The sequence below is a fragment of the Nicotiana sylvestris genome, chromosome 8 (genome assembly GCF_000393655.2).
Source record: "Nicotiana sylvestris chromosome 8, ASM39365v2, whole genome shotgun sequence".
NCBI classification, from domain to species: Eukaryota; Viridiplantae; Streptophyta; class Magnoliopsida; order Solanales; family Solanaceae; genus Nicotiana; species Nicotiana sylvestris.
Window position 1 is genome coordinate 1,112,246 of NC_091064.1, and position 105,280 is coordinate 1,217,525.

At 37.6% G+C, this 105,280-nt stretch overlaps 5 protein-coding genes across 10 annotated transcripts; 2 read left to right on the top strand and 3 right to left on the bottom strand.

The window, feature by feature from the left end:
* The first annotated feature begins 8,919 nt into the window (after positions 1 to 8,919).
* LOC138874460 (uncharacterized) lies at positions 8,920 to 14,293 on the top strand. Its single transcript, XM_070152900.1, has 6 exons — positions 8,920 to 9,240; positions 9,325 to 9,568; positions 11,362 to 11,597; positions 11,682 to 11,889; positions 12,516 to 12,764; positions 14,097 to 14,293. The coding sequence occupies exons 1-6, from the start codon at positions 8,920 to 8,922 to the stop codon at positions 14,291 to 14,293; spliced, it is 1,455 nt and encodes a 484-aa protein (XP_070009001.1).
* Positions 14,294 to 15,544: 1,251 nt separating this feature from the next.
* On the bottom strand, positions 15,545 to 18,648 carry LOC104237721 (uncharacterized). The gene is made up of 8 exons (XM_009791920.2): positions 18,291 to 18,648; positions 18,105 to 18,192; positions 17,932 to 18,017; positions 16,908 to 16,986; positions 16,753 to 16,812; positions 16,322 to 16,443; positions 16,126 to 16,197; positions 15,545 to 16,046 (listed from the first exon to the last, which is right to left on the bottom strand). The coding sequence occupies exons 1-8, from the start codon at positions 18,593 to 18,595 to the stop codon at positions 15,944 to 15,946; spliced, it is 915 nt and encodes a 304-aa protein (XP_009790222.1). The 5' UTR covers positions 18,596 to 18,648; the 3' UTR covers positions 15,545 to 15,943.
* A 6,115-nt stretch (positions 18,649 to 24,763) lies between these two features.
* LOC104237720 (serine/threonine-protein kinase EDR1) lies at positions 24,764 to 48,343 on the bottom strand. The gene is made up of 17 exons (XM_009791918.2): positions 48,142 to 48,343; positions 42,199 to 42,587; positions 39,616 to 39,819; positions 36,223 to 36,414; positions 35,805 to 36,061; positions 35,370 to 35,489; positions 35,156 to 35,245; positions 33,854 to 33,949; positions 31,437 to 31,523; positions 30,502 to 30,619; positions 27,867 to 28,083; positions 26,219 to 26,342; positions 26,113 to 26,132; positions 25,845 to 26,001; positions 25,478 to 25,766; positions 25,282 to 25,354; positions 24,764 to 25,064 (listed from the first exon to the last, which is right to left on the bottom strand). Exons 2-17 carry the CDS (start codon positions 42,442 to 42,444, stop codon positions 24,982 to 24,984), a joined length of 2,373 nt encoding a protein of 790 aa, XP_009790220.1. The 5' UTR covers positions 42,445 to 42,587; positions 48,142 to 48,343; the 3' UTR covers positions 24,764 to 24,981.
* Positions 48,344 to 61,938: 13,595 nt separating this feature from the next.
* LOC104237722 (uncharacterized) lies at positions 61,939 to 66,849 on the top strand. 5 transcript variants are annotated; one of them, XM_070153255.1, is made up of 3 exons: positions 61,939 to 62,000; positions 62,189 to 62,235; positions 64,397 to 66,849. In XM_070153255.1, exon 3 carries the CDS (start codon positions 64,421 to 64,423, stop codon positions 66,233 to 66,235), a length of 1,815 nt encoding a protein of 604 aa, XP_070009356.1. In that variant the 5' UTR covers positions 61,939 to 62,000; positions 62,189 to 62,235; positions 64,397 to 64,420; the 3' UTR covers positions 66,236 to 66,849. The 5 variants fall into 5 exon arrangements, 3 of the variants coding, with proteins under 3 accessions (XP_070009356.1, XP_009790224.1, XP_009790225.1); XR_713705.2 differs by lacking the exon at positions 61,939 to 62,000 and having other exon boundaries at positions 62,015 to 62,235; positions 64,397 to 66,465; positions 66,562 to 66,849; XR_713706.2 differs by lacking the exon at positions 61,939 to 62,000 and having other exon boundaries at positions 62,015 to 62,235; positions 64,397 to 66,431; positions 66,562 to 66,849.
* Positions 66,850 to 68,080: 1,231 nt separating this feature from the next.
* LOC104237723 (plant cysteine oxidase 4) lies at positions 68,081 to 75,873 on the bottom strand. Of its 2 annotated transcripts, none has more exons than XM_009791925.2 (6): positions 75,714 to 75,873; positions 74,211 to 74,536; positions 69,795 to 69,940; positions 69,524 to 69,671; positions 68,453 to 68,659; positions 68,081 to 68,367 (listed from the first exon to the last, which is right to left on the bottom strand). In XM_009791925.2, the coding sequence occupies exons 2-6, from the start codon at positions 74,308 to 74,310 to the stop codon at positions 68,249 to 68,251; spliced, it is 720 nt and encodes a 239-aa protein (XP_009790227.1). In that variant the 5' UTR covers positions 74,311 to 74,536; positions 75,714 to 75,873; the 3' UTR covers positions 68,081 to 68,248. The 2 variants fall into 2 exon arrangements, with proteins under 2 accessions (XP_009790227.1, XP_009790226.1); XM_009791924.2 differs by having other exon boundaries at positions 74,211 to 74,539.
* Positions 75,874 to 105,280: the final 29,407 nt, after the last annotated feature.

Genomic DNA, 105,280 nt, shown 5'->3' on the forward strand with positions numbered 1-105,280 from the left:
CCCGAAAGGGCATACCCTCGATGTAGATGCCTAAACTACTACACTCGGGATCAAAAATGGCTCCGACCAAACACAAATGACTACGGTCATACGGCTGTACCAGCCGAATTAACGCGACTCGAGGACGCCCGACCGTCGCTACAAAATCATAGGCCATTACTTCGAATCTACTTCGAAAATAACTGGTTAAACAGGCTACCCTCAACAGGCAAAAGAGCTTCGACCATGTCAGCTCCAAATCATAAGGCTTCGAGCTACTCAATATACGAGCTAAACCTTCCGAGGTGCTCGAATATCGCCACGAACGACTTAAAATCGAGGTTCTTCCCAAACCGACGACGGGTCAGGAAAAATCATTTCAAAAAGTCCTTAACAAGAGGAAAACAAAACCTACATATGCCTAAGGGCAAAGCGTAAGAGCCATTGTCTCCAGCCTAACGAAACTCAGGGCCACACACTAAAAGGTCACATCGACCAAAAGCGTAAGAGCCACTGTCGCCAGCTTGAAATTTGAAAACTTGAGGGTCAAAATGAGCTCGAGTCGTAACCCGATTCGGAGACCGGATCCAAAATTATTAACTATACATGCCTAAGGGCAAAGCGTAAGTGCCATCGTCGCCAGCTTCATGAGCCTCAAGGACACACACATAAAAGGTCACTTCGACCCAAGGCATAAGAGCTGTCATCGCCGGCCCACGCAAACACAAAACTTGAGGGTTAATTATTGGATCGAGTCGAAATCCGACTCAGAGACTAAACCCAAAATATTTAAAATACAAATGCCCAAGGGCAAGGTGTAAGAGCCGTTGTCACCCGCCCGTGCAGACACAAAAGCTTGAGGGTCAAATGAGCTCAGGTCGAAGCCTGACTCGGAGACTAAACCCAAAACAATTGAGCAAAAGCATAAGAGCTCTAACTCCAACTTACTTTATAGGCTGCACCGACCGAACGCTAAGAGCCCCCCGGCCTGCCTGATAAGCCCCGGAGCCATATCACAAATCTAAAGATTCTCACCAACTCTGAAACCAGTCTACCTGGTCAGAAGCAAAGCAGAAAGGGGTACATAAGAAATAAAGCTTCAAGTTTTCTTTTATTTAAATACGTAAAAAAATGCATCCTCCATCTACAAACATGCTCTGAAAATATCACATACGAGATGGCAAAGTCTACGCCCCGCCCCTGAGGGCTACGGCCTACCAGCCTCATCTTCGCTCTCCTCAGCGTCGGACAAAAGTGACCGAGCGTCACGCTCGTCCACTCTCGCTCGCACCAACTCTTTCGGGAGAACAAAATCCCCTGATACCGATCTCCTCGAGAACCTTTCTTCGGGATCTGCAACGAGCATATTCTTTGATCCTCTCTTCATGATCGAGGAACCTCTTCAACTCGTCTTGGGCATCGGTTGCGTCCTTCAAATAAATCACCATCTCCTTATCAGCCTTAGCCCGGCTCAGTGCGGCTTTGGTCCGAGCATCAACAATCTCAGCCATGACCTTCGAAATTTCAGATTCGAGTCTCGTGATCATATCCGCTTGGACTAAAGTGTTATCATGAGCTAAGCGGAGTTGGACCTCGAAGGCAGGAACTTTAGCCAAGGCACCCTTCTCCTCTGAAACTTGAACCTGCGTCTGGGCTCTTAGCTTGACGCAGTCATTCCTGATTTGGTCGGCTTCACCCCTGAGGCGTTCCAGGGCCTCTGTCTTTTTCTACAGCTGGGATAGGCGAAGAGTTAAACTGAGAGGTTAAGAAGCAAAACGCATACCTGCCTGGTATGAAAAGTTACCTACTCCATCAAATAACCCTCGTAATTCGAGCTCTGGCACACCTCATATCGCCAGTGTATCAACTCAGCTTCCTTCTCCTTGCAGAGGAGCCCAAGGGACTCACCCTCATCCAGATCTTTCCGGAACCTAGCCCCATGACGGAGCAGCTCGGACCTAAGCCTGCCAAAAGCCTGCAAAAGAAAAACTCGATAAGGAAGGGAAGACGCAAGATTCGGAAGGCCTATGCCAAAGCTCACCGCGAAGTGAAGTCGGTGGACTTCCTCGAAGGCCGAGCACACCTCTGTCAATCTAGTCCCCCATGCCCTGGAAGAATCAATCCCGGTCGAAGCATGATCGCTCGGAGGGACCTCCTCTCCAGGACCAGAGACTTCGGGTATAGCAGGCTCGGAAGATGTTTTCTCCTCAAAGACTCGGCCCTATTTTGCCCTGTTGTGAGCGTCATCACACTATAAATGCATATCCCATCTATCATCGTCATCCTTTAGCTCGAAATATGCCAACCCCTCCCCTTCTCCGGAGAAGCACAGCCTCTCCCATGCAAACCCTCTGATACCTACAACGGCAAGATTAATACATGAAAAGGAGAAAAGGCCCTCCCAAATGTACGAGAGACAAGATAAAAGCAGCGTACACACATACCATGATACTTTGCTTCCCATATACCTCGAGACACGGCTCGCCACCTACGCTCATCACAGGTCGAATGGGTCACCAACTTTTGGACCCAACCAGGCAGATCAGGAACTTTGCCCGGCGCCCACAAAATTGTTGCATGAAAGGAGAAAACACGATTAATAAACTAGCTTCTGCCATGAGCAAATCTGAGAAAGCACGAGGTGCTCCACTCACACATATAATTCCATTCCTCGGGGAATGGCATAACTTCCACAGGGATAACGTCAGTCGTTCGGACCCGGACTAATCTACTAGCCCACTCTTGATCTCCATCTTCCTCGTTATCAACAATAAAGGGCGTGGATGAACGGCATCGCAAGGTTAGTAGACCTCGATGATGAAAGGGCCGGTACAGCCTGACAAGGTGATCGAGCATGAATTCAAGCCCTACCTTCTCTGCAAAAGACCTCATCATCAGCACTATTCGCCAAAATGACGGGTGTATCTGCGCCAAAGTAACCCAATACTTTAAACAGAAATCAAGCATGACCCTATCAAGGGGGCCTAATGGGAAAGGGTGCAAGTACACGTTCAGGAATCCATCGGCAAGGTCTGTGATACCCTCGTTCGAGGGAAACGCTTGCAATGCTACCCCCTCACCCCATCCGCAGTCTCTCCTCACTAGCTTTAGGTGCTCATCTCTTATCGAAGACATAGTCTTCAAAGTAAACTCTGGTGGATCCTAAGCACTGGGAGTGGAACTTTCCCCTCTCTACCAGGCATACCCTGAAGTAGCAGTCATGGCTATGGTGGAACTAGCAAACTAAAGTGGGAACCTACACGAACGCTTTGGCACTAAGGTAATGAAGGACTCAATGCCGAAATGGAAGGATAGCTATCTAAGATAATAGGATCTCCTAAGAAGCGGGAGCAACCCCATATATATGTAGGAAAACAATGACGGTCCGCCTACCCAAGTTAGGCCCAGGAGGCTGACGGCTTTGATATGGGTTCCAAGGTGGTACCCGACCTCAAGGACCTCCATCGAAAAGAAGTAAGGCTTCAAAAAGCCAGTCACGTCGTCTCTAGTTCTGAGGTGGTACCCGACCTCGAGTTTTCCTCTCAAGGAGAAAAGTAAGCACTTCGAGCTCTGTCCATGAGGGCTCGACCTCAGGAAATTGCCTAAATATGGGTAACCCCTCCTCAGGGACCTACCTATAACGCCTTAAAAGGTTATCTACATTATGTTCAAAGTAAATCTCCAAGTGCCTGAAGCTGACCTTCACTCAGAGGCTACTCTCGAAATTTTGAGGTTCGATGCTCCATCTCCACGAGACTCGAGGGTCCCAATGACCCGAGCCTATCAGACCGCTTCAGGCTTGGTCCAAAAAATAGCAGTAGGCTCAGAAAGGAGCAATTTCTATCAACTAAAGACTGCAAGGAATGCTCGCACCCGAATTAGATATTGACGGTCGTCAACAGAAGTAAACATTTAGAATCCCTGCAAGTGCACAAAAGTATACAAGAATATGGCAAGTATCAAAGGCAGAAGTCAATAAAACATCTCTGTATTTATAAACATTTATTTACAACGACCCTCTAGGGGCCCTTACATATGATTACAAAAGCCCGCAAAGGGTCCTTACGCAGAAACAAAGAAACAAAGGGACGCACATACGCGGTAAAAGCCTAGAGTTTAGTACTCTCGAAGATCCACCTCCTGCAACAACACCTCCGGACATCCTCTCTTCGGGCATGCATCCTCAGAAGCCTTATCCCGGCCTTCCACAGTGATATCCCCAAAGGATAAATCGAGAAGCAGGGAGGGATGAAAAAATGCCATAGCCCGCCAAAGGTCGAGGACCCTCACTGGCCAAGAGAACCTCGGAGAGACAACAGACCTAGCGAACGTCGGCCTCTCTTGCACAGCTACTTTGAATCCACTTCTTGGGACATTGAGTTGTGCAAGCTGCCAGCCCAAGGCAAAGTGCCACGTCGAGCGGGGGTATAAAGGTGAGCAACGGTGTATAATCCGAGCCCCTTTGTGAGCAGCGGTATATAGTCCAGATAATTTTCTAAAGTGAGGAAAGTCGATCCCCGTATATCATCATCTCGAGCCAATACGGACAGATATAGCAGACATAACAACAACAGCGACAGAACGGTATAATCTTGCTCGACGAAGGGGAGCTTAGGCAAAAGGCCACCATACGGCCGATGGGAATGCTGCCAAACAACCTTGAGGCCGTGAACCCCAAACATGGTGATCAACAATAGAGAAAGATGGCGAGAAGGAAGGGATGAATAAATAGAGGAAGGCACTTGGGTAGAGAGATAACGCCACAATACCCCCATTTATAGGGGACAATGACATGGCCACCAATGCCTTTGGAAGACTGACCGGCAGGTACAATTAATGCATTCTTGAAGAACAGAATCGATGGCGGTACTATCACTTTGGAAAACGGGAATCGATAGCGCATTGAATGGCGTCGAAAAGACAAGTCCATGGGATGTCCCGGTTGTCGTGAAAACTCATGCTATAGGTTGCATCATCGGCATGACATCGTCACGGGAAGCTCGCGGAGTTGGGTATCAGAATCTTTTCTCATTACTTCATTCTAGGAAACGCGGAGACTATCTGTATGCGGCGAAATTAGAGGGTCCAATTTCTTGTTGTTAAGTCACTTCGGAAGAACACCTCGAGGCCTCAAGGACGCGAAGCTGTGACTGAGTTCCCTCTTTCGAATCTTGTCAAGGTCCGACCCGAAGAGAATATTGATCAAGGCTAGAGTAAAATAGGGGATTCCCTAGGCACGCGGCTAAGTCAGACAAAATCGGTCTGCCCGGATCCTGTATCAAGGCGTCGCATCTAGCCGTCCCATCTTCATATCTTTAAAATTAATGCATTTTTGAACTATGTTGGATTTCCCCTCCTATATAAAAGGGATACTCATCACTTTGTAAGGGGTTGTTGTTGCTCCAACTATTCTACACAAAATATACAGGAACTCTTTTTTCTCTCTCTAACACATTCTCTCGATATTATTACTATTGCTTATTACTTCCATACTTGTTCCTCGTTTATCGTTTGTTATTGGCCATAAAGAGCCTCCCTTGATTATGTCCTAACTATTAGCCCTTCCCCGATTACCCCCGATAGCTCGAGCTCGAGCCCAGACATCGACCTCGAGGCCCCTCATCGGTCAGTCTGAGGCCCAAATAGCTAGCCCATCGGTTTGATTATAACTCTGCTTTAGTTCATATTTTGTCGTTAAGCTTCACATATCTAGCATCAACTGCTTAAACAACTAGCATAAAAATAGATCACATATATTTAGAGTCTCATTAACAAATTTAATTGTCATTAACATTTTCACAGTAAACAGTTGGAATGTATTATTCAGAAGATACGTTCAGGAATGGGAGATAGATAGCGTGTTGGAATTACTAGCTAGTATGTCAAAGCAGCTCCGAGTCAGTCAGCCATCTATTTTTGCATTGTAGAGTGGCTAAGGAACTATGGAATATGTTTTGTTCTCTATTTGGCATTCAATGGGTCATGCCACAGCATGTTGGTGAAGCATATGCAAGCTGGAGCCTATGGAGAGTTGAAAAGACCATCAAGAAGATCTGGGTGATGATCCCTGCAGTTTTCTTTTTGGGTGCTTGTGGAATGAAAGGAATCGTAGATGTTTTGATGGGATCTCAACTCCAACTCACTCTCTTAAAACTAGATGTATGCTTGACCTTTTTTGCTGGACTAACTTAACTCCTGTAATTAGTTTTGGTCAATTTTTTGATTTCATTAGTTCCCTAATATTTTGATGTAAAGGGGCTAACAAACTAGTATTTTTGTGCTCTAGTTCTTTTGTTATTTGTAACTTTGCATTTTCTTAATGACGTTTATTAATGAAATACCTTACATCATCTAAAAAAAATAACTCTGGCATCAATGGACTAGTAACTCTGGCATCAATGGACAACATGTCCATCCAAAACCACAGTTCAGTAGGAGAACACTCAACAAGCATATGAGTTAAGATTCTTTGCCCTTCAATCATATTCCTTTTACATTTTAAAAGAGGTACAACTGGAAAAACATAATTCTACTAGTCATTGGATCAAAAAAAAAAACCTAACTGTTACTAGAGCAAAAGACATCAAATCTACTAGTGGTCCTTAAAATAGAGAGAAAAATTAACATACATCCTTTTTCAGATCTGACGCATAATCTCTGTTGTTTGAAGCATGATATGAACTATTTTTCCCTTGTTCTTTCAAGAGTCGGTAAATAGCACGGTATAGCCAGTTTTCGGACTGGTCATTCAAAAATAACCAGCATTTACGAAATCAATGAAAAATAGTCATTATTTTGCTGCAATAGAGATCGGTCCAGCATAATATACTGGAGTTCGGTGCACCTGTGTATGAACTCCAGCATATTATGCTGGACCGGTATACTTTGCTGACTCTAGTATAATATACTGGAGACTAGAGCACCAGTGCTCCAAACTCCAGTATATTATACTGGACAATTATACTTGCTGGAACTCCAGTATATTATGCTGGAGTTCCAGTGTACTTATGCTGGAACTCCAGTATAATATGCTGGAACTCCAGTATAATATGCTGGAGTTCAAGCATACTTATGTTGGAACTCTAGTATAATATACTGGCGTATTTTCCGAGTTTTGAACAGTGTTTTCGCTCAGATTTATCTTTACATGAAAATGGCTAAATTTCGATTACTTTTGAAACTGGGCTATTTTTTAACGACCAGTTATAAATCTGGTTATTTTTGAATTCATTCATTGCTCTAACATCCCTGGTATCAATATGATCCAAAAATGAAATTAAGTACAAGAACGTGGTACCTAACAAGTCTTTTAACAATCTTCAGGTCAACATTCATATAGTGGCAGAGAACTTCCAGGCATGATTTCTAGGTACTGTAATCTATATCTGCCCGTAAGTGGTCCTAGGTGACGTTCGGATGGTTCTTTGGAAATGTTTATTGTGATTCATAATTTTGTTTGATTTTCACCAAACCACCCACATTATTACTTTGATGACCATTATCTAAACATAATTTGGTAAATTTTGTGTAGTTCTTTGCTTTTTCCCCACATTTCCCCTACTACTGTCAGGGCTACACCAGTGGTAGCGGTGACTGCCCTCTTTTTGGTTTTTGGGTCGTGGTTTTTCTGTGTTTTTAGGGAAATTCTCGAAATGTTGGAGACAAGTTGGGCGTACGAGCACTAGCAAAGGAGAGCAACCTGGACGGGCGTCAGCAAAGGGTTGTGGGAAGCGGTGTGTGAGCGTACAACTACATCGAGTACAGTAATAAACACAGGTTTGGTTATCGGGAGTTGGTACCTCCCGTTCTCTTTTGGTGTTAGCTAAATTGATGTTACTTTAGTTCACAATAGTTCAGTTCAATCATTCTACTAGTGTACTAGTAGTCACTTGTTTCCTTCTAGTTTGATTCATTGTCCGTTGTGCACTAGCGAGTCTTCTTTAGATTGTCGTAGGTGTAGTGGCTGCAGTTTGGGATGATAGATTAAGGGCATGTCCTCGGGTGGGGCATAGTGTGGGGTTGGGGTTAGGGGGTGGGACGGGAGGTAGGGGAGGTAAAGGGGGCAAGAGAGCCTATAAGTTGAGAATCGGGTCATGGAACATAGGTTCACTAACGAGTAAGTCTATAGAGTTGGCAAAGATCCTTCAGAAGAGGAATATTAATATAGCATGTGTCCAGGAGACTAGGTGGGTTGGATCGAGGGCAAAAAATACAGATGGGTATAAGTTGTGGTACTCTGGAGTCCGGAGAGGTAAGAATGGAGTGGGTATCCTGGTAGATAGCCATCTTAGAGAGTCAGTGGTAGAGGTTAGGCGGGTGAATGATAGACTAATGACTATTAAATTGGTGGTGGGTGAGTGTACTTTAAATGTCATTAGTGCGTACGCGCTGCAAGCGGGCTTGGATGAGGAGATTAAAAGGCATTTTTGGGAGGGGTTAGATGACGTCGTTCATAGTATTTCGCCTTCCGAGAGGTTATTCATAGGAGGAAATTTCAATGGTCATACTGGGTCGTCGGTAGGTGGTTATACTGAGGTGCATGGCGGCTTTGGTTTCGGGGAGTGGAACGAAGGGGGCACTTCGCTGTTGGACTTTGCCAAGGCATTCGATCTAGTGATCGCGAACTCATGTTTTCCGAAGCGGGAGGAGCACTTGGTTACTTACCAAAGTTCGGTGGCGAAGACTCAGATTGACTATCTCATCCTCAGGAGATGCGACAGAAGGTTGTGCGAGGATTGCAAAGTTATCCCAGGAGAGACCCTTGCAACGCAGCATAGGCTTTTGGTGATGGACATTGGTATTAGTATAAAGAGGAAGAAGAGGTCAATACGAGGACACCCGAGGATTAGGTGGGGCGCTTTGACTAAGGATAAAGCTCAGGATTTGGAAGGAAGGTTATCGGCAATGGGAGCTTGGAGAAGTAGTGGGGACGCAAACACTATGTGGTCGACGACGGCGAACTATATAAGGAAGGCGGCGAGAGAGGTGTTAGGGACATCTTTGGGTCGCATCGGTGGCCACAAAGGAGACTGGTGGTGGAATGTAGTTGTCCAAGGTAAAGTGGAAGCAAAGAAGGAAGCTTACCTACGGTTAATAGGGAGCCCTGGTGAGGAGGAGAAGAGAGCGAACAATGAGAGGTATAAGGTAGCTAGGAAGGAGGCGAAGATGGCAGTAACGGAGGCTAAGACAGCAGCTTTTGCTCGTCTGTATGAGGAACTAGGGAACAAAGGCGGGGAAAAGAAGTTATTCCGAATCGCTAAGGTGAGAGAGAGGACGGCTCGGGATCTGGACCAAGTGAGGTGCATAAAAGATGATGACGGCAAAGTTTTAATGGGGGATGACCAGATTAAGAGGAGATGGCAGACCTACTTTCATAAACTCCTAAATGAAGAAGAGGATCAAGATATTTTACTAGGTGAATTGAGGAATGTCGACAGTCCCCATGAATTAAGTTATTATAGGGATATTGAGGTTGATGAGGTCATGGAGTCAATGCGTAAGATGAGAAGGGGCAGAGCTACCGGGCCAGACGAAATTCGGTTGAACTTTGGAGGTGTATGGGAAGAGCAGACTTGGAATGGCTTACTGGGTTGTTTAATGTTATATTCAAGACTAATAAGATGCCTGAAGAGTGGAGGTGGAGTACAATGGTTCCGTTATATAAAAACAAAGGCGATATCCAGAGCTGTAACAACTATAGGGGTATCAAATTACTGAGTCATACCATGAAAATCTGGGAGAGAGTGGTAGAAGTGAGAGTGCGAAAGACGGTGTCTATTTCAGACAACCAGTTCGGGTTCATGCTGGGGCGATCTACCACAAAAGCTATCCACCTTATTAGGAGGATGGTGGAACAATACAGGGATAAGAAGAAGGATCTCCACATGGTGTTTATTGATCTAGAGAAAGCGTACGACAGAGTTCCTAGGGAGGTCTTATGGAGCTGCTTAGAGGTTAAAGGGGTCCCGGCGGCCTACATTAGGGTGATTAAAGACATGTATGATGGAGCTAAGACTCAGGTTAGGATAGTAGGAGGCGACTCCGAGCACTTTCCGGTTGTTACGGGATTACACCAAGGGTCTGTGTTCCGCCCTTTCCTATTTGCCCTGGTGATGGATGCACTTACTCATCATATTTAAGGAGATGTGCCATGGTGCATGCTATTTGCTGATGACATAGTTCTAATTGATGAGACACGAGATGGCGTCAACGAGAGGCTAGAGGTTTGGAGACAAGCCCTTGAGTCTAAAGGCTTCAGATTGAGCAGGACGAAGACGGAATACCTCGAGTGCAAATTTGGGGCCGAGCCGACGGAAACGGGAGTAGAAGTGAGGCTTGACTCTCAAGTCATTCCTAAGAGGAGTAGTTTCAAGTACCTTGGGTCAGTTATTCAGGGGATCGGGGAGATCGACGAGGATGTCACACACCGTATAGGGGTGGGGTGGATGAAGTGGAGGTTAGCGTCGGGAGTCTTGTGTGACAAGAAAGTGCCAGCGTTACTAAAAGGTAAGTTTTATAGAGCAGTGGTTAGGTCTGCCATGTTGTATAGGACCGTGTATTGGCCGGTTAAGAACTCACACATCCAGAAGATGAAAGTAGCAGAGATGAAGATGTTGAGGTGGATGTGCGGGCATACAAGGATGGATAAGATTAGGAATGAAGATATTCGAGAGAAGGTGGGCATGGCCCCCATGGAGGATAAGATGCGGGAAGCAAGACTCAGATGGTTCGGGCACATTCAAAGGAGGAGCACTGAGGCACCGGTGAGGAGGTGTGAACGAGTGGCTGTGGTGGGCACGAGAAGAGGTAGAGGGAGACCTAAGAAGTATTGGGGAGAGGTGATCAGGCAGGACATGGAGCGACTTAGGATTACTGAGAACATGGCCCTTGACAGGGAATTATGGAGGTCGAGCATTAAGGTTGTAGGCTAGGGGGAAGTTGTGAGTATTTCTACAGCGCACTAGAGTGAGACTAGCCAGTTATAAGTTAGTCTTAGGATGCTACTGGTCAGCTACTGATGCAGGGCTTTATCTGCTGGATACTATTATATCTTCCATCTTTTTCATATTTCCTATATTTCTTATATTGCTGTTATTTTTATTTTATGTTATATTATGTTATTTTATTATGAGTCTATTGATAGTACTAATATATCGTCTCTTGTCGATGTGTACATATTATCCTCCCCAGACCCAACTTGTGGGATTATACTGGGTTGTTGTTATTGTATCTAAACATAATAACATTTCAATAAAGTAATATGTATTAGGCAAATGAGTTATTATGACAGCAACAATTTAAAAAAGCAAGAAAATAATATAAAAGATAATAAAAGCTTACGCAAAACAAAATAAAGTTAGAGAAATTTTTGAAAAACTCAAGCAAAATATGGAATAAGAAATAGAATAAGAAAGGTTAATTATGGAAAGAAGGAAGCTTACCTACGGTTAATAGAGAGCCCTGGTGAGGAGGAGAAGAGAGCGAACAATGAGAGGTATAAGGTAGCTAGGAAGGAGGCGAAGATGGCAGTAACGGAGGCTAAGACAGCAGCTTTTGCTCGTCTGTATGAGGAACTAGGGAACAAAGGCGGGGAAAAGAAGTTATTCCGAATCGCTAAGGTGAGAGAGAGGACGGCTCGGGATCTGGACCAAGTGAGGTGCATAAAAGATGATGACGGCAAAGTTTTGATGGGGGGTGACCAGATTAAGAGGAGATGGCAGACCTACTTTCATAAACTCCTAAATGAAGAAGGGGATCAAGATATTTTACTAGGTGAATTGAGGAATGTCGACAGTCCCCATGAATTAAGTTATTGTAGGGATATTGAGGTTGATGAGGTCATGGAGTCAATGCGTAAGATGAGAAGGGGCAGAGCTACCGAGCAGACGAAATTCCGGTTGAACTTTGGAGGTGTGTGGGAAGAGCAGGCTTGGAATGGCTTACTGGGTTGTTTAATGTTATATTCAAGACTAATAGGATGCCTGAAGAGTGGAGGTGGAGTACAATGGTTCCGTTATATAAAAACAAAGGCGATATCCAGAGCTGTAACAACTATAGGGGTATCAAATTACTGAGTCATACCATGAAAGTCTGGAAGAGAGTGGTAGAAGTGAGAGTGCGAAAGATGGTGTCTATTTCAGACAACCAGTTCGGGTTCATGTTGGGGCGATCTACCACAGAAGCTATCCACCTTATTAGGAGGATGGTGGAACAATACAGGGATAAGAAGAAGGATCTCCACATGGTGTTTATTGATCTAGAGAAAGCGTACGACAGAGTTCCTAGGGAGGTCTTATAGAGCTGCTTAGAGGTTAAAGGGGTCCCGGCGGCCTACATTAGGGTGATTAAAGACATGTATGATGGAGCTAAGACTCAGGTTAGGACAGTAGGAGGCGACTCCGAGCACTTTCCGGTTGTTACGGGATTACACCAAGGGTCTATGTTCAGCCCTTTCCTATTTTCCCTGGTGATGGATGCACTAACTCATCATATTCAAGGAGATGTGTCATGGTGCATGCTATTTGCTGATGACATAGTTCTAATTGATGAGACACGAGATGGCGTCAACGAGAGGCTAGAGGTTTGGAGACAAGCCCTTGAGTCTAAAGGCTTCAGGTTGAACAGGACGAAGACGGAATACCTCGAGTGCAAATTTGGGGCCGAGCCGGCGGAAATGGGAGTAGAAGTGAGGCTTGACTCTCAAGTGATTCCTAAGAGGAGTAGTTTCAAGTACCTTGGGTCAGTTATTCAGGGGATCGGGGAGATCGGCGAGGATGTCACACACCGTATAGGGGTGGGGTGGATGAAGTGGAGGTTAGCGTCGGGAGTCCTGTGTGACAAGAAAGTGCCAGCGTTACTAAAAGGTAAGTTTTATAGAGCAGTGGTTAGGTCTACCATGTTGTATAGGACCGTGTATTGGCCGGTTAAGAACTCACACATCCAGAAGATGAAAGTAGCAGAGATGAAGATATTGAGGTGGATGTGCGGGCATACAAGGATGGATAAGATTAGGAATGAAGATATTCGAGAGAAGGTGGGCATGGCCCCCATGGAGGATAAGATGCGGGAAGCAAGACTCAGATGGTTCGGGCACATTCAGAGGAGGAGCACTGAGGCACCGGTGAGGAGGTGTGAACGACTGGCTGTGGTGGGCATGAGAAGAGGTAGAGGGAGACCTAAGAAGTATTCGGGAGAGGTGATCAGGCAGGACATGGAGCGACTTAGGATTACTGAGAACATGGCCCTTGACAGGGAATTATGGAGGTCGAGCATTAAGGTTGTAGGCTAGAGGGAAGTTGTGAGTATTTCTACAGCGCACTAGAGTGAGACTAGCCAGTTAGAAGTTAGTCTTAGGATGCTACTGGTCAGCTACTGATGCAGGGCTTTATCTGCTGGATATTATTATATCTTCCATCTTTTTCGTATTTCCTATATTTCTTATATTGCTGTTATTTTTATTTTATGTTATGTTATGTTATGTTATTATGAGTCTATTGATAGTACTAATATATCGTCCCTTGTCGATGTGTACATATTATCCTCCCCAGACCCCACTTGTGGGATTATACTGGGTTGTTGTTATTGTATCTAAACATAATAACATTTCAATAAAGTAATATGTATTAGGCAAATGAGTTATTATGACAGCAACAATTTAAAAAAACAAGAAAATAATATAAAAGATAATAAAAGCTTACGCAAAACAAAATAAAGTTAGAGAAATTTTTGAAAAACTCAAGCAAAATATGGAATAAGAAATAAAATAAGAAAGGTTAATTATGGAAAAAAGCTTACAGACAAAAGAAAGGGAGGAACAAAAACAGAACAACAACAACAACAACGACCTAGTGAAATTCCACTAGTGAGGTCTGGGGAGGGTAGTGTGTACGCAGATCTTACCCTACCCCGAGAGGGTAAAGAGGCTGTTTCCGAAAAGGAACAAAAATAGAAATTTCTTTAAATTTCAGAGAGAATTTAAGAAAGAAGGGTCAAAGTAAAATCAATGAGCTTTGCTTTGATTTTTCTGAAAAAACAAAAACACATTTTCTTGCTTCTATAGCAATTACCTCTGTTTGTGAACATGAAAAACTTTATAAACTTTTTCAAATAAAACACAGTTGAGAAACTTCTTGGAATCTGCCAGGAAGATAGGTATAATGACACAGTAGGAATCAACACATTCAGATTTGCACAAAATTTGTACAGGAAAAATGAGCCAATGTATAATAGAGCTGTAGTAAGCACTGTTGATAAGACCATTATAGCAGAAACATTGACCTTACAATATCATCACCAATTTCTGGAGTTATACTAATGCTTCTTCTTCGTAATCTTCGTGTTTCTGATGTTGATGCACCTTCTGACCTGTGAAACACAGAAACAATAGGGAACTCGAGAATTCTGAAAAGAAAAAAAAAGAAAATTTTTGAAAGGGTAACATATAAAAAATAATAATAATATTTGACAATCCTGATATGTTGATTCAGTTATTAACAGGAAACAGGGTGCATTTTACGAGCATAAAAGTTTAGAACCTGCACATATTTTGACTTAGATGCACACTAGCATTTTTGGTATTACCTCTCCCCATAAAAATATGAAAGGGCAATGTAGTTCTGTTGAGAGCAGAAAAAATGAACAAACTGCACATAGTTTTTCCATTTTAAAGAGGTTTTAATTTTACTCAGCCCTTCCAGGGGCAGGCAAGGTTAAGGCTGCGTACATGTTATCCTTCCCAGACCCTACATATTTCTGATTCTTTATTGTTTTCTAGATTTCTTTATTCTTCTAACATTTTTGTTTTAATACAGTAACGGTCACAAGTATGTAGCCCTTAATTTTAACAGCATGTTGAAAATAGTTTTTGAGTTAACCGACACCTAAGCATCTCAGTGAATTGCACTAAGGTACAACGATTGTCAGAAATGTGAGAGGCTTCATCATGTGAAGCTTTAGCATGACATAGTTCAGAGTTTGGTCGTTTGTAAACATCAGACACCTTGTAGGAAGTCATACAAGCAACAAAAAAGAAATCACAATTGTCCCTCTTCTAAGAGTAAAAGTTCAAAGCATAACCTACAGATTTCACATGCTCCTACCATTTTAACACTAAAATATTTTCAGTCTTATGCTCCCTCGTTAGACAAGAGGGGTTGCTCTGATGGATGGTAAGCAACCTCCACTTCCAACCAAGAGGTTGTGAGTTCGAGTTTCCCCAAGAGCAAGGTGGAAAGTTCTTGGAGGGAAAGATGCCGGGGATCTATTTGGACACAGTCTCTCTATCCCAGGGTAGGGATAAGGTCTGCGTACACACTACCCTCCCCAGACCCCACTAAGTGAGATTATACTGGTTTGTTGTTGTTGCTCCCTCATTAGAAACTAAAAAATACATTTTGAGAATTCTTATTTTACTAAAGAGATAAATGAACTTTTGATCCTTGAGTTACGGTAAATTCTGATTATGATATTTGGCTAAGCATATTTAGCCTTCAATAAATTAAATTGTGTGTTTCTTTATCTCTTTATAACATACAAGTCTCCAATCCTAAAAATGTTGGAAGTAATGTAAGTATAACACCAACTTATCCTTAATCCCAACTCTTTATTACATACAAATCTCCAAGTAGCTGCCTATTTCTACTACTTTCTAGGAAACAGGCCACAAGTATCCCAGAATTGATGTACTACATCCAAACGCAAGGGGGGCTAGAGAAATTGAGTATGAAAAAGCTATTATAGATATACTATCATTAGCTCTGCACATTAATCACTTTTTCTAATCATTTAACTTCACTACTATCATTAATACAGTAACGGAGTCCTATCCCAAATACTATCGTATCATAAGGATAATACTACAAAACTACATCTCTCTTCAAATTGAAGAGCTAAATATTTCATTTGCTTGATAAATCTACTATCCATTTCCTCCCAGCTGATTCTTGATTTTGTTGCATTTCCTCCGTCAAATTTCAAAATATTTGTATCCGTCACCAGAATTGGTCATTCCCTCTTCCCAATCACCCATCCGACGACCACCAAAAACCACTTGTTGAATGCCTAAATATCTGCATAGTGAACTACACATGTTAGCATCTCAGCTAAGATGATGTCAACCACTCATAAATTTGATAGTGAAACGCTTACTCTGAGCTCAATACAGTCAAGCAATTGAGAAGTACGTCAATTGAGAAGAAATCAGCTGTACCAAGATCCACCCTATTATACACATGACCAAGTTGAAATAAGCAAGTTTTTCCACACTAAAGAAAAGAAGCATTACAAGGAATCTTTAACGAAATATTTGTAAATTTAAATGAGAAAGGTGCAAAGAAAGGCATACCAAACTCTGCCCCAATTGTCCTGGAATTCAACATTACTTATGTCATGGAACGATGAAGGCATCACCTTGGAGCCTTTGTCTGCATCATAAAGAGGATCAAACTCCAACGATGAACCCCCCAGCTGCATTCATTTAACACAAATATGAACCTTACCCAATCATGTTAAAGGGAGAGTTCAATTCTTTGCAATCAAAAATTTCAGAAAAAGAAAAAAGGGGATGAATGAACTAAAATGATCAAGCACAGAATAGAACTAATAACTTCATACAGTTACAACTGGACCTAATACCATCTTGTTTTGAGGTATTAAAAACTTAAAGGACGATGATTGTATGTACTCCACTTAATGATTGGTTACTTGCTAAGGAAGCAGAGTGATGGGAATGACAACACTAAACAACGGCAGGACACAGAAATAACAGGTGTTCACCTGCAAATTAGATGAGTTAAATGCGCCTAATCGGCCGATGACATACCATGCCTGGATAACCTGCCATTAGGAGCAAAAGATCTTCCTCAAGTTATCAAACTCAATAGGCTAAAAGTAAGTCATGTGATGTGAGAACAGAGAAGCAAACAACATACACTACCGAGAAGGTTAACGTCTCGATCAGATGGTGAGCCGTATAATTCGAACCATATGTACGAATCAAGAGGATTAAAACTGACAATTCAAGTTAGATGCAGTGAGTGATATATCTTAACATTATAGCAAAGAATAAAAAAGAATATTGCAATAATAGGCAACATTTTCAGTTTAATGATTATATTGTTAACTTAGTGTCATAGCCCAAGCTCATGACCGAACAGACCTCACGGACAGCATCAGACCAAGGATTTGATGGGGATGGGTGCACCACTACATCTAACAGACCTGTTGTAGCCATAGAATATGCATAAGGGTGTGATTGGTTCAATGGGTTTTTGGATAAGGGATATTCAAAATAAACCCATCAAAAAGGTAAAGAAAAGGGACACCCTTACTCGAGAAGACTGAAAATTTCCCCAAGGGAGTAGTTGCTCAAAAAGTAAACTATCCAATACTTGAAACTATTTATCCATAATAATTATTATTTCCACACAGTATATTTCATTCACCAATCAGGCACTAGAAACATTTTCCGACGAAAATATTTTCCTTCATACCAAAAACATATATGTTCTACAAAGACAGTCAACTAAAACTGCTGAACAATTTATTGTATAAGGGCCTATAAATATCTGCAAAGCATTTGCAGCTTTGTGACAGCTGATGTTAAGAAATATAAAGCACGAATAACAAACCAAAAGGCCATGTATTTGAATTATAATAACTCAGATTAACTCCAGTGCATTTCCTGATCTATACCTTCTTTTTAGTTGTAGGACCTGTGTTGCTACAATCACACGCGCAATAGGCCCAAATAGAGATTTTAATGAACTATTAGCCCGTCGAACAAAGCAATTTTGACAAGAACCCTATATTGTCAGACAAAATAACCTTAGTGTGACACCTAAAGAAGTGAACAAAGACATGGACTAATTCTTCTTCTCCGCTTTTATATTTAACAGAATGAAGTGCACTACACCAGGGAATTTTAAGAAGACGGAAGAGTCAGAATTTAATTACTCTCTAAAGCTGACTTTGAATGTAAGCACAGATCCTGTTTTAGACTTGTAAAAATTTTGGCCCTTGGTTCGAACTCTTTCTTCGACCTATCAAAATGGAGAAAAGGATAAATTTAATTGAAATTTAATCAATAAAAAAGTGGAGTATTTAGAAAAGGATAAAATAGCACCCACCCTTTTCCTCATAAGCTCTGGATTGCCAATACTATCACCAAGCACAGCACGAAGCTCTGTGTCATGCTTACAAGCATCTTCTAGCACTCTGAAAAAACAAACAAAAAACGAAATGTTTCAAGCACCGACCGTGGTGGAGACTAGGCCATGTAACATAGAATAAAATCAAGGGAGAAAGAAAAAGACTTGGCCCAAGCAGGGTAGTTGTGGAGACGTTCATATTCACGTTTCCTCTTCTCCTCCCTGACCTTCAACAACCTCCGCCCTCTGGCGGTGGTTCCCGACCCTTTGGCACTACTACTACTAGTAGCATCTGCACTTAAATCTCCCGCTGCAGCAGCAGTAATCGTCAAACATTCCATCTCCCTCTTTCTAATTGATAGCCAAGGACGTGAAGAGACACTCCATAGCGCCGGCGCCGGCGCCGGCGGCGCCACTTGAGGAAGATTAAAGTGGAGGAATTGTTGATGTGTAAAAGACATTGGATGCATTCTTAGCTTTATCTTGGAGGAATACTCTGCTTAAGAATTCAAGCTTTTTATTTTATTTTCAAATTGGACATAAAATCTCTTTATTTATATCTCTACTTTAATAGAATGTTTAATGGAGAATATTAAAGTAATTAAGCATTAGATTTAAAGGACTATCACTCTAAAAGTCAAAATAATAATCTCATAGAATATTATTGAAGTATAAGCAAAGACGGCTAAAAAATATTGGAGGCCTAAAGCCAAACATTATTAGGAGGTCTCAATCTTTAAAAAGAAATTCACATTGATTAATTTGATTAATACTTTATAGTTGATATATGTGCACTATATATATATATATATATATATATATATATATATATATATATATATATATATATATTGTAAATCTAAAGCTCAAAAATAGAAAGTTAGAATAATAGAACACGATTCTAGAAGCTTATAATTTGATATCAGAATAAATTCTATTATTTTAACTTGTTTGTTGTAATGCTCGAGGACTTCAGAATAATAAAATTTTTATAAAAATTTATTCCATGTTTTTCATTCCTTTTTTTTAGAGAATAGACAGCTTAGTAATTAAAGGGAAAAAAGAGAATATAAAATACAAGTTTTATTATGAGAAAAAAATAAAATATTAATATTAGAATATAAATTAACTACTAGTCATCATCAATCACATTGACAAAATAATTCTTCTCCTATTTTATGCGTATCTTATAATCTTTTATCATAGATAGTTAATATTTCTTAAAGGATATTACCATAGAATTAATATAGTATTAATTTTAAATTGGGCCCCCAAAATTTTGGGGGCCTAAAGCCATTGCTTCATTTGCTTGGCCCTTCAGCCGGCACTGAGTATAAGATAACATGCTAGATTTTGGATCCTATATTCTTTTGTATGTAGATTACTCTCACGACCCGTTTGGGGGAAGTGCACGGTTAGCTACTAATAACACATATATTTATTTTAAAGCCACTGTTTAAAATGTCTTTAGTCTTTAGCCACTACTTTAATAAACTTTAACTACCCGGATGAAAATACCCTTCTGCTCATGTCCTTAACTTTTGAACTTGGAACTCTAAGTTTAGGACTTCAGGACTACATGTCCTTAACTTTTGAACTTAACTTCAGGTCTACATGTCCTTAATTTTTGAACTTGGAACTCGAAGTTTAGCACCAAGTGTCCTTAACTTTTGAATTTGTAACTGTAAGTTCAGGATCCATAACGTAGCAGAAAACCAAACGTTATTGTATCTTTTCACACAAAAAAAATAGAAAAAAATAATTGCAATTTTCATATAAGATTGATGTCAAATAAAGTGCACACAATTCTTTCAGAATCATCGTAACTTGCTATTGATTGTTCCAATAAATAAAACCAAAAACGGTAGTAACCCATACTACAAATCTTAAGAATGTATATCTGTATCGATACTCTGAACCAAAGCACTTCTATCCAATAAATGAACCCATAACGAGATCAACATTGCTAAATGAATGTAACATCGTTTCTGTCTTTTGATATTTCTCAATTCTCGTCGATATAGAGGCAACTTGGTATTAGCTATATTGTGGCGTCGTCCAGAGAATGTGGAACTTGAGAAGGTGAAAGTTGTTCACTACTGTGCGGCGGGGTCAAAGCCAAGAAGGTTCACTAGCAAGGAAGAGAACATCGAAAAGAGATAGAAGAAAGGGTAATATTGTCTTTTTATATTAATTTTAATAGACTAGTGGCTACTTTTGCTCAGCATTAAAAATACTGGATAAAAACTAAATACCACTTTAAAAAATGGTTATCCCACGCAATTTTTACCCCCGTTTGGCCATAAATTTTACCAAAATATATTTGGCTTTTTTGGGGGTAAATATATGTTGGAATTTTTACATTCCTATGCCACGTAGAAAACCTTATTACCCTCAATATTTAAGGTTTGACTTAATTACACTTAGTATACCAAATTACCAATTCTATACCATAGTGTATTTTAAGGGTACAATTAATGCAGTATATATCCCTCCTTAATTCAAGGTACCGTATATCTCACCCCTCCCACGTTTCTCTCTCCCAAAACCTCACCCTCACCCACGTTTATATAATGATACTAGGCACCACTGGTTCAGGGGGTAATGAGCCTTCCAGATCTTGCCTCATAACATCAGGTGACGAATCCTTTATAGCCTTCTAAGACAAAGCATCACCTGCCTGCATACGGCGATTCAATTCCTCCAATTTAGCAAGAGCTTTGGCTTTCTGTTGTTTACTTCGTTCTTCCTCTTCTTTCTGTAGCTGTAAGGTACGGTGCCTGGCTAACTCTTTCATCTTTGCACGCTAATGAAAGCAAGTAGCATATATTAGATTTGATAAAGGGAATAAACAAGTAACTGCCGGATCATGGATAAGTTAAGAGTAAAAGGTAAACATATTACATGCGCCGTGAAAACAGAGCATCTACAATCAGAATACAAATAATCTACAATTTATCTACAAAATATCTACAAACTGGGTACATTGAATTTTAATATCCCAATTCCCATTCAATTGTAGCTTAATTGGTATTTTCGACATAATTACGTTTTTTGCAGAAGATTTTGTAGAAGTTTTAGTCGTTCTGGATTTGTGAAAACAAAAAATAATGCATCTACAATCAGAACACAAATAATCTACAATTTATCTACAAAATATCTACAAACTGGGTACATTGAATTTTTATATCCCAATTTCCATTTAATTGTAGCATAATTGGGATTTTTGACATAATTGCATTTTTTCAGAAGATTTGTAGAAGTTTTAGCCGTTTTTATTTGTGAAAACAGAAAATAAAGCATCTACAATCAGAATACAAATAATCTATAATTTCTGCAATATGTCTTCTTCTTCTTCTTCTTCTTCTTCTTCTTCTTCTTCTTCTTCTTCTTCTTCTTCTTCTTCTTCTTCTTCTTCTTCTTCTTCTTCTTCTTCTTCTTCGAGTTTCAATCTGAAATTCAGTCAAAACCAAGTCTAATCTTCACCAATACCCCTCAAAATTGAGATATAAACTCCAAACCATATTCTCGATTATTTTCAACAACACCCAATCCAAACAAATAATGATTTTTGAAAACCCAAATTTGAATTCAAATTTTTCAAGCTTTTTAATGGTTGTCAATGGTGGAGTTGCTGCTCTCTTTTCATTTGCTTTGTATTACTGAAATTTGCGATTGAGAAATAGAGAGAGATGTAGAGAGAATGTCGACGAACTGAGCTTTTGCAGAACTGATTTCTACAATTTGATTCGAATTTGTTGACGATTTTATCTTTTTTTTGATTTGTGGCTTAAGGAAAATATCGAAGAATAGAGTTTTTGCAGAAAAGAGTCTATGTAATTTGACTTTAAATTGAAGATATAGGATTTGCGTTTCAAATTTGATTTGAAGGTCGCTAAATCAATTAGAATATTTTGTTCCTAATTTGTAGCGCGCCTAATTAGGAAGGAATTAGCTCCTAATAATTAGTATTTAATGAATGGTATAATAATTGTAGAAAAACTGTGAACATGGCAGGTAAATATGAAACTATGCACATTTTTGGTAATAAGGTTTCATATATGGTATAGAAAGAAAAAAGTTTAATATATGTTTGGCCATAGCTTTATCTACATTTTGGTAAATTCCCAAAACCCAAAACCCAAATCCCAAAGCCAACTCATCACTATTATATTTTTTAAAAATTGCCCCAAACTTTTGTACTTTATAAAAGATCTCACCATTTATTATTTTGTAACAATGATGATTCGTCTTCTCAGTCATCCGATAGTATATTATGTAGTTCATTATAAAAACGATCATTTTTGTACCAAAAAAGTGAAATCTGTTTTGAAAATATATGTCCAAACACATTTTTATTTTCAAATCCAACTTCACCCAAATCCAATTTTTCAAAACAAATTTGAAAATCTATGAAATGCTAGCTTGAAGATTAAGGGCGTGATTAGTTTCAATTTTATATTGTCTCTTTAAATAATTAGAAAATGAGTTTCTCCTATTTGCTTCCACATAAGAATACAATAGAAATTAATAGGAATGAAGTTTGAAGATTCAAGCATGATATCTGTTTTCATATCAGAAACGGAGCTAAAATTTGAAGTTTATGGGTTCTAAAATAAATATTAAACCATAGCGAAAGACTAAATCTTTCTATACAAAAAATAAAGATTAAATCTATTTGTGCAATATTTTAAAGGAGCTTAGAGTTGCAAGCTAATTTTTATTGTTTAAAATTTTAATTTTTTTCTAAAAATATAACTTTAACAATGCAATGTAAAGTTATGATTAGCCGTAATAGTTCAAAGATGATTTTTTATATATTTTAAATTAACATAGTTTATTAACAACAATAATTGTTTCATATAATTTTTATTCTTGCATGCCAAATATCTGTTGTTACAAATATTGGGTTATCTAATATTTGATTTTTAGTTTTAAAAAAAAAAAATCATGCATATGCTAGAGGTCATATTAGACTTCAAGAAAATTACCAGAATTTACGTACTACTAAATGCTATATTAAAAGAAAGGAATATTTATTGTACATTTACAAATAAAATAAAATAAAAGGAAAATATATTCTACAACTTTGAAGTACTTTTGATGGTTTAATTCTACTTTTGGTCCTCCAATTACCATAAGTACTACAACCATGTATTGTTGCTTGTAAATATGCTTAAGCAGAAAAATATAGAATGATAACAAAAAAAAAAAAAAAAAAAAAAAAAAATTAAACTGAAAGTCCAAAATACCATAAAATAAGAATGATCGGTAAGAATGAGTCGTGCATCTTTTCAGCTATTGAATATTTTTAATATTTTTTGTGTAGCATTGAAATTTTTAATACTTGATCATTACTCTCTAATCTTTTGTTATTTAAAATTTCAACATTTGATCCTAGTGGTCCACCGGACAATTAAATAAAAAATAGCAGATATATATATATATATATATATATATATATATATATATATAATTTTCATCTATTTATATAAGGATTTAGAAAAAACCTCGATATCTATTTTGTACGTTGTATGCCTGCTTTTTTTTTTTTTTTGAACATTTTCGGTCGTTTTGGTAGATGGCGATAGAATTGTTAGAGCCAATGTTCCTTTTAGAAGGGCAGAATCGAAGTATAGTGTTGAACAAGTAGGTGTAAGTGTTAAGTTCTACGGCAATGAACTCAACGTCGTCATTTATAGTGATTCTGGTACTGTGAAAAATATGTTAGACGTGCTCAGTTGGGTGATATTTTTGAATTAGAGCATATGCTACTTACTGCTTATTTGGATGGTTGTTACATATCGATTTTATAATGTATCGTATTGTATTGTATTGTATCTTTTGATGGATACAATGTTTGGATAATTGTATCATTTGTCGTTGTTTCATGATATCACGCACCAACAATATGAAGAATAAACTTGCAATAATATAAAATAAAATGAAAAAGTTATGATACGGGGTAAAATTATTATATAAAAAGGTAGATAAAATAAAATTATTTAATAATAATGAAGGGTGAGATGAGAAAAAAAGACGAGGTAACGACGCAACCACACCAGATCGGTCGTTACATAAAGTGACACATTTCGTTGTTATCCAACGATGGATTTAAGAATACGATACAATAAACTTTAAGTAATAATCAAAACAAACATCGTATTTAAAGTAACAATACGATACAATACAATAGGTAACAACCATCCAAACAAGTTGTTAGAAACCCGATGGTGTTTTTTGTAGCAGTCCAAGGGGTTGGTTTACTTTTGGGCATGCTTCGTTTGCTTTACTCTTCTTCTTCGGACACATTTGGTACGGTGGTAGAATCTTGTTCAGAAATGTTTTTGCTGGTATTGACCCAGATTTAGCTGCTCAAGTCGAATTTGGAGCATTCCAAATATTAATGGTTGTTTTTACTGTTCGAACTCGTGACCTATAAGTTATAAGGAAACAACTTTATCATTGCTTCAAGGCTCCCTTCACTCATGCATTGAATTAGATCTGTGTCCTTGTTACACGAGATAAGACCAAATTCTCATATATCCGCTTTTTTATTACAACTTTCTTTTGTGCATAGTGTAGTTGATGCATTTTGCATAAGGAAGAGAGAACAAAAAGATCATTACTTCTCACTATTTCTAGGAGTGAGTTTTGCTTGCTGATATAAGAAATGGAAAAACATACTCATTTGTGATTAAACAAAAAAAGGAAGGAATATTTCTATATTTTCAATGGAGGTAAAACGAATAATCTTCTGGAACTGGAAAATCACACAAAAGTGACAACTTGAGCCGGAGATCAGTAACACCTCTACCATGTGTTCCTCTATACAAAGGAAAAGTGAATTCACACACTAACATAGCGAGTATTCGCAGTCTAGCAGTCGTGTTAGAATTTCCTCACAACTAGGTCTTTCGTTTGGCTCTGCCCAGCAGTCTGCAAAATAAATTTTTAACCAGCTCAGCATAAAAGAAAAATGTAAATGCTAGATCAAACATCTAGCTGTAATTGAGTTTAAATAAGTTCTATGCACAAAAGGTAAAAAAAAATTTACACAATCGAGTCACTTATAAAGTAGTAATTAAACTAATTTGATAGTGTAAAGAATCTTTATATTGTCAGTGTATATAACTTAAAATTCAGCTGTAATTACCTGCGATTAGTCTGCCAAGGGGTCCTTCAGGTATCTCTAGCCTTGCTCCTTCATTGGCAACGGCATAAACTACCTAAAAATAAGCACAACGCATTACTGGATGCGGTAACATACCCGATCTGGTGGTATACCCTCCCACAGTCTGTTTTCTAGAGCTCATTAACTTGTATCAAGCTACAAGGTTAAATTAACATACCCGATCTGGTGGTATACCCTCCCACGGTCTGTTTAGGGTGCAAAGCTCCCACATTATCACGCCAAAGCTAAAAATGTCACATTTTTCCGTGAAAGGCTCATTACGAATGAGTTCTGGAGCCATCCATTCAGGAGTGCCAGCAGACGCCGAGTCTCTCAGAAATGCATCTGTCATTATTCTTGAGAGCCCAAAATCACAAATTTTGACGGTCCACCGCTTATTCACGAGGCAGTTTGCACTTTTTAAATCACGATGGATAATCTTCATCCGATGTAAGCACATCAACCCTCTTTAGCTCCAACAGAAAAATGAGTCAGTTTCTATTACATATCTGCGGTATTTTTTTCAGAGGTTTTAATAAACCAACCTGCATATATCGCGAAGCATATTGAGCCTCTTCTGCCAGCTAAGCCTCTTCTTTTGACCACTTAAATGGATCAAATAATACAGAGATCCCATCTCCATGTACTCAGTAATCATTGATAAACGTGGAGGGTTTGCACAGGCACCCAGGAATAATATAACTGTGAGGAATGGCATTAGTTAGATCACACTCATCTAACTACGAATATCATACTTTTAAGCAAATTGGCAGTAGGAAAAAACACTTAAAAGAAACAAGAAAAGAGATGTACCATTTGGATGCCGAAGTCGGCTGGGGAAAAGATGACAAGAAAACAACACTTAATGTTAGTATAGTATGGAGCTGAAAGAACAGAATCCATAAAGAAGATACAACACCTAAGGATAGAGATCTCATTGCAGAAGTCCTCCATATTTTCAGCAGTAAGATCTTGCTCCAGAAAAACTTTAATAGCAACCTCAGTTCCATTCCACTTGCCACGGAAAACTTCTCCAAAGAACCCTAGAAATATAACCAGAGGGTTTAGACCTCAATCTCTGATACAACTTAGGGTGGTGAAACCAGATCATTCATTATAAAAATCAGAAGTCAGCACCATATTGTAAGACTCAGCATTGATTGTACCGGTCATTGTACAACAATTTTTTCTTCTTCTGATGAAATGAATTAACAAGACGTAAGAAAATACATATCTGGTCCTTGATCATAGAAGAGACAAGAAAATCACACTACTTTTTTCAATAGGTAATGTACAAAACTTTTCCAATACAAATCCTTCTGGCATCCGTTTGTATCCATATCTAGTGCATCTCTTACACTTCAGTGACACGACACAATTTGTTTCTTATTTGGCAAGGGTGTTAGACACTGTGAGGACCTCATTCTCTAAGACAAGAAGACTGGATAGGATGCAACTTCTGGTGTACATTCAATTTGCAAGATCCGCATTCAAGTTCACAGCTTTTAGTTTAGCATCTCCGTTCACAACAATTTTTTTGCTGTCCATGCCCTAGGTATCATCTGATCAGTAGCAATAAACCCATTGCAGAGGCTCATGTATGGAACAACAAAAAATAATATTAAGGATGGAAGATTTAGATACAAATCACGAGATACAGTGTTTGTTATAAATCCGTTTTGAAATCAATACAACTAAATTCTTTTAAGTGGAACATAGGATCTTAGAGCTGATAGTCACAAGAAAAGAGACAGACGATCAAGAAAACAAATAGACTCATCTCCATTTATGGTGTCACCTTTAGTATGTCAGAACTAACAGAAGAACCTATTTCACCCCAATGTCCACATGTGTTTTTTCTGCCACAGAGGCCACAAAATGTTGCCATTTTGTACCTCAGATTCAAGAGAAAGAAAATTGAAATGAGACATTTCAGGTTCAGTACTAAGCTCATCTTTCGCATTGAGAGGTGCAGAAGCATATTGGAGAATCTATGAGCAATGTAGCAAAACCCAACAGAACACATCAATAGGCCATTAGAAACCCTCCCTGTGTCACTAATCTTCAATATGATCCACTTTCTTGTCTTAGCCCTTCATAGATGTTTTAAAATCAATGTATACTTAGTTAAATAGTAAGTTTAGATAGCTAAGGGTGATCTACTTCCCTCGCTCCCTCACATAACACATATGAACCCTCATTTGCTTAGGTTTACTTGAATACGGTCCCCAAGTATCCATCCCTCTGTGGAATCCTCCATTGCCTGAAGTGAAGCAGATATATCCGATTTTCATTTAATGCTAATTAATGCACAAAAGGATCAAAGACTTCGTGAGATGATGACAAAGGATGAGCTAGGTTGCTCATACATTAAAGTTGGCAGAGCATGATCCGCCAGCAATAGCATTCTAGTCTACAAAGCATGAGACCAAGGAGCAAATGCGCAGTCAATGCAGGCCTATTAGTGGCACTAAAGAAATATGTTATCGAAGAACTTAACAAATAAAGAAAGAAAGAAGCTGAAATATATAAGCACTACTACAAAAATGTGCAAGAACAATGCTTACCTATTCCAACTCGGGTGCCAACAGTCAACTCTGAGAAGTCTATATTCCATTCTTCAAAAGGTAGAAGAGGCTTATTCTGATACATATGTGATTCTAGAATCCTGTTCCAGGTTGAAAACAATTCATTATTCGTCCTGTCCGGCCCACTACTTTCTGGAGCCTGCCTCCTCAACTCGTGGGGAGATGAGGGTAATGACATTGCCTTCTGTGAACTGATCTGCTCCCTTGAAAAAGCAAAAAAGTTAGAATGCAGATCCAACATTTCATCACGCTCATAATGGTGAAAATTAGGGACCAAAAAGGTACACTAGTTAGTCATTGACTGAAACAAGTGGAGACCAAAAAGCATCAAACTATTGTGGGGCTGAAATCTGTGAGGTGAAGATAGAAGTATTAGTTGTCAATCAGACTTCCCATAATATCACCAAGGAATTTAGCATATACACCTGATACATGTCCAGCAATCTAGAGAAGGCAAAAATAGATTCAGACATGATCTTAACTTTCACAGATTGAAATGATGAGTTTCGGGTTCCAGACTGGTTTTGGATGGGAAAGCAACAACCTCTAGAATTAAACCAAAATCAGAAGCGAAAGCATAAAACTTTTTCATTTATTTTCCACAGTTAGATGAATCAGAGTTAAAAGGAAATTTCAATCTGAAATCCAAACATCAATAGAGAGTTAATCATAAAGGGAAAATAGTCAATGCTCTTAAAAGAGAGAAACTATTTTAACAACAAAAGCTAAATAACAATCCTCCTTCAACTCGTTTCCAATAGTTCTTTTCTCTCAAGTTCATCAGACGACCAACCCCCGACATTCCCTCCCAAAAGAAAAGACACAAAAAAAGAAAATACAATATTCGAATAAGTATGTAAATAAATATGGATTAGCAGCATTGCAACTTGTTTTCTCCAACAACTGCAACCAGTTATTATAGTTCTAACTCTTTCTTGATCAAATTTATTATTTTTCTTTACAAGTAAAAATAATTTAATTTCAGAGATGGCGCCAAGCAGGTGAAAAGTATGTTAAAAAGGCAAAAATTCATTAGCAGCCAGATATTATAGTTCTAACTCATATTTGATCAACTTTATCATTTTTCTTTACAAGTAAAAGTAACTTTATTTCAGAGATGGCACCAAGCAGCCGAAAATATGTATGAGGCAAAAATTCGAACTTCCTTTTCAAACATCTAGGGATCTAGAAACTCAAACAGAGAGTTAACACCATATACATCTGTGCACCAAAAAACCAAAAAAAAAAGGCAAGCATGTGTATCTAAGTTTATGTACAGGATTAGCTAAGCCTTTAAACCATTTTCCGTTCGACTCTAGCCAAATCCAAAAAATGCTTGCAGCAATGGTGCATATTTTTCAGCCTATACAACTAAAAGTGATCAAGTTTATCAGCATTAAAGCTGATATATGAATGCGGCCCTTCGCCGGACCCTGGGCGAATACGGGATACTTTGTGCACCGGTCTGCCCATTTAAATCTGATATATGAACTTAGAATTACTAAAGTAGTACAAATATTCAGAGTTGGGGATCCAAGTTATTGTTAGACTTGACAAAAGAGAGTCTGATATCTACGGCGAACACTAGCATAAATATTTAATCCAAGTCCTCCTATGATCTTTGTCAAATTAGTGCTCACCTGCCGGTTTGATTGGCAGGGATTAGGGGCATCACCATATCAAATGACATGATTATGGTGCATTGGGTGTGGTGACAATTAAATCATCAGACTTTAGTTTTACGGAGTTTTACCTAAAGAAAAAGGCAAAAGTATGAGATGTCATTCCGCATTCTCACTGAGTGTTTCAAGTAACAAAAGGAATGGATTTATTCCCTCTATGGTTAAAATGAATACATGGGATTCAAGGAAAAATAGTAGGAATAAATTGCAAACTTAAAAAGGGTATGTGTCAAACGAGGGTAGAGGTAGGTAGAGAAAACCAAATCCCCATTCTCCTGCACCAAACAGGTTCTCATCTAAAAAAAAAAAAAACAGGCCCTGTATTCTCTTTATCACTTGATACTTCACCCACGAAACCAGAACAAAGGACACTATTAACACCGCAAAATTCTTCTGTTTGATTGCAAAGCATCAATCTATGCATCTATTGAAAGTTTAAAACTGACTCTCAAATAGACTTGATAAAAATTAAGGAAATAAAAGATAAAACAACAGTTAAAATAAAAATATAACCGTACTGACTATTAAGAACGAAAATATAATCGTAATGAATATTAAGAAAACACAATGTGCAGTGCTCAATGCCATCACGATAAGCATCAACCATAAACTATCCTACCCATGAAGAGGAAAAATGACTCCAAAGGATAAACACGCCAAAATTCATCTAGCTAGAATAGCAGATTAGTAACCCTGGCATCAATGGACAACATGTTCATCCAAAACCACAGTTCAGTAGAAAAACACTCAACAAGAATATGAGTTAAGCTTCTTTGCCCTTCAATCATATTCCTTTTACATTTTAAAAGAGGTACAACTGGAAAAACATAATTCTGCCGGTCATTGGGATCGAAAATAAGACCTAACTGTTACCATAGCAATGACATCAAAACTACTAAAAGTCCTCAAAACAGAGAGAAAAAGTAACATACATCCTTTTTCAGATCCGACGCACAATCTCTGTTGTTTGAAGCATGAAATGAACTATTTTCCCCTTGTTCTTTCAAGAGTCGGTTCTGCTTAAGTGCTTCATTCATTGCTCTAACAGCCCTGGTATCAATATGAGCCAAAAATGAAATTAAGTACAAGAACATGGTACCTAACAAGTGTTTAAACAATCTTCAGGTCAACATCCATATAGTGGCAAAGAACTTCCAGGCACAATTTCTAGGTACGGTATTCTATTTCTGCCAGTAAGTGGTCCTAGGTGATGTTCGGATAGTTCTTTGGAAATGTTTATTGCGATTCATAATTGTTTGATTTTCACCAATCCACCCACATTATTACTTTCATGACCATTATCTAAACATAATAACATTTCAATAAAGTAACATGTATTAGGCAAATGAGTTATTATGACAGCAACAATTTAAAAAAGCAAGAAAATAATATAAAAGATAATAAAAGCTTACAGCAAAACAAAATAAAGTTAGAGAAAATTTTGAAAAATTCAAGTAAAATATGGAATAAGTAATAGAATAAGAAAGGTGAATTATGGAAAAAAGCTTAGAGAAAAAACAAAGGGAGGAAATAAAATAGAAATTCTTTAGATTTCAGAAAGAATTTAAGAAAGAAGAGTCAAAGTGAAATCAATGAGCTTTGCTTTGCTTTTTTGAAAAAACAAAAACACATTTTCTTGCTTCTATATCGATTACCTCTGTTTGTGAACACGAAAAACTTTATAAACGTTTTCAAATAAAACACAGCTGAGAAACTTTTTGGTATGTGCCAGGAAGATAGGTATAATGACACAGTAGGAATCAGTACGTTCAGATTTGCACAAAGTTTATACAGGAAAAAGTGAGCCAATGTATAATAGAGGTGCAGTAAGCACTGTTGATAAGACCGTTATAGTAGAAACATTGACCTTACGATATCATCACCAATTTCTGGAGTTATACTAATGCTTCTTCTTCGTAATCTTCGTGTTTCTGATGTTGATGCACCTTCTGACCTGTGAAACACAGAAACAATAGGGAACTCAGCATTCTGGAAAGAAGAAAAAAATTCTTTTTGAAAAGGTAACATATAAATAATAATAATAATAATAATATTTGACAATCCTGATATGTTGATTCTGTTATTAACAGGAAACAGGGTGCATCTTACGAGTATAAAAGTTTAGAACCTGCACATATTTTGACTTAGATGCACACTAGCATTTTTGGTATTACCTCTCCACAAAAATATAAAAGGGTAATGTAGTTCTGTTGAGAACAGAAAAACTGAAAAAGCACATAGTTTTTCCATTTTAAAGAGGTTTTAATTTTACTCTGAGATGGTCTATAAAAAGAGGTAAGAGAAATCGAAGTGGTGGAACATGTTTAAGCTTCTAATGACTTAGGAAGTGTTCCCATAGCAAGAAAACCAACTGCAGTATCATACTGAAATTAGCAACTGGCTCATGTCGTTTTCCCATGTATTGTTCTCCTTTGCTATTAAAAGTATGTACCTCTTAATTTTAACAGCATGTTGAAAATAATTTTTGGGTTAACCAATACCTAAGCATCTCGGTGAATTGCACTAAGTTGCACTGAAACAACCAATCTCAAATCGATTGCTGAAGTGATACATGGATGGGAAAAATTTAAAAGCTTAAAACTCATTTTGAGCCCAATATGAATTTAAGTCGCTTAAATTTATCTACAAACTATGGAGAAAATGATCAAAACGGACCCTAATGTATGAGCTTTGGTTGCGCTTGGTAATGTATAAACCTGATGGAAATGATCCTTAATGTATCCTAAAAGTGATTACTTGGTCCTAATCTCTATAAGTAAGGAAATTTGCTACTTTTTCTGTCAAAATAAACGGAGTCTTCGGCATGTGCAGCTCACATGAGCTAACTACAAAACAAAGGTGCCTTCTTGGTCGATTTTGCATAAATAATACCCACGGATACACCTACATGATTGGCATTTTTATCCCCACATTTTCACTTAATAGAGTATCAAACTCAATTCCCAAAAAAAAGATTTCATTAAGAAGCCCAAAGTTTCTCCTGGAAGACTTGGATGAGAAATTGGTAGGAACAATTACGAAAGACCATCACAATTATGGTGTGAGATAGAGAATGAGAAGTCAATGGAAAACGACCTGGAGTCGAGAAACTTGAAGGGTATTCTCTGGAAGACAAATCCGGAACCCTGAGAAGACTTTGATGGGTCAGTGAGTTGCAAAAAGGAGACCCTTAGTGATGATCTTAGCATCACCAATAAGGCCAAGATTTGGATCAAAGTGGGAACTGAGTCCAATGGAGAACGACAAAATGGAGCACGGGAGCAAAGCCAAGAGGAGAAGAAGGAAAGTAGGAAGATTGCTTTGATTAACATTGGTTTGCGTGGGCTCTGTTTATTTTGACGGCAAAACGATCCGGTATCATCACAGTTTCTCTATAAGCTATTAACATAATATCAAAGACACCACATCCCTGTAAAGCTTGTGCTAGACCCAAAATCATTTTTTTATAAAGTGAGCTCCCAAAATCATTTGCTGACATCGCCCATGGGCTTAGTTCAAGTGGCAAAGGTTGAGGGACTTGTGACTTAGGTCACAAGTTCGAGCTCCACGTCATGCGAATTAAGCCTGGTATTTTTATGGAGAAGAGCAGAGGGACTGGCTCATTATACCCGAGTTCTGAATGTTATGGTTGGTCCTAAGGGTTGGCCCCAGACGGATTTCTCAATCGTCAAGAAAAAATCATTTGCTGACACCTCATTCAGATGTTGACGAAATGTGTCCGTTGACAACACAAGGTCACCTACCCACAAAAAGATAGAAAGAACTGCCCTGCAGTTTATGCTTTTTCTTCTAAATCAAGGCACTCTTTACTCATTTATCAGCATTTCAGAAATTAAATACTCATTCACAATACTTCAAATGTTCTAACTCTATCACAATGTTGTACCTTGATGATTGATAAAGAAGTCCGAAATCCATACTAGAATTTCGGCCATGATTAACTTCAGAGTAGAATTTCATCAATTATACAATCTCACATGAGATGGCTCGTGAGAAGTCAATGATGCTCTGAAGCGACATAAAGTGATCTTAAAATATAAGATTCGGAACTAATATTTAAGCATCATTGACCTCTTTTATTACTTTTAACTTAAGTGAATGAACCAAAGGGTGTAAACTGGGAGCCACTAAACATGAATGAGAAAAATACCTGATATAGACCAAATAATGGGAGGGCCAAAAGTTACAATATAATTGATTGTGATTTGTAAATTTTGCAGTTATAATGTCAGAGAAAACAGAAAACGGGACTGAATCAGATACCTTGAAGTAGCAACATCATCTGAATAATCCCTGAATGTTTTGTTATCACCACTAAGCATGGACCGTCCATGTGCTCTAAATGAAGGATGCTCAGGACTGAAAGAATAAAATACAATTGAAAAATGAGAAAAAAGAACACAACTACACATTAAGATATTGCACAGCGCAGTTCAAGTAAATGGAGATAATAGTCACTTTGATGTTTATTAAATACATAAACATCGAAGTCCCAGTTTATTCATCACATCCACTAGACAGATTCAGGGATTGAAAACAAAAACCATGACAAGCTCTTAAAAATATATGCATATACTTATTTCCCCTATGGATCAATAAGTTATATCTACAATCTCACATGTGAAGTTACAGTAGAAACTATTCATACAGGAGGTACCCCAAATGTAGGCTCTACCATGAGCTGTCAAAGCCGAGTAGTGACTTAAGGTATTGCAACTTGTAACCATCATTTGTCAACAAAAAAAGCCTGGAAATTCCTTTCTCAGAGTCTTCTATTACATTAATTCAGGGGGCCAGTATTTTTAGCTTAACACTTTCACGTATAGGAACAATCGCATTCTTTCATGCTTGCTCATCCAATTTCAGAATAATTCCCAGAGAACCAGATATGTGTCACCAATAAGATTCTACTTTTACACTCGGAATCAAAACTTAGCAACAGCACCAAGGATCACAACATAGCAGGATCATCCTCATCTTCTGACAAGGATCTATGGGTATAGAGTAAAGATAATCGTATAGTAGTGTCGAATATTACAATGGAATTAAATCAGATAAAAAAAAATCCAACCAATCAAATTTGACACTCCCGTGACGTCAGGCAATGTGCAATGCACAAAGAACCTTAATCTTTTTTATAAGTACAAGTACCTTAATCTCAGAACACAAAGACCTCAAACACTCTGTTTCAGAAGCATGCTATCCTTTACTTTAAAGCTACCCAACATGATAAATTTGTCTTCATTTATGCCCTACATGACCTGCTCAGCAGCGCCGTTCTGATTATCCAATCAAGGATATGTTCATGGCAACAAAGTTTGGTAACATTGACGTTGAGAAGTGATGCCGTCAGAAAACCTACTAGAAAATGAATAGATTTACCTGTGTGTTTCATAATCATTTTTAACATTCACACCCAAATTCATGTAACATACTGAGAGATGTGCAAGCACAAATAGACCCAAACATGACAGGACTGTGAATAAATATATTATCAGAAGTCCAAAATATTAAAAAATCATGTTAAGGAAGAAAAGAGTAGAGTCTGGGTCATGAAAAAGAAACCTTGAACTTGCAGTCCTCGGTTCTGTTATAACTTTCCTGCGACCTCTTCTCCAAACCGTTGTAGCAGTATTAGGTTCACTATGCGACAAACTGGTACAAAAATGATTTAATACGAAAGAAGCAAAATAATACCTTAGTTTCCAAAAGTAATCCAACAAATGGACGTTCAGAATGTTTTACATTCAAAGAGGTCTCAATATGAGCTAAATAATACCTCAGTTTTCTGTCAATTGAAGTGTTAGAACGCAACATCATATTCCTCAACGAATATCCAGCAGCATTTGAAGATGCTTCAAATCTCCTCTGATACTGGAGGATGTCATCTTTTTCAGAACTGTAGAATGGAAGATCAGTTTAAAATAGCAGGCTACAATATAAGTGAGCAACAATCTGTTTCTCCACCAAAGAAAAAGAAATTTCTAAGAAAAGTTACAGTATGTCTATGAAGATTCTCATCATGCAACAGAAGAAGAGTACAACAACAACAACATACCCAGTATATTCCCATAAGTGGGGTCTGGGGAGGGTAGTTTGAACAGAAGAAGAGTATGAAAACTCAATAGAAAATTCTCATCACACAACGGAAGAAGATTATAGAAACTAAATCGAAATTGAATATATTCAAAATGAAGAATAATTTCCTTCTAACCTATCAGTATCGTTTCTCTCTGAAACCCCATAGAGGGGGCTGTTTGGCTCCAGAGGTGAATCGCAGGAATCATTTTCTGCAGAATCACTCTCCCCAGCAGCTATGTGGGTTAGGAAAATAGCCTTGGTTGTTCGTGGAATAAGTTGACCAGGAAAGCGCATAAGGTCAACAAGTAGCTCCACAGAATTTAGCACAACTAGTATAGACATGTGCTTATAAGATTCTTCACACTCGGACGCTCCTTCAGCAGGTAAACCCTGATTTGTGAAACATAAAATTATAATAAGTAAAATATAAGCAGATATGGAAATTAAAGAAATGTTAGCAACGATTCATAGTAACAAGTAGCAAGACACTCTTTAGTCCTAATTTTAGAGATAAACAGAAATGTGCAAGCAAAAACAATTTTCAAGCTCACCACAACTAGCCGGCTTTCAAGACCTACAGTATCTGCAAGTAATTTGAATAATATTGCTCGAGGACGGCATGAGCCATGCTTTATTTGACCCAACATCTGGACACCTGGGTTGTCAGAAATGTGAGAGGCTTCATCATGTGAGGCTTTAGCATGACATAGTTCCAAGTTTGGTCGTTTGTAAACATCAGACACCTGTGTAGGAAGTCATACAAGCAACAAAAAGAAATCACAAATGTCAATAGACCTTAACGTCAACCCTTTTCCCTCTTCTAAGAGTAAAACTTCAAAGCATAAACCTACAGATTTCACATGCTCCCACCATTTTAACACTAAAATACTTTCAGTTTGAATTCTTATGCTTCCCCATTAGAAACTAAAAAATACATTTTTTTTTTTTTTTGAATTGGTAACTATTGTATATATTATAAAAATCAGTACATAGGTTGCACTGAAAACCAAATTTACATAGAGAGAGTTTGAAGATATTCTAATTTAAAACCTAGCAGGATCCTAGTATGTCTATGATTGTCAATGTATCTTCTGTGTACATCTGATTGCACCAAAAACAAAATAGAAGAATACAATTGAGTTTGATCTTCTGCAGTGGATTGCTTCTGTCTTCAAAACATCTAGTGTTCCTTTCCCTCCAGACTGTCCACCAGATACATGCCGGAACAGTCCTCCATCTATCTCTACTAGTTGCTTCAGCTCCCGCTTCTTCCCAGCTATAAATGACATCTTTAATCCTGTATGGCATTGACCATGAAATACCCCTAAGACTAATAAAGATTTTCCATAGTTGGTCTGTAATCTTGCAATGTAGAAACAAATGGTTGACAGTTTCTGCATTTTCCCCACACAGAAAACATCTTGAACACAGAGATATTCCCCTTTTTATGAGATTATCCTGGGTTAAAACCGCCTCCTTTGCTAGTAGCCAAGTGAAGCAAGCTACCTTGTATGGAATCTTTGTTTTCCATATATGTTTCCAAGGCCATGTGTCTACCTGTTGATTGTCATGATTCAAAATCTTATATGCATCCTTCCCTCGGTAAACCCCTCTGTTGTGCCTCTTCCACCATATTGAATCCAACCCTTCCTGTAATCCTGTAAATGCTTCCAGCTCTTTGTAGAGGTCAGTTAATCTTGTTATCTCCCAGTCATTCAGCTGTCTTCTTAGAGCTATTTCCCATCCTTGACAACTCCTCATTTCAGCTACTGTCTTATGCTGGTTTTGTGCTAAACCGAACATATCTGGGTATCCTTCCTTTAAGCTTCCAATTCCTAACCAGTTATCATTCCAGAAAGATGTGTTCCTTCCGTTGTTCACTCTTATGGAGGAGTGATTCTTCATTATTGGCCAAAGTTCTCTGATGGATTTCCACACACTTACTCCATGTGATGTTTTGACTTTTTTTGACACCCAATTGTTTTCTTCACCATACTTTGCTTTGATCACTTTGGACCATAAAGATTGGGGTTCTTTAGAGTACTTCCATAACCATTTAATTCTGAGAGCCTTGCTTTGGTTCTTCAAATTCCTTATCCCCATTCCACCTTGTTTTTTATCCATTGTTAGCGTCTTCCAATTGACTAAATGGAAGACCTTTTTCTCCTTATTGCCTTGCCAAAGGAATGTTCTTCGGAGTTTGTCCAATCTCTGTAAAATGCCTGCTGGAATTGGGAACAAAGACATCATGTAAGTAGGTAGAGAGTCTAATACTGAGTTGATTAGAACTAGCCTACCCCCCAATAATAGGTACTGCGATTTCCATCTTGACAACTTCTTCTCACACTTTTCTATGACTGAATTCCAGATTTCTTTTGATTTGGATCTTGCACCAAGAGGCATCCCAAGGTAAACAGTTGGTAGGGACCCAACTTCTCCTCCCAATATCTGAGTCAGTTGCCCCATGTTGTTAACTTCATTAATGGGAAAAATATTGCTCTTTCTCCAATTAATGTGTAATCCTGATACTCCCTCAAATAAAACCAAAATGATCCTTAAGAATCTAAGTTGGTCTTTTTTAGCATCACAGAAGACTAGAGTATCATCAGCATATTGAAGATGTGTGATCTCTAGATTGTTAGCCCCACTCCTGTTTACCTCAAAGCCTTTAACCCATCCACTGACTTTAGCTGTTTTGATCATGTTGTTCAATCCTTCCATGGCTATGATGAATAGAAATGGAGATAAAGGATCACCTTGTCTGAGACCTCTGTGTGAATGAAAATAACCTTTAGGACATCCATTTATAAGAATGGAGAATTTCACAGTAGATATGCAAAATTTCATCCATCTTATTTTACTAAAGGGATGAATAAACTTTTGATCCTTGAGTTATTGGTAAATTCTGGTTTAGGCACTCGTGATATTTGGCTAAGCATATTTAGCCTTCAATAAATTAAATTGTGTGTTTCTTTATCCCTTTATATAGGACATACAAGTCTCCAATCCTAAAAATGTTGGAACTAATGTAAGTGTAACAGCAACTTAACCTTAATCCCAACTAGTAGGAATTTCAGTATAGCATATATGGATTATTTGCTTCCTTTATATTCTATTCTTAGCTAAATCCCCATTGATTAAGATCTTTTGAGACAACATCGTGTGCTTTTCGTATATCTTCCCTTTTCAGTACCCTCAAGTATCATCTTGTCGCACCTACAATTGGTACATTCGGAAGTCTACAAGAAGCATGGTCAAACCATCTTCTACAATTGACCTCATTCTATCCTCTAAGTGTGCTTCAAGCAATTCTATTTGATGTGATCATTTCTAATCGCAACCAATCTTGTAAGAGCGCACATCCATCCGTATTTCTACAAAATCATCTTGCAGATATATTAGACCCCAAAAACCCAAAATTCCCTCGCATGTAATATCGTTGGTCTCACAGCTGTTCTATAGAAATTTATTTTCCCTTTGTTAAGTATCTTTCTATTACATAGTAGCTCCATAGAACTCCTCGATTTCAATCATCCTACTTTAATTTTATGAACTATATTTTCTTCTACTATGTCATTTTTCTGAAAACGACTAAGCTTGATATTCATATTGACTTCATTTTACGCACCATAATTCCGTCTATTCTCGCTTTATCTCTGTTCTTCCTATATATGGGCTAAACGTCGTTCTTTATACCATACATTATCTTATCCATAACTAAGATAAAAAGGTATGAACCCAAGGGACATTAGGTGATGAAATCTATCCCAAGTCTTGGTGGATAGAGTTACATGGAACCTGAGCTGGTGGGAGTCGCACGTACCCCATGGAATTAGTCGAGGTGCGCACAAGTTGGCCCGGACACCACGGTTCTTCAAGAAAATCATGAACTCATGGGACAAGTTAATACGTAAATTGGGAGAAAAGGATATATGAATACCCACCAATCCAGCTATCTTTTTTATCATTGCTGCAGGAGTTGAGTTTAAACCTTTCACCAGTGCAACAATGAGTTGCTTTAGCATTGAGAGCTTCTTGTCTTTCTTGGCGTCCACAACTATAACATCTGCTCCTAAACCCTCAGGCTCCAAAGCATGAAGCTCATCCAATGTAGGAATGTCTTCAAAAAGTTCCTTTAGCCTTTTCTCCTACAAAATAGGAGAAGAGAAAGAATTCACACATTAAAATTTTAGCCATGCAATTCCTATTGTAATTCTGTAACAGCACCCACATTAGAAGATATAAAAAGTACAAACATTAAAGTTCTAGGGCACTGAATATATAACTCCCATAGAAATGTGTCCTTGACAGAAATGTAAAGGTCCATTTCGGGTGTATTCCTTGGGCAATATAAAGGATCAGATTAATCGAACAAAATACTATTGAGGTAGTTGATGGATCTCGAGAAAACTGTAATCATATGGAAATATAAGATCTAGATTAATAATTATAATGGCGAAGTTAACAAATATTTACCATTCATGAAAGTAGCCAGTACAATAATTTCCTCAAAACGAGGAAACATATGCTGATAGCAGCGTAGGAGTAGAGTCTTTTTCAATAAGTAGCAGATTAAGAGTAAAGTTACACACTGGATCCCATTAAAAAAAAAAGAGTAGAGTTACAATATTGTCTCAGGAAAAGAGAGAGCAACAATGCTAAGTGCAACATTCAAAATAAAATAAAGTAGAGAAAGTGAAACTACATGCATCCTGAATAAGAACAAAAAATAAAAGAAGCCAGCAAAGTTTTTACCGTTATATTTATCACAAAAGAAAGAGTCATATTCACGATATCACTTCTTAATTTGTTGTTAGCTTTTCCTTAACAGAGGAGAAATTCTATGTCCTCCCTTCTTCTATATCCCTGTCCCAGAGAAACGGACATGGTCTAATTTTTTTCATGGAAGCAAAAGAAAATAATGACCACATTATGCTATCTTGGTTGTAGAAAAGAATGAAACAAATGAGGGGATCCTAGGAACGACTGGCCTTCCTCCACTGCATTCCATAGAAGAGAAAGAGGAAGTATATCACCTGAACGTGATAAGAACAGAGGAAACACGACTTGAGTCTGTGGGATAGATAAACCAGGCTTGCTTCATGTGATGGGTATAAACCTTAAGGTCTATTACAAGAAAACCAATGACATTGGCAGGATCTATTCAGTTTATTATCACACATTTCTATGTGTTTGAGGATAGTTATCCTCCTCCGATGTAATTTAATTTTTTTCCAGAAAAGAAATTGATCATTTTAATCTCACCTTTTACCTAAAAATTGACGTTGTAAGATCCTTCCTCGAACTCCCTACCCACTCTAATTCACCTCCAAAAGTAAGAAATTTTTGTAATATATGGACCAAGCAAAAATTTGTAATATATGGACCAAGCCCCACCCATATAAACTTCTGTGTCCATTTGTCCATTTACTACAAGTAAGGGACCATATATTCATTTCTCGGACTACACGAGAAAGGTTTTTTCTTTTTCTTTTTTTTGGGGTGGGTAAGGTAGAGTACATGAGAAGGTTTAATGTTATTGTTCACCTCAAACCTTCTATGATTAGAGAAACAGAGCACAGCAACTAACAGTCCCTATTCCACGATGATCAGATGTTGCCGAAGGAATAGCAGAGGAACAAACAGTTAGAATTCAGTTTTGCTAGCCACCAAAGAGGTGCCAATGCTCTTGTATTGGCAGTCCACTTCAATCACATTGCAATAAATCAAAGAATTCCTGTAAAACTGTCTTTGACCATATGATCCCTATGACCTGAAAGTTTTATTTTCCTTTGATTTCATTTTGCGCCAATTAACAATAAAGTAAGCCAGTAAGCAGATATGGAAGCAAGGATAAAAGCAACATGGCAGCTACTTAGCACTCCTCACAACCAGTGAAGACTTAACTTCTTTTCCAATTAAAAAGAAAATCCTACAATCTGAATCTCACGTTTTTCTTGCTAGTGGGATTTGACCATAATTTAAAAGATTTAAAGCTCTTAAGCATCACCAAAAATAGATTAAAAGAGTCTTATGGCATGATATTGTTCTAATTACTTTTCAGACTGCAAACTTTACATGTCCCTTCAAGCTTCCTTTATCAGTGTGATGTCCTCAAAGATACTTGATAACCGAGATCGAGTACTTGAAGAACCTCTTTCAGCTACTTGAAAAAAAATGAGGTAGATAACTTGAAGGTTTCCTATATTTCAAGAATGAATTGAAAAACTAAAATAGGAAAACCGTTAAGATAAAATATATCTTTTTTCGAGGGATTAAATAATATCGAAGTGGAAGCACAGCTGAACAATCATGTTTACTTCTCTCATTCTATCATTCATGGCATGTAACTTGCTCATTTGACAAAATCGTATCAGAAGTGCATCTATTATTAGAAGTGTATCAGTTGTATGCGGTTAATATTCAATTCCTTCAGATCCTAGAGGGCAAAAAGAATTTTTAATCAAGCAGAACGAATGCCGTGATACAAGCAACAATACAAAGAAGTTATAAGTTTCGGTGCTCACAGGAACAACAGAGTAGAAACCATTGGGAATTGGTTCAGAAAGTGTTCCAGTTTTCCAGAGAATCTGGGAAGCAGTCCGAGAGGATAGCCTATCGTATTCTCTCTCAGTTGGTTCCCGATTCCTCATAATTTCTTCTTTTCCATAAAGTGAAACGGATCCAAACTTTTCAACATAATCTGAAGGCCACCATGCAGTCTTGGGGTATCTATGCTCTGGAAGCCCAACTTCATCTGGTATCTCTTCCATGTCAACAGATAGTTGAATTGCAATACCATCTCTTAACTACTACTACCTCATAGAGGAGCTTATAAATGCCGCTTCTTTGAGACAAAATAACATAATTTAAAAGCTTCTTCTCCTATGATCGGCACAAGGCTGATGCCATGAACCTGCAAAGTGAGAATTGGTTAACTCAAATTGAAGTGTTTCTTCAACAAAAGACTGTCTATAGTTCCTTAATGCATGAACTCAAAAGAAGCAGGGCTGTTATCCGAAAAGCTGCAGAAGAACTCACTGAAGCCTTGGTCACACGCTTCCCCTCCAAAATAAGAATAGAAAATAGGAAAATAAAAATAAATAAGAAATAAATGGACCATAATCAAAGTAGAGATTTAATCACTATCTCAAGTATCAGATTACTAGAAAAGACGCTCTATTGCTTATGAAGAGTACTCCTTCAAAGAATAGAAAGAAAAACCGAAAACTCATAATCTTACATTATTAAATAGTACAACTTTTCTTGACCAGTACTATGAAAGTCCTGAAAACTGAATGCTTCTTAAGATATTTAAGATAAATGATCAAATTCGAATTATTTCTCTATCTTCAGGTCTGCATACTTTTTCTACAAGTACAAGTTTGGCAATTTACTGAGAGTAGCAAGGACATAAACCAGGTGGCGTGTATTCAATACGGTTCTCAACAAGTGTTGATAGAAGAAAAATTAATGAAGGAGAGATGGAGAGGCAATTCTAATCAGTTATTCAATTTGAACCACAAGAACAACATTTTAGATCTCCATACATCTGGACATGATAGAAACTTTACACACCACTGTTTTAAAAAGCGAAAAACGCAAAAAAGCAACAAGGCCCATGGGGCTTGAAAGCGATAAGTTAAGTGCAGCTTCACTAAAGTGAAGTGCATATTTTATGGAAAATTAAAAATACCAAATATATATGGATTGAGTACTACAATAATCAGATTGCAGTCAAATAATTAAATTTCAACATCCAATATGCAATCACGGTATTTAATCCAACTCCTTAAAGTTGAGATTCAAAGAACCGACCGCTTATTCGTCGAGAACACTTTCTTGTCATGTTTGGAGCATACACTTGTTTGAAAACATAGCTTCACCCATGAAGCGGTAAGCCCTCACTTTGCATCACTGCATTGCTTTAAGCGATGACGTCTAGCAACATTGTTACACTCGTAAAATTAGGCGGACAAAGGTAAAGGATGCCATGAGAAATATGAAGATTAGAACAGTATGGTGATCCCGTATAGGTTTAGAAGTGTCTTGGAGAGATTGGAGTAGGACGGCTTACCAAGCTATTTAGTGCCATACTAAGAAGTGGGAGGATGCCCCACAAGTGGAGCAAGAATACCATGATTCTAATTTATAAGAACAAATGAGAAAGTCAAAATTGTACAAAACTATCATGATTGAATTCATCAGTCATACTATTAAACTCCGGGAAAGAGTGATAACAAGAGTGGCAGAATCAGCTTGGATTTACACCTGGTAAATCTACAATAGAGGCTATAATCTTGTAAAGAAAATTGATGGAAATTTATCATGAGGAAGAAAGCTTTACATGGTCCATCGACTTGGAGAAATCATATGATAAAATACTATGAAAGGTCCTTTGGCGAGTGTTGGGGAAGAAAAGAATTCATCTTAAATATATAAATGCCACAAAAAATGTAAGGAGTCACTACTGTGAGAACAATAGTAGGAGATAGGAAGGAGTTTCCCATAACCATGGGTTACACCAGGGTTTGGCATTGAGCTCGTAATTGTTTATCCTAGTTATGAATGAGCTAGTCAACACAATATACGATGAGATCTCATGGTGTATGCTATTCGCTGACGATACTATGCTAATTGATGGAATCATCAAGGGTGTTAACCAAAAGCTTGAAATATGGAGAAGCACTTTGGAGGGTAATGGTTAGGATAGGTAGAAGTAAGACTGAATATATGCACTCCAAGTTTAGTCAGCTTAAAAAGAGTGAAGTTCATGTGAGATTAGATGGAATTGTGATGTATAAATGCAAACAATTTAGATATCTAGGCTTTTCAGGAGAACTGAATGGTACAAACATGGTGCCTAAATGTTAGGTATAGAATCAAAATCATATGGTTAAAATGGAGAAGAGTTATCAGAATGTTATATGATAGAAGTGTAAAGGCTAGAATTGATGACTGACGTATATGATCATTAAGCCATGCGCAGCCTTTAAATACAATGAAAAATGAACTTCCTAAAATGTGCTCGTTTGATGAAGTGCACTTATTTAACAAGACTTATCCTAATTCAACTGCTAGAGATAAGGTCTAACTCAAACAACCAAAGGCGAACCGATGTGTATTATTTAGGGGTCACCGGACCCCGTAAACTTCGGCAGAAATCTTGTATATGTATTTGTGTATACCTTAAAAAATGGGTAATTTGAATCACTTGGTACCCTGAACACTAAAACCCTTTAGGGGGGCACTGGTTGAGCAGAATATTGTGCCCACGTCGTCTTAAAATCCTGGGTCCGCCTCTGTTAACAACCTAACAACCTTTATTCAAATAAACTATCTTAATAGAATGCTAAAGAATGGGCCTAACGCTAACAAATTTATAACATTAAACATGTGCGCTGATATGACCCCTCAAGGTAGGCAGTGTGTAACAACACCTAGCTTGAATAATTAGTTGTCAAAAGCTAACTTTTGAAGAGCTTTAGAGAGAGCATCGGCGAGTTAATTTGCAATATGAATGAGAACAACCTGGACTTATTTTTCTTGCACTTGCTTCTAAACAAAGTGAAAATTTACAGCAATATGTGCCAACAAAACTCAGTATCAGTAAATCATCTTTTCTTACACTGCCCAGTGGCAGTAAATATATGGCATACGTTCCCATCATTTTTTGGAATTAGCTGGGCAACTCCACAGAACATAAAGGTAGCAGTGGAAAGTTGGAACTCTTGGAAAGTTGACAGGGCCATCAAGAAGATCTGGCAAATGATCCCAGCATGCATTTTTTGGTGTATATGGACAGAGAGAAATAGCAGATGTTTTTATGGCATTTCAACTCCCAACTGCACCCTGAAGTCTAAGTGTTTGATGAATCTGTTCAGTTGGAGTAATCTAGCCCCTGTAAATGATGTAATTTCCATGTTAGATTTTATTAGCTCTCTCAATATGGCTTAAAAGCCGGTTTTTTCCTTTTGGTTTTGGTTTTGCTCAAAGCTCTGACCTAGATTTTTGTACTTAGGAGCAAACTGAACTTCTTTCTTGTACTCTTTGCATCTTCTTGATGCCTTTAATGCAACATCTTACTTCATCAAAAAAAAAATTTACAGCAATGTCTTACATACGAATGTGAAAGACAAGATTTTCACACAATGGGGCACCAACATTGTCACAGTAAACAGTTGGTGCGTGTGGAAGTGGAACACGTAGGTCGACATTCAGCTTCAGTAGATGAGCGAGCTATTGTGTTTTGTTTTGGGATGACCAACTCACAGGATTTTGACCAAAAAACAAAATGTAACCAGCAGTCGAGGCTCAGGCACTCACATCTTTAGCCCACTACGCATCAAAGTACATATACAAATTGAATTATTTCGCATATGTAGACACCAAACTGAATTGTACCCTGTAGATACCTAAGCACTTCTTTGAGTACTTTCCGATGAAGTTCAAATACTACAACAATAATAACAAACCCAGTGTAATCCCACAAGTGGGGTCTGGAGAGAGTAGTGTGTACGCAGACCTTACCCCTACTTTATGAAGATCGAGAGAATGTTTCCGGTAGACCCTCGGCTCAAGGAACAGTGAAACTAAAGCAACAAACAATTGCAACAAGGTAACAGGGTAATGGAAACTAATAACACAACATGTACTAATAACAGACCAGGAATAAGAAAATACAACAACAGAACTAGTATTACTGACAAGCCTAAGAGAGACTCGAAACTATACGTCAACCTTCAACCCTAATACTCGTCCTCCACGCCTTCCTGGTGAATTTTAGATAGCGAGTGTATAAATTGAGACAATTTATTAACTGAGAAGTTGCTTATGTCTGGACGGGCAAATGACAAGTATTGGAGCTAATCGAGGACTTTCCTATGTTAGGTAGTATTCTGCACCATCATCGAGATTAAGTACTTCGGTGGCATTTCATTGGAGTTTTGACTGGACTGCATTCTCTCAAATTTCTGCACACGTATGTCATTGATATAATTTGATTGTGAAAAACTAATTCCATTTGCACTATGAATCACTTCGACTTCTAAAAAATAGTTAAGATTCCCAAGCTGACAATGACCTCTATTGATGATAAATATCATCTGCATAAACAAGAAAATACATGATGGCGTGCGACTCGGCAAACGAGAATACACCCTTCCTACCTACTCAGATAAACTGCATCAAAATAGTCAAACCAAACAAATGACCACATCACAATTAACACAACTCGAACAATCAACTATGCCCTCAAGCTAACGCGTGTCTAGCGTCATGGGCCGACTCCTCCTTAGTATCAGCAGTGCACAAATTAGTGGGGCACATGTAGTCTCACCTGAATCTTCTCTTATCCCAGGTTTCACGAACCTGTAACTATGGCGAAGCTTGCCTCAAAGGCCTAGCTTCAGTTGTGCCAGTTTGATATCAAGGGTTTTAACCATGACTTGTTGTCATACTCCTGTTGCACATTTCATATGATGAATCGTGTCTAGGTGCACACCTGAAAATGGCAACAGACATGTCAATCCCTCGCGTAGTACTGAGCGACCCTCTCGCACGCACAGTTCATTACACTCACGTGCACAGTCGTTCTCACGGTTAACACTTGTCTTGTGCCTGCTGATGCAGCCTGTGCTTTGCCCGAGTATGGCAACGGTTAATCTAATTGGCCTTTGTCATGCTATCTTTCATATAATGCCAACAATTGTCATAAGGCTAAGGCATTGCCAAATACTGCCCTTACGACATACTTCCATCCCGCGTAGTGTAGCGCCACCTCACAATTACATGTCTAGGGCAACGGACCCTTGCTCGCAAGGCTAGACCCAAGCCATGCTCACAAATCAGCGCACAAGGCTCTTAAGAGTGGTGCCTCAAGTGCTCAATCAGCGGAGGTTTTTATCCTTCCCAAAAAAAATCCCGCAGAGCATAGTCGTTCCATATCACAAGCCTATGGTAAACGTTAGGCGCCCAACGCCAGCACATGACTAGGCGCCGCCTGTAGAGTTTCCAACTCATATGGGTACACTAGACACTCCTTTGAGTAGCCCAGGCAAGACCCTGAGAGTTCACTTGGCGCGGCTTCTTGACACGGGGAGGGCTCAAATAATTTATCATCATTAGGTTACTTCTATGTTGCTTCTAAAAGAAATTCAGAACCCAGCAAGAACATTGGTTACCTAAATCAAAAGTTATCTCCATCATCAAACTTGAGATCATCTAACTTCTAGTTTCAAATGTGGTAAATTTCAGCACAAATACAGCTGTAATTCAGGGAAAAAAATTGGTCGAAATTCAGGAATTGACTATACACTACTATTAGCACCACTATTTGATTTTAAAAAGCAAGGGATAAAGAATTGAATTAAAAAAACGAGTTAAAATATGCAGAAATTCGTGCATATGTTAATTTAAGATGAAATTGGACGATATAAACGCAATTAGACATGTATGATAGGAGAGCTAACCGGCCAGCAGATCTTAAGAAACGAATCTGAAGCTTAATACCAGGCGACAATGGCATTTGAATCTTACATAACTTTCTGAAGATTCAGAGTGATGTTATCAATCGAAAGTTACCGCCTCAGAGCGAATAGGATTTAGAACTCTTAACGGAGTTAAAAAAGATAGACGGCAAGAGAAAGATGCAAACGAGGCAAACGTGCGTGTGAGAGAGAGAGAGACTAATATTACTGTATTTTAAGACTAGCTTACGTGACTTGGGAGTGTGCCGAAATCAAATTCCGAGGTCCCAAGTCCGAGAAATGAATTTTTGTGCGAAATTGTTTTCTGAAATGAAAAATTGTCCCTAACGTGTAACTTGTCTCAAGTTTATGATAAAAGTGAAAGCACAATTATTAGTGCACCAGTCGTCGAGTTTTTACCATTTTTATGTTATATTATAATATATATTATTTATAGCATCACTTCACTATATCAATCAAAAAATATCGGAACAAGCGAGGATGTAATAAAGATGTTTGACTATATTACGGAAATAGGGACCGTGCATAAAGCATCTTGTATATATGCATGAGCTGAAAAAAGGATCACACCGTTACAGCTTGTTTGGATGATTGTTACATGTTGTATTGTATAGTATTGTTACTTTAAATACAATGCTTGCTTTGATTGTTACTTAAATTTTATTGTATCGTATCGTTAAATCTGCCGTTACGTAACGAAAAGTGTCACTTTATGGAAGGACCAATTTAGTGTGATTGCGTCGTTACCTTTTTTTTCCTCTCATCTCACCCTTCCTTATTATTAAATAATCTTATTTTATCTTTTACACTACATTTTTATATAATAACTTTACCTCGTAGCTTACTTTTTCTCTATAATATTGCAAGTTTTTTTTCTTCATATTGTTGGTGCATGACATCATGAAACGAAGGCAAACAATACAATATATCCAAATATTGTATACATCAAAATGATCAATACAATATTATACGATACATTATAAAATGATACATAACAACCATCCAAACAAGTTGTTAAGGGTGTGATGTCCCTATGGTAGGGCTGTTCATTCGGATCGGATATCCGAAATCCGAACCGATCCATTCAATTTTGAATTTCGGATTTCAGATTGGATCGGATTTCGGATTATATTTATTAAAATTTTGGATTTCGGATTGGTATATTTTAATCCAATCCAATCCGAAATCCAAAATTATTAGGACATGTATAAATACTACACTTTAATTTACATCAACCTCCAAGTTATTACCTTTACAATTGCTAGATTTAGCTATATTGGCACCATAGTACTCTCATAATTGCATAAACATGAATTTTTCTTAATGTATTAACTATTTTACAAAGAAAATATACATATTAATTTAACTTTGAGGCATAATAATACGATCCAATATCTGATCCGATCCAAACTTTAAAATCCGATCCGATCCGATATAATTCGGATCGGATTCGGATTGCATTTTCTAGAATCCGAAATCCGAAATATGCTAAATCCGATCCGATCCGATCCGTGCACAGCCCTACCCTATGGTACTGAATTAGTACGCATTTAATTTTAGTTACTATGGTATGACATAACGAATACAGAGGATTTATATATTCGACTAAGCTAATTTAGAATTGGTATTTTTGATATTGAGATTTGAGACATAGGGTTAACAACATGGTTTCAAATTTGAATTTTAGATACACAATTTAATGCAACTCCTTCTAATCTAACCTTGGTTTGTAAGTTGTATGTTTACTCAGTAATTGTGCTTGTGTAATGTAACAAGATGTTTAATGAAATTAATAAAATAAGTTGGTTTGAATATCGCTATCTTTTAAATAAAAATATAGAATGAGACATAATTTATTGGTATTTCCAAGTTCGCCAATACTTTCTATTATGGGACGTCTCAAAAAAAAATTGACATCATTCTTTTAATTGTATTAATTTTACAATGTCCCCAAGTATATATTATTCAAATTCTATTTAACTAGTCAAAAATGTTTAATATGTTCTCTTTTAAAATTAATTTTCAACTAAAAATGAAATAAGTGAGGTTAGGACTAAGTTATGTTATCAATTGAGAAGGAAGAGGAGTGCAAATCATGTGACTCTATCTCCAACAAACAACTAGCAAAAGGTTTTCTTTTTCTTTAATTTTTCACATCACATAGGGAAATCGGGAAAAAGACAATGAAATTTGAACGTAACTTATTATATAGGAGCTAAAAAAAATATCTCTAAATTATAAGTTTATTAGGTGGTGCGCAGGGGCGAATTTTGTGCAATAGTTAGGAGTATACGTGAATTCAGTAATTTTTATCTAGATCCTTCATTTACGTTAACTATATAAGAATATTTAGTTTGAAAATTTTGTGTTAACCTGATTATTATTGTATATTAACTTGAGATTGCTTAATCAGCTTTTAATCGTTTTTTGTATTGAATCTAATTTAAAGAACATGCATGTAGAGTCGATGAATAGAAATTATTAGAGTACTATTTTTCCTAAAAAGTTTGTTAACTCAATCTTAACCAAATAAGGCTCAACCCAATTTTTTCTTTAGAGACCAATCCACAATCTAAAAAGTTAGGTGTCATTAGAAATTTATACATGTTTTGTTTTAAAATTAGTTTGTTTTAGAATTTTGTACTAGAAGAGTTGGTTTGTAAAAAAAAGAAGTTAAATATCTGAAAATATTTTAAAGCATCATTTGTCTGGAAACATACACTTGATAATCAAGAAATTTAAAATTGATTTAAATAAAATAAAAATGCGCTTTAAATAAATAAGTGGTTATTTTGAGATTAAACATGCCTATAAGTAATTTATTTTCACTTTCCTAGTTTAATCATTTTAAGTTAGTTTTCTAATTATAATTTCAAGGTAGAGGTAAGACTTGCATACACACAATCCTCTCCAAACTCACTCGTGAAATTGTTGACCAAATAATTATTAATACATTATTATTACGATTAAAAATAGTCTTATACTACATTTAATGCTTGTTTGGTGTTATGTTATACACATAAAAGATTATTAGTTAGAAGTCACATAAAGTTTGGACAATATCACAATCATATAAGATAGGATTTGGCATTCAATGAAACTTAGCCTTTCATCCTCCGATAGGTTTAAGTTATATGCAATATTAATAGTATAAAGATTGTTTACACTTACCGTTCAAATTAATATGTAACAGCATATTAATTATTAATTTATTAGATTATTTGTATTTATCATTGAAATTACTCATAAATATTTTATTCCTTTTTTTTGGTTGTAAATAGGAATATTTTATTAAAAACTAAGTAATATTACATAGATCTTTCCCAGCCATCCCATTGGGATCGAAATATTTTATTCCATCAATACGAAGAACTTAATTAGTTCCTTAAGATTATTAGTATTTATCATTAAATCTTCTTCCCCTCCTATTTGATAAACTTAAACAGCAAATAAGCAGTTTATTTTGACTTCATTGTCTATATATTCAGTATAAAAGATGTACTCATTTTTTTCATATTTTTTTACCCGAATAAATTTCACTTACGATGAAAATAATTAATTTTTATTTAAACCTACTCATTTCTTTTTAAGTTACATTTTAAAAGTTTGTCCCTAGTCATGATTTTGATTTTTTTGGCAGGTAGAAGGTCGAGGGTCTTTCAAAAATAACATCTTTGCTATATGCACATTATTTTCCCCAAATACTGGGCCGTTGTCGTTGTCTCTGGCAAGTGGAAGATATTTTCCATTTAAAATCGAGGTACCAAACTAAAAACTTCCCTTTTTTTGGAGCCCACAAATGTTTTTATTTTTTCAGTTTTCTTTATCTGTCAACTTTTTGGTTACGAGGAAATTATTATTCCTTTCCATGAAATTGACATTCAGAACATGAAATTCTTGCAAATAATATATTTTAAGTGAGTATTTATTCAGAAAGCTAACAATGATTTGCAAAATAATTCAAAGCATAAGTTATTTTGGGGTTTTCCTTTCCTTTTTTAGGCAAATGACATGCTCAACCTATATAAAAATTAAGAATGAAACTCACTGATAAGAAGTCAGTGTTAACATATAATTGAGTAAATAAAAGTTTGTTATTTTTAACGATTTAAACTTTTAGATGAGATGATCACATTTTTTTAGGATAAATATTTTTATTTATGAATCTTTATGAGCACAATTATGTTCGTTTCCTTGATTCTTCATCCGGATTATTCTTCATGTTTTGAGGTCTGGATGAACGTATTTCTTGAATGTTAGGATGATACGGACTTCTCTGAGATGTATTTGATCTCAATGAAAGTCGAACATTGTGTAAATTTTCTTCTTAAAAATATTTGATTATCAAGAAGCGTCTGGTCGCATTTTAAGTTAATGATGAGGTATAACGTCTCTTGATCATTTCGGCTTTGAGAAAGACATTATTATTTTGATTTCTTTGTGAATCTCAAGAGTTTATGAAATTTTTGAGATGACCACATAATTCAAGAAACTTTCGCTATCCGTTGTGTTAATGAATTTAAGTTAAATAATAAAATTATTCAAAGAATGGATAGTTAATTATTATGCCTAATCATATGCTTTAATCACGACAACCCCCACCATAATCACATAAAACGTGTGAAGGTATCATTGTGCTAAATCTCTGATAAATTGCTTCAATCATTCCAATTCAGAAAAAAAAATCAAAGAGATGTTGAAATTAAAGTGGGATAAGCTAATCATTCAATTCTTTTACCCTTTTAAGGCCAAAAGATTAAAGTTGCTTCCATGTCATCGTAAGGTTACGAGTTCGAGCCGTGGAAATAGACTGTTGCAAAAATACAGGATAAAGCTACGTACGATAGATTCTTGTAATCCGATCCTTACTCAAATCTCACGTATAACGAGAGCTTAATGCATCGAGCTGCTTTTTTTATAGAGTCCAAAAGATGGACTTTTTGCCAAAAAGGGTAGTGTCCAAAAACCAAGAATAACACATTTATAATTAGACGTCAATGATTCAATGGGCAAATTGATGAATTAAAAAATAAAATATCTTCACTCAAATGTAAATTTTAAATGAACAAAAATGATGCATATCTATTACTTATTGACTACTAATGACATTGATGACACTTGGGAGGGCCCTTCTCCCCCACCCCACCCTCTTTTAAAAAGGAAAAAGCGAAATGCATAAATGTCCATTTAAGTTGTCCACAACGATTAAACGTACATTTTAACGGACTTATTTATCAAGTAAACACCTCAAGTTATTTTTCAGTGTATTTCTTAAACTCTCATGCTCGACAGATCTTATAGGTGATTACACTCGCGGATAATGTGGCAAATTAACAAATCAAAAGATGACACCTATAATTTCTTTAAAAAAAATTTATCTACAGTTAATAAAAACCAAATCGGATTCCCTCCTCACCAGTTAAATTAAAACAAAATGAAATAAACACAATTTTGAAAGGCTTCACTCGCTGCAACGAGTAGTACACACATTTGCCATGTCACTCACTTTGAAGGGTTTAAGAGATAACTTGAGTTGTCTACTTAATAAATATATCTGTTAGGTGTCCATTTGATCGTTGTGGACAACTTAAAGGGGTCATTATGTATTTCGTCAAAGAAAAATAATAAAATTTGCTCTTATACTATTTGAAATTGATAAATTCAATACAATAATAAATTCAGTGCAATTCTACACGTAAGGTTTGACAAATTGATCAATTTTATTCTTAATTAAATAGTATTACTTCATCGTTGCGTAATATTATTTTTTTTTCACTCTTAACCCCGAATGGAGCTCCAGCTTGAGGGTTTTTTCAAACAAAGTTAAGGGTTGAAATTAGACCCTTTTAATTTACCCATTTTACGTTGAAACTTAGTTAATAATAAGAATAAATACGAAACTTACTTGCTAGTGAAGGATAGTTGAGTAATTCCATATAATATGTGAAGTAAATTTAAATCTTTTCACTTAAGGGATCATTTGGTTAAGAAGCAAGTTAAACTAGAATTATAATAGGCGAGTTAAATAAAATATGATTAGTTAGTAGATATATATTTTTAAATAGAAATTTGGTTATAGATTAAAATGAGATATACATGATACAATATAAAATATGGGTTCAATTTCACAATAGATAAACTAGAATAACTATTAATATTATAAATTTTAATGTTGACTTTCTTAAAAGGACTATGCAAAAAGAGTTACGGAGAACAATATTTATGTCATTTGATTATTTTGGGGTAATTGAAAAATAGCCAGCATTTGCAAAGTCATTTAAAAATAGCCATTATTTTGCTGCAACACAAAAAGTTCCAGCATAATAAACTGGAGATTATAACACCTGTGTATGAACTTCCAACATATTATACTAGACCAATATATTATACTGGAACTCCAATATATTATGCTGAAAGCCAAGTATATTATACTGGAACTCCAATATATTATGCTGGAATATTTTTCGAATTTTGAACAGTGTTTTCGTTCAGATTTATCTTTACATGAAAAGTGACTAAAATTCGATTACTTTTGAAACTGTGGCTATTTTTCAATTACCACTTGTAAATCTGGCTATTTTTGAATTTCTCCCCATTCTAACCCGGAATATTTTTCTTTATTCAGAAAAGGGTTATATATGCCATGCGGATTAGGATAGATATGCCCGTCGTTAATAGTTTGGCACAGATATGCCCAATCCGTCCAATACTTATTCATTTATGCCCTTAGTTTAACGGAACCACTATTTTGTCTTTCTTAAATAATTAATAACCGGACCTAACTAAAATCTGCTGACCCGATCCGTTAGGACCCGACCCACCCTTATTTTAAAGATATTTTTTGATATATTATTTTTATTTGATTGAGAAATTTGTGATAATCATATTTATTTATTTGAGTAATGTGATAATTGATTTTTTTTATATATCATTTTGGGAAGTAATCCTACTAAAAGTAGTACTAACTAATATTTATTTATTATTTAAATAATATAATATTCGAATTAGTTTGTGCTTTCTTCAATTATTTTACCTTCTATTTTTATTTTTCTTAGTGGTGCTTGTTATGAAGTAGTTAATTAATAAAAATGAAAAAGAAGCACCACTGTTTTTAACAATTTATTAATTGTTTCATATTAAATTTGTAATGCAGAAAATAATTCAATAAACTAATAATCAATAATATAATGATCACTTAGCTAAACCAAAAAAAACGGACCCATTAGGTTAAGTTATAATGAATAGGGAGTTATTTGTATTTGTGTTGGTGAAAAGTACAAATAGATTATGAGAAACATAAAAATAGATGGTAAAATGATTGAAGAAAGCACAAACTAATTCGAATATTATTAAAATAATAAATAAATATCAATTACTATTTTTAGTAGGATTACTTCTCAAAATGATGTATAACAAAAAAAAATCGATTATTGTTATGATAAAAATCAAAATATGGTGGATGTCTACTCTTCCTCCATAATCTTTCTCTCAAATGGTTAATGACATATTCAATGACATATTTTCTATGTTCAATGACATATTCCATGACATATTTTCTTCACTTTTCATGCCTATATAAAGGCCTTGTAATAGATAGGAAAATACACACAATTGAAGAAGAAAATTTCTTCCTTTCTCTCTATCTCTTTCTTGTTCATGTTTTACTAAATTGTCTTTATTTCTTGTTCATGTTTTACTAAATTGCTTTTATTTCATAACATGTTATCAGCACGAGTCTCTAACCAATTGTATATATATCTACAAAAATTTTCCTACATCCGGAAAGATTACAATTAGAAGCTATACATATCATCACATGGTTAAATGTAAAGAGAAACTACATATGGTAAGTAATGAAATGTAAGAAGGTATGATTATCTTATACTTGTCATTCCTTTAAAATCTCATATGCACACAACTTCGTACTACACCTGTATTGCATAAGCACATATTAATATTACATCTTTTATATCACATGAATGGAATAAAATTTTCGAAGTTCTATATGTGAAAATCATAGTAGCAGTTAATTGTTGATATGATGCATGTCATGGTAACCAAGGATATTTTATATAAATTGTCTTATGCATATTTGTGTGTTAACTATCTTCAATCTGTCCTGCCGCTTTTAACATTTTCTTTTACTTGGATGAATATTTTTTTTCCTTTTGGATTTTTACACTTGCATATAGTACAAAAAAAGAATAAAAAAAATGGTCATACTGATTAAAAGCATAAATCACCTTGAAGAAAACAAAAAATACTTCACATCTTTATTTAGGTTGATTAATTACTTCTTTGAAATTTGGAAAACAAACCAGCTATTGAGAAAGTATACTTCATAATTTATGGTCGTATCATTTGAAAGCAAACAATGATTAGTATGACTACTAGAAGAGGTATTTTTGAGTATCCATGACCTACTTGATGTTTGCTACTGACTTACCATTTTTAAGTATTTTATATGAATGATGCACAAGCTACAACTGGTAAGTTGTTACCTATAATGTCACTTTTCAGGTAATATAAATGCTGAATTTATGTATTAGTACTATATATGTGTTGTTACCTATATGGTGTACTTTTGATAAATTTATTCACTAATTGCTTGGTTGAATTGAGTGAAGGAAAGTCATGGCGTTAAATCAAATCCAATAGGTAGGGTATACCCCGAAAACAACAATATTTTTGAGAGAGACTCAATAAATATTATGACAATGATTTTATGATCCTTTTAAACTCTAATAGAATTTAGAAGAAATATTCTGACTACAAACGGTTGTATTTCATATAGATGCTACAAATAATTAATAAAGCTTTACGCTGATTTGAGATTTGTACACTTATTTAAGAAAGCAAATTTGATTTGCTAAGTTGCAAATTAGTTGTGTATAACTTTTTTTGGCATGTGATTGAAATTAAGGCTTGAGAATGAATCTTAATATTGTTTAGCCTATTATGCCATTAATTGAGGAATAGACATCGGGATCAAGTCCTGATGCTCCATAATGATAAGAGTTGGGTTTGAGTCCCAATTTATTATGGCCTACCATGCCTTTATATTGGTAAGACATTGGGTTTGAGTCCCAATGTACCATATTGATGATATAATGATGACTAAAGAAAAATAATATATTTTTCATGAAAATGCATGAAAATTGTCCCACTTGATTTGCTCCATTCTTGAAGTGAATGTGATAACAATGCATAATAAGTTTCAATGAAGACAAGTGGTTAAACAATGAACGTGGGCGTTCCAAATATCAAAATAATAATAATCATCACTATGATTATAAAAGGAGAACAATAAGGGTTCTCAAAATAGTCCTTCAAAATGTGAAGGCAATGCTTACCATCAAATTGGTATGAAAATAATAAAGCACGTCGCTGATTATGATCCATTCCTTGAAGAGAATGTGACTTATGATAAGCATTGAGAATGCAAACCCATTCCTAAAGTTGAATGTGGCAATATGTGATAAAAGCAATGAATAAAGACATGCAATTCATGATTATATGAATACCACACAACTCACCTCTAAGGGAGGTTTGAGTAAAATAAAGAGAATAAATATTATTGTGTGGTTACATGAATATGTCATTGGTCGCGTACATGTGATATGCCAAATATTATTTTGTCATGCCTTATAAAAGTTATTAAAGACAAAATTAAAGCAAGAAATGATTTTGCTTATGATGATTTTGACCATGATAATTTATTATGATATAATTTTCTCTGTGAAGGAATCATTTACCATATGAATGGTATGATAAAAGATTTTGCAGTACAAAAGTTGTTAAGAACTCCGGAAAAACTAATTTGTTACTACCCGGATGAATAAACTTATTCATGACATTGATATTGTAAAGTCTCAAAAGAAACTTTTTGAGTTTCAAATATATAAGTCAAAGTGATTGGCATATTGAGACTATAAATGAAAGGAAGATTGAATATCTTCATATTTCTATAATCATACCGGGTAAATATGAAAGGTTACCCGATCTTCTTTCTATTTGTACTACACAAATATAAGCATGATGCTGGAATCATATGCCACAAGTAAACTAGAGATTTACTAAAATAAATATTAATTGGCATGACCGGTTGACCATATCGGTTCAATTATGATGCGAAAAATTAATTAAGAATTACATTGACACATATTGAAGAATAGAAGATTCTTCAAGAATTCTCTTGTGCTGCTTATTCTCATGATATACCAGTTAAAGGTTGGGATTGAATCCTTTGATTTCTGGAAGGAATAAAAGGTGATATATATATATATATATATATATATATATATATATGGGCGCAGTCACCTGCCATGTGGACCGTTTACTATTATATGATTTTAATAGATGCATCTATTTTATGGTCACATGTGCATTTGTTATCAACTTGCAGTTTGGTTTTTGCAAGATTGCTTGCTCAAATTATTAGAGCACAATTCCAGAATATAAATTATGATGATTTATCTTAATAATACTGGTTTAAATCCAAGTTGGTTTAGCAGAAATTGTATGCCTCCAATTATAGCTAAATCATTGGTTATGAGAACAAAACTCCCAAAAACGAAATTTGGTATGAGATTTATTATTTAATATACAGCAGCACTTGTACGCATCTAGCCAAGTTATAAAAAAATTTCCCTATCACAATCGGTTCAGGGTCAGGAACCAAATAATTTCTATATAGAAATATGGATGTGTTATATGATTTAATTATGCCACCAAAATGCACAAAGATGAGTTCCCAAAGATGGTTGGGAAATGTGTTGGTGATCCCAACATTAGGGGGAGAAAATGGGCAGCTGAGAAAGTGATACGTGAAATGAATTATTATGAATACATATAGATCCTCGTACAAGAAAATATAAACTTGAAGTTCAAGTGATAATTCATTTACAAATTATTGCCAGACGCATTTGCTGACCCAAAGCTAAATGTCATATTTCAGCTGCTAATGCTCCAAATAGAATAAAGTCCATGAGGGACAGAGTCTATGGCACGCATGAAGTGTAACAGACCAATCGGTTCCAAAGATAAAACTCCTTGAAGAAGGAGAGGGGCAAATATTCAAAATGGTCATAATAAGGAGGCAAGTGCCCTAGAAGAGCACCACGACATAACACTTCATAAGACCTCATGGGAGAGGCTCAGGTACCTGAAAATAATGAAATAAAGAGATCTCAATAAGTTATGTCTTTATTGGGTAATAATGGAACCGACATAAAATGATTGTCGACGATATTGTTAATATAATGTAGCGCTCAATATGATTAATATTGACGAGGATCTTGAGATCAAATCTGTCATGAAATTTGGACGGATAAAAGATTGGCCAAATAAAAAATACGCAATGAAATTTACTTCACTTGAAAAATGTGAAGTTGGACGGATAGTCCAACACCTAAAAGTATAAAGTCAATTGAGGTATAAATGTGTTCTTGTGCGAAAGGTTCAAGTCGATAGACATAAAGACGACTTGTGGCACAAGAAAATTAGTAAATATCCTCACATTGATTATATGGAGACATTTTCTCTTATAGTGGATATAGTCACTTCAGGTTTTAATCTGGCAATATATGAAAAACTTGATATGCGTATAGTGGATATCATTGAAAGATTTAAATTGTCTTGGATCATATTAAGGTTTCCAAGAAATTTATTAAATAATGCTTCAAAAATCCTTATACAGATTGAAACAATCAGGGCCCATGTGGTATAATCGCCCGGGAGAATACTTGTTGAAAGAAGGGTATAAGAATAATTTAATTTGTCCTTGTGTCCTTATAAAAGGATATGGATTTGAATTTGTTATAATCGCCATGTATGTTGATGATTCAAATATCATTAGAACTCCCGGATAGCTTCCTAAAGCAGTAGACTGTTTAAAGAAAGAATTTGAAATGAAAGATCTTGGAAAGACAAAATTTTGTCTTGATCTACAAATTGAATATATGAAAGATAGAATTTTTGTCCTTCAATCAGCATACACTAAAAAGATTTTAAAGAGCTTCTATGTGGATAAAGCACATCCATTAAGTACCCCGATGGTTGTGAGATTACTCGATATAAATAAAGATCCACTCCGACCTCATGAAAATAATGAAGAGCTTCTTGGTCCTAAAGTACCATATCGTAATGCAATTGGTGCGCTAATATATCTTGCTAACACTACAAGGCATGACATAACTTTTTCAGTTAATGTCTTAACAAGATATAGCTCCGCTCAAGGAGAAATTGGAAAAAAAAATCAAGCACATATTGCGTTATCTAAGGGGGATTACCGATGTGGGCTTATTTTATGGCAATGATTGCAATACCGATCTTGTTGGTTATGTCGATGTGGAGTATTTATCTGACACACACAAGGCTTGATCTCAAACATGTTATGTGTTTACATGTGTGGCACTGTCATATCTTGGCGATCGACTAAGCAATCAATCGTGGCTACTTCTTCTAATCATGCTGAGATAATTGCTATTCATGAAGCAAGTCGAGAATGTGTATGGTTGAGGTCTACTATACATCTTATTCGAGACAAATGTGGTTTGAAGTGTGATAAACTACCCACAGTTTTGTATGAAGAAAATACAACATGCATAGCCCAATTAAAGGGAGGATTCATAAAGGAGTTAGGACAAAGCACATTTCACCTAAATTATTGTTCACACATGATCTTCAAAAGAATTGTGATATTAATGTGCAACGGATCCGTTCAAGTAATAATATGGCTGATTTGTTCACCAAATATCTACCGGCGTCAACCTTCAAGAAACTAGTGTACAAGATTGGGATACGAAGGCTCAACGATGTGAACTGATGATCTCATCAGGGGAGTTAATACGCGTTGTACTCTTTTTCCCTTACAAGGTTTTGTCCCATTGAGTTTTCCTTGCAAGGTTTTTAACGAGGCAACCAAAAGGCGTATTTCTAAATATGTGTACTCTTTTTCCTTCACTAGGATTTTTTTCCCATAGGGTTTTTTCCTATTAAGGTTTTAACGAGGCACATTATTTATGGACATCCAAGGGGGAGTGTTATGATAAAAATCAAAATATGGTGGATGTCTACTCTTCCTCCATAATCTTTCTCTCAAATGGTTAATGACATATTCAATGACATATTTTCTATGTTCAATGACATATTCCATGACATATTTTCTTCACTTTTCATGCCTATATAAAGGCCTTGTAATAGATAGGAAAATACACACAATTGAAGAAGAAAATTTCTTCCTTTCTCTCTATCTCTTTCTTGTTCATGTTTTACTAAATTGTCTTTATTTCTTGTTCATGTTTTACTAAATTGCTTTTATTTCATAACAATTATCAAATTACTCAAATAAATAAATATGATTATCACACAATTTCTCAATCAAACATAAATAATATATCAAAAAATATCTTTTAAATAAGGTTGGGTCGGGTCCTAACGGATCGGGTCAGCAGATTAAAGTTGGGTCCGATTATTAATTATTTAAAAAAAACAAAATAATGGTTTCATTAAACTAAGGGCATGAATGAGCAAGTATTGGACGAATTGGATATATTTGTGCCAAATTGTTTACCACCGTCATATCTATCCTAGTTCGCATAGTTCAATGGCATATATGGCCCTTTACCGTTCTTTATTTCATGAACCAAACGACCTCTAAATGAATGCTATCACATGATATATAACATGTGATCAGAAGACAAAGTCAAATGTATATAACTGAAGTAAATGCATGTCAAGAGTTTAACAAAACAAATTGGATTTTTCCATTGATACAAACCTCGTTAACTTGTTCTATTTGAGAATCTAAAAACTTTATGTAAGAGGGGTGTTTTACTCTGGTATATTCTTAGCTCATCTCTCTTGTCTTTCTCTGCTTCTCTCTCTCTCTCTTAGCTCATCTCTCTTGTCTTTCTCTGCTTCTCTCTCTCTCTCTCTTAGCTCATTTCTCACGTTTTGATGTTCTTTCTTCTTGTTTTTTTTCCCTCTAATAGATATGTATACATGACACTTTTGTTCAATTATTCAGCAGGAAGAAGCATTTTCAAGAAAAAAATCATCATCCAATTGTTAGAGGTAATTCTCAATTTTTTATTTTTTATTTTATAATTTTGGTCCTTGCATGTGTTGTTTTTTATGTGCAGTTATCAGTCTTTTCCTTGTTTTGATATCTTGGGGTTCAGTTTTTTTAAGAGGATTTCCTACTGGATTGATATGCATATTACTGTTCCCAATAGATGCCAAAAATTTCATTTTTTTCCTGGGCTTAAGTAGCTGAATTTTCAAGAATTCTTCAGGTTTCAACAATCATGTTTTTTTTTTTTTGGGGGGTGGTGGGGGGTGGGGGTGGGGGGTCTTTTATATCTTATTTTTAAAATTTTGAGCTCCTCTGTTTGTTTGAAAAGTCCCAAAAATGAAGTTTGCAAAAATAAGCTGTAAGTCTGTTTGAGTTGTTTTTGCAGAAAAAGTTAGGAGTAACTTTATTTGACCAACAAGGTTGTAGTGGAGTGATAAATAATACTTTATTCTTAATAAGAGGTTTCGGGTTCGAGTTCCGGGTATGGAGTCGCCAGGGAGCGCTTTACCCCCAATGTGGGACTGCCGTTGTGGGACTTCTCGGCGCAAATCCAGATTTAATCGGGTCCCAATATGGGTACCGGATACCTGGTGGGAAACCAAAAAAAAAAAGGACTTCATTTGAAAATGTGCAAACTCAATTCTTGAGTTTTTGAAAGATTTGACAATCTTCGTCGAAAGGCAAAAAAAAGTTCAAAAAAATCCAACTCCGACCTACTTGGGATTGAGGCGTAATAGTTGTTGTTGCAACACAAACAAACATATTTTGGAAAAACGCAAAAGGTGAGTTAGCAAAATCACTTTTTGCAACAGAAAAAAAAAAACTCCCATGTTTCATTCTTTTATGTTCTTTTTTTGTGGTATGTTGTGCTTAGAAATTGATTGGAGTTTGGAGAGGTTGGTTAGCCATTAAATGAAAATATATTGGTTGTTCAAAATGTAAATTCCAAAGGGCTATTTGAATTATTAAGTTTCTTGATTCTGTGATTACGAATTATGAATTTCTTTCCCGTACGGTAGTTTTAGTGTTAGTATGGTATCATCTTATTCCTAGATTATTGTCACTACCTACGGTTTGATTGCTATCTTTTGCTTCGGTCGTCTTAATATCTTCTTTTTGTTATTGCTTGTTGTCACTGCTTCTTTTCATCTTTTTTTTTAAGCCGAGGGTCTAACGGGAATATCCTCTCTGCCCTCTCAGGTTAGGGGTAAGGTCTGCGGACACCCTACCCTCCCCAGATTCCACCAAGTGGAATCCACTAGGTTTGTCGTTGTTGTTGTTGTTGTTGATTTATTCTGGTCTGTATGCTAGCGTAGTGATATGCTAACATGAAATAAGAGAAAAATTATGTAGTATTAGAATGAAATGGACATGAATAGAGTGAAAAGAATACACTGGATTCATATAGTTAATCCTAACTAATTTGGAATTTAGGCGACAAGTAGAGCACTACTTCCAACCAAGAGATTGAAAGAGTTTTTGAGTCAGAAAGGAACCAATTTGGGTAAAGGCCATTGCAACACTATTGGTACGGGTTTTCAAGGAAAGGTGTTTACAAATTAGAAGTTTTTTAGATTGAGGCATAGTTTATTGATTGAAGGAATTAGGTCCTCAAGATTGTATAGTTAGGCCTTTGTAAAATGTATTTGTTAGTAAGAGCAGCCGGGTGCACGAAGCTCCCGCTATGCGCGGGTCCAAGGAAGGGGCGGACCATAAGAGTCTATTGTACGCAGTCTTACTCTGCATTTCTGCAAAAGACTGTTTCCACGGCTCGAACGCGTGACCTCCTGATCACATGATAGCAACTTTACTAGTTACGCCAAGGCTCCCCTTCAAGATGTATCTGTCAGTGACCAATGAATTGCTCTGAATATACCTCTATGAATCTACAGTGTGTTTTAGTTTGAACCATTTATGTGATCCTGTATGCATTTACAACGATTGCTTTCAAGACATGTAACCAATTTAACTAATTGTCAGTTCTTGAGAAGAAATGGAAGTGTTAGAAAATTAGTTCTACTATTTCATTATGTACAGCTCTGAGGACTAACATCAATTTGAAAGCGAGTAACTGGTGCATGTTACATTATTACTCTGTCATCATTCTTTTTATTGTCATGCATAAAAAAAATTGTTACAGTTTGATGGTTGTACATGCAGAAATAAGGCGGTCTTAAGTTGATAATGAATCACATGGAGGACAAGCAATTGAAGTTTAATCAACCTCTTCTCTCAGTTAGACGAATCTCTCCAGCAATGATTTCCCAGAGAGATGAGAAAAAGACAATTGACAATTCTTTTCGCGCTATCACACATCCTCCTCATTTCAAATCAGAACTGAAGTCGGGCCTAGTGGGGAAGCCAGGAACTGTACCTTTCCTCTGGGAAGATAGCCCCGGAAGACCTAAGGATGAGCGCGGACCACAAATTCATTTCACCGAAAATCCTCCTACTTTCCCAAAGCTTCCCCCTGGGTGGAAGTTAAGAGAGAACCAGGATTTTGAAAAAGATTTCGAAAGTACAAAGATTCAAACAGGAAATATTCTAAATGCAAAGCCGAGTTGCGACTATCTGGATGAAAATATAAAGAAGATCGAGAGTTTTGACAGCTCAAAAGAAATGACGGGGGATAAGGAAAATATTGAATCAGAAGATGGTGATGAAACATATTTGGATGCCCGGGATACACTTTCAAGAACTGAATCATCCTTCCTAAATTGTAATGTAAGTGGCTTAAGTGGATATGATGAGCCGAATGCAAAACCATTTAGAACGTCTTTAACGGATCCACGGGCTAAGGATTTGATGATGGGCCGGTTTCTACCAGCAGCTAAGGCCATGGCTTCAGACAAGACTTCGGAGACACCTTACTATGTTCGCAAGAAGCAACCACCTGTTCAGGATCAATCAAGACAGATAAAGAAGGTATTAAATGGGGATAGACGACCTCAATTGCGCTACGGACCTAGTTTTACACTTTATCATTCCCAAGCTCATGATAATGAAGAAGAAGAAAGTGATGATGACTGTTATGATAATGGAGATTTAGCAACTAAAGTTTGTGGATTGTTGCCTCATTTTTGCTTGAAAAGTTCGTTTCGTCTTCTCAATCTTGTACCTGGAATGAGTGTTAGAACTCGAGTACCTGTGTCTCCTGTCAGTAGAACCCAAACTGGATCCTTGTCTACTGCTTCTTGTAGCGGAACAGAGAATGAGGTCAATTCAACTTATGCTAATGATCCTTATGAGCATAAATCAATCCTTGGAAGTACTGCAGAAGCAAATGATGGCGAGGTCGAGTGCTTGGGCTTGCAGAAAAATACCTTCCAAAGTTTTCAAGAATTATTGTCTGATCAGAACAATAGCAGGGAAGTAGATCTGTCAACTCCTGTTGTAGAGAAAACTCTGTACATAGATATTGTGCATAAAATGGAATCTGTAGCTAAGATATCATGTTCTCCGGATAGAAAACCATCTAACTTACAACACGAGGACGTTGAGATACTTGAAAGGATAATAAAACAAAAACCATTTGTAGATTCTTCACTTGATTCGTCCGAGAAGTCTTCATTAAAGTCATATCTTCAAAGGAGAGTTGACTTCAGTCCACCACATTCAGCGGAAAATTTGAGCAATGGAAGGGAGACAAAAGCATTGACAGCTACCGGTCAAGCTCAAGACTGTTGCCAAGATGCAATGACCTTAACAAAGCCTGAGATTGACGTTAGAGAAACAACCAGAAAGCCAATTTTAAGAAGAGAGAAGGTGGAAAATTCATGCAAAGTGCACCCGGAGTTTCTTGTTCCACCACCTTTACCAAAATCTCCATCAGATTCATGGCTTTGCCGCACTTTGCCTTCATTATCCACAAAGAATGCACCTTCACGGTCCTATATCGGGACAGGAATAAATAATAATAACCAGTTTTCTAAGCCAGTATCTAGTGATCCCAAGTGGGAAGCAATTGTTAAAATGACAAAGAAGCAACAGCCCTTGTGAAATTCTGAGGTAAATTCTCTATTTCTTCCGGTGTATAAAGGGCAGCCTGGTGCACTAAACTCCCGCTATGCGCGGGGTTCGGGGAAGGACCGGATTACAAGGGTCTATCTATGCAGCCTTATCATGCATTTCTGCAAGAGGCTGTTTCCACGGCTCAAACTAATGATCTCCTAGTCATATGGCAACAATTTTACCAGTTACGCCAAGGCTCCTCTTCTATTTCTTCCCATGTATAAGTTTATGTATTCTTTTCTTTGTCTGATATATTATCTAAGCGCGTTCTCTTTTTCTTAATTTCTCTTCTTGGAATTTCACCATTCTATCAGGAACTCGGAGCCTTGATACATATACAAGAAGCTCACTGGAAGATGTTAATGCATTACCGTGGTCCTCTGATTGTTTCATAATGCTTTCTTGTGCAAATCAAATAGTACAATGGGTGTGAAGGTGAACAATAATGTATAGTTTGCTCTATAGATTTTACACTTCATTTCTTAAGGTATAAAGGGCTTGTAACTGCCAACTCATATCCTGTAATTACATGATGGAATAACAGTTCTGTTGTACAGGTAATCTTGAGATTCAAGTTCAACTTAATCCCTTGCATTGGTTGAGAGATTTTGTACAGTAATCATAACCTATAATTGTAGTTTCTTGTTTATGCGATGGAGCATAATTGAAGGAAATTTCTTGTTTCCGAATGAGAGGTAAATGTATCGATATGGGACAAAAACCTATCATTTAAGTGGAGAAGGAATAGATAGTCAGTGAGTTTCAAACCGTGTGTCAACTGGCTCTAGATATTGGGAGGAATTCAAAAATAGACAGATTTACCAGTTGTCATTCAAAAATAGTCTCAGCTTCAAAAGTACTCGAAATCTAGCCACTTTTCATGTAAAGATAAATCTGAACGAATACTGTTCAAAATCCGAAAAATACTCCAGCATAATATATTGGAATTCTAGCATAAGTATACTAGAACTCCAACATATTATAATAGAGTTCCAGCATAAGCATACTGGAACTCCAGCATAATATACCGGAGTACTGGAAGTTCATACACAGGTGCTCCAATTTCCAGTATATTATGCTAGAATTTTTTGCATGTTGGAGTTCCAGCATAATATGCTGGAAGTTCATATACAGGTGCACCGATCTTCAGTATATTATGCTGGACCGGTCCCTGTTGCAGCAAAATAGTAGCTATTTTTTAATGACTTTGCAAACGCTGGCTATTTTTGAATGATCAGTCCGAAAAGTGGCTAGCGCGTGCTATTTTAACCTAGATATTTGCTTGCATTAACCCCGAAGAGCTAGCTTTGTAATGTGTTCCTTTGATGTATTTTAGTATTTATAACGTGTTCCTTTGATGCCTCTTGTAAAAATATAGGTTAAGATTGCGTACAATAGACCCATGTGGTCCAACCCTTTCCCGAACCCCGCACATAGCGAGAGCTTAGTGCACCGGGTTGCCCTTAATGTGTTCCTTTGATATACAGACACGTAATGCAAAAATTAATAACGCAAAAAAATGTTAAAATGTTTGGTTCTGATGTATTTTAGTATTTAAAATGTGTTCACGTTATAAGTTTTAATTTTGTCAATTTAATTGTATAAATCCATGTATTACTAATATCCATGCGCCAAATGCTGGGAGGGAGCAATAAAACGACTTCATACTTACGAACTAAATTTCAGAGTATTTGCTCGGCATCACTAAAACAAGGACAACATAACAAACTCTTTCACCAGAATTCAAACTAAGCAAACTTTGCTGTGCTGAAAAGTGAGGTCTCCCAATTGTCTGATTATCAGTTTAAAAGCAATAATTTAAGGTGAGATCAGTAAATTAATGTACGGTATATTGATATGTACATAAGAAATGTCCTATTCTATAGAGAACACCAGTCATTATTTTCACATTGTTGAGACATACTATAAATTCACCTCATCCCAAATTAACTACTCACTGCATTAAAAAAAATGAATGATAAAACCAAAAATTGAACCATCCTAAGGTTTGATAACACGACCTTTGTATTGCCCTCGACGAATAACAAAGTCATCAGGAGGTTGAAACTCTTCCAACCAAGTAACCTCTGAGAATATCTTCCCATCCACCTCGAGCTCGCCTTAACGATGCAAAGCATTTAAAGTAAGATTTGTAATACAGTTGCATGTTCATATTCATATAAAAGTTGGCACCAGAGTTATTACCAGGTAGATCTCCTCGAGGAGACCTTCGGAAATAAGTGCAATGACGTCCATCATTGGAAGAGTAAGGTGGAGAAAGGATATCAAAAATAGCACAAGGGGTTATAGCTTTGAAACAATGAATATTGCCTCCATTCGTTGGATACAGAGTAGTTGTCCCGCATGGAGCAGTCATCTCACAATCTTTAAAAAGCTTAGCTGGTCTTGTACCTGAAAACCATTTAAAACAGGTACCGAACATAGTAAATGCCAGCATAACCTAAGATCAAGATTTTGCATGACAATTGATCCCAATCAAAACAGTTCCAAAGAAGCAACTCCTTCCAGCCAAATGACACAATGGCCAGCTCTCTCCAGTAATACATTATAGTTCCAAGACTCTAGACTTGAGTACTGAGTCTTAAGGAAATTCAATGTCTTTGTTTTTCCTTTCTGTGAGACAGATATTAACAGTTACCATTTGTATAGGAACAATGCAACCATACAGTTCACCTTTGTGCAAAAGTATTGAGATACAAAATTCTGCAAGATATGCGAAGTAAACCCTTGGCCTTGCTAGTCTACTGAACTTAACTGTGATCATTTGTGCAATGAAATGCAAATTCCGCATAGGATGTGAATTAAACCTCGAATACGATTTACTATAAAAAGGACCAATAACTCTTGTTAAAGAACCATTACTATACTAGTCTTTTTACAAGGACCTTTTGTTATCGAATTCATGATATAGAGCATCACCAGGCCAAAACGAAACCAGCAAAAACAAAATGTTTTTTAAGTATCTTAATCACACTGAAACACAAACTATTGCCAATTGTAGTAGTAAGAAAAGAAAGGTCAGTCAAAGAACACCAAGTCCAAGTGAAATAGAGAAAAGAATGCCTGCCAACTAATCAAATTCCAGAGAATAAATCAAGCACTGATGTAACTTCAAAGTAACTGAACATCAGAACATCACATAAGACAACTCCACGTTCTGCAATGAAATGATATTTCAAAAAAGAGCATATTATCTCCATTAAGAAAGTCCTAAAAAACTTTCGTGCAAAACATCCGCTTCAAATAAGTACATACCTTCGGGTGGAACTGAAGGCCCCGGACTGTCGATCCAATCATAGGCTTTCACATGTAAGGAACCATATATAAGCTTACTTAAAACGGTCATCCCCGGGTGGTTATGTAGAGGAATGATTGAAGAAGGTGGCATGCAGAATATTCCCATCTGTAAGAACATTCAACAGGTTAGCGGATCTCACTTATGCAGTTTTCACATCACTCCTTATAGCACAACATCATCAATCTAATGGAATAAATAAAAAAAATCTAACAGTACGGCAACACTTACAGTGAAGCTCTCACATTCATGTATGTGCAGGTATTTGATTGGCAGGATCGATCGTATACCCCCATTATGCTCGCGCATGGTACCTTTCCAACTCCTGACAAGTTGTGCCTCCTGCTCAAGACCTACATCAGAAGGCTTGATTTTGTCTGAAACAAAATGAACAGCCGACGTACTAATTACATGAGAATTTCAAGAATAAAGCAATATAAATCTTAGGGTATCAGGCAAAGGATTCAACAAATATCTGACACTGCACCTCATAGTCTCAACGGATACTAGTCATACACATGAGAATATAGAAACTAAGGAATAAAGTCTCCAAAAAAATTACTTAAAACTGTGAATTTTGCAATTCTATGCAATATCTGACAAAAGAATGATATACATTAAAATGCTTCAGGAATGAACGGATTCTTCATGAAACCTGCATCAAACCAAATTGACTTGGATCAGATAGCAGATTGGAGAAGGAGAACATTTACTTCCCGAATTTAGCATCCTTACGGAAAAGGAAAAGTTTTATAGAGCATCATGGACCTTAATCCCCTTCATTTCTTAATACTGCTCCCCAATCCCAACTTCCTTATTTTCTCTATATAACTTAACTAATAGAGCCAGAAAAAAGCTTTGTTCCTTCAATCACCCTCCAACTAGCATAGCAGCTTCATATGGAGAGCTGAGATTTCACTTTTTTCCATAGACTTCTCATCCTCATTCAGTCCAAAAAGATGCTGCTGCTCTCTTCACCCCTGTAACGAACAAGTAAGGTAAATCCTTAATACACGTCGTTAGATTAAATAGTACCAACCTCAAACCTTTTCATCTCTACCTTCTCAGCACCAATCTAACACCCACCCAACACCATCACAGAAAAGAAAAAGGAGCTCCTATACAACCTCCCAGGAGTTGCATGACATCAATGACAGCTTACAAAATCAGTAACTTCATGATAATAAGAGATGGAATACATTTATAGACTAATTTAAGTTTTAAAATTGTTACTTTTCCTTCTTTCACACAAAGGAGAAATAAAATAGGGCTACTGGACTTTTTGGTGTCGGCCGCAAGTATTTGGTTCTTCATTTGTGCTTCAGTTGATAAAAATGTATGTGTTGATTTTCCTATCTCACTTGTGCTATAACATCCATGAGTTCTTTGCAGTAAGAGACTGTTGACATCGAAGAGAGTTAAAGGGATGTTATCCACCTGACATTGTTGCTAAGCAGGATATCTGATAAACAATCTGATCAATACTTATCCATAAAACAAACTATATGATTCAATTGTAAGAGCTGGACATTCATCTTCGGAAGTTTCTTCAGATTATCCTAATCAACCAGATCCTTCATTGGCCTCATTGTACCAGTGTTAAATGAGTTGGAACAGAGTTTTAAAAAAACTTGCTAAAACTAGATATCACACACATATCAGACTTGATAAACATACATGATTCCACATAGGTTTAATCTGATTGTGTATCATTTTAGCCAACTCCACCATTCTGATACAGGAACACACCAATCCTCTCCAACAACATTTTGGAGTCCCTATGATCAATCGATCATATCATGATGCATCCACCTCATTAGTTTCCTTAAGAATCTCAGCTCCATTTCCCACCCACCCGACATACCTCGTGTAATTTTGGTGAACCAAATTCAATTTCTTTAATAACATTGTCGTACTCAAGTTACTTTTTGCCTTTCTTCCACATTGCGCTAACAATAATTAGAAGTCCTCCCTATACTCACAAATCTTATAATTCCAACCATAGAACTATATGTAGTTTGTTCTCTGACCAACTAAGAGCCCACAAATTGTAAGGTGACTTGGAGATGCACAAGCAATCCATATGAAATCCTACAGCAATCATGTATGCCTATTGCTACCAAAATACTTTCTTGCCTCTTATGAAAGAAAATCTGTCAGAAAATATTTGACAAGCAAGCGTCACACTAGTCATTCTGATAGCAACTATCTAGTAGTTTCTCAGATAAAGCCTAGAGGATCATCAGGATTTTGTTTCAATGATCTTTAGTATAATCATTTTTAGCTTTAACCTTTCCGCTTTCATTGAACATCCTCCTCTCAGGCTCTCAATAGTCCAAACCTCATAGCGGATCCCACATACATACTTCCACATCTTAGTGCTATAAAATCTAGAGACATTGGTGACATTTTCTTGAACAGAAAAGCGATTTGAAACAAATCTGCAGAGACTTGTAAGCATTTGTAGAAATGCAACCTTATCCCTAAATCTGATGCATAATGAGTTCGGTGGGAGAAATTTTCCGCTGTTTTAATTATCTAAACTATCATTCAAAAAGTTTTGCAACTTTAATTTTAGTGTATAACGAGAGTAACTTGGCTCTATAGTTATTTGTAAGCACCTCCATTCTAGAATAATCATAAACTTGGAGAATGGATTTCAAAAGGCCACCAGGGCTTTGGTCTAGTAGTTAGAGCATGGGATGTGTGGATTAGGCACATGTCATGTTCGAACCTTGCCACAAACAAAAGCCTTGTACTTGAGTAAAGAAGGGTAGAGGGGCGAGTCAACTATCCACCGAGTTTCAAACCGTGCGCCATTGGAACTCGGGGATTTCTCGAATATGAAAGAAAAAAGAGAGTATAAATTTTAGAAGGACCTGCTCATACTCATCATATTTCAGTGCCCAAATAGCCCTCTGTTTCTTTCTTTTCTCTAAATCATCAATCATCAATCATCAACCAGCCCAGTCCACACAAAAATCCTTTGAACCCAATTAATTTCCCGTTTTAAGACACAAATCTCCAAAAAGTAGAGCCTCAAAGACGCCCGTGCAAATTCATATAAGAATCAAAATTACATTTAATCTCCACAGTTTCCTAATCAAGTCGTAAAGAATCAGACTTCCATTTAAATCTCCGTGTTTAACTAATCAACAATAAGGAAGTTGGAATGACATTGAAATATCATGCGCTAAACTAAATGCACACTTAAGGTATAAAATTGAAAGGCATAATTGACCATGAAATATACGTAGTACAATCACAGAAACTGGAAGAGATTTAGAAAGAGTTTGAAGGGGGTGGGAGATTTTTCATATACTTCTTGTATACGAGGTTTCTCCCCAGTCCCCACAACTTCAATAAAATTATTCTCTTATCCAATAAAAGGGGGTGGGAGAGCAAAAAACTTTCAAGAGGCAGGGAGCAAACATTATTTTCAACAGACAAGAACATTCAAGCTCAGATAGTGCTAAAGTGAACACCATACCACTCTCTAGCTCAAAAGGCACAGAGGCAGTTGGAAAGGTTTTTTAGGAAGAAGGCCCCTCACCCTCCTATGTTGAAAAAGGGAAGTGTAGATCTTAAATATGAAAATGATAATATCAAAGTTATTAGTCTCGGGATAAAGATATTTCCTTCACAATATTGGCAGCAACAGAGAGCTCAAGCATGAAAAGCGTTTTGAGTACTCATCGGATTCAAGAGGTCATGTTAGTTTGCTCGAAAAGAAAAAAGATAGATAAACCCATTATTAATGAAAGAGGGCTAAACATATGCGGCTCATTTGCTCGGCAATGCTGCACTCATCTTCTGTTGGCATAGTACAACTAGTATAATATTTTCATTTTCTTTGAAGAGATGAATTTAATGTTCTCCAACTAGTTTTGTTAGAGGGGACTAGTTTATACAAGCATATTTACACCCTGAGCGCAACAAGACAATAATTTTTTGTCCTTTGCCTAATACTATATTTCCCCATTTGCCCAGGCTGCAGACAGCAGGGGCCGATTTAGGGGGGCGGAAGGGGATTCACACGAACCCATAAAAAGCAAAATCTGTTTTTTACCTCTATATATTATGTTTTGAATCCCTTTGACACAGCCCAAAAACATAGCTTAGTGGTCAAGAGGGTTCCAAACTTTTGTAAGGTCATTGGTTCAATTCCCACTAGCTACAATCTTTTTTAACTTTTTTCATTTTTGAACCCCCTTGGCGAAATTCTTACCTCCGCCACTGGCAGACAGTAGCTAAAACCCCATATTTTCTAATGTATTACTACCAACAAACACCGCATTTATCAATTTGAGGAAGACCAACAAAAAATTAGTGTCCATGCCCAACCTCAAAATGGCATAAGAATAATCATGTACATAGGTTTTCAAAGAGAAGCGTGCTACAACTATACAGTGCAAAAGTAAGAGATTCTACTCAAATATAGAAATGATACATAATTGTACTCCAACTCCTAAACAAAAGAATTATACTACAGAACCCCCAAACAGCCTTCACCAACATGTAGAAATAAATAGAGTAAACAGAAGAAAACACAAATGAATCAACTAAACCATGTGGCTTATTGAAATCTATACATGTGGCCAACATTCAAGTAAAATTAAAAAAGAGACTAAAATTCAGAACACCTACCTAAGAGAGAACGAACTTTCTCAAGAGCATCTTCTGATATGGGTCCATCAGGAGAAAGTGATGCTATACAGGCATTATAAAGCTTTTGTACAGCTGGCATGTTTATCGAACCGACCACCTTTACCCTGACCGCCTATGCACCGAACTTATCTTATAGCTAACAACTTGAAGCTAACCCAAAAAATCCTGTCTGAAGGGTCCTCTATTTCTCAGAAGACCCTTCAAGTAAACAATCAGGCACAGGCTGGACTTCAAATGCAAACAAAGCCGATGATCATGTATCCACGTGGTGCTTAACAGATCCAGCTATCTATTATCATTGCCACCTACTAAACAGACAAAAAAACAACCGTTAAACTCAGCGTTGCAGAAAACCACAAAAATTTCAACATTGTATTTTGAACTTGAGAAGAAACTATTAAATACCAAACTAAATTACCAAAAATAGGACTTGAAGCCCTATTAATAGCAAAATATTTTTGACAAACCCAGCATTCCATTTCCAATAAAAAACAAGTTCATGTAAAGCTGATATTCCATGCTAACTTCACTAGTTAAAAATCCATACTTGTAAATGGATTAAAATTATATAGCCTAACAATGTTAAACTATTTGCAGTATCAATGTAGTTTATATGGTAAGAGGTTACTTACCTTATTTTTCTAGTTACCAATAATACTTACTATAGACGCTTAGCACTAATTAGCTTTTAAGTAACCTAACTTTTAAAACCGTCAAATGCCCCAAGGGGCCGTTTGGTTGTGAACAGGTTACACTGTGATTATAATGTGGGGGTTATATAATACGGGAATTAAATTATGATGGGATTATTTTGTAATATACTTTTATTAGCAAATTATCAAACAACTGAAAACTAGAAAAGAAGAAAAAGAAATTGAAGTAGCTTGGAAATTGAGTACTATAGGAACTAGGAAGAAATTCCCAAGCAAAAGTGAAACTCCATGTCAATTGAAGAACTCAATGGAAGAAAAAAAAAAATACTCATTCAGTGATTAATGAACCGGAAACGAAACAAGCATATCATTAAATAGCTGCAAAAGAAAACGAAACACATAAATATAACCTTATCAGTTCACCTAAAGGATATTTACAGTTAAGTCTCCATAAAAAGTGTGATTTGTAATCCTGAAAAATAAGACAGATTACCTGCTACAACATGTAAAAGTGACCTGAATGACGATGTATATATAACTTAAACTCTACATACAATTAATTACGCCTCATTTTCAGAAGATTGATCTAAGACTATTTTCACTATAGACGTCTAACTTACCATAACCCTACTTATTTACCTTATGCTTGGAAAAATCTATTTATGCGGAGCTTATACACACACACACACACACACATATATAAATATATATATATATATAATATATAATATATATGTGTGTATGTGTATATGTATATCGCGTGAAAAAAATGAAATTGCTGTAACGATTGTTAATGGAAACAGGGAATCAAAAGCGGAGAAAATCATACCTTTTGAAGATGAAATACAGAGAGATCGCGGGGAGGTAAGAGGAGAAAGGGAGAGAGAACGATTGCGTTTTCTCTGAGCCTTTTTGGAGGGGTTGGAGATTTGGATTTTATTGGAGTTATAGACTATGGCGCTCGCTCTCATTGACCACCTGGAATTATTGCCCTAAATTCTGCTTGTAAGTCACATGAATATCATTTTTGTCTTTTTATTTCTCTTTCTATATATTTATTAGTATAATATTATTATCGTGGAAAATTGAATGGATTAGCATTCGCAATTACTATAGAATAGATTGATTTTGTGGGTGTATAATAGTGTAAACACCTTTTTAGGTTAGTTAGAATCAGTATATTGAGTAACTCTTAATATAATCTTATACATATCACCAATAACATATTCGATGTAATATTACAAGTGAAGTATGTGGTGAAGACTAACTACAGTGTTTGATGGTGGTGATGGTTGTGCGCCATAAATAGTGGTAACTAGTGGTGGCAGTAACGATAGCGGTGTGAAAGGACAACATCTTAATAAGACTTTGTTATATGTCATAATCATTCAAATATATTAGAATTCATTAAATGATTTGTAAAAGAATAATATAAATACATTTAACAATTTAGATATGAATGTTACAATTCATTCAAATGCTAAAAAAATAAATACATGTAATGGCCAAAATAGAAACAATTCAAATTTAAAGCTTCATTAAATGCAGACATTTAAAGCCTTAGCCTACTAAGCTAACACGTGATGTAATTTAAATCTTAACCCTCGAAAAGATCATACGTGAAAATATCCCTCGAAGAGTGAATGAACAAATAGCAGGGCCACAAGAGCATTCTGAAAAAAAATAGTTAGTTTAGCCATTCTTGGGCTTGCTATTAGAGTTTAGTTCTATATGCATTAGCAAAGTAGTCACTAGTCCGACTAAATTAACGTTTTAATAGTTCAGAATTTAATAATAATTCCTGGTTTTTGAGCTCATATAAGTGCAAATCCATGAATGATTCATGGTTTTAAAATTTGCATTGTACTTCAATAATTTTGAATATCTACTATCCGTTCATGACCATCGAGTATTACACAATGGCCAAACCTAGCATAACCGAATTCTTTTACGGTGTATTTTTTCATTGGGTTCCCTTTTCTCAATTCATGAGACAGGGGTTGAGGCAAATTGGAAATAATTACCGTAATATAGTAAGTAAAATTTGAGGACTTTTTTTTTCACTTTTAGCTCGCGTTATAAATTGTTTTTATTTAAAAAGCAGATAAGTGTATAAAATTTATAGTATAATTTTATATATAACATACTGATAGAATATATGAGTCCACCAAACTATATAGAGACCAGGTCTTATATAAGTTCCACATAGAAGGCTAATGTAGCATTAAATAAATGGAACAGGGAGTTTTTACGTGGAAAAATCCTTGCTCAAGAGGATAAAAAACCACGGCCTACACTGGTAGGATTTCAACTTCAATATGAGCAACTTTAGATTACAATCTAGGAATTAAACTCTTAATCTCTCACTAACTTGTAATACGCCTATTACAAGCCACTTTGCAATACACCTATTACAAAGGCTTCAACTCATGACTAACTCAAGTCACAACACAAACACTAAAGGTTTATGATTTGCAAGGGGTTCCTAAGTAACGCTTCTAGATAAGCAAGGTAGGAATTACAATGAAGAAAAATTACAAAGTTACAACTCAACTAAGGACATACAAGATACTTGTTGTAGGAACTGGTCCGTAGTAGTGTTGTTCTTTGTCCTTGATGCACTTGAGAATTGAATGCTTGATTGTCAGATGCTTGAGTGAATTCTCTAAGTGTTCAAGTGATGTTTTGTTGTAATGTTTTAATGTTAATACAACATGGATGACATCACTTGAATGATGTAATCACTTGGTAGGTCAATGAGAAGTGACTGCTGAACTGTGTTGCACTGTTTCTGTGTACAATGCAGGCAGTCACTTTCCAATTGTAGACAATTGACTTCGTACTGTTTTCAGGGAAACTCAAGGGTATGAGGTCCCTGTGTTAGAGTCCATTGATTTGAGTTGTGTACCAAGTGTGTCAGGTTCCTTATCTGGTTCTTTGACAGTAAGCTTGTTAGATCATAAAAACATAAAGCTAAGGTACTGTAAACCCATCAATTTCTCCCTTTTTGGTGATGACAAACTTAAAAATTAATAACACATGTTTAGAGCAGAATTAACCAGATGAAGTAACATGAACTTCACAAATTCCCCCTCACTTTATGCTTTACCCTTAATCAGATCCATGTTTCAATTATACTTTCCCTTTTTGGCATCAGTAAAAATACACAAGCAAGCAATTAACATAAAGAAGTCTAGCCTAGCTAACTCATGTCACAGATGTGCACACAGCATGATAGAAAAGAGAAGCAGAAAAACATAAGCAATAAACAGCAAAAGAGGATAGTTTTTTATAAAACATAAGCCTTTGCCATTACAGCAAAAGGCAAATTTGAATTGTTATCATCAGGAGCAGTATAAGGAAATTTCATCCACACCATAAAAGAAAAAACAAAAACAACTGCCATAGAGTCATAAAAAACAAAAGAGATAATCCATAAACTGGTCACTAGAGGGTTAGCCTAGGGGACACTAGAAGGAGAGGGTTTAGAAGCTGCAGCAAGAGTGTTGAGAATGAGATCAATTCGGGCATTGACCGACATTTGCTCTGCGAGCAGTTTCTCCTTCAGGTTTTCCATTTGTTGCCTGAGATCAACATTTTCTTTGGTCAGACGAGCGATCTCCTCATTTGACCCTGGTGCCCCTTGGGCCTGCTGACTCTCCAGAATGGCATTCCTTGCCTTCAACTTCCTAATCTCCTCAGTAGCACTATTTGGGCATTTATAAGCTGAGAGATTGTTGAAGTACTTCCTATTCCTCCGCCTTTTTCAACACATTCACATTCCTCCAAAGTAGTTTGAGAGAAGATTCGCTTCTTGATCCCTATCTTGGGTTGTCCCAAAGGCACATCAAAGAACTTGAAGACATGCGTGAGAAGAAATCCATAAGGAAGACCATGGGTTCTATCTTTAAAAGTTGCCACCTTTTGCATGTTCTCAATCATGATGGCTGGCAAGTTTACAGCGCGGAACCCATCCAATACGGGGAAGAACCTTGTTTACCAACTCAAACAATAGCTGATAAACAAGAAGCAAAGCTTTCTTGTGTACTCGTTCTCCCCGCTGGACTGCTCCCTCATTTACAATAGCATTTCTAAAATTTGAACTGCATACATTCTTTACAGAGGACATACCATCAGCATGGACCTTAGGTATGTCCCCAAGCAGAGCAACATCCAAAACAATATCAATTCAATTGACCAGAGCACAAATATGATCAGTTTCAACAGGAAAGAGGTCTGCATAAAAACTTTGGACCTCATCCTCATAGACTTTGGGCACATCCACCTTGAACAAATGTCCCCACTGTTGAAATTCGACCATGTCTAGTATTTGCCAGAGCTGTCACACCTCCTTTTTCCGCCCCCACGGGGGTGCAAGGAGTTCTCTCCAATTAAAGGACAGTCGAAACGGGATTTGTTTATTTGTTTCAGAGTCGCCACCTGGGAATTTTATGGCGTCCCAAGTCACCGGTTTTAATCCCGAATCGAGGAGAATATGACTCTGTTTGTCATTCTGCGAACCAGAAATCCGGATAAGGAATTCTGTTAACCCGGGAGAAGGTGTTAGGCATTCCCGAATTCCGTGGTTCTAGCACGGTCGCTTAACCATTTTTATACTTGGCTTAATTATCTCGATTTACTAAATATATTTTTTATTGTTGCCTGATTTCGTTACCGCCTTATATTGTTTATGATTATAGACCCTTCTTTGAAACGAATCACGCGCACGTATATTCGTATTATATATTTTTTATAAACGTAGAGAATCGTGTCATGCATACGTGTACACAATAAGATTGATAATATTTTTATATTTTTGTTATAAAAAAAATATGTTCGAAATAAAATTAAGAATATCATCACCCTTGTATTATTAAATAGTGAACTGCACATCTCGGGTTATATGAAATTATTTTAACATCCTCCGAGGAACCCCTTTTATTAAAAATTTGCTCGAAGTTGCGCGAACGTATAATCCGAATTGCCTTTAGAAGTATAATCAAGTCGCGCGAACGCATCCCTAATTATGCAAATATTCTTGATGGTAATATAAATTCTCTACAAATGTTTATTGCATCCATCTATTTTTAAATGTGAGAGTCATGGAGAATCACCGATTGGGATGCCACCAAATTTCTTGAAAAAAGAATTCAAAATTTATTAGGCGTTGACCGCGAGTTATATTTTACACGTATGGGTTATGTCTCTCAAAGATTATTCAAATTTAAGAAATTAATGATAAAGAATAAATAATGTGCGGCTACACTTACCATTTTATTAGTTAATATGGTATTAGTATAAAAAGTGAATTACACGCAAAATTCGGAAAGATTTAAACGGATAAACAAACTAATATTTTTTCGAAGAATTTGCATTATTCTATTTGTAGCAAATGCTATTTACACATTCTTAAAATGTTGCAATTTATAAATCCAATCTTCTTCTACACCACTTGTTTTTAATCCAAATGTATGATTATTTGGTTAATTTGCTCACGATGATTGAATTTTAGGATAAATATAATCAAACCAATTCTTATTCTCGGCCTATGCGAATATTTGCAAACACTAACTCTATATTTTGTAAAATTATTGACATTATTTTTATACTTTGTTTTTTTTTAGAATTGAGTTGATCGCACTCTCAAAATAACTATGGTCATTTGTTATTAAGAAAGAGAACTAATCTACCAATTGATTTAATAAGACGACATCACATATAACGCAAACATACATCATGAACTGTTCACAATATTCCAACATTGTAATCGTAAAGGATTATATCAATTCACCTTTCAACTATTGATTATACACATAACCATTATTGCACCATATATGATCAAAATACAACTAACAATCATCTAGCTTTGAACAAAATCAAATATTGGACGAGATATGCCAGTAATGTAGTTTCTTGGTATTTCCATACTATCCTACGCTTAACCAACAGTATCACAAAATGTAATTAATGGCCAACTTTCTGCCATGTTCCCTATCTCAACAATTCAAACAGTAAATGTCATCACTAGTCCTTAAAACATATAAGATTATCGTGGAATTTACTACTCCAGAATGTTAATTAGTTAACAGTTTATCATGTCAAGTATAATACTATATTAACCAACTAAAACAAAACTGAAACTTAAACTAATAAAATTTAAATGAGTAGAAGACATCCTTATAATTCCAAACTTCATTTACTTGTCATGTTGAAGCTTTTCATGACATGAGTTTACAGATATGTACCTGATATTGGAAGCAAAAGAAAATGAAGATGAGAATCAGCAGCAGTAATAACAGTACAACACAGCAACAACAGCCCAGCAACAGTAACAACCCAGGAAAAGAGTTTGCAAACCAGTAGAGCAGTAATCCCAAAAAAGTTTCAAGCTTTGAATCAAACAACAACAATTAATACTGATTTCAAACAATAAAGAAAGCAGAAGATTTTTTTTTGTAGTTCTTTTTTATTTGAAAGCTTTAATATTATTCGGAATTTTTCTTTCTCCTAAATGTTCAACCCTTTTTTCTCTCTTTCCTATTCTCGTTTTTTTCTGTTATGTTCTCTCTCATATCTTCAGATTCGTTCCTCTATCTGTGTGTGTTTGTTTTGTGTTCAAGACTTCCTATATATAATCCCAAGCCTTTAATCAATTAAAATCAATCTCTTTCCCTACCAAACCCATTATCTTCTCACTCATCCTCATTACATTAAATAAATATATCATCACCACCCCATTATATTTTGTCCCCCATGCTTCACTAAACAAATACAAGATTCCTCCCCACTAAATTTTGTCTTGTCCCGTTTTATATTAAACAACTATATCACAACCCACCCCATTACATTTTGTCCCCCATACTTCATATAAAAAATTACAAAATGTACAATTCCTAAACTACCCCTCTGACCTTATTGCAATTACTATTTTACCCCCAAACGTACTGCGATTTACCAAATTACCCCATCAGCTATAACAAATCAATTAATCAAACTCAACCAAAATATAGTCAATATGACCAATTTCTACATAAATTCAAACAACAAATCTCATGAACATGATTTCTTCAACATTTCAACAACAAATCTCATGAACATGATTGAACAACAAAGAACAACTAAAATTTGATTGAACAATATTTTAGCAACAAACAAACCTATTTTCGGATTCAACAACAACAACAACAACAAACAAGTATATTCAGATTTCTAAATTCAATAATATTGAACTTAAAATCAACTCTAACAACATTACAACAAACAATTCCTATATTAAACTTAAACAAGATTATGAGACAAATTCAAGAAATAATCATAAATGATAAACAAGAAATCAAACTATACAAATTTCGGATTCAAGATCAACCAAACAAAGTATGAACATGAATGAAAATATTCAATAACAATAACAAACAAACTTTGTTCAAACTTCGAATTAAACTTAAACAAAATAAATAAACATATTCAAATCATTAATCTTCAAATAATCAATTTAACTTCAACTTAAAACAAACATTATAACAAAAATGAACGATTCACACTAAAATAAACACTCGAGATTAAATTACTTGATGAAGAACTAACAAACTTCAAACATAACAAACATGAATCTGTCATCTTCATGAATTTATCAACAAATCCAAACAAATCGGGGGTGCAACAAGGCTGTCATTTCTATGTAAAGCATTTACAAATTAACAACAGGTATTAATAATGGAGAAACGGAACCTTTCGTTGAACGACCAACTCGAGTCGACGTACAAAAGACTCGACGGACCAAAGCTCGATGTTGAGGCGTCGTAATGGCAGCCATGGTTGCCTATATCGATGAGGCAGAAGCTGGACGAGGCAGCTGAAGCAGAAACGTGACCAGCAGCAATAATGGTGAAGCTGAAAATGCAGCGACGCAGCAGCACGACAGAGCAACGGTAGAGCTCGTTTTTGGGTTGGTTTCGAGCAGCTCTCATTGCTGTGTTTTGGAGAACGGAGCAGCTTGGTCGTTTGGACTTGATGTTGAGAAGATGGAAGCAGAAGGGCCTCCATGGATGACGAAGGAACAGCAGTAGCAGCTGCAACGACCAGAAGAAAGCGCAGCAACAGTGGTGGACGTGAGGCTACTCCAATGGTCGTTTGGTTTTGACAACGGGAAACGGGGGGAAAGCAGCCATGGTTGCTCGTGTTGGGGGTTGATGGGACGATGGAGAATGTCGTGTGTGTGTGTGTATGTGTGTGTTGAGGCGTGAGGAAGGGCAGCCATTGATGCTAGGGAGGGGAGCTTGAGGAAGAAGAAGAAGATAGGAGGTGGGGCGGATGACTTAGCCTTTTTTAGGGTTTTCTTCTCCTTTTTTTTGTTTTGTGTTGTTTGTAAGATAATAGGGGTGTTGGGTTATGGACTGGGTCGACCCAGTTCGAAATGGACTGGGTCGTTTTGGAAGATTGGGTATTTTTTGGGCTTGTGGCTTGAATTTGAAGAAGAGGCCCAATTCCGATTTTTGTATTTTTGTTTTCTTTTTTTCTTCTTTTATATTTCTAAAACTAAATTATAAAAATACTTAAATTATTATTAAGAACTAAATTAAGTTATAAAAGCGCAAATTAACTCCCAATAACAATTAACGCACAATTAAGTAATAATTAAGCATAAAATTGTATATTTGGACATTAAATGCTAAAAATGCAAACGATGCCTATTTTTGTAATTTTTATTTTTTGTAAACCAAACTTAATTACTAACAATTATAGGATTAAATCCTACATGCAAAATGCGATATTTTTTGTATTTTTATTAATTTACCAAATAAACATGCACAGACAAATACAAATAATTATTCAAAAATATCACAAAATATCACAAAATTGCACACCAAAGAAAATTATTTTATTTTTTTGAATTTTTTGGGAGTAATTCTCATATAGGGCAAAAATCACGTGCTTACAGCTGCCCTCTTTGCCCGAAGACACGAAGGGTTTTCGTGCAAAGATAAAGCGAGCGATTTTTGCCCATCCGAGTACTCCGTGTGAAGCATTTTTTTTTTAAAAAGATTTGACCGAACCTTTGCTTCAAAGGTTTCCTACATATCCTGGGCTAAACAGGAATCAGGTCAATGTGGTTCGAGAAGTTTTGGTAGCTAGGACTACCGTGGGACTGCAATGTTACTGTTGTTGCATGCTATTACCACTGCTTTCCGATCTCCTTGTTACACCGTGCTTAAAAGAAAACAAGAAGCTAGGCTAGACTGCAATTTGTTCTTCTTGCCTTGCTTTCTTGTCTGCTTATATTTTTTCCGGTGCTTTTCTTCTTTTTGACACATGCACTTGAGTTTGTGTTGTGACCTCTTGTTGCAACCTTCTGCTTCCCGGTGCTGGGGATTTTTATTGTTTCCTGCTGGGGATTCCTATTGTAACCCTTTGTTTTATTGTCCTCTGACTTGATCTTAAAATGTATGCCTCTGTTGTATGGGCGGGCTCCCAACTTCAATACTTGAAAATTAATGCTGAATGTATTCCTCTGTAATATGGGCGGGCTCCCAACTTCAACACTTGAAATGAAAAGACTGAATGTATGCCTCTGTTATCTGGGCGGGCTCCCAACTTCAACGCTTGAAATATAAAGACTGAAATGTATGCCTCTGTTCTATGGGTGGGCTCCCAACTTCAACGCTTGAAATGTAAAGACTGAAATGTATGCCTCTGTTATCTGGGCGGGCTCCCAACTTCAATGCTTGAAATGTAAAGACTGAAATGTATGCCTCTGTTATCTGGGCGGGCTCCCAACTTCAACGCTTGAAATATAAAGACTGAAATGTATGCCTCTGTTATCTGGGCGGGCTCCCAACTTCAACGCTTGAAATGTAAAGACTGAAATGTATGCCTCTGTTATCTGGGCGGGCTCCCAACTTCAATGCTTGAAATGTAAAGACTGAAATGTATGCCTCTGTTATCTGGGCGGGCTCCCAACTTCAACCAATAATTCGCCATTCTGTTCTTCAGGGGGGCTCCTGACTTCAACCAATAAATCGACATTCTGTTCTTCAAGGGGGCTCCTGACTTCAACCAATAAATCGTCATTCTGTTCTTCAGGGGGGCTCCTGACTTCAACCAATAAATCGTCATTCTGTTCTTCAGGGGGCTCCTGACTTCAACCAATCAATCGCCATTCTGTTCTTCAGGGGGCTCCTGACTTCAACAACTTTTCAAAAATGCCATTCCTTTCTTTGGCTGGCACGATTTTAACAACCTTTTTTTTAAAAAATGCCTTTCCTTTCTTCAGGCGGGCTCCTGATTTCAACCAATAAATCGCCATTTTGTTTTTCAGGGGGGCCCCTGACTTCAACCAATAAATCGCCATTCTATTCTTCAGGGGGCTCCTGACTTCAACTTTAAAATAAAATGTCATTCCTTTCTTTAGGTTGGCGAGATTTCAACAACTTTTTTTTTTCAAATTCAAACTTCTTCTTTTTTCAAATTATCCTAGGAGAAAATTCATCAGACTAGATTTTGATCCTAGGAGAAGATTCATCCGACTAAGATTTTATTATACTATCTTGGGAGAAAAATTTCATCGGACCAAGATTTTGACTCTAGGAGATAAATCGTCAAACTAGGTCCATTTTGTTGTGATCTTAGGAGAAAGATTCATCGGACTAAGATTTGGTATCTTAGGAGAAAATTTCATCGGACTAAGATTTCTGTCTTAGGAGAAAGATTCATCGGACTAAGATTTGGTATCTTAGGAGAAAATTTCATCGGACTAAGATTTGATATCTTATCTCGGGAGAAAAATTTCATCGGACCAAGATTGTGACTCTAGGAGATAAATCGTCAAACTAGGTCCATTTTGTTATGATCTTAGGAGAAATATTCATCGGACTAAGATTTGTTATCTTAGGAGAAAATTTCATCGGACTAAGATTTCTATCTTAGGAGAAAGATTCATCGGACTAAGATTTGATATCTTATCTTGGGAGAAAAATTTCATCGGACCAAGATTGTATCGGGAAAGAAATTCATCAGATTAGGACTTTTATCCTAGGAGGAAAATGTAAAGATCAATTATTTGAGAAACTTACCTTCGTAATTTCTTCTTTTCTTTTCTCCTTCCTTCGCTCTGCTTTGCTCTTGCTTGCTGGGGATAATACCACTGTGGGAGTCTCCTTTCTTCCCCTCCTTCAAATTCAAAATTTTTTTTGGTTTTTTTTTTCAGAATTTATTTTCTCTCAACATTGCTGGGGATAAAAGTGTTATCTTCTTGGGATAACGTTGTTGAGGATAACGCTGCTGGGGAATTTTATCCTTTCAAATTGATGCTTCATTCTTCTGGAAGCTGCTGGGGATGATAATGGCTCTTTGCTTTTCTGAGCACAAATGTGATCCCTTTGTTCTGTCTGCTGGGGATCAACTTCCTTCATTGGAAACTTATTATGTCGGGGGCAACACTGGTTCAAAGACCACTTCCCTTGAGACTGGTGTTATTTTTATTCTTCCTCGAATGGGTACCTGACTTCCAGAAAATTTTCCAAATGGAAGGAAAATTTTCTGCCCCAGTTTTACAGTCTCCCTTATGGCATGCATTTTCCGACATCAATGCCATTTCTTTTACCTGTTTCAAATTAAACAAAATTTGTTAGTTTAAAAAAACGGTGGTTAGTTGTGATACTCCTACTGGGGATGGATTTCCCTTTCTCCTTCCTTGCTCTGCGTTCCACAACTTGTTGGGGATGATATTATTTGCTGGGGATAATCCCTTTCCGCTGGGGATATCCCTCTTCTTTTGTGGCACAGCTCGGAAATTGGCTTTTCCCCGACTTTTTAGTCTCGCATGAATTTCCCAAATCATGCTCATTGCTCTCCTTGATGTGTTCATGGGCCTTGGCTTTGAGGTTTATAACCTTTGGTTTTGCAAGGATATCCCTCTTGACACTCGTCAATCCTTCTGTCAATTCCCTTTTGCTGGGGATATCTTTCTTGACACTGGCCTCGCGCTTGTTCCTTGCTGACTATACCACTTGGATGTACTAGTCAGATCTCCTCTTGCATGATTGGAGAGTTGATGGCCTATTTTGAAGTCATTTCCCACTGGTACTGACCAAACAGACTCTACTGGGGAATTTTCTATGAAAGGAGAAAGATAAAAAGGAACATAATAAAAGACAAAGGAAAAAGATGACTCTTTAACAAAAGAAACTATAAATAAAAAAACCTATCACACGCAGACACCGACTCTAATGGTCATGACATGCATATGTGGCCTATCCTCTGCTGTCAATCATCTTTCAAGATCTTCAATTGGCAATTCCCCATCTGATTCTTAATCTTATTCGACTTGTAGTGCCCGAAGGGTTTTCACTATCAAGCCTCTCTCATTTTGGGTTTTTCTCTCAACTTTCATCACCTTATGGTGCATGTGAAGGTTTTCACCGATAAGACTCTCTCATTTGTATCACTTTTCAGCTGGGGTTTTGGAGTGTTGCCGGTATGACTCTTTCTGTTGGAGATTAGAGTCCTTTCTGCTGTGGAACAGAATGTTATGTTCGCCGGTAAGACTCTCATTTGTCTGACTTGGCATCTTTTGCAGACTGGTCAGAAGGTCTTTCTTTGGACCGTAATGTGGGTTTTTTGGATAGGCTTAGAAAGAAAGGGTATTAAAGGCTCAAAAACAAATCAAATTTGGGGTTCAAAATTACAACCTTCGAAATCATATTTGTTTACAACAAGCGCAACCTTTGCCCCAGTTTCTTGCTTGGGGATTATTTATTATTATATATTTTTTTTAAATTTTTTGTTACACTATGCACACCATGCACACTATGCACACTATGCACCCTATGACCGAGCCGTGAGGCGCCTACGTATCCTCTTTGAGGAATCAGGTCAAACGTAGTTCCCAATTCCTCTGTTTTCTTCTGACTTTCTTTTGTTTTTTGTTATCATTTTTCTCTCATTTTTCATTTTTTTGTTTGTTTATTTTTTCCTTTACCTTCCAGGCTCGTATTTCCTAGTCGTTGCTATTGATTCCGAACAAGGGGTATGAAACAAAATAAATAAGGCTCAAAAGGAATAACGAAGGATAAAGTGTTTAGGTAGCAGAACAAAATGCCTTCGTCATTCCAGTCTTCAAAACATGCCAAGTGCAAACAACACGATTGAACATAGATTTATAGTCTCTTCCGATGGTGCTGGACTTGACAATTATGTTAAACACTTGCTTTTTCATTTGTCATTTCTAAAGCACTGCTGGGCGACACTCTCACTCTCATTCTCATGAACGACCCTCATGCCAATTTGGCGAACCCTGCATTTAACGGTTTTCTTTATGTTTAACTTGCCCCAGTTCCACATGACTCGAGCTTCAAATAATCTCAAACCGTTCTTATTTCCTTTAAATGCTTTAATCACCTTCCGAGGGTTTTATGATTAACTTTTAAGATTAGGCCCAATATGTGCGCATGTCATATCACGAGAATCGGCGCTGAACAAAAAATGATAAAAGGACTAAACAAAAGATGACTGGAAACAATAAAAGACCGAATTTTGTATTAAACTATCGGCGAAATGATTTGAATAATAAAACAAACAAAACAACCAGAATAAAATCCTAACACAGCCTCGACAAAACTTAAACAAACTGATATGACAAACTGGAAAGATAAGAAGGTTTGACACAAGACAATATTCGGATTACAACCCTAAGAATAATCCGGACAACAGAAATGACAACAAAATAAGCCACCACAAGCTTCTCTCTTGCTAACCAAGGAACGGAGCGTCCTCCCACTTTATCAAAATTGGCATCTTAGCCACTGAGCGTTCGCATCAATACTGCCAAGACCATTATCAGCTTTAATATCATCAACCTCCGTCAACAAGTCCCCAATAGGATTCAAGTGCTACTGTTATCAGACCCGATTCCCGCAGAGTGTGTATCATGAGGTGCAAGTAAAGGATTCTGCGCGATATTCTGGGTGTCATTGTCCGGATTACCACAAACCAACCACCTTCTTTCTTTGTGATTCGAAACAACAGGTTAAAATGGACTCAGTCGGTCCCCATTATTAACAACATTTTTTTTTCATTTTTTTTTTCTTTCGATTTTTTTTCTTCATTTTTTTCTCATTTTTTGTTGTGGTCGAATATTATGGAGATTGCCTACGTATCATGACCCCGCATGAATCAGACCTTGCGTAGTTCGGACCAATAAAAGATAAACAATACTAATCATTTTTTCGATTTTCATATTAAAATAAACTGAGTTTCAAAGGTTTGAAGATGACCTACAAACTCGAAAATCAAACAACCCACATATTCTAATTAAAAATTTATAACCTCGAAACAAAAAGGCTAGCTTCCTTTCCCCGTTTTGACAAATGCAACCAAACGGCTATTTTTGCAAATGTGGCCCCTTCCAAATCTCACATGAATTTTGAGGCCGGGGAGGATTATTTTGACACTTTACAAACTTGTCCGTTCTTTTACGAAAATAGTCTTTCGACAACTGAAAGATACTCTAAGGCTATTTCGGTAAGAACGGTTTAAGACGCGGCCGAAGCTGGCTCGGCTTATTTTTGACTAAAACGGTATTCACCTGACCGTTGACTCTTTGTTTTTTTTTCAAATTACAATAAAAACCAGGTGTTGCAAACACGGCCCTTCAGCGCCTCGGGGACGAAGATTTTTACGGCTGTGTGGGTCAACTGGACCAAAATCCTAAACATGACCCAAAAGGTGGCTGTTTATGCAAAGTCAGCCTTCTGGCGTCCCATTTGGGAACATTCGACTATTTTTGACAAAACAGCATCACCCGACTTATTTATAACTCTTTTTTATCGTTTTTTTTTTCAAAATAGAAAACTCAATATTGCAAACACGGCCTTTCAACATCTCGGGGACGAAGATTTTTAAGGCTGTGTGGGTCAACTGGACCAAATCTTAAAAAATGACCCAAAGGTGGCTGTTTATGCAAAGTCAGCCTTCCGGCGTCCCTTTCGGGAACATTCGGCTATGTCTTGATAAAACAGCGTCACCCGACTTCTTTATGACTAAATTAAAATTTGACATATTTTTTTCGGCTATTTTTAGCAAAAGGGGAGGTTAGACACCACCCGACTTATTTATGACAAAATTAAAATTTTGACACGTTTTTATTTATTTATTGGTTTTTGGCTATTTTAGCAAAAAGGTGGGGTTGGACCCGATGAGGGTTGCCTACGTATCTCACATCCGGTGAGAATCAAACCCGCGTAGTTCGGGCCAATTAACCGAACTATTTTAAAACATGATTTTTTTTCTTTTTCAGCAACAAATAACAAAACCACTCTCAAAGCACGACTCTTTTCATTTTCATTTTGGCATTTTCAGAAACGAAAAAAAAAACTATTTTAAAAGTAAGACTCTTTTTCATTGTCATTTTCAGGGGAAGACAAACTATTTTCCTTTTTTATATTTTTTATATTTTTTTTTAAAATAAAAAATAAGACAAAACAACGACTTTTTTTTTATTATTATTTTTCCTTTGCTTTTAGTAAAACAAACTAATAAGACATTTTTTTTTTCATTTTCTCAAATTTTCTGCAAGAGTTTTGACGGTATTCGGGCATTGGTTTTTTTTTTTTCAAAATAAACAATCAATTCCCTAACCGCTTATTTTTTTTTTCCATTTCAAAATATTGTTCTTGATATTCAAAAGTCAGTCAACACACAAGTCCGAATCAAATAAATGCGCAAGTAGGAGCAAGTAAGATGCATCAGGATGGTCATTTTCATTTTTGGTACACCTGTCCTAGACAGACCCAACCCCTGTGTTGAGCCTCCAAAGTCAAATGCACGTGATGCAAACAAACGTTCCTACTAGGGATCCGACATGAAGCTGAGTTATTCTAAGTGAAAAACCTGAGGCATATTGTTCTAGCCCTGGCTTACCCAAGTGGACAGCTTGAGCCGAAGTGGGGGCAACGTACCGGGAGCACGAAAGTCTACCCGGCCTAGTTACTTGTCCCAACTTCGTTTTATTTGGTATGACTTCTAACAGAAAGGTGGGCCACGCGCACGTGTACACCATAAATTCGGAAGACTCAGAAAGAAGAAGGGTTTCGTAGCAGTTTTATATACACAATTCAGATAATATTAAAGCGGTAAAAGCATCATTTAGCACATTAGGCATATATCATGTAAAAATCAGATAAAAAATAAAGCCAACTATAACAGTTATTTTAAGCTCGAATTCTTGAACCCTAAACCAGTGGTTCTGGAACTCTTATCCCCAGTAGAGTCGCCAGAGTTGTCGCACCTCCTTTTTCCGCCCCTGCGAGGGTGCAGGGAGTTTTCTCCAATTAAAGGACAGTCGAAACGGGATTTGTTTATTTGTTTCAGAGTCTATAAGCACGTGATTTTTGCTCCACGGACAATCTCTCCAAAATACAATCATTGATTCCTCGTTGTACAATTTTTGATTTTACGTGATATATGCTGGTAGTCGCTCGTTGGTTCTGTCCATTTTTCATTTTTATCTTATCAAGTAAAATACAAAATATGTATGTCATGTTAATTAAGCCATAGTTCAGTCATTAAAAGAAAATTCACAAAATATGCGTCTTTTATTTTAGGCTGTGATTTAATCATTTAAAGAATTTGTAATACGTGTGTGATGATTGTGTTAAGTGTTGATTAGTGTGTGTTTTAAACTCATTTTAATTTAGTTGAATTTTAAAATTAGAAAACAAAAAAAAAGAGTGCAAATTATTTAGAAAATCGGATTGGGCCTATTTGTTTCAAAATTTTAAGGCCCAAAAACAGCCCAAACACAGGCTGCCCGGACACGGTCCAAACGGCGTCGTTCTGTCCCGTCTAAGCTGGGCCGTTGATCTCGAGTGGATCGACGACCAGGATTACACCCCCTGATCCATTTAACATAACCCGACCCAATAACCGGTTCAGCCCAGCCCCTCACTTAAACCAAACGACCCCGTTTAAATATCAAACGACCCCGTCTCATTTCTCACCATCAGATCCAAGCCGTTGAGATCATCTGATCTAACGGCTCAGGTCCAATCCCCCACTCCGTATATAAGCTTTCCCTCACACCCCACGCCCCCTATCCGAACCCCACCCTTCACTCGTCTCCTTCCCCAAGCCCTGAAACCCCAAACTCTAGCAGCCGCCCTAGGTTCCCTTTCACCAGAACCCGGCGACATGAACGCCGGTGACCACCTCCTGAACACCCTAAGACCCCCTCGCTCTCCTAAACATGGATCCGTTACTCCCTAGCCTCAAATCACCTCCCATCGTCTCGAATCTGGATTTGAAGATTCGAGACAAAACTCGATCTATGCCAAACCACCCCATCTTCATACCAGACACTCCCCTGACCCTCCTCGTGACCAAACCAAGCTTGGTTTGGTCCAAATCTACCCACAACTTCTAAAAAATCAAATCTGAGAATCTGAACCTTAGAACACAAGAGCCTGAGGAATCCGACCTGCTTCATAGAGGGTTTGAGGTCTAATAGACCTTAACCAAGGTGTTCTCGGTTGAGAACACCCTGGTTAGAGTTTGTTTGGCCTCAAATGGTCAAATCTAATTCGGACTGGGGTCGGCCTGCTTTGAACATTTTCTAGTAAGTTTTCCTTTTCTGTTTTTGTGTGGATGAGTCTGTTAGCATGTTCTGTTGCGTTTGTTCGGTATTTTCTAATACTTTTCTTAATTCTTCCGTCCTTGTAAAGACCTTTTATTTGGTCGATTGTCTTCTGTGTATGTTTTGAACGTATTCTGTGATATACATGTTCGATTAGATGAGTCGTCGCATAAATAATTCATATAGGTTCCCAATAATTGAACAAAAGTTGTTTGATGCCTTTAGGTCCCTGTATGTGTTTGTTAATTTGAACGACTGATTATTACCTGTTATAATTAGTATAGTCGACTCGATAAACGTCGTCGATTAGTTTTCTATAACTAATGGATCGAATAAGCTAATAATTTCACATGACTAATTGAACCTTGTCACTGACTGAATGCCCAGCATTGTCTGAAATGAGTTTGTTTGCATTGCAAAAATGACTGAAAAGGTTCAGTCCAGGGCAGTCCTGAATTTGAACTTTCATGAGTTCAGAATGCCCTGATGCTGCAAGGGGCAGGGCAGTAATAAGCAGGGTTTAACAGGGGTAGTCTGGGGTTTGAAAAGAACAGAAAAGGCTTAGTTTAAATAAGCTGACAAGTAGGGTACTAATTTGGGATTAAACTAATACCAATGGGGAACAAGACACAAGAGTATGGGGTTTAAAATGAATACTTAAATGAACCCATAACTCTTGATTAAAGAAAAGCCAGGCGTGGGGAACAAAAAGGGCTGGCATCAAAAGATGCTTAAGCATGAGTTTAATATGGGCAGTCTGCAAGTGGGAGGATCCAGGCAGCTTAGCTGCACTGGTCGTTTGGCTTATAAATAGGCCATTTCAGAACTTAAAAAGGGCTGGAATTTTTAGTCTGGAGAGAGGTCTTGTGAGTTTAAAGAAAACTGAAAACATAAGGAAATTTCCAGTAAACACTGTAACCAAATACTGTCTGAAAGCTATATAAGAGTTCATATTGGTCAAGCTGTCTGGGCCAAGTTCTGTTGTTTGCACTGACTGAGCTGCTTGTGATTGTTGAACTGCTGGTGTTGCTGCATTGAACACTCTGTTACTTCTGTTGTTTCATTACTCTTTCCTGGGATTACTTGTTTGGTGCTCGACCATCTGCTGGTTTTCTTTGTTCTGGGAATTATTGCTGGTTGTCTGTGGACTGTGGAAAACACTTGTGATTGTTGGTTTGTTGCTGTGTTGTTGCTGTGTATCTACTGTTGCTGTGTTTACTGCATACTGCCCAGCTGATCAGTCCTTTCTTCTTTGTCCTCTATACCAGGTACACAACCAATGCACTATCAAATGTAATTGGAACATTGAGCATGAATGCAAAAAGAAAAGACCTGAAGTTGATTTTCATACATAGATTGTTATATTAGATATCATGTACTGTATGATAATTTTCATTCCTGTGTTGACAATAGAAGCAGCCTGTATGCCCAGTGTATATCAATATAGATTAGCTAAATGGTAGTTTACATATGTATGCTGATAGGTGAAAATATTCTCAATGAAATAGGTTGCATCTCAGACTTAGTTTACTTTGTAATATGTGCTGTAATGTATGCCAAGCATGAAAACTGTACATCATTGGCTAAGTTCTTCCTTTTCTGATTAATGGTCTCATATAACTAGTAAACCACCTGTTAAGACAAAGAACACAAAACTTGCAATCTCAACCTCATGAAGGTCGAGCCCAGGTCAAAACAGACCAAGCAGGCCCGCATCGAACAAGCAGTGGCCCAGGTCTGGACCATCACGCATGGGCTGGATTTGGGCCCGTGATTATTTGTTCGGCTGACTGCGCACGCAGCCTCGTTTCTGATTTTTAAGCCTTTCTGAATGTTGTTATAGATAACTTGCAAGCACGTAATTAATTAGGACTACCTACTGTTTTCAATTAGTAGAGACAAACGCGACAAGAAACGTAGTTGCTATAGGATATCCTTTTAAAATAAGAACGAGATGAGCCTCGACAAAAATAAATAAAAACGCACGAGCTGCGGGGCCCTCGTTAAATGTATATTATCGAAGCATTCAGTTTCCAGGATGGGTCGTTTAGCAAATCTCACGGCCCTCCCAGAATAATACGCGATAGTCTCTTTAAGCGCGTACTTAATAATGTTATCTCCTTAAACTCGGGTGCACATTCATGTGACCCAAATCCCAATCTCAACGGAATCGAAATGTGTCTCTAACCACGGGTACATTGATTGTGGCGTGGTCTGAGATGCATTTCCATGACGTTGCAAATTCTTTTCATAAGGAATGAGACGAGCCTCGACAAACAAAAATGTACAAAGTGCGGGGCCCTCTAAATGTATATATATAAAATACTTAGAATTCGGGACATGTCGTTTAAGCGAATTTCACGGCTTTCCCCAAAATAACAACACGCTAGTTGCTTTAAGCGCGCCTTTAATAATTTATTTTCCTTAACTCGGGTGCACATTTATGTGACCCAAATAAAAATCTCAACCGAGTCGAGATATGTCAATAATCACGTGTACATTGATGTAACGTGATTCGAGGTATGTTTTCGCGACGTTGCAATTCCTTTGTAAAAATAATAATAATGATAAAAGCGGTTAAAAGATAAAATTGGCACATAAGTTCGTATTTGTATAAAATCAGATAATCAAGCCGAATATAATAGTTGAGCGACCGTGCTAGAACCACGGAACTCGGGAATGCCTAACACCTTCTCCCGGGTTAACAGAATTCCTTACCCGGATTTCTGGTACGCAGACTGTAATATGGAGTCATTCATGTCCTCGATTTGGGATCAAAATTGGTGACTTGGGACACCCTAAACCTCCCAAGTGGCGACTCTGAAATAAATAAACAAATCCCATTTCGATTGTCCTTTAATTGGAAAAACTCCTTGTACCCTCGCGGGGCGGAAAAAGGAGGTGTGACAGCTCTGGCGACTCTGCTGGGGATAAACCCAGAACCACTGGTTCAGGGTTAAGAATTCGAGCTTAGAATAATTGTTATTATTTGGCTTTATTTATTATCTGATTTTTATTACATGTTTGAGCCTAATGTGCTAAATGCTGCTTTTACCGCTTTGATATTATTTGAACTGTATATAAATTGTGCCGAAACCTTTCTCTTCTTACCTCCGGGGATGTGCTTACTGGTTGAGACTCCCTATTCTGTTAGTGTCATACCCTGAATAAAAGAGGCTCGGAAAGTTTCTAAGCCGGCTGGCCTTTTGGTTCCCGGAAAGGAGCTCCTTCCTCAGCTCGAGTTGTCCGCTCGGGTACACTGTCTAGAACACCGACCCAGGTTTTGAACATAGAATAACGTGACTTCATGCCGGATCCCTAGTAGGAACGCTTATTTGCATCACGTTGCATTTGACTTAGGGGACTCAACACAGGGGTTGGGTCCGTCTAGGACTAGCAACCTGATATGAAAAGGCCATCCTGATGCATCCTATTTGTTTTCCGTGCATTTATTTGTCTCGTGCCCGCATGCTGACCGGTGTTTGAATATTATGAATATTGTGAAATTGAAAAAAAAAAGGGAAATAGCGGTTAAGGAATGGATTGGTTATCTTTGAAAAAACCAATACCCAAATACTGTCAAAACTCTGCCAAAATTTTGAAAAAAAAAAGAAAAAAAAACGTCTTATTAGTTTGTTTTATTAAAGGTAAAGAAAAAAAAGAGAATAGTGGTTCTCTTTTTGTTTTTCGGAAAATATAGAAATATATAGTTTGTCTTGTTATAAAAATAAAAATCAAAAAGAGTCTTATTTCTAAAATGGGTTTTATAATAATAAAGATTTCTAATTTTTGTCATAAATAAGTCTAGTGATGTAACTTCCCCCTTTTACAAAAAATAGCAAAAACGAATATGTCAAATTTTAAAGAGTCATAAACAAGTCCGGGTGATGCCGCTCATGTCAAAAATAGCCAAATGTTCCCGAAAGGAACTCCGGAAGGCTGCCTTGGTACAAACGACCACCTCGTTTTTTTTCACACAACCCTAAAATCTTCGTTCAGGAAGTGCTGAGAGGTCGTGTTCAGAAATCCTTTCGAGAAAAATTGCATATATTTTTGTTGTTATCAGAATAAGTTTCGCTTGTTAAAATCTTATTAATAAATGTGCAGAATGAGCACGACTCCAAATGAACCCTTTTCAATCATGAATAAAATCCCCCTCCAATTGCGGCTCTGGTGGAATGATTTAGGCAAAGAAGGGCATGACGAAATCAAGAAGTATCTGAAAGGCCTCACGAGTTTGTTGGATATCAGGCCACGAGGAGATATCATAAGGGCACTAGTCCCCCACTGGGATCCTGCGCACAATGTATTTCATTTCTCGGACTTTGAACTTACTCCAACTTTAGAAGAAATAGCAGGGTATATCGGCAGCGCTGAGACTCCTTTGAGACACAAATATCTGATTGCTCCAAGAGCTGTAGCAATACACCGGTTTCTGGACTCCTTAAAAATAGTCAGAACAATCATAACCCTGACTTGGCGAAAGGTTTTTGCAGCATGAGTTTCATATATCAAAGATATGGTCACATAGGAGGATTCGACAAGCCAGAAAACCAGTTATGCAACAAAAGTAATCGTCAAAAGTGGGAAGAACATAGACGGATTGCTTTCATGATAACTTTCTTAGGGCTCTTAGTGTTCCCAAGAAAAGACGGGAATATTGACATAAATATAGCAGGGGTCGTCAGTACGTTGCTCACACAAAGAGATAGTACGTTGGCGCCTATTATAGTATCGGATATGTTCCGGGCTCTCACGTCTTGCAAAGCCGGAGGAAGTTTTTTCGAAGGTTGCAATTTGTTGTTGCAAATGTGGATGACCGAACACCTGTGTCACCGAGCCCAGTTTCTGAACCATGGATCCGCTGAAAGGACCTGCATAGAGGAGTTCTACACCAGAGTGAATGAGACCTACCTACCTGAAGGAGTCACAGCATAGACCTCATATTTTCGTACCCTCGACGCCAGTCAAATACAGTGGGCGCTAGGATGGTTACCAACCGACGAAGTCATATACATGCTAGCAGCCAGGCCCCATTTTCTCTTAATGGGACTTAAGAGCATTCAACCATATGCGTCGCATCGGATTTTAAGGCAACTTGGGAGGTGTCAGATAGTGCCGAAAGACGAGGATTTAAGCACCCAGGTGATTGAGATCAGTCCCAACGGCCAATTTCCTGAAGCGAGGGTTCGCCAAATTTGGAGCCAGTGTCAATACTTAGAAGCAAATACTTGTGTAATGAATCAGGCAAAAGGGGAGGTTTCGCCCGGGTATCAGGCCTGGTACAAAGGAGAGCCATCATCTGGAAGACTGACCAAAAGACCTCACCTGCAGGAGTTTGCCAGATCTTCACAAGAGCAGTGGGGCTGGTTGGCCAAAGAGCGGGAATATCTCGCCGAAACAGGCAAACTCAAACAGCAAGTTCGAGACATGAAGTTTGAATACCAATTACAGTCCGCCGCCCACAAAGGAGAGAAGAACAGATTAACCAAAGAATGCGAAGTCCTCAAAGCTCAGATCCGGAAGATGGGAAAGGAGGCCGACAACCAGCCAAGGAGCCGGGCGGATAAAAGACTAATAGCAGGGTTAAAGGATCAGGTTGCGGAATGCCAGGAAGATTTGGAAAGATCCGAGGCTAGCACAGCAAGACTGCGGACCAAGTGGGAAAAAGGTACAATGGCCCGGAGGAAGCGCCTACAGCAAGTCATGAGGGGTTGTGAACTGAGTGTCAAAGCGGTAAAGGAAATGAATTTCGCTCTGCGAGAGCGGATCTTCAAGCAAACACAAGATGCCCAAGCCGACAGAAGACTCTATTACAATGCAATAACCAGGATGGAAAGGCAAATGGAGATGTTCCAGGATCAGCTCGCCACCAATGCACAAACGCTAGGGTTAAAGAGCCGGCAGATAAGGCAGTTGTTCGCAGAAAGGGACGACATTCGAGGAAGGATCGACGAAATCGGGCATTACATCTACATGAAATGCCTGGCATGTGAGCAAATGCCTCGGAAGACCCTTCTTGCTTCTGTCATGGGCGGCGTCCACCGGATCATGAATGAATTAAAAAGCTTGCAGAAAGACCTCACACCTAGAGCCGCGAAAAGGCCGAATGATGCCTCGTGGATCCCTAAGTTGGAAATTTAATCCGTGGTCGAAATCTTGTCACTTGGCCTTGTTGCATTCCCATATGTTGTTTTCTATTTTTCCTTTAATTAAATAGGGTCAAAGGACCGTGGAGTCTGTATTGTTGCTATTCTTTGTTTGAAGTAATTTGTAATAGCAAAATTTTGAGAATGAATTCAATGATTTCACAAGAATTTTGTATGTCTTTACTTTAAGGCAGAACTACGCCTGGTCTGATTCACGCGGGGACGTGATACGTAGGCAATCCCCATAAGATTCGACCGCTTTTAATAAAATAAAGAAAAGAAAATACAAATAAAATAAAACGCAGGGTTTCCCAAAATACTTTAAAGGGACGAATGAGCAAACCGGGATGACGCATGTTGTTTGAAGCAAAGCATGTAGAAACGGTTAACTGCCTAGGTGCATTGCATCCTCTATGTGTTATGATCAAATCTGTTAAAATCTAACGCTAACAAAGTTTGTTGTTGTCTGATCCAGACAAGTTAGTTGTTAAAGAACTCTGGCAACACACTCATACCAAACCAGATCCAAAGGACCGGTAGCAACAAGCATGACTACTTCAGAGAATAGTAATGAGGAAGAAAGGCCAATGAGCCAGTTGCTAAAAGAAGCGATGGAAAAGATTGAAAGGATGGGACTAGAGATGAATGCAATGCAGCTAGCCCTAGCCAAAACACAAAAGAGCCCTGAAACACTGGGACACATGCCGGAATACCCTCACTCTGGCCCTTCCACAAGCCGTCCAAATCCCCTTTATCATCAAGAAAGAAGCCCTCATGATTCCCAAGCTCCACCACCCCATCAACCTCTCCCAACACCCAATATTCCCATTTTTATGGGACCAACATCAGCCCCTTTACAAAGGACGACCAGTGAGCCATTGTTTCAGGCTCACGATACACAATACTATCCCCCGAGCCTACGTTTCATGCCCCCGAACCACAGGCTTACAATCCACATTTGGAAGCGCCGACAGAGGTTGAGAAGCCGGTTGAGGCTCCTGAACAGGATGAAGTATTGAGAAAGTTCAAAAGCCTGGAGCAGTCCTTCAGGAACTTGCACGGGCTGGGCAATCAAGTCAGCGTAGCATACAAAGATCTGTGCCCTTTCCCAGACGTCCAACTCCCGGCTGGGTTCAAGATGCCTAAGTTTGATTTATATGAAGGGCACGGTGATCCCATGGCACATTTGCGGGGATTCTGTAGCAAAATGAGAGGGGCAGGCGGCAAGGATGAGCTGTTGATAGCTTATTTCGGCCAAAGTCTGAGCGGATCTGCACTAGAATGGTATACCAGGCAGGATTCCAGCAGGTGGTACACGTGGGATGATCTGGCGCAGGCTTTTGCAGGTCATTTCCAGTACAATCTCGAGATAGTCCCTGACCGTCTCACATTATTGAGAACTGGGAAGAAACCCGGGGAAAGTTTTCGCGAGTTCGGGTTCCGCTGGAGAGAACAAGCAGCTAGAGTCGATCCTCCCATGAGAGAGGGAGAGATGGTGGACTATTTCTTGCAGACACTAGATCCAACCTACTTTGGTCACTTGGTGACAACAGTTGGAAAATCTTTCAACGAGGTGGTCAAGATAGGGGTCATGATAGAAGAGGGTCTGAGATCTGACAAGATCTTGAACTATTCGGCACTCAAAGCCACAACCCAGGCTATTCAAAGCGGCACGGGAGGTGCGCTGAGAAGAAAGAAAGAAGAGGTTTCCACGATCGAGGCAGGCAGTTGGTCCAGGGCTGGCAGGCCGCACTACAACCAACCCAGACCTCACAGGTCAGAATACCCATACAACCCACCACAAAATTTCTATCCACCTCGAGAACCACATTGTTCCGTACACCAAGCCCAGGCATACACTCAGCCTCCGGTTCGCCCACAATGGCGCGCACCGGCTCCCCAGAATATATATGCACCACCACAAAACACCTACCCTCCACCAAGGGTGTATAGAAACCCTTCAGGGGCAGGTTTTCGGGGAAATCCAGATGCTAGGAATGACAGGTTGCGGAAGTAGAGAACTTTCACGGAACTGGGAGAAACCTACACCGCTTTGTTCCACAAGCTGAGGCAATTGGGTTTGGTTAGTCCTGTCGAGACTCGAGAACCAAATCCTCCACCTCAGAATTTGGATCGATCAATCAGTTGTGAATACTGTTCAGGGATGCTCGGGCATGATACCGAGAAATGCTGGAAATTAAGGCATGCCATACAGGATCTTATTGACACCAATAAGATCGAGGTCCAGACACCGGAGGCTCCTAACATCAACCAAAACCCACTGCCAGCGCACCACGAAACTCACATGATTGAGTTGGTGTGTGAGGGAGGAGAATTGAGAAAACCCTCACAAACAGTGATGATGATCCAAGCCGCCCCGAAAGAAGTCTTAACCAGTGGAGGAACGAGTGTACAGTCGCAGGGAGAAGGCGTCAAGCCGGTAGTGATATTGGGAAAGAGCCCGTTCCGCCATAACAAGCAAACCCGAGCCAAGCAAGTTGGTAATATCAGGGATCCCGCCCACACCGGCAGTCGTGTTAAAAGGGGTATGTAGAGAACTGGTGACCATAAGGCCTGTGGTCCAGCTGCCGATGATTGACAGCAGGGTTGTGCCTTGGAAATATGAAAAGGCGGTGGTGATGTACAAAGGAAAACAGGTGGAAGAAGTCAGTTGTGAAGCGCAAGGGTTGACTCGATCAGGTCGATGTTTTGCCCCGGTAGAGCTAAGAAGAACCAACCCAGTTGCAACCAAGAAACCTGTGTCCGAAGAAGAGGCTGAAGAGTTCCTGAGGAAAATGAAAGTACAAGACTATTCTGTGGTCGAACAGCTGAGAAAAACACCGGCCCAGATCTCACTGTTGTCATTACTGATCCATTCTGAGGAGCATCGTCGGGCCCTGTTGAAGATATTGAACGAAGCTCATGTACCCAGTGAGATTTCTGTAAACCACCTGGAAACCATTGCCAGCAAGATTTTCGAGGTGAACAGGGTAACATTCTCAGATGATGACCTGCCGGTGGAGGGTACGGAGCATAATAAAGCTCTATACCTAGCTGTCAAATGTGAAGACTCGGTGGTAACTCGAGTATTGGTGGATAATGGCTCAAGCGCCAATATTTGCCCACTATCTACCTTGAACCAGTTAAAGATCGACCACGGAAAGGATCCACAAGAACAATATCTGTGTCCGAGGGTTTGACGGAAATGGAACGACCACTGTGGGGGATGTTGTACTTGAACTGACCATCGGTCCAGTCCTGTTTACCATGGAATTCCAGGTATTAGACGCCACAATATCTTACAACCTGCTGTTAGGACGACCATGGATTCATGCAGCCAAAGCGGTGCCTTCCACCCTACATCAGATGGTGAAGTTCGAGTGGGAAAGACAAGAGGTCGTGTTACACGGCGAGGATACAACGTGCACCATGGGCGGAACCATTGTACCTTTCATAGAGACCGCTGATGACAAAGGTCCTTGGGTCTACCAGATTTTCGATACAGGGTCGGCCAACAAAATTTCTGAAGGAGAAATCATCCCGCACCCTAGGGTAGCTGCCGCAACAGTCATGATGGTCTCAGAAATGCTGGGTAATGGATTTGTGCCGGGAAAAGGCCTGGGAGTCGAGCTTCAAGGGATTGTCCAACCTGTCTCCCTTCCTAAAAATCTGGAAACTTTCGGATTGGGGTTCAAACCAACCGCAGCAGATAGGAAAGCAAGCGCGAAAAATGAAGAAGAGGGTTTGGTTTCTGCCTAAACCAGTGCCACGCCTCTCAAGGTCTTTTGTCAAAGCAAGTGTCAAGGGGTCGCCGGTCCCAAAGATCCTAGGACCTTTGATCGGTATAAATGAAGACCTGAATCAGAGTTTTGAGAGGCTGTTTGCGGATGTCAGTATGGTGGAAGTTAGAGAAGGTTCCAGCGGAACAGAGATACAGTTTGTGGGGCCTGAGGCCAAAACCAGCAATTGGACTGTTACTCCTCTTCCTGTTCGAGGGGAGTCTTGGTAGTAGGCTTTGATTTATGTTTTGTTTGTTTGTTTGTTCAGATTATTCAAGGGTGTAATCCAAATTTTACTTTCGTTTTGTAAAAGTGTGAACCCTTTTATCCCGCAAGTTTAATTAAGTTCTTTTCTTTTGTCCCATTTTAATTTTGTTTTGTTCCTTTTCTTTCTGAATAGTTCTCTTTTTACTGGTTCTAATGACATGGCATGCACAGCGGATCTTCAACCTAGTCTAATAAATCAATCTGAATCCGACTCAATGATGCAAGAGGTCGTTTGTGACGATGAATCTGAATGTGACGAAGGTGAAGCCTTCGAAGAGATAAACCGAGAGTTGTGCCAATTTGAAGAGAAACCCAAGCCTAACCTAAATGACACTGAGGCTGTGAATCTAGGAGATGCTGATAACGTCCAAGAGACCAAAATTAGCATCCACATTGATCCGAATGTCAGGGAAGAATTGGTCAAAACCCTCGTGGAATTCAAAGATGTTTTTGCATGGTCATATGATGATATGCCTGGTTTGAGCACCAATTTAGTGGTTCACAAATTGCCCACTGACCCGGCATACCCTCCGGTCAAGCAAAAGCTAAGGAAATTTAAAACAGAAATGAGTGTAAAGATCAAAGAAGAAGTAATTAAGCAGTTGCAAGTGAAGGTCATTCGGGTCACTCGATATCCCGAGTGGTTGGCCAATGTGGTACCAGTCCCAAAGAAGGATGGAAAAATCAGGGTGTGCGTCGACTACCGCAACCTCAACAAAGCAAGTCCCAAGGACAATTTTCCATTGCCCAACATCCATATCTTGATCGATAATTGCGCTGGGCGCGAGATCGGATCCTTTGTAGATTGCTATGCGGGTTATCATCAGATCCTAATGGATGAGGAAGATGCGGAAAAAACAGCGTTTATTACGCCATGGGGAACTTACTGCTATCGGGTAATGCCGTTCGGATTGAAGAACGCCGGGGCAACATACATGCGAGCAATGACTGCTGTGTTTCATGACATGATACACAAAGAAATCGAGGTGTACGTCGATGATGTGATCATCAAATCTTGGCGTCAGGAGGACCATGTAGCAGACCTAAGGAGATTTTTCCAAAGACTCCGGAGGTATGATATCAAGCTTAACCCGGCCAAATGCGCATTCGGGGTTCCATCAGGAAAGCTGCTAGGATTCATCGTCAGTCGACGGGGGATTGAGTTAGACCCATCCAAAATTGAATCCATCCGAGATTTGCCACCGCCAAAGAACAAAACAGAGGTAATGAGTTTGCTGGGTAGACTCAATTACATCAGCAGGTTCATCGCTCAACTTCACAGCAACTTGTGAGCCCATATTTCGGCTGCTGAGAAAGGATGCTGCGGTAGGTTGGACGGCAGAGTGTCAGGAGGCTTTCGACCAAATCAAAGGGTATCTGTCTAATCCACCCGTATTGGTCCCGCCTAAGCCCGGGAAGCCCCTAATTCTTTACCTGACGGTCTTGGAAAATTCATTTGGTTGTGTATTGGGGCAACATGATGACACAGGAAGGAAGGAGCAAGCCATCTACTATCTTAGCAAGAAATTCACAGTACATGAGGTCAAGTACACTCAACTCGAGAAAACATGTTGCGCCCTAACTTGGGTAGCTCAGAAGTTGAAGCACTACCTGTCTTCATATACTACTTATCTCATATCCCGTTTGGACCCATTGAAGTATATCTTTCAGAAACCTATGCCCACGGGAAGGTTAGCAAAATGGCAAATTCTGCTCACAGAGTTTGATATCGTCTATGTGACGAGGACAGCCATGAAAGCCCAGGCGCTGGCCGATCATTTGGCGGAGAATCCCGTTGATGAAAAATACGAGCCCTTAAGAACGTATTTTCCTGACGAAGAGGTAATGCATACAAACGAGTTGGAATTACCCGAGGAACCAGGTTGGAAGCTTTTCTTCGATGGAGCTGCAAACGCGAAAGGGGTTGGAATAGGAGCAGTACTCATTTCTGAAACAGGACGGCATTATCCTGTTACGGCTCAACTACGCTTCTATTGCACCAACAATATGGCCGAGTATGAGGCTTGCATTCTGGGTCTGCGCTTGGCTGCTGACATGGATGTCCAAGACGTCTTGGTCTTGGGAGACTCGGACCTCTTGGTACATCAAATTCAGGGAGAATGGGAAACACGAGATCTAAAACTCATACCATACCGACAATGCTTGCATGACCTGAGCAAGCAATTTTGATCGGTGAAGTTCAAACACATCCCGAGAGTTCACAATGAGGTTGCGGATGCCTTGGCCACCTTAGCATCAATGCTTCACCACCCTGACAAAATGTATGTTGATCCTCTGCACATCCAGGTCCGTGATCAGCACGCCTACTGCAACGCCATAGAAGAAGAAGCAGATGGCGAACCCTGGTTTCATGATATCAAGGAATACCTCAGAATGGGGATATATCCAGAACATGCCTCTGGAGACCAAAAAAGAGCCCTTCGGCGTTTGTCGAATGGTTTCTTCCTCAGCGGAGGAGTATTGTACAAAAGAACCCCGGATTTGGGATTATTGAGATGCATAGATGCCAGTCAAGCAACGACGGTTATGGCAGAGGTACATGCTGGAGTTTGTG

Excerpts from the sequence above, each read along its gene's own strand:
- LOC104237723 (XM_009791925.2), bottom strand. The coding sequence starts at position 74,310 with ATGCCAGCTGTACAAAAGCTTTATAATGCCTGTATAGCATCACTTTCT. Across the intron at positions 69,941-74,210 it reads GAAAGTTCGTTCTCTCTTAG|ACAAAATCAAGCCTTCTGAT; the intron begins GTAGGTGTTCTG and ends ATTTTGTTTCAG. Across the intron at positions 69,672-69,794 it reads ATGAATGTGAGAGCTTCACT|ATGGGAATATTCTGCATGCC; the intron begins GTAAGTGTTGCC and ends ATGTTCTTACAG.
- LOC104237721 (XM_009791920.2), bottom strand. The coding sequence starts at position 18,595 with ATGCATCCAATGTCTTTTACACATCAACAATTCCTCCACTTTAATCTT. Across the intron at positions 16,198-16,321 it reads GACAATTGGGGCAGAGTTTG|GGTGGATCTTGGTACAGCTG; the intron begins GTATGCCTTTCT and ends TGTGTATAATAG. Across the intron at positions 16,047-16,125 it reads TTGACTGTATTGAGCTCAGA|ATATTTAGGCATTCAACAAG; the intron begins GTAAGCGTTTCA and ends TTCACTATGCAG.
- LOC138874460 (XM_070152900.1), top strand. The coding sequence starts at position 8,920 with ATGTGGTCGACGACGGCGAACTATATAAGGAAGGCGGCGAGAGAGGTG. Across the intron at positions 9,569-11,361 it reads GACTTGGAATGGCTTACTGG|CAAAATATGGAATAAGAAAT; the intron begins GTTGTTTAATGT and ends GAAAAACTCAAG. Across the intron at positions 12,765-14,096 it reads CGGCGAGGATGTCACACACC|TTGAGAAACTTCTTGGAATC; the intron begins GTATAGGGGTGG and ends AATAAAACACAG.
- LOC104237720 (XM_009791918.2), bottom strand. The coding sequence starts at position 42,444 with ATGGAAGAGATACCAGATGAAGTTGGGCTTCCAGAGCATAGATACCCC. Across the intron at positions 33,950-35,155 it reads CCGAGGACTGCAAGTTCAAG|TCCTGAGCATCCTTCATTTA; the intron begins GTTTCTTTTTCA and ends TTATTCTTTCAG. Across the intron at positions 26,002-26,112 it reads CCGACTTCGGCATCCAAATG|TTATATTATTCCTGGGTGCC; the intron begins GTACATCTCTTT and ends CATTCCTCACAG.
- LOC104237722 (XM_070153255.1), top strand. The coding sequence starts at position 64,421 with ATGAATCACATGGAGGACAAGCAATTGAAGTTTAATCAACCTCTTCTC.